A 144,179-nucleotide genomic window follows, 5' to 3' on the forward strand; every position below is an offset into this window, starting at 1 on the left:
CTGGTAGATCTAAGAACAGCAATCAATAGTAAAATCCAGGTCCCACTGTGACACATTCAGTTACATTGAGTAGGAGAAACTATAGTCTGCCTAAAAGCAGTTCCATCTTAAAGTGCTGGCTCTTTCTGAAAGCACATGACCAGGCAAAATTACCTCAGATGGCGCCTACTTACCTGCGGGTTTACTTGCTGGTTGGGCGGGTTCGGGACGACCTCCCACTCCTCTTTTCGGGGGGCAGGCAGGTGCCGGTTGAGCTCTTCTTCTGCTGTCCCCGCCCACCACCTTCAAATGCCAGCTTCCAACTTCCGGGTTCTTCTTTTATAGACGCTGTGCCTGCTCGCCCCACCACTTTTGTGATGTCATCAGCGGGGCGCAGCGGGTCTATAAAAGGAACCCAGAAGTCAGGCTCGGGCAGGCGCGGGTGGAGGTAGGGCAGGTTGCGGGATTTCCCTGATGCAAATATCGCTTGCGCCTATACACTTACATCTATACACCTATTACAACTAAAAAATATATACTTGTTGGATCAGGAATGAAATTTTATATTTGTAGAGTGAATTATTTGCAGTGTAAACAGTTTAATTTATAATAACTACATCATACAAACCATGACAGAATCCCTTTAATGGAGTAGCCATGAGTCTTGGGATTTATGTGAAGTGGAGCAAACTTTGCACCTGTAACTACATTGCCCCATTGGCATTCTTATGTAAATAAACCTTTGAACTCTGTTTCAAAAACAGCGGCTCTAAGATGTTGCTGCACTACAACCCCCACCAAGGTGTGTGGACAACTGTAGCCCAGAAATATCTGGGGACCCAAGGTTAATAAACAATGTCCTAAAGTGTTACTTCAAGGAAATATTCAAGGTTCTCTTTGCTATTCAATAACAATTTGTTTGTCCTCCCTGAAAAACAAAGAGGACATTACAAACTGTGGGATGTGCATCTCAGAACCTTTAACTGAGGATTATAATGTCATAAGTCAATTCCATACAGAGCCATAATTATTTGCTATTTTCCCGAGTTATTTAAATTCCGCTAAGTAGTTCCTCATGTACTGACCTCATTAGCAAGACTGGGCAGAACTGCACGAATGATAGATACCATTAACAGTGCAGAAATTGATTTTGTTCCCATAATAAACTGCATACAGTTCTGTCAATACCTTTCACCAATCCAGCTGAAGCAAGCATGGAGAATCATGTAGGGAACAGTGAACAAGCTCAAAAGCATCAGCCAGCAATTCAGCAGCAAATGTCTGTTATATAACCAGAACATGTGTACTGTATAACAGTTGTTCCATAGGATAGTAATACCCTTTGGCATCATCATCATCGATTTGTGAAGCACCGGCAAGTTCTGCGGCACTTTAGCAAATGTAGATCTTACATTTAAAAAAAAACCCAGGGTTATAGAATAGGGTTACAGTTCCCTTGTCTTTTTGGGTAAACCCGATTTGTAGCACCTTAGAAAGCGGGACAAAATGAAAATCCCCCCCCCCATTCAAAGTGAAAGAGTAGAAAGAGGAAAGTGCAGCGATACTCAAGATTCTGATTTGGGGAGGTCTACGTCTATTTATCATAGAATGTTAATGGTTTTAGTGGTATTTGAAACCATGATTAAACTAAATAATGCCATAAAAGTTATTAAAACTAAGACCCGTATATAAAAAGCACGAATGAAAATAGAAATGCTGAAAGATGTGCTAAAAAATACCTCTAAAGATTTGTGGTTTTTGGACAATTCCTAGGGAAATTTTAGTGGTTTTAGTGGTCTTTGAAACCATGGTTCTAATTTTCTCTTGAATCCATCAATGCAATTAAAGTTATTAAAAAATCCGAATATAAAAAGCACGAATGGAAAAATAAAAACGATGAAAGATGCGCTAACAAAATACAAATACCTCTAAGAATCTGTGGTTTTTGGGCAAATTCTAGGGGATTTTAGTGGTTTTAGTGGTCTTTGAAACCACGATTAAACGAATTTTCTCTAGAATCCATCAATGCCATAAAAGTTATTAAAAGATCCGTATATAAAAAGCACAAATGGAAAAAAATTGCTGAAAGATACAAATACCTCTAAAAAAGTGTGGTTTTTGGACAATTCATAGGGAAAAAAATCTGAAAACCTCTCAAAGTCCAAATTGATTAAAAATGGTCCAATAGGATCAATGCAGCTCCTCTTGACCTCTATAGGACCTGAACAACTTTTACCTGGCAAAATTGTGTTTCAAAGAAATAAACACATTTATAGAGATTCGTAACAAAAAAGAGAAATTTTAATGTTAGTAAATAGGCCCCTTTGTGTTCAAGTCTAGTGTAAGGCAGAGGCTTATATTGTGCTTTTTTCTCCCTTAGATTTTGGGGACCATGTGAACTTTACAGTAAGGAAGCCTAGCCACATTTTCATATGCCAAGTATGGTGGTATGTGACTTCTCCCAGGTCACAAGGAGTTGCCACTGGGATTCAACCCTGGCTCTCTAATTTTAGTACCGTTTTCCTGTAAGCCAACCCCTCCTCCTAAATGTGTTTTCTGTCTAGCTTTCTGGGAAGGTCTTCAGTTCAACAGCCAATTTCAGGCTGTGCTCTAGGACCATCTTTTTTCTTCAAACCTGATGAACTGTTTTCATTGACCAGGTGTACACATGTACTTCAGCAAAATGCAGAGGAGCTTTTGCCCCTCAAACTTGTGACCCCTCTCATATAGCATTGGCCCCCTGGGTGTGATGATGTGGGGTACCCAAGTATAATATAGTGGCATGAATCTGAGAATTTTTTTAACAGGCTTACAGGTATTGGATCTGTTATCTGGATGTAAAGTAAATTGAAATGATGCAGATCGCATCGGAGCTCACCCAGTTCAACTGTGCCTTCTCAGCCGCTGCCTTAGTGAGACGCCAGCCACTCTGTGCCGGTAAATCCCAAATGCAAAAAGAAACTCCCTCATACTAGGCGCTGATCCAGGACACGATGTGAGTACACAGGCGTTGTGTAGAAAAATCGGATTTATTAAAAAAAACACACAGGGGGAATCTTGCGGTGGATGTGCTGAACATTACAAGAAGGACATTTTCCACAGACTCAATTTTAATAAATAATTCAGATTTTTAAAAATGATTTCCTTTTTCTCTGTAATAATAAAACAGTACCTTGTACAGTGGTGTAATTATAGAGGAAGCAGAGGTAACTATAGAGACCTGCTCATTCTATAGCCAGCAAGAATCCCAGCCACTCTCTCAACTGCAGTGGGGAAGCAGAGGGCAGACATAGTGGGCAGGGTCTGGGCGGGGAGTGGGCAGGCCTGGGCAGGGAGTGGATGGAGTCCAGTCGGGAAGTGGACGGAGGTGGGAAGTGCACGGTCGGTTGGGGATCGGAATGCGCTGGGCCCCTCTGAAGATTTTTTTGCAGGGGGCCCTGCACACTCTAGTTACACCACTGTTGGAGGAAAAACAATACTATTGGGTTTATTTCATGTTTAAAATTATTAGAAAGCAGGCTGAAAGTGTAGAGGTCCAAACTGCAGAAAGACCCATCACCTGGAAAAAAAACAGGTCCTGAGTATTTTGGATAACAGGTCCCATACCTGTTTTTGATTTGATTTTGCACTGGGACAGTGAAGAGATTCTCGCTTAGTATTGTTAGTATCAGAGTAAAGCTGAAACTGATAATGCAAATAATGGGATACCTATAACTAGTATCATTAGTAATATGGAGTGTCTTGTGTATTTATTTTAGGATTCCAGAAGCAGCATAGTTTGTGCTCTGTGGCTAGAGTAACTGAATAAGAGCAAATATCCCCCTTACAGAGAGGCTCATATAAGCCAAAACTGCAGCTAATGGATTTCCTCTCTTGGACATAAAAGCCTGAATCTGTAAATAGAAACCCCACAGCATTCCTTGTATTTGCTCTGTCCTCTCTCTCTCTAGTAACACTGAAGACCCGTGTGACATTTGGCCAAGTATATTTTTACCCTTTACTACATGCTTGCAGGTTTCACTTTCCCAGAGTCACATCTGCTCACTAACTTAATATGTTTTTGCTTCTGCCACTGTATAGTTGGCTGCTCCTCACCCTACAGCTATGGGAAGGGAGGGGTTTGTTTATACAGAGGTAATCTCAGTGAACTGAAAATTTGTTTTAATTGTGCTCAGTCAGGTAGAAGTCAACTTTACTTTGTTTCAGATCTTGCCCTGTTTAATGTAAGACATAACAAAAAGCATACCTACCCTATGCGTAGAACTAATGTTGAAAAAGTTATATTTGTCCTTTAAAAACAGGACACTTTCCTGTTTGAGAGTTTGTTATAATTTAAATGAGTGTTTAATGTCTGCTACGAGTGGTCACCAAGCCTATGGTATGGCTGGTTAGGGTAGGAACAAATTCAGTTATTGATACATAGAGCAGTGGGATGACTTTTACGGATGGAGAAATGGGGGAGGAGTCATAGGGAGGCACTATTTGGAGCAATAGGTGCAGGGCTGCTCCTGCCATGAGACAAGGTGAGTACCCTTCCTTTAGACGGCAGTGAGCAGCCAGTTACAAGGAGCAGCAAAAAGCCACCCCTTTGACCTGCTCTGATGTTGATGTTTTAAACGGGAGACAGGGGCAGCAGCCCCACGATCACCCCTGAATAGGTGGCATTTTAGGGCAACAGCATAGTTATAGGAAGGGGCTATATGGAGCAGTATGAAGGGATTACTGTTCCAACAGGTTTAAAGCAATGAAAGTTGCACTTAGGATAGTTATCATGGATTATGGTGTAATGTGTATTAGTGATCAACGAATCTATTCACCAGCCATGGATTCGTGGCGAAATTCCACATTTCACCGTGTTCCAATTTTTTGGCAAAACTGCAGCAAAAATTTCTATCGAAAACATTTGCTGAACAAAAACGCCCATAAGAAATAACGCCTATTGACTTTAATGCATTAGGACACAAGTCACCATAAGAAAAAACGCCCATTGACTTTAATGCATTAGGGTAAAAGTCACCGTAAGAAAAAACGCACATTGACTTCAATGCATTAGGGTAAAAGTCACCGTAAGAAAAAACGCACATTGACTTCAATGCATTAGGGTAAAAGTCACCGTAAGAAAAAACGCACATTGACTTTACTGCATTTGGAGTGAGAAGGCTGATGTACAACAATACTGTAAAGACAATTACTGTAAATTGCCACCTGATTCTGCAATGACATCAATGAATAAAGCTGGGTCATAAAGCCTAATAAGATTCCACATACACCTCAGCTGTTGTTCTGATTTATATTAGTATAATACCAGTCAGGCACATTTTCCCATCTCTACACACAACCAGAATACCACAGTGGGTATCTCAGAGATCCTTACCTGGGCCAATATTATCTTGGGATCCGACTTAAAAATAGAGGCAGAATTTGCCAATCATCAGATATCAACTTCCTACTCTAACTTGAGTCTTTTATCAAAATACCATTGGGAGAAAGAGTCTCATGCTTTGTGGCTTACACTGCTGGGATGTCAAGAAAATGTGCTCTCCATGTTATTGACTATGGCAATTCATCATAAATTATTCATGCATTCTGTATCTGATTTATAAATAAAATTGCTGCTTAAAGTATTTTGCATCTGTTGCTATTTTGTGCACTGCTGGCTCTGGCTATTAAAACAAAGTAGCAGAAGCCATCTTATTAGCAAGCAGGTGAAAAAGCATAAAAGGTATTTTGGGAAATAGTGTCTTGGCTGGAAGAAAGCTGACCTCTGCTACGTTATTTCAAGGGTCAAAACCATTAATACAAAAAGGGAAAGACAACTACTGCTCTGAAATATTCCCCAGTACTATTCACAGTTTAGCAAGGATATTAAAAAGTGAAGTCCTCCTTGAAAAAAGTTCTGAATCCGAATACCCTACCGAATCCGAACCCTAATTTGCATATGCAAATTAGGGGTGGGGAGGGAAATCACGTGACTTTTTGTCAGAAAAAAAGGAAGTAAAACATTTTTCCCCTTCCCATCCTAATTTGCATATGCAAATTAGGGTTCGGATTCGGTTCGGTATTCGGCCAGATCTTTCACGAAGGATTCAGGGGTTTCGGCCGAATCCAAAATGGTGGATTCGGTGCATCTCTAGTAACCAATCAGTGACTTGAGGGGGGGGCATGTGGGTCATAACTGTTGCTTTTGAATCTGAGCTGAATGCTGAGGATCAATTACAAACTCAATTACAAACTGAACAGATATGTCCCATGTGGCCCCCCTTCAAGTCACTGACTAACTCAGCGTTAGAGAGCTGAAAAGCAGGAAGTAGTGTTCTGTTCTGTTAGACATCCAGCCACTCCAGCCTTTATACATTACATTTTTGGCTAACTAACTATATTAGAATTGTTTTTATTTTGCATAGCCTGTCTATTTACTCACTTTTTATTTTTACACTGAACTGTTCCTATATTTTTTGGTGTTACTGATCCTTTAAAGGATAAGTAAACCTTTAAAATAAGTGAATGTAAAATTGATGAGGGTGCTGTTCTAGGCACTTTTGTAATTTCCATTCATTATTTATTTTTCTTTAATTCTAAGATATTAAAGGATACATGCACCATTAACAGAACGAATTTTGTTACAACAGCACCACCTGCTGGTCAGTTTCCGACCACTTTGACCACCAAGTAGACAAGGAAGGTGTCAGGAGAAAGAAAGGGGCTGCTCTGATGTTCTTCTGCTAAGGAAAGGTTTTTAATTTTTTTCCTAAGCAGAACAAGATCAGAGCAGCCCCTTTCTTTCTCCTGACACCTTCCTTGGAAACTGGCCAGCAGGTGGTGCTGTTGTGACAAAATGTATTCATATTAATAATAGACATATCCCTTAATATCTTGGAATCAAAAAAAAAAAATTAATGAATGGAAATTACAAAAGTGCTTAGAGTAGCTTCCTCATCAATTTTACACTCACTTATTTTAAAGGCTTACTTATCCTTTAAGGCGGGCTCCTATGTCCAGCACCTCACCCAAGCAACCATACACGAGTGAATATTAAATGCTGTATTTTCCCTAGTGACAATTGTATAGTATGTTGCTATGGAATAAAGACAGTCCTATGTGCAGCACCAGCTATGGTCATCCCGTTACAGAGCAACAGATGTGCAATGAAGGACAGTGATCTTTCTATAGTGTAGTCCAGCGCTAGCCAACTGAGGGCCTACAGGTCATTCATGGTCCTCCTGGAGATTTTATGGCCCCAGCCTCCTTTAGAGTTTCTTCAATCTTTTTATATGACATCATCATATTCAGTGGTATAACTAGATATTACTGGGCCCCACAACAAATTATTTTTCAGGCCCCCAAACTGTTTAGAGGTGTACTTGTTTTACCAATATTTATTGAAACTGGCTTATCAATCTTATGATCATAATTTTGTAACTAAAAAACCCCCTGTCTTTGTAAATACATGCATCTGCATAGATTACTGATATGACAGGGGCCCAGGGAATGTGCATTGATCAATTTTTCTTCTTTTTTTCTATGTCTGTAGTTAATTTGGCCAGATCAGTAGCACTTCCAATGTATTTTAGTACATTTTTATTTAGCCATGGAGTGCTCTCACAATTTTTCCTTTTTGTATTTTGTATTGTAGCAGATTTATTCTGTTTGGAAGTTCAGCAGCTATGCTGCAGGCCAGGCTTCCATGTGGTTGTAGCACCCCCATACCTGTCTCTTTAAATGGTGTAACAATGCCTTTGGAAATGGGTGTTGGTCTGGGCAGTTTCTCTCTCTTAAAAGCCGCAAGCGGGGGAGGATTAATCTCATGGAACCAATGCTGGGGTCTAGGTTATCTCTCCCCTTTGAAAGCTAATGGCGGGGGAGGACTAAGCCCTATGATGAAAACCAATGCCCAGGTCGGGAGACCTTATTTTTCAGGTAATGCTCTTATGCCGGGAGGCTTTAGCATTTGAAATTATGACCAGAGGTAAATAGTTAGGGACCGCCATATGGGTTTTACCTTGACGTGGTATGGTGGCTTATCAATCTTATGATCATAATTTTGTAACTAAAAAACCCCCTGTCTTTGTAAATACATGCATCTGCATAGATTACTGATATGACAGGGGCCCAGGGAATGTGCATTGATCAATTTTTCTTCTTTTTTTCTATGTCTGTAGTTAATTTGGCCAGATCAGTAGCACTTCCAATGTATTTTAGTACATTTTTATTTAGCCATGGAGTGCTCTCACAATTTTTCCTTTTTGTATTTATTGAAACTGTGTATGACTTAGGGCTTCATGGGCTCTGCAGCTGCAGGGTCTGCTTCCTCTATAGTTACATTCCTGATCATATTAATGAAATTCTGCAATCTAATTTGTGGTATGACAGATATTTATCCCACTACATGACACGACAGCACTTGTTCAGCCAATTCCTGTGTTCATTAAAGGGGTGGTTCACCTTTAAGGTAACTTTTAGGGGCCGATTCACTAAATTCGAGTGAAGGATTCGAAGTAAAAAAACTTCGAATTTCTAAGGTTTTTTTGGGCTACTTCGACCATCGAATGGGCTACTTCGACCTACGACTACGACTTCGAATCGAAGGATTCGAACTAAAAATCGTTCGACTATTCGACCATTCGATAGTCGAAGTACTGTCTCTTTAAAAAAAACTTCGACCCCCTAGTTCGGCAGACAAAAGCTACCGAAGTCAATGTTAGCCTATGGGGAAGGTCCCCATAGGCTTGCCTAACTTTTTTTGATCGAAGGATATTCCTTCGATCGTTGGATTAAAATCCTTCGAATCGTTCGATTCGAAGGATTTAATCGTTCGATCGAAGGAATAATCCTTCGATCGTACAATCGCAGGATTTGCGCTAAATCCTTCGACTTTGATATTCGAAGTCGAAGGATTTTAATTCCTAGTCGAATATCGAGGGTTAATTAACCCTCGATATTCGACCCATAGTGAATCAGCCCCCTAGTATGTTATAGAGTGGCCAAATCTAAGCAATTCCAATAGTTGTCATTATTTATTTTTTAATGTTTTTAAATTATTTGCCTTTTTGATTTGACTGTTTCCAGTTTTCAAATGGGGGGGGTTCACTGACCTCATCTAAAAATACAAATGCTCTGTAAAGCTAAACATTTATTGTCATTGCTTCTTTTAATTACTATTCAGACCCTCTCCTATTTATATTCTAGTCTTTTGTTCAAATCAGTCTCTTATTCCAATCAGTGCATGGTTGCTAGGATAATTTGGACCCTAAGAAACCAGCTTGCTGAAATTGCAAACTGGAGAGCTGTTGAATAAAAAGCTAAATAACTCAAAAACCACAAATAATAAAAAATGAAAACCAACTGCAAATTGTCTCAGAAAAATAATTTTCTCTTTTGTTGTGTTACCTGGTTCTTAGATCTGAATTTCCCTAGTTAGATTTGAAGTCAGAATAGAAAATGAATAAATAGGAGAGGGCCTGAATTGAAATATATGTCTATATTATTTTTTCAATGATTTCTGTATTTACTATATATATATGTAAGTACCCCTATATTAGGCCCACCTAAAGCTGCTGCTCTAGGTATGAGCCCACAGAAGCCTTTATGGTAGATATGGCCTGAAGAGCAGTCTAGAAATCAGCAGTCGCTTACCTCCATATTTTGCTCCTTGTGGCCTGGGGTTCTAAGAACAGACAAACATATTTAAATAATTAAGATTCCTGTAAAGAAATAGGAGATACTCTGTGGCAGTGGTGAACTTATTCATGTTTAATTGATGCGTTGTGCCATTAGATCTTATGCAAAGCAATACATTTTAAATGGTTAGGCAGATGAGAACCAGGTGCCTTAGTTCCTGCAGGTCTCTCCTTCATCTAATGCAGTCAGAGGGGTAAATTTACTTACCCCTGAAAATCCGGCAGGGCTGGCTTCGTGCACACTGCAACACTTCACCAGGCGTAAATTCACCTGGACATCGCTAATTCACAAAGATCCGAAAATTGCGCACTGGGTACCGAACGCTTGCGAAGTAGCGATAGCGATAATATGATCAGCAGTTCGAAGTTACGCTAGCGTTGGCTAATTTGCATACGCTGTGCAGTTAAAGTACAATGGACGTATATGTTGCAGCAAATACATTACACTACAGGCCAGTGATAAAATAAAATAGAGTTGTTATAATGCCCTACACATGTGCCCACTGTATAGTTTATGTGCCATATGTAAGGAAATGTAGGGGGGAAGCCGGGTACCCTATAAAAAAATGTATGCACTATTGCAGACTATAACCCTGAAAAAAGAAAAAGACGCCAGCATTTTTGGAACTTAGAAAAATTTTCAACAAAATTTCAAGTAAGTCCTATCTACTCCATTGCACTTCACCTGGTCTGAGATGGCGAAGGCAAGTCTGGCGATAGAGGTAACGGTCAGTAAAATCAAAAACTTGGTGAATTTGCGTATTAATGCTCTTTCGCCAAAGCCAGAGAAAATTCGCCTAGCGTTAGAGTGTGAAGTTGCGCCAGAGTCTATCTCCTTCGCTAGCGAAATTACGCCAGTGAACATTAGTATATCGACGAAGTGTGTCACACTGGCGAATTTTTGCCAGTGTTAGCCACTTCGGCCTTTAGTAAATTTCCCCCATAGTATCTATCATTAACATCATTAGTGCTGAATCACAGCATGGTAAAATATAAAGTAAGGTAAGGCATGAAACAGGGCATTCATTAAAAACCTATTTGGCTTTCTATTTTTCTCTATGCTTCCTTTCTAAGCAAGAAAACAAAATACAGTTCCAGGCCTATAATTCCCCCCTAGGGAGGCTCTGAGATAGTAACACCCCTCTTTCCTAATCAGGAATCTGCTGGACAATACGTACAAAGCAGTAACAATCTGATTGTTGAGATGACAACATCATGTCACAGCCTTATTAGACACATTACTTAACTCCTTTCACAATGGCCTCACTGGTACACCAGGTTTCAGTGAGTCACATATAAAGCTAAATCAAATTATCTAGCCTCCCTGCCAAATATCAACTTCAAATGACTCATTAAATATGTGTTCTGATAATAGGAGACAGTTTGTCACCAACGTCATTTAAAATTCTTCTGTCTTTGCTATATGCCATACCATTATCCTCAACGCAGAGGGATACAGTATGTGTACTTTTAAAAGGGAGGTAAATAATAATAATATTATTGTTTTGCCTTCCTCTGGATCAACTAGCAGCTAGGCAGGTTAAAATAGAGTTAAAAGGATGAACTTGATGGTCTTTTTTTCAATCTAACTTACTATGTTACTATGTAATATAATGTAGCATGCTGCTTAGGGACATAAATACAAATTCTGTACTGAAATCAACTTTTAGGGAGGAATTAGTATTGGGGTACAACTGGCAGTAGCTACCCTGCTGGAGATGTCTAATTTGATAATGTTTTAAAATATAGTGTAAAAAATTTATGTTGCCATGGAGGTCTGAGTAAAATGAAAGCACATGTTCAATGATTACCTTGTTCAGTGTAAAAATAAAAACTAGGTAAATAGATAGGCTGTGCAAAATAAAACATGTTTCTAATATAGTTAGTTAGCCAAAAATGTAATGTATAAAGGCTGGAGTGACTGGGTGTGTAACATAATAACCAGAACACTACTTCCTGCTTTTCAGCTCTCTTGGGTTTCACTGATTGGTTACCAGGCAAAAACCAGATCAAATCAGAGACTTGAGGAGGGGCACATGGGTCATATCTGTTGCTATTGAATCTGAGCTGAATGCTGAGGATCAATTGCAAACTTACTGCGCAGTTATGTCCCATGTGACCCCCCCCCCCCTTATAGTCACTGACTAACTCAGAGTTAGAGAGCTGAAAAGCAGGAAGTAGTGTTCTGGCTATTATGTTAGACATCTAATCACTCCAGCCTTTATACATTACATTTTTGGCTAACTAACTATTTTAGAAACATTTTTTATTTTGCACAGCTATTTACCCAGTTTTTATTTTTACATCGAACTGTTCCTTTAAGAATGCTGATTTCATCTGGAACATTCAACTGAGTGTTCTACAAAGATAGAATAGGAAGGGATGTAAAGCAATAAGAAAAACTGGGTGAGAGCAGGCTGCCTGATAGCCCACTGATGTGCCTATTTCAGTCAGCAACTATGCCTCCACTATTTCTTTAAAGCCTTTTCTGTATATTTGGAGGAAGATCTTTCCTACAGTACTAAGACCTTCAATGCATTTACTAGAATAGTAACAAACAACTGAGGCACACAGTGATTAGTCATACAGCAAAGGGTCACTGTGGCCCTATAGTCTGCCAGTATCCTAGGGTGCACATTAAACACTGTTATGGAGGGAACTGTAACAGAAAGAGGGGGGAAAAGTAGAAATACTGAATTCATACTTTGCTATGGCTAATATATGGGATATTCCAGCGACTAAAACGGGAGATAGGATGTATCCCTCTATGGTAATATATAACCTATACTACAAAGTAAAAATGCATTGATATTAAAAAAACAAACGTTTCCTGCTGTGTTTTGCTTAAAGGGGATGTACCCACACCCTTTTATGTCACAGCCAGCACATTTGCTCCCACCCCTACCACCAGCGGGTAAGCATTTTATTAAAAGGTGGCAACCCGAATAGCAGCTCAGTCATCCAGGTGCAGCCTCTGAACTGTTAAGGTGGCCATACACGGGCCGATAAAAGCTGCGGACAGACCGAGTCGGCAGCTTATTGGTCCATGTATGGGGCCCTCCGACGGGCTTCCCCTATCGATATCTGGCCGAAAGTCGGCCAGATGTCGATCGGACTCGACTAAAAATCTCGTTGGTTCGTTACGCAGGGTTGATAAAAGACAAAGTCCATCAAGTTCAACCCCTCGTAATGAAAACCCAGCATCCATACACACACCCCTCCCTACTTTTAATTAAATTCTATATACCCATACCTATACTAACTATAGAGCTTAGTATCACAATAGCCTTTGATATTATGTCTGTCCAAAAAATCATCCAAGCCATTCTTAAAGGCATTAACTGAATCAGCCATCACAACATTACCCGGCAGTGCATTCCACAACCTCACTGTCCTGACTGTGAAGAACCCCCTAAGTTGCTTCAAATGAAAGTTCTTTTCTTCTAGTCTAAAGGGGTGGCCTCTGGTACGGTGATCCTCTTTATGGGTAAAAAGGTCCCCTGCTATTTGTCTATAATGTCCTCTAATGTACTTGTAAAGTGTAATCATGTCCCCTCGCAAGCGCCTTTTTTCCAGAGAAAACAACCCCAACCTTGACAGTCTACAGGGGCGATCCTGGCCTCTCTGCCGCCTGAGTGCTGCTGCCCCCCCCTCCCCCGGAAATTCGCTCTTAAAGTACCAGGAGCAGCATTTTTGCTGCCACTGATGCCTAGTGGGGCGCTGCCGCCTGAGGCGACAGCCTCAACTTGCCTCATTGGCGAAGCACCCCTGACAGTCTCCCCTCATAATTTAAGTCTTCCATCCCACTAACCAGTTTAGTTGCACTCAGTCTCTGCACTCTCTCCAGCTCATTTATATCCCTCTTAAGGACTGGAGTCCAAAACTGCACTGCATACTCCAGATGAGGCCTTACTAGGGACCTATAAAGAGGCATAATTATATTTTCATCCCTTGAGTTAATGCCCTTTTTTATTCAAGACAGAACTTTATTTGCTTTAGTGGCCACAGAATGACACTGCCCAGAATTAGACAACTTTTTATCTACAAAAACTGCCATTTGTCTATAATGTCCTCTAATGTACTTGTAAAGTGTAATCATGTCCCCTCACAAGCGCCTTTTTTCCAGAGAAAACAACCCCAACCTTGACAGTCTACCCTCATAATTTAAGTCTTCCGTCCCTCTAACCAATTTAGTTGCATGTCCCATGATCCGACCGCCCGCTACCCATCCTTAGGACCTCAAGGTGGGCATATCGGGGAGATCTCTCCGTGTATGGCCACCGTTAGGCTATGGACACACAGGCTGTTGTCAGTGGCTGTTAGCCTGGGTAATTTAGCAGGCTGAGAGAAGCAGATCTGCTCAGTGCCCCTGCTCCATTGATTTGAATCAGATCTGACTGTGTGCAGTCAGACACAGTGGAGCTGAAGCTGAGGTCAGTATTTGGGCCTATGTGTGTCTACACACTAAGCAGATCAGATTCAAATCAATGGAGCAGGGGCACTGAGCAGATCCGATTCTCTCAGCTTGAAAAATTGTGTCCATAGCCTTACAGTTTGCTACATTTAGTTGATACATTTCTGGAATATTAGCAACTATTGTATCAATTCTGACAGCTGCCTGTAATGAAACCCAGAGATTCTGCTCAGCGGAGACAAAGATAACAAATGTATCAACTAAGGCTAAGGGCACACTAGGCGATAGCGCCGCGATTTGACTCGCGGCGACTTTTCGCCGCGACTTTTAATCCGCAATCGCTGGGGAAACTTTGGCGCTGGCGTCTATGGGGAATCGCGACAAATCGCCAGCGTAAAAACACACGCGGCGATCTTTTTTCTATTGTCGCTCGAAATCGCCTAGCGAGGCGATTTCGAGCGACAATAGAAAAAAGATCGCCGCGTGTGTTTTTACGCTCGCGATTCCCCATAGACGCCAGCGCAAAAGTTTCCCCAGCGATTGCGGATTAAAAGTCGCGGCGAAAAGTCGCCGCGAGTCAAATCGCGGCGCTATCGCCTAGTGTGCCCTTAGCCTAAATGTTTCAATTTAGAACAGTTACAGAGTCAGTGACCCCCCCCCCCTTTTGAAAGATACAAGAAGTAGAAAATTGGCTCAGAATATCACTTTCTACATCATTCTGAAAGTTACTTTTAAGGTGAACAACCCCTTTAAGACATCATGAACTGAGGGTTGGATCATTCAGTTTTACTTATCAGTGGAAGGTTTCTGATAGACCCCATAGTTAGTTCAATTTAAACACCTTAATCCCTCTCCGGTGACTTAGAAAAAAATGTAACTTTTTTTGAACCATCCCTATCTACTCTATTGCACTTTGCCTGGTCTGAGGTGGCGAAGTAAAGTCTAGCGCAAGAGGTAACGTTCACAAATTAGCGTAGTTACGTCCCTTCGCCATATCACAACTTTGCCTGGTGTAAGGGTGCGAAGTAGCGCTAGAGTAGGTCCATTTCGCTAGCAAATTTACGCCAGCACCCGTTAGTAAATTGGCAAAATGGTGAATTTTCGCTAGTGTTAGCCACTTCGTCTCTTTAGTACATTTGCCCCCAGTAGTTTAAAATGAAATCCCTTGTTGGATTAATTCTATAGTCTATATATTGAATTTTCATTATAATTCCTTACTAATGGGTCTTTGACCTTAAAATTAAACAGTAGATTCTAAGATCAAACAAGCAGTTGGGCACCCAATGGCAACCAGATAACAGTTCCAATTCCAAACTGGAGAACATAATGTAAAATAATTTAAAAAAAACACTAAAAAGAGAGATTTTTGTACTTACCGTTAAATCTTTTTCTCTTGTCCTATATTGGGGGACACAGGCACCATGGGATGAAGATCCTGTAGCTGGAGACTGGACACTAAACAGTTAAACTCTTGACTCCTCCTCCTGCTCTGGGCTTCATCCCCTGCCTCCTCCTACTATCTCCAGTTGTGACCGAAGAAGGAGCAGAATGACCCAAAAAACAGAAGAGGAGTACCACAACCCCCAAATATGTATAGATAATAAATTGAACATCTATAAGAACATGAACTGTAGGAAAAATTACACTCCAACCGGAGCTGATAACAATCAGGAAAACAAAACAGTGTCGATCAGGGAGGGAAGGCCTGTGTCCCCCAATATAGGACAAGAGAAAAAGATTTAACGGTAAGTACAAAAATCTCTCTTTCTCTTGCCTAAATTGGGGGACACAGGCACCATGGGGACGTCCCAAAGCAACCATGAGGGTGGGACACTGATATATCCCCTTAGGTGTTCAACTAAGTACAGTACGTAACACCTTCCTCCCAAAAACCATTTCGGCTGAGGCCTGTGTGTGAAGCCTGTAGAAGCGCGTGAAAGTGTGAAGGGATGCCCAGGTTGCCGCTCTGCAAACTTGTTCTGCCGAAGCCTGGTGTCGAATTGCCCAAGACGTGCTGAGGGAACGAGTAGAATGTGCTTTCACTTGTAGCGGAGGCGGTTTACCTTTAACCGCATATGCTCTAATGATGGTGGCACGAATCCACTTAGCCAACGTGGTCTTGGCCGCCTTTGTGCCACATCTTGGCCCATGTGGGATGATGAACAATGCATCCGTCTTCCTTACATCCTTGGTAGCTTCCAGGTACGACGTGATAGCTCGAACCACGTCAAGGTTGTGCAGTTTACACTCAGCGGGGTTCTTAGGATTCGGACAGAAGGAAGGCACCACCAAGTCTTGGTTAAGGTGAAATTCGGAAACAACCTTTGGTAGAAAGTCCGGAGTAGGTCTGAGGACAACCTTATCAGCGTGTATGATGGTGAATGGCGACCTGCACGACAATGCAGCAAGTTCGGAAACCCTCCGGGCAGAAGTGATGGCCAAAAGGAAGACCACTTTTTCAGTAAGGGTGGACAGAGGAATGTTGTCGAGAGGTTCGTAAGGGTCCTCCTGTAGGACAGAAAGAACTAGGTTGAGGTCCCATGGTGGGACAGGATAACGATAAGGAGGATTCAGACGAGTCGCTCCCTGAATGAATGTCTTGATGTTATTCCTCAGAGCCAGCCTCTCCTGTAGTAGAATGGACAACGCTGAAATCTGAACCTTCAATGAGCTAACGGCCAAACCCTTGGACAGGCCATCCTGTAAGAAGGATAAAACATCACGCTCGTTAGCCCTCTGTGGATCCCGATCTTGAACTTCGCACCAAGTGATGAATGTCTTCCAAACCCTGTGGTATATTCTGGCTGAAACGGGTTTTCGTGCCCTGAGCATGGTGGGTAAGGCTGTCGAAGGAGCACCCGCTCTTCGTAGGACTAGGGCTTCAAGAGCCACGCCGTTAAAACCCACTGATGAGAATTCGGGTGAGGAATAGGACCTTGAGTGAGCAGATCCTCTCGCAGGGGAAGGTGGAAAGGAGCGTCTGCTGCCAACGCCACTATGTCCGCAAACCAGGCCCTCCGGGGCCAGTATGGCGCCACCAGAATCGTTGGAATGCCCTCTCTTTTGACCTATTTGACAACCTTCGGCAGAAGCGCTAGCGGAGGAAATATGTAGGCCATGGAGAACCGCCACGGAATCACCAGAGCGTCCACTGCGTGTGCGAGTGGATCCAGGCTTCTTGCCACGAAGCTTTGAACCTTTCTGTTGTTCCGGGATGCCATCAGATCGATGTCGGGCATGCCCCATCTGTCCACGAGAAGTTGAAAGACGTCCTGGTGAAGGCTCCACTCTCCCTGATCGAGAGTTTCCCTGCTCAGGTAGTCCGCCATCCAGTTGTCTACCCCTGGTATGTGGACCGCCGATATGGCTGGCACGTAGTTCTCTGCCCACTGGAGGATGCCGTCTGCTTCCCGAAGAGCAGCCTGGCTCCTGGTGCCACCCTGGTGGTTGATGTACGCTACTGCCGTAACGTTGTCGGACTGGATCCGAACTGCTTGGCCCTGGAGCAGGGACGTCATGTGCTCGAGAGAGTAACGAATCGCCCTCAGTTCTAGGAGATTGATGGGCAGCCTTGTCTCCTCCTGATCCCAGAGACCTTGGATCGTGGTTTGTCCTAGCACACCACCCCACCCCCTGAGGCTGGCATCTGTTGTGAGGACCAGCCAGTGGTGGGGAGGGAAGGGGCGTCCCGTGGTGGTGCGAAGAGGTTGCAGCCACCAGTCGAGGGAGAGCTTCACTTGTTGCTGAAGGACTATCGGTCGATCTAGATCGTGCCGATCCTTGCGTTGTTGGAACAGTATGGCATGCTGGAGAGGTCTGGTGTGAAACTGAGCATAGGGAATTGCTGGGAAGGATGCCACCATCGTCCCTAGGGTTTGCATAGCCGTCCGAAGGGTCACGGTAGGTGTATTCATGAGGATTCTCACCCTGTGTTGTAGGGTGCTGGATTTGTCCTGTGGGAGGAAGGCCTTCCCTTTCCTGGAGTCCAGTATGAGTCCCAGGTATTCCATTGTCTGCATTGGGGATAGGTTGGACTTCTTGAAGTTGATCATCCACCCCAAGTCGGTCAGGGTCTGAAGGACCAATGTTGTATGAATTGTGCAACAGCCTTCGATGGGCCTTTGACGAGAAGATCGTCCAAATAAGGTATGACGGGAATTCCCTGGAGCTGTAACTCCTCCAATGCTGCCGCCATCACCTTGGTGAATGTGCGTGGGGCTGATGACAGCCCGAAGGGGAGCGCTACAAACTGCCAGTGTTGACCGTTGACAAAGAATCGAAGGAACCGGTGGTGCGCTGGGTGAATGGGTATGTGGAGGTAGGCGACTTTGATGTCGATGACGGACATGAACTCGCCGTCTTCCATGGAAGCCAAAACAGACTGAATTGATTCCATCTTGAAATGGCACTTTGTCACGAAGGGATTGAGATCTTTTAGGTCTAGGACTGGCCTGAGGGACCCGTCCTTTTTGGGCACCATAAAGAGGTTGGAATAGTATCCTCTGCCTCTGTCTGTTCTTGGTACTGGTTGGATAGTACCAGCCTTGGCGAGATCCTGGATGACCTTGAGGAACATGGCTCTGTTGTGGTTGTGAGAAGTGAGACGTGAGATGAAGAATCTGTGGGGCGGGGGTTGGAAAAATTCGATCAACAGTCCTTGTGAGACAACTCGAAGGACCCAAAGGTCGTGTACTTTTCGTTCCCACACCTCCCGAAAGTATTTGAGTCGGCCTCCTAGAGGAGTCCCTTCGGGGGTGGGCACCCCTTCATGCTGAATTGGTCTTGTCTTGAGAAGGCTTTGTTGGTGCCTTGTTGGAGGACCAAGAAGATCTCGGTTTGTTCTGGTAGCGGGAGCGGAAGGTAGAGCTGTTTTTATCGGTTTGCGTCTTTGACCTTTGGCTCTGCCGAAAGGGACGAAAAAAGGGGCGTCTTTTGAACGGTGGTCTCTTGGTTCTTGTCTGTGGGAAAAGGGTGCTCTTGCCACCAGTTGCCTGAGAAATGATTTTATCAAGTTCAGCACCAAAGAGTAGTTTGCCCTGAAAGGGTAGGCTAACCAGGGACCTCTTGGACGTCAGGTCGGCAGACCAAGTCTTTAACCACAGGAACCTACGAGCGGCCACTGATTGTGCTGAGGCCTGGGCCACCATCTTCGCTGCATCAATTGCTGCGTCGCCTATGTAAGAGGTAGCGACGGCTATTTGGGACAAGAGATTGTCGGTATTGGGATCGTCAGAGCCTATGAGCTGAGCTGTTTGTTCCACCCAAACCTCCATGGCTTTTGCCACCCAGGCGATGGCGAAGATAGGTCTAAAGGCGGAATCCGACGCTGTAAATGCTGACTTGCAGAACCCTTCTAATCGTTTGTCTATAGGGTCTTTGAATGCTGCCGCATCAGCCACTGGTATAGTAGTGTTCCTGGACAGCCTGGAGACTGGGGGGTCAACCGCCGGGGGGGACGCCCACAGATCAGTGCACTCTTGTGGGAAGGGATAGGTCTGTGAGAAGCGCCTGGAAATCTGTACTCTATGGTCTGGATGTTTCCATTGTGCCTTGATAAGTTCGTCTAGCTGTTCATAAGCAGGGAACATGTAGGAAGACTTCTTTTGTCTCTTGAAGATATTTTTGGCGGGTTCAACCACATAGCGTATTGAGAACTGCTTGTATCAGACCTTCCACCTCCCTTTGGGTTCTGGGAGTGTCTAAATCTGGATCAAGATGCTCTTGGTCAGAGCCTTCTTCAGAAGGAACTTGACCCTCCTCGTCAGAGGGAGAGAAGTGGTCCCTTGGGGAATCTGGAGGCGAAGGTGCAAGCCTTTTAGTGCCTGCAGGACGGTCGTCTGCCCTAGTGGGTTGGGACAGGCGTTCGAGTACCTTGTCTAAGGTCTCGGGAATGCGGGCTAAGTTTTGGATGCCTGCAAGTGAGAGGGATAGGGCCTTGATCAATTCGGATTCAGAAGTGCTAGCCAGTGGAGGTGGCGAGGGTTCTGATGGTCTGCAGGCCACACACACAGAGTCAGTCGAAGCAGAGCTGAATTTGGTCTTACATTGTGTGCAAGCCAGGAAGGAAATCTGTGTATGGGAGCGTGTATGAGCTGAGGACTTGGAGGTCCTGGGCTCTTCGGTTTTGTCTGCCATAATGCTCCTTGCGGTCCTGAATAATAAAAAACTTTTTTTTTTTTTTATATTTTAATATTTATTTAAAAAAATTGGAGGCAGGGGAACCCAGCCTATGCAGGGTAGACGGGCAGACTTGTTTCCTGGCGTGGAAACCTGGAGAGACAGAGAAGGGGCACATGGGTGTGAGTGGCCCTGCACCTGGTCTAATGCGTGTGAGCAGAAGGAAGATAAAACTTGCCTGAGCAGCTGTCGCCGTTCAAAGAAGCAGAGGTTGCAGTCCCTGAAGTGAGCGTGTTGCCAGTACTTGCGCCGGGAACATAGAGAGAGGAGCCGAGAAGGGAGGCAGGAGGCAAGCGGGTGACTCCCAGGGAAGGCGCGGGGAACTGAAGACCGCTCCGCGTGTGGCGAGTAGGGCGGAAGCGGAAGTGCGTCTCAGCGTGAGACGCATAAAAACGGCGCCAAGTAAGGGGACGGAAGAGCCTGCGCAAGACGCGACTGGGGGCTAGGGTGGGCCTGGCCGTGGAGACGGAGCTGAGGGGACAAGGGGCCGGAGGGAAGATAGGGGTAAGGAGTCTATCTGATAGAAGGGGGTGATAAGCAGAAAATACTCACAATTGCTGCCAGCTATTCCAAGCCCATCTGACGATCTCCCTATGCAAACACAAATAAAAATATATATGAGAACACATATATCAGTATTTGTACCAGAGTATACACCCAGGGTGGGTGTATGGCGCTGCTGCAGACCTCCGAAGAGTGGGAAGCAGCGCAGGGAGATAGGAGCAAGCCTGCAGACCTCCGTAGAGCGGGAAGGCTGTAGGGCATAAGTAAAAGTTAAAGGGGACCTGTCACCCAAAATATTTATTCAAAATCCTATTTTATCACATTAGTCAAGCAAAATGAACTTTGATTACACTGTATAAAATATTTGAATCTTGTTTCCTTCAGTCTGGGAATTCAAAATGATAGCAGGCAGGCAGCAGCCATTTTGTGGACACTGTTAGCCTTGCATCATCTCAGAATATTGTTTGTGCACCAGAATGGGGGACCTTATGTCCATTCCCCTGCCCTGGCTACACAATTAAATGGTGAAGACAACTGGGGAATGTGGAGAGAGCAATGATATTTAGGAAGTGCTGAATGGAAAGTGAAAGTAACTGTCAGCCCCGCCTCTATGCCCAGGGCATAGAGGAGGGGAAAACAATATTTGATTGACAGCTGAGATTTTTAAATAAGCTTACAACAGCTATGAATGCTTTAGTAAAAAATTGAAATTGGATTTCATGTTTAATTTGAAAAGGACTTTTATTATACAGATTTTTGTGTCTGGGTGACAGGTCCACTTTAAAAGCTGGAGAGGCTCCTGAAAGAATCAATGGCCCCATAGTGTGGCGTGATCATAACCTGGAGTCTTGATCAGTTGCTCCAGCCACCAAAATCTGTGTCTTCTCCTTCTGAGGACACTAAAGAAACTGGAGATAGTAGGAGGAGGCAGGGGATGAAGCCCAGAGCAGGAGGAGGAGTCAAGAGTTTAACTGTTTAGTGTGCAGTCTCCAGCTACAGGATTTTCATCCCATGGTGCCTGTGTCCCCCAATTTAGGCAAGAGAAATACTGTATATAATAAAGACAGAGAAGTAACCCTGTGGCTAAAAGCAGCCATGTAGGAGTTCACGTTAGACGTCACTAATGTTTCATTTCAGTTTATTTTTGTGAAACAGGAAACATTCCCTTATTTATAGCTTAGAGCTCACTAACTTTTAGTTACACCACAAAATTATGAACAGTTGTACCCCTTTTCTATATTATACTAAAGTGAACTGTTAGTTTAAATACCCATCAATAGTATATTAATAAACAAATACACTCCTATAAATTTGGGTGATACTTGGACATGGTTCCCCCAAAAGTGCGATCTGGGTAGACAATTCATGAATAAGATGACTTGGGGCAGCTGGGAAATTGACAATATGTCTAGCCCCATGTCACATTTCAAAACTGAATATAAAAAAATCTGTTTGCTCTTTTGAGAAATGGATTTCAGTGCAGAATTCGGCTGGAGCAGCACTATTAACTGATTCATTTTGAAAAAATGTTTTTTTCCCATGACAGTATCCCTTTAACTTTTAGTATGGCCTTCATTTGTTCTTTTTTATAGTTTTTAAATTATTTGCTTTCGTCTTCTTCCCCATCTAAAAAACAAATGCTCTGTAAGATTAAAAATGTATTGTTATTGCTACTTTTTATTACTAATATTTCTATTCAGGCCTCTCCTATTCATATTCCAGTCTTATATTCAAATCAATGCATGGTTGCTGGGGTAATTTGGACCCTAGCTACCAGAAACTGCAAACTGGAGAGCTGCTGAATAAAAAGCTAAATAACTCAAAACCCACAAATAAAAAAAAAAATGAAAACCAATTACAAACTGTCTTAGAATATCACTCTCTGTCTACATCATATTAAAAGTTAACTTAAAGGTGAACAACCCCTTAACTAGAAATCCTCTGTAGAAATCCGTAATGCACAGTACTACATTCTGTAGATCAGCCTAGTCTGAACCACACAATCTTGTCACATTTTACACAATTACCATAACATTCAAACATAAATAAAAATTTGACAGTTCAAGAAATGTCAATTTTTTTTAGCCATGTCATATACAGCTTCTTTGGGTCTTTTTTGTTGCACCACAATGCATCTCAAATATGAAATCAAAAGTAAACATTGTGCAATTTGCTCCAGGTCTAGTAACCCATAGTAACGGTAGATTTTTGCTTTCACAGGCCACCAGGAAGTGCTGCCTGTTGGTTGGCTACTAGTTGCTAGTCCAAATGTTGGGACTTGTATTTATATTAAAGCTGGAGATCCTATTAATGCCTATGGTCAACACCAGACTTTAACACCATTCAGTGGTGGGTTGGCTTTGAAAACTCGGGACCAACTTAAAAAAATAAACCGGCCAACCGGGACACATACTAAATGTGCCTCAAATCGTTAAAGGGTTTGTTTTCCTTCCAACACTTGTCATTTTTAGTTAGCTCACCAAAAATAAGGACTTTTTTCAAATACTTTCTATTTTTGACAGTTTTTCTAATGTTAAGTTTAAAGTTTAATTTTTCACCTTCTGATGTCTTTCTGAAGCAGCTGGGGGGGGCAGCAGGAAATGTGTTTATTTTTTTTAATTTCAATGCATTTTAGCTTTATAGTGTAGGTTATATATTATCATAGAGGGATAAATCCTATCCCCAGTTTCAGTAGCTGTAATATCTATATAAGCCATAGCAACGTAGGAATTTAGTATTTTTACTTTTTTCCTCTTTCTTTCTGAAAATAAATCCAAAAACAACTGAATTTAAAATGTTTTTGGAAGGTGAGCAACCCCTTTTATGGGAAGCACTATATGTGTATACATGGATATATTCTATTAATGGGTGTGGCCTATGCTATAGATGTAAAGGGAAGGCTTACACATGAATTCAAGAATTTTTATGGAGTGTTGAATAAAGTTGAGCACGTAAATAAATCTGTATAAGGGGATAGTAACCATTGAGAGTAAAGGAAAGGTGCCAGGTACAAGTGGGCAGGGTATGGGGTGTTATTGAAAATGAGGTGTGAGGGGGTTTCTAAAACCGGAGCGGAGTGGGAGAGCTGCATAACTTTCAACATTTAAAAACTGCACCGAGGAGCACAATTAGTGCGGCAGAAAAATGTTGGCCACACCCATAAAATTGAATGCCCAATTAACTAAAAAAAAATTTCTACATGGTTGCAGTGTCAACTTCCCCAACTGTACACCTAAGACAAAACATCTATGGCTTGACAAATACAGCCACCATATTTAAATAAGGGCTTCAGTGCAGCAGTGCTCAGAAGGGTGAGCAACATTACCACTATCGTATTTAAGGAAGGAGGGAGTGCTCCTCCCCCAACAGGCACCCATACAACCAATGTGGATATTATCATTGGACACTTTCCAGGTCCTTCAAGGGTTTAGACTTTAGAGGGAGTGGGTGCACAACCCATAGCCAAACGCAATGAGGGGAATAGTAGGAGACCACACAGGTCTCCCCGCCAGTCATGGAAGGAGCCCCCACACAGCCAATAAGCACTCCAGGCATAGCCACAGCAGGAGCCAGATGAGGTCACACACAAGCCACAGACATAGCCATGACCAGAATACAATATCATTAGTGCCCTATAGGACTGACATCAACAGGTCCGCTGGCCTGGCCGCTTCTGTGTCTGCACTCACTGCACCCTGCAAGAAAGAAAAAGTGAGCAGAAAAACCATGGAACTACTTAATCTTGGCCAAGCATTGGGCACTGAGCATGGTCTGATTGGCCATCCATTGATTCTGGTAAATGGCAGAGGGGCTGCTGTAAGATGCCATAGACTGTCACTGTTCGGCTGGTGGGGGCTTTTTTGGGCCTCTGTATATTTGAAATGCCAGGGCCTAGTTTAACTTCTAGTCCATACCTGCTGGAGCTGAGGCGTTTGGGGCCAGTGTCCGACTAGGACACCAGGGACCCACCAAAAAAACTTGAATCAGGTGCCCACCAAAATAACTTAGACTAGAGACCCACCCTCATTATTATTTTTCTTCTCCTCACTCAACCTCTATTCTCCTATTCTCTTTACATACTATAATCTATTGTGCCATCTATTTAGCCCCTTTGTTCTCATAGAAAAAGGGAATGGCCATGAACTAGGCCAAATGTTTAGCAGCATGAGGGCCCACTGGGAGTTTTCTGGGTATTGGTGGGCCAGTCCGACACTGGGGCAGCACACATGGCTAATTCTAACAACCACCACAAAACTATTTTCTTTCCCCCCTATCAAACGTAGGAGCTGTGAATAGAGAAAATAAACAATGTGAGTGGACACACGCCACAGCAAATAACAAGCTGCTGACACCACTGCCACATAAGGACTAATCACTTCCTCTCAAAAGCGACTTCAAGTGGCGCACTGCGCTTATATATGTGTAGTAGACGTCAGAGTCTCGCGAGATGAGACTTATGACGTCTGATTCTACTGCCCGGAAGAATCGAAGTTTTAAACAGTGATTCAGGGCTGTCGGCTGTGTTGAGGGAAGCGGGGTTATTGGCGGTATGGACTTAAAATGTTGTAGAGGGAACATAGGGCGTGAGAGTGGAGGGGAAGAAATGGAGGTGATACATGGGGAGCACTGGCAGCAGGTGGAGTACTGGATGGGGGAGTTGGAGAAACGTGTTGTGGCAGAATTTGGAAAGAGCAAGTTGGAGGCGAGGGATTTAGTGGAAGTGGTTGGACATGTGGAGGGGGGGAAGGAGAAAGGAAAGGGGATGAAAAGAAGTTGTGAAAAGGTTAATGGAGGAGATGTGACGTTGGGTAGATGTGGGGGATGGTGAGGAGATGAGGCAGTTACTGGAGAGGGGTATTTGGAAGCGGGGGAACTGGTTGTGAGGGACAATAAAGGATTGGGAATTGAGTTGGTTTGGGGGAAGTTTAAAAATGGTAATTGGCAGATGAGAGGAGGGAGAAGTTGCAGAAAGATAATCAAATGTAGAGAGAGGGTTACTGAGGTGTGGGAGCTACTGGGGAGCGCTACCTGTGTTAGAAGGTGAGTATGAGTGTGAGAGTGAGGTTGAGCTCAGGAACTGGAATGAGAGGGAGTTGCAAATGGAAGAGTTAAGGTGGCCATAGACGCAAAGATCCGCTCGTTTGGCGACATCGTCAAACGATCCGATCTTTCCCCGATATGCCACTAACGGGCATGACTATCTCGGGTGTAATCTGAACGTTTGGCCCTAGGGTCCGAACAATCGGATTACAATGAGAGCACAATGGGCTCCGGCAGATCGGTCGGGACAAAATCAAACCTGTCCGATCGGCCAAACGACCGATCTTCGCCGGATGAAAAATGTCGGGACTCTCCACACACCGTCCGAAAATCGTATGAATCCTCAATTCGTACGATAGGATCTTTGCGTCTATGGAAACCTTTAGGGGTATTGGTTAGAGGGAGAGGGAAGATATTCATAGGAGGGAGGGGTGGTTGGAGAAGGTTAGTACAGAGGGGAAGAAGAAGGAATGAAGGGTAATGGAATAGAGAGGTGAGTTTGAGAAATGTAATTTTTATAGGTAAGGCACTAGAGAGGTGTTGGGAGAAATAGGAGAAGTTGGTGAAGGGGATTGAAAGAAGGGGGAAACATTAGAAAAGGCTAATGAATGGGAGAAGCAGGGGGACTTGGAGGGGTTAGTCAGAGGCTCATAGAGTAGCAGATTAAGTTCATAATAAAGGTTTATTGTGATATTGCAACAATCCATCATGTATTGTGTCCTTCAGGTGAAATGGTTTGTGCTGTGTCATTCTGAAAATGCATATAAAAAAATGTTCCATTGGTTGGTGGGAAAAGTCAGTGGAGGCTCATTAACATACAGTGGTCAGATTTGCAACAGAGAAGAACACACAGCAGTGCATCACAGGACAAACTTGACATAGACGGCACTTCTGGGCAGGATTTATTGTAGCAGGTTGCTGGACAAAAGAGGCCTAACGTGTTTCGGGATAAGATGCATCACAGTTGAATAGTAGTTACTCTTCCTGCAGCTGGCTAAAATCTACTAATCGGATGACAAGGGTTACTATCAAGGTGCCAACTGAATGCTCCGTGTATTAGATTAGATGTAATAGCCTTATTAAATTGAATAATAGTGCAGTGTAATGCAGGGAGTTGGAGAGAAGGGGAGTGTGCTACTACAGGTATCATTTTCACTCTGTTTTGGGGGGGGATTCCTTGTATCCAGAAAATATATCTTCGCATTTCACTTGTGGAATTGGTCAGTTGTAAACTAGTGAGCATGAATGGTTTAGTTTGTGTGTGATGAGGGGCTTCTTTGCTATACACTTGCATCTACGTTTAAAGGGGTTGTTCACTTTTGAATTAACACTTAGTATGATATGTGATATTCTTCTTTCATTTTTTTTTTATTAATTGTGGTTTTTGAGTTTTATTTAGCTTTTTGTTAAGCAGCTCTCCCAAGTTTTCAACTGTAGCAGGCTAGTAGGTGGGATGCAAATTACCCTAGCAACCATGCACTGATTTGAATAAGAGACTGGGCTATGATTAGGGGAGGGACCGAATAGAAATGTGAATAATATAAAGTTGAAATAACAATACATCTGTAGCCTTACAGAGCATTTTTAAATGTGGGTGACCCCTATTTGAAAGCTGGAAGGAGTCAGAAGAAGGCAAACAATTAAAACAACTATATAAAATAATTAATGTAGGCCAATTGAAAAGTCGCTTAGAATTGGCAACAAATTAACAATTTTAACTTAAAGGTGAACCACCCCTTTAAGCAGGGATTCTCAACTAGACTTCATCAAGGAGTGTTGGGAGTTCTAGTCAAATGAAATTTGTAGAGTGACAGAACAGCAGGTTTGACTTGAACCCATTTACCAGTAATTGTGCTCCCTCCCTGTGACTGTGGGACAGTGCCATAGCAGTAGCACAGGAGAAACCTACAAGGGACTGAATGCTAGCTTTGTTATACACAGGCTTTGTATTGCATCTGTTACCTAGGCTCTTGTATGTTCCTAGATATTGGCAGTAACATTACTGTATCATACTAATGGTTTCATTTGTTTAACTTAACCCTTCAGGCTTTTGGAACAAAGCAATGTCCTCCATCCCTTTAAAAAGAAGGAGGCGTGTGGGTCCTGTGCCCGATTTGCCTTCAGACTCTGAGAGTCTCTTTCCTGATGTCTGCCTGTTCTTTGTGGAGCGTAGAATGGGCTCAGCACGGAGAAAATTCCTGACGGGACTAGCGCAGAAAAAGGGGTTCCGTGTGACACCCGAATTCAGGTACAGCACCAATAATACAGCTTCTTATTTACACTAGGCAAATTTGCCAAAAGCTTGCTTTCATTGTTCTACCTGCGTCTAACTAAAAAATACTTATCACTGATTGCCTGCTATAATTTTCTGGCCTACACCCATCAGATTGTGTTATATCAACATAACTTGCAGCTCTAACACAATTTATTTACTGCACCTGGGCATCGCAGACTTTAACCATTGCTGGATAAAATGTAGTATGTTAAAAGAAACAAAAGTCCATCAAGCTGAAGCCCTCCAACTGAAAATTTTATATATATATATATATATATATATATATATATATATATATATATATATATATATATATAGTACAATGTATTGAAAGTAACTCTCTCCCCCCCCCAGTGTATGTAAACTGTAATTTCAGGTAAATAAAGATTCTAATCAGACAAAATGTAACCTGTGCTTGCCAAAATTGTAAAAAAGAAAATGCATAAAAAGGAAAATGCATACATACATATTCTCATAAGTAGCGTTTAGTTGTTATGCGTTTTGCACGTTCTGGAACAACCCTACTGCTTGCTTTATTAAAATAACAGTATTCGCCCTTTTCAACATGAGCTGAATGTTTTGATGAACGTACTTCTTGTTTTAATTAAGAAATAGCAATAGTTTTTGTAATATGGCACTAACAAGAATTGGAAACCGGTTTCACTATAGCACTTTTGGTTAAGGTGGCCAAAGACGCAACGATAATATTGTCCAATAAACATATTTTCGTACGATATTCGATGCGTGTATCATGGGAAACAAGCCGACCCATAATCGGCAGAAGACTTGGATATTGGTCAGCTCATCAGTTGGGCTGGCCGGAAAATTTTGATCGGATGCCTTCAAAAGCATCGCCCATTGTTCGTTCTGAATCGTCAGATACAGGTGGAATACTATTGTTTCTATATGTATAGCTGACGAAAGAACGCTCTTTCTTGGAGATATTTTTTTCCAGGAAAGACGTTGCATCTATGACCACGTTAAGTGAAAAGAGAGGTTTGTTTAAAGGTCGATGAGGAACTCTGAACAGATTGTCCTGTTTATATGGGGGGGGGGGGGGGGGTCGTTCAGTAAAAATAGCCCAAATTTCAAGTTTTAGAATGGCAAAAAATAGTATGTATATATATAGTTTTAATTTTAACAATAGGCAGATTTTAAAACAAGTCCTATTTATTTAAATTTCTAGGTGTATGCTGAGCTCAATGTGTGTGTCATGCAAAATCTGCCTATTCATTACAAAATACCTTTGTTTATTTGTTATGCTAAACACTGCAAAACAGTGAAATAGAAAGCACTTTTATTTTACAATCAATCCCACTTTCTTCAGAGCAGCGTGGGAGGAGTAGGCAATGCATGAAATTTCTCTTCCTGATTAAACCCCTTGTATAATGCACTCCTGACTCAGAGACAACAATTAAAGGTAGTAAAGGTGGTTGAATCCATTTCTGAATGTCTGCAAGTTCGTGCAGTTCTCATTTATAACTGTATAATGCCTATTTACTGCCAGGAAAATTGGTTATAACCAGTGTAACGTCATGCTCCGATGTACCTCTCACATAAGAGACAATATTTAAATTGCATGTAAATTACTATTTAGTGTTGTTTGAGTCAAGTACAGGTATGGGATCCGTTATCTGGAAACCCATTATCCAGGCCGTCTCCCTTAGACTCCATTTTATCCAAATAATTGAAATAAAAATTATTTCCGTTTTCTCTGTAATATTAAAACAGCTTGTACTAAGATATAATTAATCCTTATTGGAGAAAAAAACACCCGATTGGGTTTATTTAATGTTCACCTGATTTTCTAGTAGACTTAAAGGGATACTGTCATAGGAAAAAAAAAATTCTTTCAAAATGAATCTGTTAATAGTGCTGCTCCAGCAGAATTCTGCACTGAAATCCATTTCTCAAAAGAGCAAACAGATTTTTTTTATATTCAATTTTGAAATCTGACATGGGGCTAGACATATTGTCAATTTTCCAGCTGCCCCAAGTCATGTGCTCTGATAAACTTCAATCACTCTTTACTGCTGTACTGCAAGTTGGAGTGATATCACCCCCCTCCCTTTTCCCCCCCAGCAGCCAAACAAAAGAACAATGGGAAGGTAACCAGATAACGGCTCCCTAACACAAGATAACAGCTGCCTGGTAGAGCTAAGAACAACACTCAATAGTAAAAACCCATGTCTCACTGGGACACATTCAGTTACATTGAGAAGGAAAAACAGCAGCCTCTCAGAAAGCATTTCTCTCCTAAAGTGCAGGCACAAGTCACATGACATGGGGCAGCTGGGAAATTGAAAAAATGTCTAGCCCCATGTCAGATTTCAAAATTGAATATAAAAAAATCTGTTTGCTCTTTTGAGAAATGTATTTCAGTGGAGAATTCTGCTGGAGTAGCACTATTAACTGATGTGTTTGGAAAAAACACGTTTTCCGATGACAGGATCCCTTTAAGGTATGAAGATCCAAATTATGGAAAGATCCGTTATATGGAAAGCCCTAGGTCCCGAGCATTCTAGATAACAGGTCCCATACTTGTACTGGTAATGTTAGTGGTGCCAGATTGGCTGCGCTTTAAAGTGATTGTATTTTGCATGTATTTAAAGCAAGAAAAACTGAATGTATCCGTTGCAGTGACCAAGTGACGCATGTGGTGTCGGAACAGAACTCCTGCTCTGAAGTTTTGTTATGGATTGAGAGGCAGAGCGGTCGACAGTTGCAGCCTGGTGGCACAGAGACTCCTTATATCTTGGATATCAGCTGGTTCACAGAGAGCATGAGCTTAGGCAAACCTCTGAAAGTGGAGCCCAGACACTGCTTGGGGGTAAGTGATGGCATGCTTGATGTATCATCTGTATAAGTAGTTGCATTTGTTTTTATTCTATAAATGCTTGTAAGACACAGTGTCAAATATTGTCTTATCAGCATATTTATGCTGTGTATATGGAGGGGTAGCATGGAGGGGTATATGGAGTTGTCAGAACAACTCGTCCATTGAGAGAAGGAGTGGCCTCTGGTGGGTAAGTAAGGGATACTGTCATGGGAAAACATGTTTTTTTCAAAACGCATCCATTATTAGAGTTGCTCCAGCAGAATTCTGCACTGAAATCCATTTCTCAAAAGAGCAAACTGTTTTTTTGTAATATTTCATTTTAAAAATCTGACATGGGGCTAGACATATTGTCCATTTCCCAGGTGCCCCAGTCATGTGACTTGTGCTCTGATAAACTTCAGTCACTCTTTACTGCTGTACTGCAAGTTGGAGTGATATCATCCCCCTCCCTTCCCCCCACCCCCTAGCTGCCTAAGAACAGAACAATTGGAAGGTAACTAGATAGCAGCTCCCTAACACAGGATAACAGCTGCCTGGCAGATACAAGAACAGCACTCGGTAGTAAAAATCCAGGTCCCACTGCGACACATTCAGTTACATTGAGTAGGAGAAACAACAACCTGCCAAAAAAGCAGTTCCATCCTAAAGTGCTGGCTCTTTCTGAAAGCACTTGACCAGGCAAAATGACCTGAGGTGGCTGCCTACACACCAATATTATAAATTGAAAAAAAATACACTTGCTGGTTCCGGAATAAAATTTTATATTGTAGAGTGAATTATTTGCAGTGTAAACAGTGTAGTTTAGAAATAAAAACTATATCATAAAAATCGAGACAGAATATCTTTAAAGAACCAGTGCTTGTTTGGATTTTCAGATTCATTCTTTTATGAACCATCTCTCAAACTTTGGGTTCACTAGTTAATTTTAAAGGAGATATCATAACAAGATTTATGGATTGTTCAAATCCCTTGAATGTGAAAGTGATGGCCTCCAGTTCCCCAGGCACATCAGTTTGCCCGGTACATGATAAAGTAATATATTTTACAAAACCACTCTTCTTATGAGATTCTAGCAGAATAACTCTCGAGCAGAATCCCCTAATTTAATAGGAGGGTGATGTTACTGTATTATGAGGTTGTATGTATGTAAGCTTGATGTTAAACAGGGCAAAGTGTTTATACAATGTCAGAGCCTTGCATAACTTTGTGGGGCAGGGCAGAGTTTCTTGCACTTTGCACTGTCCTGCAAGTATTGCTGTGGGTCTCTGCACTCCTAAAAGGAGTACAAATCCCTGCATCCGTTTAACAGATTGTGATGAAGCCCTGTACTTATTGCCTGGCCAACAATTCTGTGCAAGTACTCACAGAGGCCTGGGAATATAATGATAATCTGAAAATGCAGAATAAGGCCAAAATCTTGTAAATAAAGTTTTATACGGGCCCTGTAATTATTTCTCTGTACAATTTGCTGTAATTTTTTAGTGGAATCAACTCTTTCCAATCCAAGAATCTTAAACCTCCCTTACTGCAGCAGCTAAACTGTAATGATTCAATTTTAGAGCTACTCCCTCATACAATTTAGAAGGTTTCTTTGGCTGACTAACCTTCATTAAAATGTATTCTTATAAAGGAAAGATGATTGTGTTAAAGATCAGTATATAATCTCCTTCTTCTGCATGAGTTAAATGGATGGCATTGTGCTGAACATATTTTATGCAGTTATAATTAAAGAAGTCTTTTTTTATGTCTTGCACTACACAATCAATAAAAAAAACACTTTTCCTGTGTAACTTCCTGGTTCTGCAGAGCTTCAGTTTGAGCCAGAGTAAGTAGTTACACATTATCTGTTGACCAGTAATTTGTTTTAAGGGCTGCTGCTTATCCTAGATACTAACAAAGGCTGCTGCTTAGGGAAGGGAGGGTGTATTTATAAATAGTTCATAATGTCTATTTAAGAGATACAAAGAGCACTCTCATAGGAAGAAAAACTTTCTAGATCCTCTAATATCCTGAATTCAGAGAGATCATTATTCAATCACATCTTGGGTATTTCCATAATGAATACAGTATTTAAGAAATATTTGATATTATATGGGAGACACAATTTCTACAGTGGCATCTGTGAATGTATACTCAATTGTCGACTTTGTTTCTAACATAGTTTTTTTGCTCATAGGATTCTAGCTCATCGGTTTCCAGTGACAAAGCCACACAGGAGACCCCCTCTTATGCCTGCCAGCGCCGGACACCCCTACATCACCATAACAAGGAGATTGTGGTACGTGGGTGGATGATCGACTGAGTTCTTGTTAGATCTCTTAAAGCAATATACAGGGAGTCCTCGAGTTACATACACTGAACTTGTACAACTCATACTTATATACAGAGGCTATTACAGTAATGTACTGTGGTTTGCTTGGCCTTTATTAGCATTTAGACTTAATAAACCACCTGCCCCAATCTCCTCTGGCATGTGTTGTCTACCTCAGAGCACAGAAAGGTAAAAAAAAATATGCACAAAAAGTTTAAAAATAAATACTATGTTAAGACAGACATCTGTCTTTTGACATTTAATAAGTAAATGTATATGTTTCAACTTACATCCAATTTCAACTTAAAGGGGACCCGTCACACAAAAAAATTATTCAAAATCCTATTTTATCAGATTAGTCAAGGATAATGAACTTTAATTACACTATATAAATTATTTGAATATTGTTTCCTTCAGTCTGGGATTTCAAAATTACAGCAAGCAGGCAGCAGCCATTTTGTGGACACTGTTATTAAGACAAGCCTTGCATCATCTCAGAATTTTGTTTTTGCACCAGAATGGGGGACCCAATGTCCATCCCAATGCCCTGGCCACACAGTTATATGGTAAAGAGAACGGGGGAATGTGTGGGGAGCAGTGACATCTAAGAAGTGCTGAATTGAAAGTGAAAGTAATTGTCTGCCCCGCCTCTATGCCACGGGCATAGAGGAGGGGCAGACAATATTTGATTGACAGCTGAGATTTTTAAATCAGCTTACAACAGCTATGAATGCTTAAATAAAAAATAGAAATTGGATTTCATGTTTAATTTGAAAAGGACTTTTATTATACAGATTTTTGTGTCTGGGTGACAGGTCCACTTTAAGAACAAAGCTACAGACCTTATCTCGTATGTAACCGGGGGACTGCTTGTATGTCAATGTGTGTCCATGAATGTCGCTGCATAGTGTAATGTCAAAGGTGCTGCACTTGCGTCATTATTGTAATTTTCATCCTAATGGTTTTGCCATCTGCTGTGTTGATGTGTTATGGTGATGAATAAGTGTCATGTCTGTAATGTGGTTTTGTATACAGACATGTTTAATAACTCTTTATACTTTCATAGGATGCTCTCCAGATCCTCGCACTGTCTGCTTCCTTCCAGGGCTCAGAGGCCCGCTATCTTGGCTTCACTAGAGCAGCTTCTGTGCTGAAATGTTTGCCTTTTACACTGCAGTCAGCAGAGGAGGTTAAGGATCTGCAATTTTGTGGGGGTCACAGCAAAACAGTTATCCAGGTAATAAGCTATCTAGACGCTGACATTTCCTAGTAGTTTAATAGTTACAGGAGTAGACTCCATGTTTAGAGGTGTTTGGGTAGAAGAATATGGACACATCTGCCCAAATGTACTTCCTGTCTAAATAAAGTATTTGCATCTGCTGTTCCGTTATAATTTATGCTTCAGGCTTTCTTATGCATTAAAGTGGGCCGGTCACCCAGAAATAAAAAAAGCTGTAAAATAAGTCATTTTCAAATTAAACATGAAATCCAATTTCTATGTTTTATTAACATATTCATAGCTGTAGTAAGCTTATTTGAAAATCTCAGCTGTCAATCAAATATTGTCTGCCCCTCCTCTGTGCCTAGGCATAGAGGTGGGGCAGACAATTACTTTCATTTTCCATTCAGCACTCCCTAGATGTCACTGCTCTTCACACATTCACCTGTTCTCTTCACTGTTTAATTGTGTAGCCAGGGCATGGGGATGGACATCAGGCCTCCCATTCTGATGCACAAACAAGATTCCGAGATGATGCAAGACTTGCATTAATAACAGTGTCCACAAAATGGCTCCTGCCTGCTTGCTATAATTATGAGTTCCCAGACTGAAGGAAACAAGATTCAAATAATTTATACAGTGTAATTAGAGATTCATTTTGATTGACTAACCTGATTTAAAAAGGATTTGGAATAATTTTCTTTGGATGATGGGTCCCCTTTAATGTGTTAAAACGGGAGAAAATAAAAACATCAAGCAGATGTTTATTGTAACTATTCTAAATTTCGATGTTTATTTTGTTACATTAAAGTTAAGCTCAAACTGTGCACAGTGTTCTTACTACTCGGTCACATTGGCTGCTGGGGGGCTTGATTTTAAATGCACTACACACTTAGAATGCTCACAGATAGTGTAGGACTTGAGTACAATGAGGGGCCTTGATGTTACTAATTGAGTAGTCTGTTCAATCATTAAGCAAATTCATACTCCATAAATAAAATGCATTTGCGTGCAAGCGTTTCATTGTAATTGTAACTCTGTTCCCTGCCAACAATATAGAATGCATGTCACTTGCAAGGTGGTTAGTGCCATTGATGCATATTCAGTCCATCTGTATTTCAGAGAATCTGCTTACAGCAAACGGGCTGGAGGAAAGTTGGGATTTTGTGCTAATTTGAGGACTCTACTTTTTCTTTGGTTTTTGTTTTTAAATTCATACAATTATTTTAAGGAAATCCTGGAAGATAGAGTGTGCAGAGAAGTTGAGATGGTGAAGAACAGTGAGCACTACCAGAGTATGAAGGTGGGTTTTAAGGTAATTTTGGCAAATCAATGCAAAGCATCCTGCCCAATCAGTGGTTTTCATGCTTGGTAATAATCCAGGGCATATATGGTCACCCTAATGTCCTAGTGTTTCTCCTAGGTGCTCACAGGTATTTTTGGTGTTGGGATACGCACCGCAGACAAATGGTATCGGGATGGAATACGAAGCTTGAGCGATTTGAATGAAATTGAAGGGAAACTGACTGGAGAACAGAAAGCTGGTGAGAGCTTCAGTTCCTGTTAGGTTACTGCATAGTTTGATTTGTGATCATAAAGTCAGTGCTGTCCAACTGGCATGACCTTAAAGGAGAATTCAACTGTAAAGTAAAACATCCCTACCCTACATAGACCCCCTACTCCAAGCCTAGCTGCTTTTCCGGGCAAATGCCCCTAAGTCTTGACTTACCCCTCGGTGCAGATTCTGTCCAGCGGAGTTCACGGCAGCCATCTACTTCTCTTTGGTAATCTTTGGGAAGTAAGTGTCGTATTGGTGCATGTGCAGTTGTAGCAATTTTCTGTTTCGCGATTACTGCACATACATCGAAAGTCACGGAAATTGCCAAAGCACCGCTCTCATTCCAAAAGATAACTGAAGAGCCATGTAACCTTGCTTAATAACATATGAAATTCTTAAAGAATGAAGAAGCTCCACGGGATTTCTTGAGTTTCTTAAGTGAATAGTTGACCGAAGACTGCGGGAGATCTACAAACTCTGGCAGAGTTTTGATAGCATATTAGTAATACTATTTTCAAATTGTGTTGTACTACAATTATTGGGGGGGGGGGGGCTTGGCCATATTGGAACAACTTTGCCTTTTGTGGCCATGACCCTGCAGTTAGACAGCACTGATGTAAGATGTCCCTTTCTCAGGACTGCTACACTACACAGATCTACAACAACCAGTGACAAGAGATGAAGCAGAGAGGGTGGAGCAGCTTGTCAAAGGAGCACTGCAGAGCTTTGTCCCTGATGTCCAGGTCACAATGACAGGCGGGTTCCGCAGGTAAATCACAACTTTAACATGCACATTACACTCTGCAGACACAATTGCTGTCTAGTGGATATTGATACACACTAGAGTACGGTCATACTGTTGTTTAACCTTTGCATGTCCTGGTAGTGTAAACTCACCTTGTGGCAACCACGAATGTAGCACTGTAGGAAGAGATCTGCTCCTGCTCTCTTATGACCGAATACAGGACTGAAGTTATAGAAATGTTAGAGAATAATATTATTGCATGTCAAAAGTTACTACTTGAATGTGTATCTTGCAAGTATTGGACAATTAAATAACTACAGATGTCGCCAGGATAAGATGGAGTACACCATGCTTTATTCATAGGGCCCACCCTCCTGACAGTTAGTTCCTGGAAGCAATTGGTCACTTATGAAAGTTACTCATGTGGAAAGGGGTACTAAAAGAGGGTTGGAAAAATAACAAACAGGTGGTATAAAGGCAATACCTTTGTTGGCTAAGATCATATTTAGATTGAAAAAGGAACTAAAATGTTCTGGAAGCTTGCTATGATTATCTTAGTTAGCCAATAAATGTATCACCTTTATATTACCTGTTTATTTTTCTTGCCCTGTGACTGGCTAACACGGTACAACAACTTTACCTAAAAGCGGGTTAAAAAGGTGTGCTGGGAGTCAAAGGTAAGTAACCTGATGCCTTGGGGCTTAATAGCAAATGCATCTGGCTTTGCGGAGTGTATCCGTATACACCATTATATCTTCTGATACCACACATTAAACAGTCCATATAAAATTGTATGCTTTCTTTGTATACACCTTATTTTTTATAACACTTCTATTCGCCTACAGTCTATAGCTATGACTTCTTTCCTTGCAGGGGGAAGCAGGAGGGACATGATGTTGATTTCCTCATTACACATCCCAATGAAGAAGCATTGAATGGGCTGTTGAGAAAAGCTGTGGCATGGCTTGACAGCAAGGTAAGTTGGCAGGATGTAATATATTGGAAGATGGCAGGATTTATGTTCACTTTCATTAAGCTCTGGTACAAAATCCTTTTACAGGGAAGTAAATGAATACTGTATTTTATTTAATGTTGCCACTACTAAAACGTGACTACAGCCTGGGCATTCTGTTGATTGCTATTGCCATGTCTGATATAGTTCGTTACATCCAATGTCTGTCTGGTTCCTTGGTGTACCCTACAGCATTTGTCAGATTAGTTTATCAGAACTAAATATAGCTGAGATAAATACAACTTCTGTCTGCATAATTGTGTTCTGACTGGACTATTACAGGGTGTAGTTACCTGGGATACACGTGTACACCAAGAAAACATTTCCTTAGCAGCCTTGTACTAATTTGAATAAGAGCATGGAGGGAGTAGCTGACCAGGGTGCCTAGGGCGCCCTGTCATCTTGACCTGGCCCTAGGGAAGGGTCATTATCATTATTAAAGGGCAACTAAAGTCTAAAATAGAATGTTAGAAATGCTGTATTTTGTATACTAAATATAAACATGAACTGCATCAGAAGCCTAATTGAACAAATGATTTATGTTTTTAAAGTTGTGGCAGGGGGCTCTCATATTGTAACTTTGTTAAACATCTTTGCAAGACCAAGACTATGCACATGCTCAGTGTGGTCTGGTCTTAAATTGGATGGTTAAATTTAGGGATTGACATAAATTATCAAAACAGCACAAGTCAAATAATATCTGCCAGAAGCCGATACAGCAAGACTGCACTGGGTCTGTGGATAACAATCTACACAGTTGTTATAGAGATACAAACAAAGCTGCTTGAGTTCTGGGAAGTAAAGGGCTCCCCCTATCATTTGAAAGTATGATTGCGCAGTTTCCTAACTGCAGCTGTCAGAGCAGGTGAATTTCACTGCATACAGTCAGGTTTCTTATAAAATGGTACCCATTTTTTAATTAAAGTATATTGGAGATATACGGAGACACGGGCTAGGAAAACAAATATTAGGAAAGGAAACATTGGTTTTATGAACTGCAACCCAGAATTGTTTAAAATCAGGGTAACCTTGGAAAATATGATATAGAGAATTCACTTCCATATTCGCACTTCGGGCCTAGGATTTAGGATTGTGGATAAAGGGCATTACATAATCTTGCCATATTTAACATAAGAAAACCGTCCCCAAGTGCAGCCCCATATCTCATCATCCACGCTTGGGATATTTTTGTCATGTTTTGCTTTAGTCGAGGCTTAGGTTATTATGGTGTAGAACCAGGATAAGGTCTTGTCTATGTACGTACATCTCTAGGGGGGCGTCCGCTAATTTTATTGGTCTACTCTACTGGGAACTGGGTCTGAAAGGCATGTCTGAGCTGTAGAATGTGACCGTAGAAATTCTTCCCTCATAGTTTGAAATTGTTTCCATTATCTGCAGTGTCCAGGGCCCACCACCCCAGCTACACAGGCCCCCGCAACGTCTTAATTATCTGCAGAGTGTCTGGGGTACACCGGAGCTTTCACCTTGAGGCCCCTTCACCCTAGTCATGGTGGCCATGCATACCTCCTCCATGCTGCAACCCTCTCCCTAACACATACAATCTCCCTGCACCATGTATTACCTTTTCCTTGCCACTGCATGCAGACACTACAAACCTATTTCCCTGCAGAGCAAGCATTGAGTCTAAAGGCCAGATTTATCAAGTCAAATTGAAAATTCGAATTTTCAAGTTTTTATGGTCAAAACTGCCAAATTCGACTAGGGAGTTGTTCAAATTCAATTCGAGTTTTTCAAAAAATTCGATTTTCGAGATTTATCATACTCTGTTTCTTTAAGAACTCAAATTAGACTACTCGCCACCTAAAACCTGCCAAAATTCTGTTTTAAGTCAATGGGAGATGTCCAGGGCTCAATTTGGAGTTGTTTGCAGCCTTCCTGACATTCGGAGAAAAAACACAAATCAAGATTTTTAATACCCGAATCGAATTCGATTCGAGTTCTCGGGTCGATTTCATTCATCCGAGTTTATAAATTTCGATTGGTCAAGTTTTGAATTTATGGGGGGTTTTAAAACTCATGTGAATTTGAAATTCGACCTTTGATAATGTGCCTCTAGATGTCTGGTTTCCTCCCGGTGCCCCGTCTGCCCAGTTCAATGCTGATTACCTGCTTATTACCTGTCTTTATTCCTGACTCTGCCCATTTACTAGTCATGGGGCCTATGGAGAACTTTAGTATATACCTGTTACCCCAAAGTGGGATTCAAGATGATCATGAGTCCTTAATTGGCAATACAGTACTGAGTTGTTTGCAAAAGGTATAATTTTTAGATTGAGCCAAACACACACCAAATATTTATATGTCATAACAGGTTTGTGATCAGGAATAATAAGTGCTAACCAGCAGGCTGCTCTTTTTTTTTTTTTTTTAAAGTTTTTATTTTCCAATTAGGAATATTAGTTTTGCCTTATTTAGATACTTTAAATTCTAATGACAAACTCATGATTAATAAATTCATGTACACTCCCGGAGAGCATTCTATCCACTCCCCTCGATGTTCCATAGGTTCATTCATTTCTTTTAATGATCAAGAGGAAAGTGTTAATCAGTAAAAAATTGTTCATTTGCAGTTAGTTCTGAAATGTACTATGTTTTCTATATTCCATTTTACTTTGCATTGCAATCTATTTCTTTTTATCCATCTTAAGTGTGTGTTACTTTTGTTGTGCAATTATTATGCACTGTTGTTATTTGTCACTGTACATCTTCATATGCCAACAAATATAATTGGAAAAGAATATTAGTTTGATAAACTGGAATCGGCATTAACAAATGACTCCCAACATTTCAGGGTTCCATTTTGTACCACCATATAAAAGGGCGGTCTCATAATTTTGCGAGATCCAGCACAATGGATGGCCACGAGACTTGTTATGCTATTTTCGCTCTTCCAAACGCTTGTCCCGAGAAAAGTCCTGATGCAGGAACGATTCAGCCAGATCTGGATAAATCGCCGCCGCGCAATTGGAAAGCCGTCCGAGTGGATTTGGTCGTTGCTCCCTACTCCGAGTATTCTTATGCCCTCCTAGGCTGGACTGGGTCAAAGGTCAGTATGTTAGAGATAAATTAGATTGAAGGCTATAGATCAGACCAGTGGGGAATCTGGATCCTAGATTGTATTTTTCATTTGTTTCAATAAAAGTATACTTGTGTAATTACAATTTATAGAGCTGCAGACTTGGCAGTAACACTTCTCTCTTGAGCAGAACAGATGGTATTGACAGGGTGAAAGTCAGTATTGTATGAGTGTTATAGTAGAAAGTTAGTAATTAGTTACTAGGGAAGCACCTAACAAAGTAGACGCCCATCAGATTTTTTGGTGGGGGGAGGTCCTCAAGCTAATTGGCAGCATTTTACGTGGACATTATGCTGATCCTACATAAGTACTGAGAGGCCTCTACCGTGCCATGTTGCCTTGTTTAATTACAAGAGGATATTGTTTAATGTTTCGTATAAAGTATCAGACCTCTTCGTAGTGGCTAGGAAAGTGAGCTGTAACGTTCACTTAAATATACTTTTAGGGGCAGATTTAATAAGGATCGAATTGAAAATTCACGTTAGAATTTTTTTTTTGGCCAAAACTGTCAAATTCGACTAGGGAATTATCCAAACTCGATTTGAATTTTTTAAAAAAATTCAAATTAGATTTTTTAGTTATATCATGTAATATATAAAGGCTGGAGGGACTGGATGTCTAACATAATAGCCAGAACCCAAATTCCTGCTTTTCAGCTCTCTAACTCTGAGTAGAGCTGGCCAGAGATGCAAAGATCTGATCGTTGAATCCTCGAACGATCAGACTTCCCCATCTCCCGACCTGCCACTAACCATTCAGATCGAATAAAGTAGAAAAGAACAGATCAGCCCCTGACAGCAATCGTACGAAAGTTATGTCTGACAAAATCTAGTGACAGTCTCCCACTAAAAATCGTCCGATCGGCAATACATGCAGAGATATTATCGGCAGCCGACAGAAATTTGTTAACCTGTCCAATCAATCAAACGACCGATCTCCGCCAGATGAAAAATGTCGGGACTCCGGAAATCGTATGAATACTCGAGTCATACGATTGCCAGCTTTAGTCAGTGACTTTAGGGGGGGCCACGTGGGACATACTGTAACTGTTCAATGAGTTTGCATTTGATCCTTGGCATGCAGCTCAGATTTAATAAGCAACAGTTATGACCTATGTGGCCCCCCTCAAGTCTTTGATTTGATACAGCCTGGTAACCAATCGGTGGAAAGCAGAAAGTAGTGTTATATTATATTAGACATCCAGTCACTTCAGCCTTTAAAAATTACATTGTTGGCTAACTATCTATATTAGAAATATTTTCTTATTTTACACAGCCTATCCGCCATGTTTTTATTGGTGAATAGGCTTCAGTTCTTATTTACCCAGTTTTTATTTTGATACTGAAAATTCCTTTAAGTCTGCGACAGTGTATGATATCAATTTGAGGCTTTTAACTGTGTATAATGTACCCAGCAGGCAGTATGGAAAAGTTACATTATTGGGGGAAATTCCTACTTCTGCAGCAAATAAACATTCATATCTACAGTTCTTTTATCCCCTCCTGCAGCACTTTGAGAGAGAGTTGAGGCGCTTCTCACTTCAAGTCAAGAAAATGTCCCTAAACAGCCATGGACTCTTTGACATTGAGAAGGTGAGCTGATGCTTAATAAATGGGAGCAATGCATTCAAATTTGGTCAAGGGAAAGACTTGCAACGAGTTTTTATGCTCTCCACTCTGAAATGTGCTACAGTAACGATGTATACAGTATATAATGTGCTTTCATGCTAATAGTTAAAGGAACAGTAACGTCAAAAAATAAGTGTTTTAAAGTAATGAAAATATCATGTACTGTTGCCCTGCACTGGTAAAACTGGTGTGTTTGCTTAAGAAACACTACTATTGTTTATATAAATAAGCTGCTGTTTAGCAATGGGGGCAGCCATTCAAAGGAGAAAAAGCTCAAGTTACACAGCAGATAGCAGATAAGCTCTGACTAATGGTGTTATCTTTTATCCATTAGTTAACCTGTGCCATATAGCCGTTTTTCAATTTCCACCATTGCTACACAGCAGCTTATTTATATGAACTATAGTAGTGTTTCTGAAGCAAACAGATCAGTTTTACCAGTGCAGGGCAACACTACATGATATTTTCATTACTTTAACACACTTTCAGTTTTTGGTGTTACTGTTCCTTGAAGAACAAGTTTAATTTTCTTTCCACACTGAACGACTTAACATTTTTCCTCAGAAATGCCACTATCCCGCTACATCTGAAGAGGAGATATTTGCACATCTTGGCCTGCTGTATCTGACACCCTCAGAGAGAAACGCCTAAATGTAGGACAGTAGGAATTTCAGGGCTAGGTCCATTTGGCCATACAGCTGCTCGTAAACATCGATGTATGTAAAGGCACCACCAGCCAACAATGCAGGTATTCATGTGAATATAGAAAAAGTGTAGTCCTTTTAGCATCTTCTGATGCCTTTGCAGGGTAAGCTTTAAAGCAAAAATGTGTTCCCGCGTGTAATTGTGTGACCATTCTATACTCCTTTTTCATCAGACTTTTTGAGTAAGCATGTAAAAATAGTAAGCTTCGTTTGTGCAGCTGTGTATGCTAGAACGCTATGCATTTTTAATGCATGTTTTGCACTTGATGTATTGATGTGTGCTTAAAGGAGAAGGAAAGGTTAAAACTAAGTAAGCCTTATCAGAAAGGTCCACCTTAATATACCAGTAAACCCTCAAAGTAATGCTGCTCTGAGTCCTCTGTCAAAAGAAACACTGCATTTCTTTCCTTCTATTGTGTACTCATGGGCTTCTGGATCAGACTTCCTGCCTTCAACTGAAACCTCCTTGCCCCGGGTGTGAGCATGTTCAGTTTGCTCCTCTTCCCCCCCCCCCCCTTCTCTACTGTAATCTGAGCCCAAAACTATAAGTGAGCAGGGAGAGACTCAGGCAGGAAGTGATGTCACACCAAGCTAATACTGCAGCTGCTATCCTAAACAAACAGAGCTTTTTACTCAGGTATGGAAAAGCATTCTACAGAATAAATATAGCATTCTAGCTTGCACTATTGCAGCTAATCTATTGGCAACAAAATGCCTCTGTAGCTTTCCTTCTCCTTTAATAGAAATATTGCTCGCAGTCTGGGCTGAAAGCACCTTATCCCAGTTATTGCACAGTATGCAGTATATCCCTTTGTTCAACATGAGTTCAATGAATGGAATGTGATTAAACAATAGGCAAAACAAGCTACAGCCTGTTATATTTTTATATACAGAGTGGTGGACTGCTGTTTGTTTTTTTTTTTTCTTTAGGATCACAAAGTAGGAAATGTTATCCTGCATGGTGCAAGAAATAGATACTTCCTAATATAAAGAATAGGTACAAAATATATTCAGCATATGCCCTATTAATTGAACCAATGTTGAAAAAGGATGTATACAGTTTAGGGATGCACTGAGCTCAGGATTCTGCCTTTTTCAGCGGATTCGGCCGAATCCTTGCGTCTGACTGAACTTGCATATGCAAATTAGGGGCGGGAAAGGAAATCCCACAACTGTCGAAAACAAGGAAGTAATTTTCACACTTTCCTTTCCTGGCCCTAATTTGCATATGCAAATTAGGATTGTTCGGTAATCGTCCAAATTTTTCATGAAGTATTCGGCGAATCCAAAATAGTGGATTCGGTGCATACCTAATACTGTTATACTGATACTTTACGTTTTGGTTATAGCTTTGTTTATATCAATGCAGCTGTAGTGCTGCAGTATCTTGAGAGCCTAAGGTTGCTAATGACTAACTTATAAATGTTTTGTTTTCCACAATGGATGTGTTTTGTCTTTTTTTGCCTAGGTTCAATAATTTAGCATTTTGTTGCTGATTTATGAGACAGACACTTATGTAAAAAATGGTTTTATCTCTTCCATTTTTGTATAAAACACACAGGAGAAACCTAGCCAATCAACACATGGATTCAGTCACGTGACTCAAGGAACTTTCTTTATCTGTGAAACTTAACCTAAACAACATACAAAGGATTTCTTAGTCTACACTGTGGCACCTATTCTCTTCCATTAAACTATTTCTTTAAAAAAAGAAACTTTAAATGAAAATAAACCAAATTCCACATATCCCAAATTTTTCTTCTGTTACAGTACAATATTAGTGGGAAGCCGGGCACAGGTTCCTTATGCGGTTTTCTGCTGTCCCTTCTTTCCAATCAGAGACTTGTGGATATGAGGAATGACACCTGTGGGAGAAAAAGTTACAATATTATTGATAGGTCTACCTGTTGTGCACTAAGCATTGAAAAAAAAAAAATACAAAATCAGAAAACGTTACCTCCTCCAGCAATGGTGGCTTTGATCAGAGAATCGAGCTCTTCATCCCCACGAATGGCTAGCTGCAAGTGCCGAGGAGTGATACGTTTCACTTTCAGATCCTTGGAGGCATTTCCCGCCAACTCCAACACCTAAATGAAAAATACATTTTTGAGAGCAATCTGTTCTCTCGCTGTAGTTAAGGCAGCATGCAACAGTGCTCTAAAGTGAACTTATTTTATTTTCTGTACAGATTTACTGTATATGTTGAAGAGCATCAAACCTCAGCAGTAAGATATTCCAGGATGGCAGCACTGTAAACGGCTGCAGTAGCACCAACTCTTCCATGGCTTGTGGTACGGGTCTTCAAGTGTCTGTGGATACGGCCGACAGGGAACTAAGAGGTACAAAGGAGAATAACAATGTAACTTAAGCTCAAACTACAGTGGTTCCTCCTCACTGACCACATACATGACAAATGTAAATAACCCACCTGCAGTCCTGCTCTTTGGGAGCGAGATACTGCCTTCGCCTTAGCTTTTCCACTGTCCTTCCCAGCCTTTCCACCAGCCTAGAAAAAAAATAGACTGTTAAAGGATAAGTAAACCTTAAAAAAAAAGTGAATGTAAAATTGATGAGGGTGCTATTCTAAGCACTTTTGCAATGTACATTCATTTTTTTTTTTTTGCATTCCAAGATATTAAAGGATACATGCACTATTAATATGAAATTGTGTCAACAGTGGCACCTGCTGATCAGTTTCTGACCAGTCTGACCGCCAAATAGTCAAGGAAGTTGTCGGGAGACTGCTCTTCTGCTTAGGGGAAATTTAGAAATCTTTCGCAAACCTTTCCTCGTAACCTGACTTATGATGTGGCCATACTGGCTTTATGTGCAATATAAGATCACATAACTGACTAAGTCAGCTTTCCCTTATGTGACCTTAACTGATGTAGTTTGCTCTGATTAGTAGAAACAAAGTAATAGTGCCTCTGTTGTTTGTGGCTGTAGTACATGGCCACATTAAAGTATGTTAACAACTTAAAGGTTATACAGCCCCTTTAAATACCATGTTTCTTGAAAATAAGATGCGTTTAAAGGAGGCGTATACCTTTTGTGGAAGACAGTTTAAATCTTACTGCAGATAAAGTATGAAACAGCATTAGTTTATTAATCAGGCCAAGTGTTGTTACTGGCAGCTGAATCGTGAGCCTGTTGGTCTACATATAGGCCCCCCCCATTGAATTAATCAGGAGAGTTAAAAAATAAAAGGGTGATGACCACATTTGTGGTAGGGAAAAGATTTTCATACAGATTTTCTGCAGCTTACATGTTGCACAGCAAATTGTATTGTTTTGATAGCGGCAGAGATTATAAATATTTAGCACACTTCGTTTTTCATTAAAAAAAAAATACTTGGTGTTGGCAAAATGAGGTTTGTATTATCTTGCCTTCCATTATGTGATTTTGGTCAAGCTATGGCTGCACTAAAAACCTGTGTTCCAATTAAAACATGGTCTCCCGCCTCAACCCATATGGATACCACAGCACTGGCCATACACAAAAATAGCGAGGTGCCATTTGTTCTGCCTTACAGACCAAACCATTTTAACTGCACTTTCTCTTCTACTAATACACGTGTGAGCAGATGTGATTTCCGGCTTGGAAAACTGACTCCTGTCCATTTATCAGTATAGTCAAATTCAACAAATCTGGGAAGGTGTGGCGGATTCACATGAAGTCTCTGTTGCACTGAAGATTTGGGTCTAGAACGTTTTATATATAAACTTTAAAGGAACAGTTTAGTGTAAAAATAAAAGTCTATATGGCACAGGTTAAATAGTGGATAACAGAAAACACCATTAGACAGACAGAGCTTATTTGCTATCTGCTGTGTAACCTGAGCCTTTTCTCCTTTGAATGGCTGCCCCCATTGCTACACAGCAGCTTATTTATATAAACAATAGTAGTGTTTCTGTAGCAAACACATCAGTTTTACCAGTGCAGGGCAACACTGCATTATATTTTTATTACTTTAAAACACTTATTTATTGACGTTACTGTTCCTTTAATGCATTTGGAGAAAGTCGGCATAAGAAAAAACGCCCATTGACTGATGCATTAGGACAAAAAAGTCACCATAAGAAAAAACGTTAATTGACTTTTTAATGCATTTGAAGCAAAAGAAATTGTTGCGCACATAACAATTGTTGCGTGTAAAAACCGCCTATTGACGTCAATGCGTTTTGCAGTTTCATTAATTTTTCAGCGAAATTGGACAGATTTGCTCATCACTAAACAGAACCCAACTTCCTGCGATTCAGCTCTCTGAGATAGTCAGTGACTTGAAGGGGGGCACATGGGACATGACTGTTCAGTGAGATTGCAATTGATCCTTAAGGCCCCATACACGGTCCAATAAAAGCTGCTGATAGACCAAGTTGGCAGCTTATTGGCCGTGTGTGGCGCCATGCAATGGGCTTCCCCAATCGATATCTGTCCAAGTCGGCCAGATCTCTATCCGGCAGATTAAAAGATCATGTTGGATCGCGGCGGCATCTGTGAGTTTATGCGGTCCCGCGATCCGACAGGCAGTTTCAGATGCATTATGATCAGCCCAATATCGCCCACTTCAGTGTGAGCATATCAGGGAGAGATCCGTTCGTTTGGCGACTTTGGCCACCTTAAGCATTCAGCTCAGATTCAAAAGCAACAGTTATGATCCATGTGCCCCCCTCAAGTCACTGTCTGGTAACCAATCAGTGGTAACGAAGAGAGCTGAAAAGCAGGAAGTAGTGTTCTGTTCCGTTACACATCCACTCACTCCAGCCTTTATACATTACATTTTGACTAACTACATTGGAAACATGTTTTATTTTGCACAACCTATTTACCCAGTTTTTATACTGAACAATTCCTTTAAGGCAGGAGCCACAGCCCTACACAGGTGTCTGATGTAGCCTGTTATTGTGAACAGACCTCCTGTAGATGCTCATTTCAGGAAAGAAGAATGTTGCTGTGCAAGTTTCATTGATGTCCCTGGAAGGCTCACTCTGGCACACATCAAGTACTATGGGTCAGGTCAGTCATTCATGCAATAGTCTGTTAAAATGGCAAATGAATGTTGCTGGATGTGCCTAGCCTGCCACTGCAATGACATTTTCTGTGGATTCAAAGTGTAGCTTTAAATGTGAGGCCTACAAGCAAAGACCAGTATCCAATATACTTATTGAAGGTCGGTTCAATTCCACCCCAAAATATAGATTCTGAATGCCAATAATTAGGCCTTTAGGCCATGTTAAATATTTGTAAGTTCTCATTGTAACAACGAATAAATATATCCATGAATACTTATTTATGCCCCACTTAACCTATCCAGCCACGCTCAGGCATAATGCCTTACAATCTGTTCCTTCCCCCTGCACACTGAGCTATTACCCTTTATAAGGGGCTATTATAATCCACAGTGCTTTATAGAAATGATTTATAAAACATTTTGCAGTTAGGTTTGTAATTGTTTTCCAATTTCTGACAGCTTGGTGTTAACAATAGCCAACTGAGAACTTAAAAGAAATCCAATGCCACACTTATTTTATCAATTTATATCTGCCTGGCAAAAAAAGAAAACATCTCATTTAAATGCCTTCCATAAACAAACCGATGCGAATGGAATACAAAAGCCGGTTAAAGTGACCAACCACTGAACAGTGTTTATTAAAGGGCACTTGTACATGGAGACGAACAGATGCGGCCGCGATCCGACGGGATTTTTAGTCCCATCCAAGCGAGATCTGGCCGACTTTCGGCCAGATCTCGATCGTGGAAGCCCGCCAGGGGCCCCCATACACGGGCCAATAAGCTGCCGATTCGGTCTGTCGGCAGCTTTTATCGGCCCGTGTATGGCCACCTTAAGAAATAATTCCAAATTATTTTCTATCATGTTAGTTGAGCAAAATAAACTTTACTTACACTATATTTATTATTTACATTTTGTTTCCTTCAGTCTTGGAATTACACAATAACCACAAGCAGGCAGGCGCCATTTTGTGCACCCCCCTATTAATTCAAATTGTGCATCACCCCAAAATCTTGTGTATGCACCAAAATGGGGGGCCTAATGCGAGGGGGGGGGGAAATGTGAGGAATGCAATGACATGTAGGAAGTGCTGAATGGAAAGTAAAAGTACTATGATTCATGCATAGTGGTGGGGCAATTAATATTTGATTGACAGCTCAGATATTTTAATAACTTTATAACAGGTATGGATGTTTTAAGTTTGGGTTCCATGTTTAATTTGCAAAGGACTTTCATTATGCAGCTTTTTATATGTAGATGACAGGTCCACTTTAAAGGACCCAAAAAGCTCCCCCGTGTGCTGCATAAACCCAGATGTCCTATCACTTCTTAGGACTTACACCATTCAGGGAGGCAGATCAGCCACATGCCTGGGGCCTTAAATTTACATTCCCAGATATTAAATATAATGGCATCCTGCAATCCAGAGTGTGACATGCTTCCAAGAACACATTTATCTTTGCTTTCCACCCCAACCCCAAATATAAAGTTTAGGTTCTACTGTCATGTGCCGTTATAAAAAATATTTGGCTGTTGGAGATCACTACTAAGATGAAACAGGAAAACTGTGCTCAAGCCTGACTCAGTATGGTGCAGTCCACTCACCCTCAACTAAACTTATATCCCCCACCTTCATCTGTTTAGTTAGTCTTCAACAGCTGCTAGGGATTCTGCCCATAGCTGAAGCTGCCAGCCCAAGCCAAATGATATTTGGGGTAGGGAGAGAAAAAGAAAAGCAGGTGGGTCTCAGGTTTATGGGGGTTACACCTTGCAAGGACAACTGCTTTAGGAGGACTGAGAATAGTGGGACACTGGCAGAGTAGCCTCAGGCTGCGCATGGAATGCTGGGAGTTGACACTGGCAGAGTAGCCTGAGGCTGCGCATGGAATGCTGGGAGTTGACACTAGCAGAGTAGCCTGAGGCTGCGCATGGAATGCTGGGAGTTGATGTGTTGCAGGTTGGCCCGGCCCCCTGGTGTATAACAATGAACACTACAATTACAATTGTATAGACATAGCTCCTCCCCACATGGGGCTCTTGTCAGGCTGAGGTGACAGGGACTCAGTGTATAAGACAGCAGTCCTTGCCCAGTGCAAACCCTCCTCTCCTATGGACATTCCAAGAGCGGCTCATGCTTCTGTCAGCCCCGGGTTGTTTACATCTCCCCGTCATACCCGGAGCAGCAGCAGCGGCGGCTCTGTATTTAGTTTCCCACATCCCACAGCAGCTCCTCGGTAAGTTTAAAGCGCCCGGCCCTTCACCGGAAGAAACAGCTGTATCGGCAACCGCCCCGCTGAAGGGATTTCCCGCAAGCACCGCTTCCCACTGGCACCCCGAGAACTTGCTGCCCATTCCTCCACACTTTCCCCCTATTAACGGAGCTTTACTCGCTTCCAGGCCAATGAAACAGGAGTATAGGCTTCCCGCCATTTCCCACTGTGGTATTTACGTTGGGTAATTTCTGTCCTTTGCAAGGGCTGCCGAGTGCAGTGGTTGGTTTGTGCCTAGCGGTCAGGTATTTACCATGTTCCGGAGGTCCGCGCGTTGCCGTAGAAAAATGCGGAAGAAGTTGTCCCTCTGTTAGTGCTCAGCTGTCCTGTACCGGTACCGCGCACTCCTAGCTTTACACACACAATAACCCCCCTGCCTGTCAGGCCCGAACGAGAGGACACCCTGCGACCAATCACACGATGTGTTCCTGGTTTGAAACTACTGTAACGCCAATCAAATCTACCCTTCTTCTTGAGGTGCCAGATGACGTCCCGCCTACACTCAACGGCCGTTTCCCTCCCAAGGCCCTTCAGCTTTATTTTGCACACGGCACGCAAGGTGGGAGGTGGACTCACTTCACGTCAGTCAGTGACAATCGGCGTATCACGAAAATGTTTTATCTATCGCTGACATTTACAATAACCAATCCCATACAAGATTTCGAGTGGGCGGTTCCAACATTGTGTGTGACAAGGGATGTAGCCAATAGGATGAATGGGTTTAGGGAGGTACGCACGCCTCCATTTCCCGCCCTATTTGTCTTGTTTGCTTTAGAGAAAAGGTAAAATGGCGGTCGATCCTTCCTTTTAGCGAAGCCGTAGCGTTTTGTTTTGTCTCGGACACGGTTCACATCAGTTTGGAGTACGAGTTTCCCTGAGTAAAAGTATAGATCGCGTGATTAGTAATTCAGACAGGCTTTGTGCAAATTTGGATTTTGAAAAAAAAAAGATTTTTTTTATTCTGTAAAAAGCCCGTAAAAACTTTGCATTGTTTCTATTAAAGTCCTTACTTGCTGAAATGGTGTCAGAATCCGTTCTTTGTTGTTGGTTACACTTCTGCTGAAAATTCATGGAATTCCTGAGGAAAACGGTGTTCCAACCAGGTGGGATAGAAGTTAATGTAGAAGTGAAACGCACGGACTGCAATTGGCTGGTCAGTTCATTGGCTCTGGTGCTTGAGGGGTGAAATGAGAAACAAATACTGACGAACTGAGGGTTTCTTACTGTCAGTGCTGCAATTACTATACAGTGAAGGATGATTCTGTTTATACTGGCTCCCTAATATACTTTACTCCAGCTTAAAGTGAGCAAATGCAATTAGGTCTATATGAAATTAAATGAATCCCCCCACATTCCTGTGGCAACTCCATATTTTCCTTTATACAAACACTAACATATTCTGCAGCATTCAAAGCCATACTAATATGTTCCTATAAAAAACAGGAACGTGTCTGTATCAAGTAGTTGCTGCATCCGGAATATTTTCCCTGAAAGCCCCCCTCAAGGCCGCCCCCTAGACCTGCGGACCTTTGCGCAGCCTACCCACTCACACTAAATAATGGCGGCACTCCGGTAAAAGGAAAAATGGTGGTTTATTGAAACAGGTCACAAACCAACATCACCTGACGCTTTTTGGGAGCAACCCCCATGTCTGGTCAAAGCAGGTTCACGGCTTTGAGGGGAAATATATTCCGGGTGCAACAACTACTTGATACTGACGCGGTCCTATGATTTTTATAGGAACGTGTCAGTATTGCTTTAAACGTTATACATCATTCCCTGCCCCAGTAGAGGACATTTGCTACCTGTACACTAAACAATCAGCCGATAGGTCACTACTGTAGGGCCATACGAGTATTTTGGCCACCTAAAGGGTAAAGGGTTGCTACCTGTTCCTAATTTTTTTCCTGGCTGGTGGGGGGCGGGAACAAAAAGGGGTGGGTGTGACGTAAAAAGAGGCGGGCCGCGGTGTGGAGCTGTGTGACGTCAAAAAGCCCATGGGTCACTACTGTAGGGCCATAAGTATTTGGCCACCTGTGTAATGGGTCTCTACCGTTTCCTAATTTTGTTACCGGCTGGTGGGGGGCAGGTGTGACATCAAATGAGGCGGAGCTATGGCAAAAAAAAGGGGCGGGCGCTGAGCTGTGAGGACAGAGGACAATAGCTAAGTTTTACAGGGGATTTGGGGCGGGCCGAGGGGGTCTTTTTAAGGGTATTACATTACATTGCCTGTAAATTCGTAATACCAGCCCCGGCTTTGGCAGGTGTTTTACCGGCTAGGCCGGTAAAATACCTGCCGGGTGGCAACCGTACCTGGATATTATTGTGATTGCTCCGGCTGACTGGCCAAGAATTGGAACGGAAGAGAGCTGAGACGCAATGCTGTGGCTCCCTTTTATTCTGGCCAACTGGTCAAAAACATGTGGAAAGCTCAGAAGCCGTGTCAGACTTGGGTGTCCAGGGTTGCCACCTCTGGACCCCCCACCATAGTCATGAGTAGTGTTGCCACCTTTTCTAGAAAAAAATACCGGCCTTCCTGTATATTTATCTTTAAACCCTATTAATAACATAAGGATCATGACCCTAGTCGTGAGGTCCTCCAAATGTTAACCCAGACCCAACCCTGTACCGTTACTAGAGTGTACCATTAGGGCCATGATTAGGGTTGCCAACTTTGCCGGCAACTAAACCCGTACAGAGGGCAGGTCAGACAGCATTGGAGGTGGGGCTGTGATGTTAAAGGAGAAATCAACCCGTGGGGGAAAAAAACCCTATCCCCCACCCCAGGTAGCCCTCCCTCCTTCCCCCCAGGCTAACTTCCCCTCCACCCCCGGGGGAAATGCCCCATACTCCATACTTACCCCTCGGCGCAGATTCTTCCAACGAAGTTCCACGCGTCCATCTTCCCACGTCCTCTGTAAGCTGACTGCGAGATCGGTATTTCTGCGCATGTGCAGTTGGAGCAGTTTGCCGGTTTCCGCATTCACGAAATTACACGGAAATTGACGAACTCCCAGTCATTTTACCAAGGACGAGGAAGATGGACACGTGGAACTTCGCTGGAAGAATCTGAGCCAAGGGGTAAGTATGGAGTATGGGGCATCTCCCCGGGGGTGGAGGGGAAGTTAGCCTGGGGGAGGAGGGAGGGATACCTGCGGTGGGGGGTGGGTTTTTTTCCCCCCACAGGTTGATTCCTCCTTTAAGGCGGGAATGTTGACATCAGAAGCAGGCACAATGATGTCCGTAGAGGTGAGACGTTGGGGTTATTACATTACTTAGATGCAACTGGCTGAATTTCTGTCCTGTTTTCCCAACTGGACAGGAAGTTTTGAATGAACAGCATTTATAAAAACTGAGAAGCCAGTTTCAAAACCACATGGGTGCAGGGGTAATTTTCATTTCCCTGGCACCCTGAGGCAGCTTCCGTGTTTCCACCCTCACCTTCCCAGGTGGTCCAGGGTGATCCACGACAGAACGTTGCCTATTAAAGTTACCAGGAGTGGCTTTATGCTGCCCTAAATAACTCATGGGGCACTGCTGTCTGAGGCGAGTTCCTCAACTTGCCTCATTGGGTGACATGGGTCTCATCTCTATCTATATTCTGCCTGATGAGTAAGCCCAATCTATTAAACAAATAACAAAAACCTGTATAAGTAAATGTATATCCAACCCAAGCACATATGCAGTTTATATACAGTGCACATAGTTCATATAAGGACACAGAGCTTAAGTGCTATGTGGTAAGAAACACAGTGGGTAGGAGGTACCTGCCCTGTAGAGCTTACAGTCTAAGTGGGTGGGTGGCTAATATACAGGCACAAATTGGAGGGGGAAAAGTGCACAAGGTCAAAGCATTGTCCAATAGTGACCAGGACTAGACTAATGTGCCAAAAGGCAGACTTTTAGTTTTTTCTGGAAGAGATTGAGAGAGCACTCCTTACAGAGGAATTCAGGGATGGAATGCCAGAGGTTAGGAGCAGCAAGATAGAAAGGTTTGAGACAAGAGCTGGCAGTGGATGTAGATGGTGTGAAAAGAAAGTGGTTCTGAGAGGACTGGAGAAGACAACTAGAAACATACAGTGAGATAAGTGAAGAAATGTAGTGAGGAGCAGAGGAGGGAAGGGACTGTTAGAATGTTAGCAGAAGGATTTTACAGTAGGTACTCTTCTTTGTTTAACAGGCAGCCATGCTAAGGACTTTAGTTAGGGTTGAACAGGTTCTCTCTTAGGAGGGAGCAAAAGGATCCTGACAGTGGTTAACAGTTACCTATACCTTTCAAATGCAATTTTAATCTATGTTGAGCTAGGTTATTTCCCCTTTTAGTCATCTGATTGAGGAGAAGGTGGGCCTGTGGTCAGTACTTCAAATCTAATTATGTTTTTTTTTTTACAGTTGTGCTCCCGTACAAGTGTTGGTCTGCTTGCAACCCAGAAGAAATGTAATGGTCAGTTTGGCCCTCCAAGTGTGCTCCCAAGTTGGCTACTGATTGGAAGGGTTGAATAAATGCATCTGCTGGTGTTTGTCAATCATTGAATAATGCCTGATAACCATCTGTACCCAATTATATATGTATTTATATTTTATTTATATATTTATGCTATAACATACACATGCAAATAAAATTAAAAATATTTACCAACCCATTTCCCTATTCCAAAAGAAGCTTCACATGTTAGGGGGCAGACATAATAGGTACCCTAGAGGTAATATATATAGTTTTAGTTAACAGATATACAGGCATACAAGACTCTCTTGGGAAATAAAACGTGTACTGTATTTTTGTAGCTACAGTTTTAATCACTGGCCAGCAGAGTGAGCTCCTACTTCATCATATTTTAGGAACATCACAAAAAATGTGTGTGAATATTCTTAATTAAGTAGTATTTCTGACCGTATTTCAGTGCAACTGCATCATTTGATTAGCATTGAGACAATTACATAATAACGTCCCTCGCTAATTTTATTACGCTGGAATTGTGGGGAAAAAACTTCATTGTGGGAAACAAATGTGGCAACGTGTACTCATTGCAGCTTGTAAATGAACCTTAGTGACTAAGCATGCTTGCGCCTTTAGCTACTAAAACCACATAACAGTTCCTAAACTGTTGGGTGTCTCAAAAAAGCAAACAGATTCTTTTATATTCAATTTTGAAATCTGACATGTGGCTAGACATATTGTCAGTTTCCCAACTGCCCCCAGTCATGTGACTTGTGCCCTGATAAACTTCAGTCACTCTTTACTGCAAGTTGGAGTGATATCACCCCCTCCCTCCCCCCCCCAGCAGCCAAACAAAAGAACAATGGGAAGGTAACGAGATAGCAGCTCCCTAAAGCTGGCCATATACGCAAAGATCTGATCGTACGAATCGAGGAGATCGGTCGTTTGGTCGATCGGACAGGTTAGAAAATTTCTGTCGGCTGCCGATAATATCTCTGTGTGTATTGCCGATCGTACGATTTTCAGTGGGAGACTGTCACTAGCTTTGGTTGGACATAGATATCGTACGATTGCTGTCAGGGGCAGAACATTGCTGGTCTGTTCTTTAACTAATCTGACTGGTAAGACTTTGATCTGAATGGTTAGTGGCGGGTCGGGAGATGGGAAAGTCCGATCGTACGATGATTCGTACGATCGGATCTTTGCATCTATGGCCAGCTTAACACAAGATAACAGCTCCCTGGAGGATGTAAGAACAGCACTTAATAGTAAAAGCCAAGTCCCACTGAGACTGATTAATTTACATTAAGTAGGAGAAATAGCCTGCCAGAAAGCAGTTCCATCCTAAAGTGCAGGCACAAGTCACATGACTGGTGCAGCTAGGAAACTGACAATATGTCTAGCCCCTAGGGATGTAGCGAACGTCGGAAAAAAAGTTCGCGAACATATTCGCGAACTTGCGCAAAAATGCGAGCGGTTCGCGAACGGTTCGCGAACCCCATAGACTTCAATGGGAAGGCGAACTTTAACATCTAGAAAAGACATTTCTGGCCAGAAAAATGATTTTAAAGTTGTTTAAAGGGTGCAACGACCTGGACAGTGGCATGCCAGAGGGGGATCAAGGGCAAAAATGTATCTGAAAAATCTGCCTGTGTGTGCTTGGAAGAGATAGTGTAGGGGGAGAGCTGTTAGTGATTTCAGGGACAGATGATAGTAAGTTTGCTGGCTAGTAATCTGCTTGATACTGCTCTGTATTGGAGGGACAGAAGTCTGCAGGGATTTGAGGGACATTTTAGCTTAGGTAGCTTTGCTGGCTAGTAATCTACTGTTCTCTTTAAACAACTGCCATACGTTGACCTTGTAGGCATTGTTTGCCCAGTTTTTTTGGACGCAGCCACTGAAGCACAGTTGCCAGAAAAAATATGCCATATAAATGCTGAAAATAGTCATTTTTCGCCATACGTTGACCTTGTAGACATTGTTTGCCCAGTTTTTTTGGACGCAGCCACTGAAGCACAGTTGCCAGAAAAAATATGCCATATAAATGCTGAAAATAGTAATTTTTCGCCATACGTTGACCTTGTAGACATTGTTTGCCCAGTTTTTTTGGTTGCAGCCACTGAAGCACAGTTGCCAGAAAAAATATGCCACATAAATGCTGAAAATAGTCATTTTTTGCCATATACGTTGAGTCAACGTATGGCAAAAAATGACTATTTTCAGCATTTATATGGTATATTTTTTCTGGCCTCTGTGCTTCAGTGGCTGTGGCCAAAAAAACTGGGCAAACAATGCCTACAAGGCCAACGTATACACTACTACAGCGGTGGATACGGATTACGTAAAATATATGAATGCTGCTTGAAAAAAGTGACTCCGGTGTTTTTTCTGGAGACGGTAATATTATGGATATTTAGACAGAATGGGAACAAGGTCACACAGCTCGATGGCGGGTTGAAGAAAACAGTGTGCAAATAATGCCTACAAGGCCAACGTATACACTACTACAGCGGTGGATACGGATTACGTAAAATATATGAATGCTGCTTGAAAAAAGTGACTCCGGTGTTTTTTCTGGAGACGGTAATATTATGGATATTTAGACAGAATGGAAACAAGGTCACACAGCTCGATGGTGGGTTGAAGAAACAGTGTGCAAATAATGCCTACAAGGCCAACGTATACACTACTACAGCGGTGGATACGGATTACGTAAAATATATGAATGCTGCTTGAAAAAAGTGACTCCGGTGTTTTTTCTGGAGACGGTAATATTATGGATATTTAGACAGAATGGGAACAAGGTCACACAGCTCGATGGCGGGTTGAAGAAAACAGTGTGCAAATAATGCCTACAAGGCCAACGTATACACTACTACAGCGGTGGATACGGATTACGTAAAATATATGAATGCTGCTTGAAAAAAGTGACTCCGGTGTTTTTTCTGGAGACGGTAATATTATGGATATTTAGACAGAATGGGAACAAGGTCACACAGCTCGATGGCGGGTTGAAGAAAACACTGTGCAAATAATGCCTACAGGGCAAATAATGCCTAAAAGGTCAACTTATACACTACTACAGCGGTAGTAAAATAAAAAAAAGTAAAATAAAAAAAAATGAATATTAAAAAAAAAAAATTAAAGTTGGTGCTGCTGAACTACTAGGAGCAGCAGATTAGCACACCAGTCCCACTCCCCAACACTGCTAGACTAATAGCACTGGGCTCTTATAGTAGTAGTAGTAGTAGTAGTAGTAAAACAACAAAAAAATAAATAAAAGCAGTCCTTACAAGGACTACTGTTATTGCAGCAGTCAGCAGATGAGATCAGAAGCAGGACAGCTGCCCACTGCAGCTACATACAGAGCACTGCAGTAGAAGGTAGATTACTAGCCAGCAAAGCTACCTAAGCTTAAATGTCCCTCAAACCCCTGCAGACTTCTGTCCCTCCAATAACAGAGCAGTATCAAAACGATTACTAGCCAGCAAACTTTCAACTGTCCCTGAAATCACTAACAGGCAGCAGCTCTCTCCCTACACTATCTCTTCAGCACACACAGGCAGAGTGAAAAAACGCTGCAGGGCTTCGGTTTTTATAGGGAAGGGGAGTGGTCCAGGGGAGAGCTTCCTGATTGGCTGCCATGTACCTGCTGGTCTGGGGTGAGAGGGCAAAAAAAAGCGCCAACAATGGCGAACCCAAAATGGCGAACGTCGCGCGACGTTCGCGAACTTCCGGCGAGCGCGAACACCCGATGTTCGCGCGAACAAGTTCGCCGGCGAACAGTTCGCGACATCTCTACTAGCCCCATGTCAGATTTCAAAATTAAATACAAAAATATCTGTTTGCTCTTTTGAGAAATGGATTTCAGTGCCGAATTCTGCTGGAGCAGCACTATTAACTCGTGTTTTGAAAAAAACATGTTTTCTGATGACAGGATCCCTTTAAAATATGTCACAAACATAGGGGGTTACAGCTTCATAGCAAAATATTTGAAAGTGTTCCTGTCGATCTGTTCTTTTATTAAAATGAAAACTATGCCACACATGGAATTTGTTGGCTTAGACTCACCCTTACACACACACCCTTTCACACCCATGTAATGCTCTCAGTGGGGCTGGTTTTTTAAGCTTTCTGATAACTACACACTACTACCAAACCAATTGCACAAGTTGCTCTAAGATAATATAAACTCAGAATTGTCACTCTAAGCAACATACATCAAAAAACTATTTTTAAACGTTAACGTTATCTGTGAATGCAATTGCAACGGAAAGCAGTGCTTGTTTAGCCCTTTCTGTTCTCTGGTTCTGACTCTTGAAATAGTGTAGCAGGTCGGGTCTCTGTTAAAGGAGAACTAAACCCCCACCTTAAGTCTCCACTGGCCCCCTTTCCTGCCTCCCCTCTGCACAGTCTTAGCCCAGAATTCTGCCCCCTCCTGAAATAGTGACCGCACATGCAAATTGAGCGCAGCGGAGCTCACAGACGCCATCTTCTTCTCTTCAAGCAGCGCAATGGCGCATGCACAGTTGGAGCAATCTTCCTGTTCCCGACTACTACGCATGCACCGAAATAGATGGAAATTGCCGAAGGGGAGGAAAAAGACATGAAGATTACCGAAGAGAAGAAGATGGCGCCCGTGAGCTCCACTGCGCTCACTCTGCATGTGTGGTCACTAGTGATGTGTGGGTCAGGGTTTCCCTGGTCCGCACCCGACCCTAACCCGCCCTGCTACAACCCGCACCCGCCCGCACCTGTGCTTCCGGGGTCGTTTTATAGACCCACCCCGCCGTCACAATGACATCACAAAAGCCGCGGGGCGAGCAGACACGAGACTATAAAACCGGAACCTGGAAGTTGGATGCCGGCATTTGAAGGTTGCGGCGTCAAGAGTAGGAGTAGGGCACTGCCCGCCACCTGTGAGGAGCACTGAGAGGTCGACCCGAACCCGTCCGACCCGTGGGTATCGAGTCAGCACGCACATCACTAGCGGTCACTATTTCAAGAGGGGACAGAATTCTGGGGTAAGACTGCAGAGGGGAGGCAGGAAAGGGGGCCAGTGGCGACTTAACATCACAGGGGGTTAGTTGTCCTTTAAAGTTGTTGTTCACCTTCCAACACCTTTTTTTTCTTTTCAGCTGGTTTCAGACAGTTCGCCAGAAATAAGGACTTTTTTCAATTACTTTCTATTCACAGCCAATTATTTTCTATTCACAGCCGTTTGTTTTTAACATTGAAGTTTAAAGGTCACCGACTCTGTAACTGCATTTGTTATTTTTGTCCCTACTGAGCAGACTCCCTGAATGTCATTAAAGGCAGCTGTTAGAATTGGTACAATAGTTGCTAATGTATCAGTTAAATGTAGCAAATTGTTACAATTAAATGTAACCGTTCAGAATCTGCACGTGGATTATTGAGCTGGCACACTGAAAAAAAACAGGGACATGAACTAAACTTTAGATTTGAATTTAGGAAAAAAAGTAAAAAAGTTCTGGTGAGCAATCTGAAAACAACTGAAATGAAACCGTGGAAGGTGAAGAACCCCTTTAATAAGCAGTGCAGATATTAGCAAGTGTTGAAAAAAAGTTGGGTGTGACAAATAACTGTGTGTCTCAGATCAGATAAAAACAGCTCTCTCATGTTGAGACAATGGTTTGCCATTTAACTACTCTAATTTCAAGTCTTTATTGCAGACCACACATGGCTCTTATACACTGCATTTATAAATATTCCCTTGGCAGCCTAATTACGCCAGTGCATAAACATGGGCGGATTCAAACTGATTTCAGACAGGCATTTTTTTCTTTGCAATTATCAGTAACTTTTTGTTCCCCCATGATGCACTGGGTCATTGCGTTACGGTCATTGTATTTCTACATAGACATATGACACGGTGCTCCACTAATGACTCCATGACATGGTGCTCTACTAATGACTCAATGACACGGTGCTCCACCAATGACTCCATGACAAGGTGCTCCATTAATGACTCCATGACACGGTGCTCCACTAATGACTCCATGACAAGGTGCTCCACCAATGACCCCATGACAAGGTGCTCCACTAATCACTCCATGACACTGTGCTCCACTAATCACTCCATGACACGATGCTCCACTAATCATTGCTTGACAAGGAGCTCCTCCAATGACCCCATGACAAGGTGCTCCACTAATGACTGTATGACACGGTGTTCCACTAATGACTCCATGACACGGTGCTCCACTAATCATTGCTTGACAAGGTGCTCCACCAATGACTCCATGACACGGTGCTCCACTAATGACTCTATGACACGGTGCTCCACTAATGACTCCATGACAAGGTGCTCCACCAATGACCCCATGACAAGGTGCTCCACTAATGACTCCATGACAAGATGCTCCACTAATGACTCCATGACACGGTGTTCCACTATTGACTCCATGACAAGGTGCTCCACTAATGACTCCCTGACACGGTGCTCCACTAATGACTCCATGACACGGTGCGCCACTAATGACTCCATGACACAGTGCTCCACCAATGACTCCATGACAAGGTGCTCCACTAATCATTGCTTGACAAGGTGCTCCACTAATGACTCCATGACAAGGTGCTCCACTAATGACTCCATGACATGGTGCTCCACTAATGACTCCATGACACGGTGCTCCACTAATGACTCCATGACAAGGTGCTCCACCAATGACCCCATGACAAGGTGCTCCACTAATGACTCCATGACAAGATGCTCCACTAATGACTCCATGACACAGTGTTCCACTATTGACTCCATGATAAGGTGCTCCACTAATGACTCCATGACACAGTGCTCCACTAATGACTCCATGACACGGTGCTCCACTAATGACTCCATGACACGGTGCTCCACTAATGACTCCATGACACGGTGCTCTACCAATGACTCCATGACAAGGTGCTCCACTAATCATTGCTTGACAAGGTGCTCCACCAATGACTCCATGACAAGGTGCTCCATTAATGACTCCATGACACGGTGCTCCATTAATGACTCCATGACACGGTGTTCCACTATTGACTCTATGACACGGTGCTCCACTAATGACTCCATGACAAGGTGCTCCACCAATGACCCCATGACAAGGTGCTCCACTAATGACTCCATGACAAGATGCTCCACTAATGACTCCATGACACGGTGTTCCACTATTGACTCCATGACAAGGTGCTCCACTAATGACTCCATGACACGGTGCTCCACTAATGACTCCATGACACGGTGCGCCACTAATGACTCCATGACACAGTGCTCCACCAATGACTCCATGACAAGGTGCTCCACTAATCATTGCTTGACAAGGTGCTCCATTAATGACTCCATGACACGGTGCTCCACTAATGACTCCATGACACGGTGTTCCACTATTGACTCCATGAAAAGGTACTCCACTAATGATTCCATGACAAGGTGCTCCACTAAAGACTCCATGACACGGTGCTCCACTAATGACTCCATGACACGGTGCTCCACTAATGACTCCATGACACAGTGCTCCACTAATGACTCTATGACACGGTGCTCCACTAATGACTCCATGACAAGGTGCTCCACCAATGACAAACAAGGGAAAGTTGTGCTCACCACTATTTTTTAAAACCATTAGGCGGGGGTGCAATGAGGCTGTGACCACAAAATACATATAGTCAAATACAAGAGTCCTCTGCACTCAACCCATTATCAATATATTTAAGACAGCGACATTTTGTGCATACTGCTACTAAAAAATGCCTTACCCTTTAAACAAAACAGGGATTGTTTGTCCATATATTGCAATATATTTAAGCTGGCCAACTACGTCAAAGTCATCCCATATCTGGCCAGTCCTATGCTCAATTTCATCTGATTCATTAAGAATTCTATTGCTTCATTATACATTTTACAAAGGGACTTGGTTTTACCTGCAACTTAACTTGCTGCTTTCAAAGTAAACCTCCATACTTGGCTGCCCTTTTATGGGATGACTTTGACGTAGTTGGCCAGCTTAAATATATTGCAATATATGGACAAACAATCCCTCTTTTGTTTAAAGGGTAAGGCATTTTTTAGTAGCAGTATGCACAAAATGTCGCTGTCTTAAATATATTGATAATGGGTTGAGTGCAGAGGACTCTTGTATTTGACTATATGTATTTTGTGGTCACAGCCTCATTGCACCCCCGCCTAATGGTTTTAAAAAATAGTGGTGAGCACAACTTTCCCTTGTTTGTTATAGTTTATACAGGAGCAGTGACCAGCTCCATGTTGTAGCTCCCACCCTTCCCAGCTATAGTCAGGTGATCCCACTGGTGTCTAATAAAAGGGCAGCCAAGTATGGAGGTTTACTTTGAAAGCAGCAAGTTAAGTTGCAGGTAAAACCAAGTCCCTTTGTAAAATGTATAATGAAGCAATAGAATTCTTAATGAATCAGATGAAATTGAGCATAGGACTGGCCAGATATGGGATGACTTTGACGTAGTTGGCCAGCTTAAATATATTGCAATATATGGACAAACAATCCCTGTTTTGTTTAAAGGGTAAGGCATTTTTCAGTAGCAGTATGCACAAAATGTCGCTGTCTTAAATATATTGATAATGGGTTGAGTGCAGAGGACTCTTGTATTTGGCTCCACCAATGACCCCATGACAAGGTGCTCCAGTAATGACTCCATGACAAGATGCTCCACTAATGACTCCATGACACGGTGTTCCACTATTGACTCCATGATAAGGTGCTCCACTAATGACTCCATGACACAGTGCTCCACTAATGACTCCATGACACGGTGCTCCACTAATGACTCCATGACACGGTGCTCCACTAATGACTCCATGACATGGTGCTCTACCAATGACTCCATGACAAGGTGCTCCACTAATCATTGCTTGACAAGGTGCTCCACCAATGACTCCATGACAAGGTGCTCCACCAATGACTCCATGACAAGGTGCTCCATTAATGACTCCATGACACGGTGCTCCACTAATGACTAAATGACACGGTGTTCCACTATTGACTCCATGAAAAGGTACTCCACTAATGATTCCATGACAAGGTGCTCCACTAAAGACTCCATGACACGGTGCTCCACTAATGACTCCATGACACGGTGCTCCACTAATGACTCCATGACAAGGTGCTCCACTAATGACTCTATGACACGGTGCTCCACTAATGACTCCATGACAAGGTGCTCCACCAATGACCCCATGACAAGGTGCTCCACTAATGACTCCATGACAAGATGCTCCACTAATGACTCCATGACACGGTGTTCCACTATTGACTCCATGACAAGGTGCTCCACTAATGACTCCATGACACGGTGCTTCACTAATGACTCCATGACACGGTGCGCCACTAATGACTCCATGACACAGTGCACCACCAATGACTCCATGACAAGGTGCTCCACTAATCATTGCTTGACAAGGTGCTCCACTAATGACTCCATGACAAGGTGCTCCACTAATGACTCCATGACACGGTGCTCCACTAATGACTCCATGACACGGTGCTCCACTAATGACTCTATGAAACAGTGCTCCACCAATGACTCCATGACATGGTGCTCCACTAATGACTCTATGACAAGGTGCTCCACTAATGACTCCATGACATGGTGCTCCACTAATGACTCCATGACACGGTGCTCCACTAATGACTCTATGACACGGTGCTCCACTAATGACTCCATGACAAGGTGCTCCACCAATGACCCCATGACAAGGTGCTCCACTAATGACTCCATGACAAGATGCTCCACTAATGACTCCATGACACGGTGTTCCACTATTGACTCCATGATAAGGTGCTCCACTAATGACTCCATGACACAGTGCTCCACTAATGACTCCATGACACGGTGCTCCACTAATGACTCCATGACACGGTGCTCTACCAATGACTCCATGACAAGGTGCTCCACTAATCATTGCTTGACAAGGTGCTCCACCAATGACTCCATGACAAGGTGCTCCATTAGTGACTCCATGACACGGTGCTCCACTAATGACTCCATGACACGGTGCTCCATCAATGACTCCATGACAAGGTGCTCCACTAATGACTCCATGACATGGTGCTCCACTAATGACTCCATGACAAGGTGCTCCACCAATGACTCCATGACAAGGTGCTCCACTAATGACTCCATGACAAGGTGCTCCACTAATGACTCCATGACATGGTGCTCCACTAATGACTCCATGACACGGTGCTCCACTAATGACTCTATGACACAGTGCTCCACCAATGACTCCATGAAAAGGTGCTCCACTAATGACTCCATGACATGGTGCTCCACTAATGACTCCATGACAAGGTGCTCCACTAATGACTCCATGACATGGTGCTCCACTAATGACTCCATGACACGGTGCTCCACTAATGACTCCATGACACGGTGCTCCATCAATGACTCCATGACAAGGTGCTCCACTAATGACTCCATGACATGGTGCTCCACTAATGACTCCATGACAAGGTGCTCCACCAATGACTCCATGACAAGGTGCTCCACTAATGACTCCATGACAAGGTGCTCCACTAATGACTCCATGACATGGTGCTCCACTAATAACTCCATGACACGGTGCTCCACTAATGACTCTATGACACAGTGCTCCACCAATGACTCCATGAAAAGGTGCTCCACTAATGACTCCATGACATGGTGCTCCACTAATGACTCTATGACAAGGTGCTCCACTAATGACTCCATGACATGGTGCTCCACTAATGACTCCATGACAAGGTGCTCCACTAATGACACAGTGCTCCACTAATGACTCCATGACACGGTGCTCCACTAATGACTCCATGACACAGTGCTCCACTAATGACTCCATGACATGGTGCTCCACTAATGACTCCATGACATGGTGCTCCACTAATGACTCCATGACAAGGTGCTCCACCAATGACTCCATGACAAGGTGCTCCACTAATGACTCCATGACATGGTGCTCCACTAATGACTCCATGACACGGTGCTCCACTAATGATGAGGTACCATACCATGCAGTGACAGTCTTGTGAGAATTGCTGGACACCGCAGCATGTTTCAGCCACATGTGGTATTTACCATTGCATTTACATTGCGATCTGTACTCGTGGAAAGTTATTTTTCAGACAATTTCAAAAAAAATGTACTGTCCTGCGTTGTTTGGTGTTTTAATGGCCTTCCCATAATTCAATGCTTTTAGGACAAGAAAAATGTTTTTCAGAGAAAAATGTGTGAAAAAATTGCAGCGTGTCAATAAAAAAATGTGTTGCCCATAGACTTCAATGTATTTGTCAAATATTTTGCTGTCACTCCTCTTATAATATCCTTATACAAGTATAGACCTGTTATCCAGAATTCTCAAGACCTGGAGTTTTCTGGATTAGGGATCTTTCTTTAATTTGAATCTCCATACCTTAGGGCTACTAAAAAGTCTATTTAAACACTAAATAAACCTAATAAGATTGTTTTACCTCCCATAAGAATTGATTATATCTTTGCTGGGGTCAAGTACAAGGTACTGTTTTATTACTATGGAGAAAATAATTTTTTAAATTTTGAATTATTTGGTTAAAATTGAGTCTATGGAGAGACGGCCTTCCCATAATTCGGAGCTTTCTGGATAATGAGTTTTCTGGATAACATCCCATACCTATATTTTACAATAGGGGGACATTATTCGCTATATAATTTAAATGCTTGTAGTTAATGCTTTCCCTTTACTTTGTGAACACAAAAAGTTGTACCTGTAAATATGGCCAAAGCGCAGTAAAAGGACAGTAAAAAAACCTGCTTAGCCCCTGTCTTTTTGTCTTTCACGTTTCCCGCAATCATAAACAAGCCCCATGATTTTTTCATTCCACATTGTGGCTCACAGGACAAAGTCTAGAAGCAAAAGGAAGGTGCTTCTATTTCTGACATAAGCAAATTGTGTGTTTAGCACTGTACAAGCTCCAATAAGGTGGAAACTCCACAATGAGTCTGAATCGAACCATAGTCCACGTCTATAACCCTGCAGCCAGGAGTGGTTAGATGTACTCATTTATAATTAATCATTAGAAAGCTAAAGTTCTGGGATAACAGTATGGGATATGGTATGGTTTTTCCAAAATCTTAAAAAGGGGAACTCCGCACCAGAGCCGGGCCAGGCCACTGTGTCATGGAGTCATTAGTGGAGCACCTTGTCATGGAGTCATTAGTGGAGCACCTTGTCATGGAGTCAATAGTGGAACACCATGTCATGGAATCATTAGTGGAGCATCTTGTCATGGAGTCATTAGTGGAGCACCTTGTCATGGGGTCATTGGTGGAGCACATTGCCATGGAGTCATTAGTGGAGCACCGTGTCATGGAGTCATTAATGGAGAACCTTGTCATGGAGTCATTGGTGGAGCACCTTGTCAAGCAATGATTAGTGGAGCATCGTATCATGGAGTCATTAGTGGAACACCGTGTCATAGAATCATTAGTGGAGCACCGTATCATGGAGTCATTAGTGGAGCACCGTGTCATGGAGTCATTAGTGGAGCACCGTGTCATGGAGTCATTAGTGGAGCACTGTGTCATGGAGTCATTAGTGGAGCACCTTATCATGGAGTCAATAGTGGAACACCGTGTCATGGAGTCATTAGTGGAGCATCTTGTCATGGAGTCATTAGTGGAGCACCTTGTCATGGGGTCATTGGTGGAGCACCTTGTCATGGAGTCATTAGTGGAGCACCATTAGTGGAGCACTTTTCAAAAAGCTTAAGTTTTGTTTGTGCAGAGCAGGGCCGGAACTAGGGGTAGGCAGAGTAGGCACGTGCCTAGGGGGCAAAGCTGGGGGGGCGCCAGGCACGTACCTTCTCTGCCGCCTGCCTACCCCTAGTCCGGTCCCCTCTCTGCTCTCTAGACTGTCAGCTCGTCCATTGACTTATGCGCTTCAGCGTACACTCACGCATGTGCGCCAGCGTCTGTTCGCGCATGCGCCAATCATCTGTTCGTGCATGCGCACAATCATCCGTTCATGCATGCGCGCCAGCGTCCTTTCGCGCATGCGCGCCAGCATCTGTTCACACATGTGCGCCAGCGTCTGTTAATGACATGCGCACCAACGTCCATTCATGCATGTGCGTGTATGTTTGTGCATGCGTGCAACAAGTCGGCGCTGGGGCCAGCCAGGTTGCCTACCCCCAGGCGGCAGAGAAGGTACGTGCCTGGCGCCCCCCCAGCTTTGCCCCCTAGGCACGTGCCTACTCTGCCTACCCCTAGTTCCGGCCCTGCTCTGCGCAAACAAAACTTAAGCTTTTTGAAAAGTAAACATAATTTTAAGCAACTTTGCAATATACATCAATTAAAAAATATGCAGACTTTTCATGATTTTTAATGGTTTGGAACAGTTCCCTAAGCCTAGCCCCCTGCTCTCCTGCTGATCTGTCTGACTACTTTACTGAGCTGTCTGACTACTGTTACTTTGTATCAACAGCCATCTGTCCTTAGCCTGCATCCTCCAAACCCCACAATTCCCTGCACACGTAATTTCAATAAGGAAAGGAACATCACAGTGCAATGCATTGTGGGTTATGTAGTTCCTGCATGTTGACTGTAAGCTGTGGAGAAGTTGTTACAATTTGTAACATAAATGTTTTAGTCCCTCCTTCCCTGCCAGGATTTCAAATGATGCAGAAAGAAAAGAACTGTTAAACAGCTGGATTTCAGCATTGAAAATGACATTTATTCATACTTTTTGAAGAAACAGGTAACAGTGATGGGGTTATTAGGGGTTTCTGTGTTATGTGGGTCTCTATCAAATATGGGTAGGGAAGCAGGAGTTCCCCTTTAATGTCCCTGTCTCTGGTGTTTGAGTATGGCAGCTCAGTAATTCAGGTGCACATTCTGAATGATTACAATTTTGCAACATTAGTGGAGTATTAGCAACTATTGTATCAATTCTAACAGCTGCCTTTAAAGGAGAATTCAACCCTTTAGCAAAAAAAACCCTACTCCCCACCTGTGTAGACCCCCTTCCCTCCCCCCCTTCCTAACTGCCCCCCCATAGAAAATGCCCCTTACTTTATACTTACCCTTCGGCGCAGATTCAGAGATCGGAGTTCCACGCAGCCATCTTCCAGGTCTTCGTCCGGTGCTGCGGCAATTTCCGTCCATTTCGGTGAATGCGCAGTTGTCGCAAACTGGCAAATTGCATGCGTTGCTTCCCTGGCCTCCATCTCTGCTTTCCGAAGACCCAGAAGATGGCTGCGTGGAACTCCGATGCCTGAATCTGTGCCAAGTTAGGGGCATTTCCCCGGGGAGGAGGGGGCAGTTAGGCTGGGGGGGTCTACGTGGGGGGTAGGGTTTTTTTTGCTAAACGGTTGAATTCTCTTTTAATGACACCCAGGGATTCTGCTCATCGGGGCTAAAAATTAGAAATGTGTCAAGGAAATGGATCAATTTAGAACAGTTTAGCGCAGCAGTCCCCAACCTTATTTGCCCCAGGGACCGGTGTCAAACCCTAATTTTTTGCAAGGACCAGGGGGGGTTGTAAACTGTGCAACATGTCAAATTTGGGCGTGCCAGCATCAATTTTCGTGTGCCCACATCAAATTCGGTCACGTCAGCATCAAATTTCGTGCGCCAGCATCAAATTCAGACTCGGTGGCCCAGTTCATGGGTTGGGGACCCCTGGTTTAGAGAGTTGGCCACCCCCTCCCAGAGCTGCTTTGGAAAATTTGGAAAAGGTGAAAAATTAGAGTGGTCACACATAGAAAATAGAAAGTCATTGGAATGAGTCTTTATTTCTGGTGAACAATCTGAAACCAACTGAACTAAAATGTTGGAAGGTGAAGAACCCCTTTAAGAAATAAGTGTTCTTGTTTACAAGAAGGCAATTGCATTTGTGTCGTGGCCTGATATGAACTATACTGTCTATATCTACTGTCTGTCTCTATAATATGGGCTGCTTTTTACATGACTGAAATGGAGCTGAGACACGGAGGAGAGAGTAGTAGGTGCACAGTTGTGAACATATTTAACTCCCGCCCCCTCCTATAACAAAGGCTATATATAGATATGTCTTTAGCAGCTGCTTACACCCCCAGCTGTCGTTCTGTAACTCCCAGCGTGTCAGCATGGGGGGAAGACAATAAAATAGGAACATGTGAGATATTTTCTCTGCGTAGAACACCTGGCAGTGTGTGATTTAAGTGCACCCCCATCGATTTATATAAATCAAAATAAACTGGCCAAGGGCAGTGGTAGAACTACAACATATGGGCCCAATTGCAAGACCTGTGGTTGCAGGGCCGGGCCATACCAGCCAGGTGCCCTAGGCAACCTGGCTGGCCCGCGCAGGCACAAACTGCCACTTTCGTGCGGTGTGCATGTGCAAACCGACGCTCATGCATGCGCAGATTGATGCTACGCGGAACCACAAATACAAGGCCAAATAGAAGAAACTGTTGGAGAGAGGCAACCGGACATGGGGTAGGCATCAGAGTATGTGCCTGGCGCCCCGCTAGCTTTTGCGCCCTAGGCATGTGCCTACTCTGCCTACCCCTAGTTCCAGCCCTGTGTTCTCGGACTGGGATGCCAATGGCCCACCAGAAAGCCTTAGACCTTGGGCCCACCAGAAAACCAAAGAACATGAGCCCACCAGAAAAACTTAGACAGTGGACCTTTCCAAACTATTATTCCTCCTCTACTCACTAAACCCCTTTATTCTCCTAGTCTTTTATATATACTTACAATATTCTCCGATTATTAAGCATTTTCCCCATAAAGAAATAGGGAATGGCCATGAAGCAAAAGGGCCCACTGACACCTGGGCCCACCGGGAGTTTTCCTGGTATCCCGGTGGGCCAGTCTGACACTGTGTGTGGTAGTTGCAAAAATGACCTGAATCCCAGTGGTGGACAAGCTCCTTTTTAGAGATATTATGGTGCTCTGTTATTTCCATGGGCTGATTTTCACTAAGGCTAGGGAAGGCTAAGTCTTCCAAAACATGGCTGATAATAAAGATTCAAGTGAAGAGAAAAACAACAGAAAATAAAGAGCTTTGCTTCCTCCCCCCCCCCCTTAAAGGAGAATTCAACCCTAAACTTAAAAAAACCCTACCCTACATAGACCCCCCCTTTCTTCCTCCCCCCACGAAAATTGCAGAAGCGCCGGTCTCATTCCGAAGATTACCGAAGCGGCTCAAGATGGCACCTGTGAACTCCTATGCCTGAATCTGCACTGAGGGGTAAGTAAAACGTTAGGGGCATTTGCCCGTGGTAACACTTAGGCTGGGGGGAGGAGGGAGGGGGGTCTATGTATGGTAGGGGGGTAGGGTTTTTTTAAGTTTAGGGTTGAATTCTACTTTAAGATATAAGTCCCGGTGCAGCCTTGAGTATTAGCTAGGCTGGTGGAAGAAATTTGAAGCTTCCTGCAGCCTAGCCAATGCCCTAGTGACAGGACCAGGACTTGCACTTTGAGGGGAAGAAAGCTAAAGTTTAGTCTGTGGGGCAGATTTACTAAAGGGTGAAGTGACTAACGCTAGCCAAAATACGCCAGCAAGACGTCATTTCGTTACTTCGGCGATTTACTAACGGTCGTTGGAGTAACTTCGCTAGCGAAGGAGATAGACTCTAGCAGTAATTCTCTCCCTTATGCCAGGTGAAATTGCGCTCTGGCGAATGGACGTAAATGCGCAAATACACTATGATGGAGATTTACCTCTATCGCCAGACTTGCCTTCACCACCTCAGACCAGACTTTTGAGTAGCTAAGACTTCCTCCAAAAATAGTTGGACGCTGGCGACTTTTAATTTTTCATGGTGATAGGCTGCAAAAGATCGTAAATTTTTTTTAGGGTACCCCCCTACATTTCCTAACATATGGCACATAAAATGTACACTGGGCAATATGTAGGACATTATAGCGACTCTATTTTATTTTATTATTTCCCAGGCTTGTGTAGTGTAATGTATTTGCTGCAACAGATACGTCCATTCAACTTTAACTTCTTGCCGTATGTAAATTAGGCTATGCTGGCGCAACTTCGCTTGCCTAATAAACACTAGGGCAACTTCACCATCATTCGGCGCCCTGGAAGCAACTTCGCATTTTAGTGAATTAGCTTTGTCCTGGCGAATTTTCGCCTGGCGAAGTGTTGCGATGTGAGTGAAGCCATCACTGTTGATTTTTCGCTGGTTACTGAATTTGCCCACGTGTCTGCTGTCATGGTAAACTGTTCCTAAGTTACATCTGTCAGTGCCAGCACCCAGGTACCTTTTTTTCTTTACTCTTGGGCTTTGTTTTTATTCCTTTCTGCCCCTTTCCCCGCCAGCCTGGAAACAGTAAAGAAAAAAATAGTAGAGCGTGCATATCATGTTAGGGGAACATGAAGTCAGAGCACAGAAATATGGGGGGGGACCAAAATACAAGGTTACAAGTAAAAAATGCATAGGGACCTGTGAAGTGATAGAAGAAAAGATGGATTGGGAAATAAGAAGAAACTAGAGAAAATGGGGTAAAAATAGAATGTATAGGTGATGGTGGAAAGCAGTATAAAAAGAGAGAGACAAATTAAAAACGAGGAATACAGTAGTAGCACCTACAGATGAAAAATTAGAAAGAGAGCAAAATGATGAATAGAAGGTTACGTGGGACAGTAGAAAAAACACAGTAATTGCGCTTTCTTCTATGACATGCCCTGTGTTTATAGGACATAAGCAGAGAGATAAAATCGAAGCATGCCGGCAAGGAGTGGGTTAAGTAGCCTCCCCATGCACAACAATCTGGCAATTTCTTTCTGCCACTGGGCACAGGGGGAGTGTATTGCAGTAAAGAGAAAGTTGCAGAGGAAGATAAGAGAGATGATGTATTATGCATGGGGCAGGGTGCAACGTGCCACTAAATTTTTTCGCTTTGAACCTTGCCCAGGGCTGCCATCAGAAATCACGGGGCCCAGCACAGAAAAATTTTCTGGGCCCCCTCCCTTACCCATCAGTATGAAGGCCACATATTTATATATATACATATATACATATATATATATATATATATATATATATATATATATATATATATATATATATATATATATATATATATAAAAATATATAATGATTAAGTGTGTAGCTTTTAACTTGTCTAGGCTTCCCGGGTCTCCCGGCCTTTTAAAGAAGTAACCCAACAAGGGCTCCTCCATCTATCCTATATAAAGTACATGTACAGGAGCTCTAATCCAGATACCAGTTATACAGAGTACCACGAATTACAGGAGGACCATCTCCCATAGAGTTAATTTAAGCAAATATAATTGATTTCTAAAAATGATTTTCTTTTTCTCTGCAATAAAAAAAAAAAACAGTAGCTCGTACTTGATAACTAAGCTGCATGAATCCATACTGGTGACCTATTAGGTTTATTTAATATGTAAGAGATTTTTAGCAGACTTAGGGAGCTAGCACACGGGCAGATTCGGGGAGATTTAGTCGCCTGGCGCTTTGATTTCTGAAGTCGCCAGAAGTTGCCTCACGAGGAAACTTCAGGCAACTTCGGAAATTGAATCGCCGCGAGTGCATTGGCGCTGGCGTTTTCTCATTATAGCAGGCAAAAGGCAGTTCGGGGAGATTGTGGCCCCACAGAAGAGGCGATTAGTCGTCTCTCCGAATCTGCCCGTGTGCTTTAACCCTTAAGGTATGGTGGCTTATTATAGGCAAAACTCCCTTTATACGGAAAGCAGCAGGCCCCAAGCATTCCAAATAATAGAGCCTATACCTACACTACTTACGGTGGCCGATCAGCCAGGCATTTTTAAATTGCCCTAAAAGCTGAAGGGATACAAATAGAGAGATGTCGCTATTCATTGGCTCAAGGCCATTACATGTGGATCTGATATAAAGGGAGGATGAGCTCCTTTCATATTCTCCTTTCAAAATTAGCCATTCCCTACACAATTAGTAGTGACATGGCAGCAGATTTTATTTCTATTTACGACAAGCGGTTTGCAGGACGGTCTGTCAAAATAGCCCCCCCCCCAGGGATGATGGACAGGCAGTAGGATCAGAATTGGCCAAAATGCCTAATCAAATCTGGGCATATATATAGTCAGTTTTAGATTAAAGCATAGATGAAATACTTATTGAACCCTATATAATGCTTTTTATTATTCACAGCAGGTCTGCAGGATACTTTTAGTATAATGAGCCTTGTCTCTTAATAAGAGCCCGCGGATCAGCTGTTCCGGATTAAGCGACAGGTGGATAGACTGACAGACAACTGCGACACACACATAATACTTAGCCTTGCCACACACAACTCACTGTGGCACAACTACTTCTAAACAGCTGATCATCTGTTGGTCCTGCCCTTAACTATAGTTTATTATACAACAACAACATACCCAGTTACTGTATATAGTCAAAGAGGTGGCTCAAACCTTTAATATGCTATTGAATGGCCTATTCTAAGCAACTTTTCAATTGGTCTTTATGATTTACTTTTTAGAGGTTTTTTTTAAATTATTTGATTTCAAATGGGGGTCACTGACCTCATCTAAAAAACAAGTGCTTTTTAAGAATACACGTGTATTGTTATTGCTTTTTATTACTCCTCTTTCTATTCAGGCCCTTTTCTATTCACATTCCACACAGTTTCTTATTCAGATCAATACATCGTTGATAAGGTCAAAACAGATCTCACTCACACCAGTTCATTTTTGGGTGGGGGGTTTAGATTCTATACCTATATATTCAAAGATTAGGAGATACCTATATATATATATATATATATATATATATATATATATATATATATATATATATATATATATATATATATATATATAATATACTTATTTACTACCTAAGATATCCCTGGAGCAGTCATGTTAAGAGCAAGTTTTCATGTATCTATTGCACTTAACCAAATGTTTCAGAAAGCCCATGACTAAGTGCCCTGGGAGGGAAGAAACGTGGAGGGGCCAATAAAGATGTTGACCTTTTGAAATTAATCTACAATAAAAAATATATGTATTTTATACTTTTTTGGCAGCCCTTGTGGAGTCTTTTGAGTGCCTGGATGCCCCCTATTTTTTGTTATTAGTTTATCCTCTCCTCAAGGTCTGGGTCTGGTGCACCTGGACCAACTGATCGATTCAGGGAGTGCTTTACATACTGGTTCCTGTGCTCCTATTTGTTGTTTTTTATTTAAAGGGGAACTAAAGTCTAAAATAGAATAATGGTAGAAATGCTGTATTTTGTATACTAAACATAAACATGAACTTCCTGCACCAGAAGTCTAATTACCGTATATATACTCGAGTATAAGCCGAGTTTTTCAGCACCCAAAATGTGCTGAAAAAGTCTACCTCGGCTTATACGCGAGTCAGCTAAAAAGTTGCTGCTTACTCACTCCGTGCTGCCCATACTTCTCCCCCTCGTGGGTGATTTTGCTTCCTTAGCACTCAGTCCCTCCCCTCTCAGCTCTCGTCACTCAGTACTCGCCCTCCTCAGCACTTCCCCCCTTTTTTTCACATAGTGCGCAGGAGATGTGGGGAAAATGTGTGTGCATTATTTTTAATAGGAGCGTGCAAGAGTTTGGAAGAGGAGCGCTAAAGATGACAGTTGGACGAGGTGCGCGCTCACTCTGTGATAGGAGCATGCACCTGTACAGAGAGCAGAGGCGCGCATCTTCTCCCTTTGTGACGTGTCCTACTTCCTTCGTGATGCATAGTTGCGTGAGGGGCTGCAGCTCTGGAGTTATACTTTTTAAAGATGGCGCCTGTCAGAAAGAAGAGAGGCGAAGCGTGGTTCAATCTGTGGAGAAAAGGTAGCGCCAGATCATTGTAATTGTGTAGTCTATCATGTCCTATGGCTTGCTATGATTAAAAAAAAAAAGGTTTTTATTTTAAACATTTACTTCTCCTTTAACCCTCCATGCAAGTTTGTGAGCTACCGTTGTCATTTGAGCTTTGAGCACGGAGGGGAAGGGCTGAAGAGGGAGGACTGAGTGACGAGAGCTGAGAGGGGAGGGGCTGAGGGCTAAGGAAGCAGAATCAAGCAAGGAGGGGGGGGGAGTATGGGGAGCACAAAGGAGTCACTGCATGCTTCAGATCAGTGAGTAAGCAGCAACTTTAAAGCTTTAAATTGGCCATGTCCTAAAATTAATTGCTCATCCCTAGGCTTATGCTCGAGTCAATAAATTTTCCCAGTTTTCTTAGGTAAATTAGGCACCTCGGCTTATACTAGGGTCGGCTTATACTCGAGTATATACGGAAATGATTTATGTTTTCAAAGTTGGCCGCAGGGGGTCATCATCTTGTAACTTTGCTAAACCATCTTTGCAAGAGCAAGACTGTGCACATGCTCAGTGTGGTCTGGGCTTCAGTTGGAACGTTAAGCTTAGGGATTGTCATAAACTAGTCAAATAAATATCTGCCATATAAATTGATACAACAAGACAAGATTAATAATCAGAATATACAGACTGCACTGGGTCTGCGGATGCAAATCGGACAGTCGTCGAATGCTCTACAGGGAAACAAACAACAAAAAAAAAATTTGCTTGAGTTCTGGGAAGTAAGGTGGGGGGTGGGCTCCCCCATGCAATTTGAAAGTATGATCATTTTTTTGCCTAGCAATTACGGACTGTTCACAGCTGTCAGAGCAAGTAAATTGAAGGGAGAATTTCACTGCATACAATCAGGTTTCTTATAAAAACTGTACACATTTTTTAATTAAAGTATATTGGAGATAGATTTTCATAAAAGAAAGTAAAAACTGGATTTTATTTTTTTGCCTTTACATCCCCTTTAAGGAAAGCCTAAACAGACCTCGTCTGAAGACCTCTGTATTATGTACCATGTGCGCAGCACAAATAAATTCATGTATATAGAAAGAGACATTGAAGCAATGGGATCATGAACATCCAGCTCCAGTTACCCTAATTGCTTCAATTTTCAGGAGAGTTGACCTAAAACTACTGCAATGTGCCTTCATACTCTTTGCTGTGCCATCTTGCCCTTTAGTTATACTTGCCATAAAGGAGAATTAAAGCCTAAAAATAATTATGGCTAAAAATGTTATATATTGACCTTCTTGCACCAGCCTAAAGTTTCTCAATAGCAACAATGATCCAGGACTTCAAACTTGTCACAGTGGGTCACCATCTTGGAAAGTGTCTGCGACACTCACATGCTCAGTGGGCTCTGAGCAGCTGTTGAGAAGCTAAGCTTAGGGGTCGTCACTAATTATCAAGCAGAAAATGAGGTTTGTCTGTAATATAAGCTGATGCTACAATGTAGTAATTATCTGTATTAATTACTAATCAGCCTCATACTCATATTCTATGTGTACTGTATATTGTGAGTGGGTCCCTAAGCTCAGTAAGTGACAGCAGCACAGAGCATGTGCAGTGAATCAGCAGAAAAGAAGATGGGGAGCTAATGGGGCATCTTTGGAGACAGATCTTTACTGCTAAAGGGCTGTGGTTGCCTTGGGCAGGTACTGAAACCCAAAACTTCAGTACTTCATTAGTTACTCGTTAGTTCTCCTTTAAATATAGCTGTTTGCTGCCTAGCTCGAGTGCTTCAGAAATATTACAGGGCAAGCATCGCTTAACTTGCTTACACCCTGAAATAAATATTTATAGAGCAGACAGATCAAACGACAAGCGCACATTGAGGCAAATTACTAATGACTGCATTGATTGCAGCTTTCTTCCCTACATTATCTCACACAGAGATTATTAGCTACTACTGTTAGATGTTTACCCCCTTCTCTCTTGCACGCTGGCTTAATAAATACCAACCCTTATTTTCATATTCAAACTGCAGATAAATCAAATTACTGGTCAGGTTTGTTGCATCCCTACATTGCTTTTCTGCTTATCATTGCCTCAATGGGGGCTTTAAATTGCACCCCTAACAATGCTCTGATGAGTAGTGAAACGTCTTCAACGGTTACTCAGCAAGTCCAGTTGTTTTAGAATTACTTATACTAGATGCACCCCCAACAGTTAATCAGCCCTACCCGTGTTATAGTCAGATGCTTGCACACAAAACAAGAGCCGCACAAGAGGACATTGTTTCATTCACTTTTCCGCATACTTTATTTGTTACAAACATACAATTCTTTTAAATATATAGATTGTAAAACTCAATTTGCAAAAATCTTGTTATTATAAGGAGTGCTGACTAGCATGAGCTGGAACAGTTTTACTGTGTTCTTCATTCTTGTTTTTATTCCCCTGCCTGGAAGCAAGTGGTCATTCCAAGACCTGCTGTTATAAAACCCAGCGACACCTTGTTTGGCTTCTGAAAGTCTTTGTTGGCGAGACTCAGCGGGGAACAGAACAAAGTTCTCCTCTTCTGGAGATTTCAGCCAGAGAGTTTCTACAAATAACCAATAAGTTCTTAGAAATGCATTTTTTTTTTTCATACCACGGGGGTCAACAACCTTAAGGGTAGAACTACACGGGAGATTTTGATCAGATTTTGTGGGTCAGATTTTATCTGATCATGCCATGCAACACCACGCTACGCCACACAACACCACAAGCTTTTGTAGGATGCTACAAAATCTGACGCCTCTGGGCTAGAATGTAGAAGTCGGATTGAGTCTTTTTATTGTTCATGCATTTACATCCAACAGTCAATATATTTCAATGAAAAAGAAAAAAAAAGTCTTTCCAAAACATCCGTTTTTATCTTGTCGGATGAAGACACAGCATGCAGCGTTCACATCCAACAGCCGTGTTGCGTCGGATGAAAAATTTTACTTGTAGTTTATGTATCCGATTTTTGTATCAGTTCAATTATATTTTAACTCACGAGACAACATCCGACTTGTAGGATGCGTATTGTCAATCCGACACCATCCTACAAAAGCGCTCATGGAGTTCAGCCCCTATTTCAGAACTGAAACTCTGCAGGTTGCGGACCCCTGATTTATATCATTTTGGTTATTCCAAAAACTTGGTCTGGCTACCCTGGGATGGGAAACAAACTGAACTAGAAGCTAGCGTCAGCAGTCAGAAATGGAGGGAACAACTAAACCATATTATCTCAAGTGATAAATTGAAGGATAGATTCCTCTGGTAGATGTTTAGGGAGCAGCTGGTTAAGCTGGCATTTTACCATTTAAAGTGCTTTGAACAGAAACAAATATATATTTCGATATAATTCTCTATTTATCAGCTAAAGGACTCTGAAGGCTATGTTGATTAGTTTAATGCCTACAGCAGAAATGTTATTTGATTTATTTTTAACAGAACCAAGCATAACGTGCTCAAAGCCAACCCATCCGTGAGCTAGTTTTCTGAGCAGATAGTGTCTTCCTATGATCCAAAGCTTGGTAGTGCAATGGGCTTTGTCGTTGACCTGTGCTTTACTTGGTGAACCTAATAACTGTTTTAGATTGAAATTCAAGTTTGAAAAACGGCAAAAAATTCAGATTTTACTGTAGCGCCTTCCGAGCGCGCTGCTTGAAGCTCTGCCAGTGCAAATGCATGGAGATCAAGAATATTTGTTTTTGAATGTTACAACTCAAAAAAAAAAAAGAAGAATGAGCACAAAAGAGATAAGACGTTGACCGTCTGAATCATGTAAAAAAGTTGGAAGCCAGAATTCATTTCTGCCAAGGCATTTAAACCACAACTGCAAAATGGGAGCAGAGAATTCTGCAGGAGTTCCTCTCTGGAAGTTATCAGATCATTATTGGGAAGCGGTGAGGGAATAACACCCTGTTATTAATCACCATTAACATGGAACACCTCCCACCTCTCATACGCCAGAGAAATACATTGCCAGCCTCTGGCTAATAGGGAGTCTATGTTTAACACCCGAACACAGATGGAGATAACATTAGAAAACGCACTCTTGAGCTGCTAGCCAACTGATATATCCACGGGTGCTCTCTCAATCATACACATCTAGAAGGAGGTTCCAATGGACTCTGTATAACTCTGCTGTTCAAAATACTATACCATAAAGTAGTGGACAAGCCAATGTAAGCTAGAGGAGACTCTTTTCACTGTAACTGCAGTTAAAGGAGCTGTATCGTGCATTCAACAGTTTTGTAATCCTATAAAAATTAAGTAACATCCTATTCACCCTCACCTTTGGATGCCAGATAAGATTTCCATGCAATTTATTTGGATAGCTATCTGGTACCAGAGGGCAAGGTGGTAAAAAAAAAAAAATAACACATTCTCCAATGACAGCAGGGAGAGAAGCAATACCTAGATATTCTCTCCATTCCTCATTTGTGTGTGTGTGGTTTAGGTCTGACAATTTATCACGAGCAACCGAAAAAAAATAATGGACTATGTTAACTGCAGGAAAATGTGTAACAAGAAAGCAGTTTGGAATAAAACTAAGCACTTTGGTTGAAACTGTTTAACAAAGGAGGAGGCAATATATCACTATAAGCCAGGCCCTAAATGCAGAGGATATTGTTACACAGTGGGGGTGATCACGATGGGAGTTAATGTAACTTGTAAAGGATTGGATCAGGAATACCCACACGAGCTTGTTGCAAAAAAGGGATTTGCATCTACAATACAGTCACCTCTCATCTGTCTATATTTATGTAAGGATAGGATCTAAAAAAAAAAAAACATTTATAGTTTAAAACTTGCATGTCATTTCTGTGCAATTGTTACTATTGTGCACAGACCCCTTGAAATGTCTGGGAAACCGTTTTGTTGAATATTAAAAATATTTTATTCTTATAATTATTTGCCCTTTGATCATGTTTCACGTCTACAGCCCCCCCCATATATATATATATATTCACTGGTTCATTTATAATCCATTCCTTAAAGATTTTGATGGCAGTATCAAATATAGCAGAATTAGCACCTTTGCCTTATACTAGAATTCTGTTGCTGCACCAATGAAGTGGTCTCACCTGTTATGGAAGGTTTCCCAAACAGATATGTTCCAGAACTCTAATGGTAGAATGAAATCAGATGGGCCCTCTCTGCCAGCGGTTGTATTTACACATTAGTGCCATTATAATGCAGCACAGATTTCTCACTGTGCTTATAATGTAATAATCTGCCAGAAACATTGCACCTCTCTGCGGTGTTATATATAGTTTTCCTTCAAGTAGTGGCTTGAACTTGCAACAAAGCTCCCCTCTTTGCTCAAAGCAGGTTTTGCTTTCCATTAGTGCTAGATTAGCTTGCACTTAAACTGGTCGCTTAGGTAATCCGAGTAGGGTTTAAAATTGGAGAATAGGATATGTCACAGGGGGATTTGGTTGAAATTGCCTGGTTTCGATTTCAGGTATCTGCTGTGGGTGTCAGTCTGTCAGCCATACTAAGTTACATCAATTCCTATGTAGAGACATAAAAAGCGGGGGGAAATAACTCCATTCAGGGTTTGCTGAAAGTTCAAGTGGAAGCGGGATACATGTTCCTCTCCCACTTGTAAATACTTGCAAGGAATCTCATTTTAGCTTATATATCTGATGGCCAAGCCATTTTTATTTAATAGCATGTGCCACAGCAACAGATCTGGAGGAAAGTTACAACCTCCATAGTAAAGCGAATACACAATAAAGGAAACCTATGCCCAATTGGCCCTATTTCAGTGAAGAGAGCAAGGACATGGGGCTGCTTGAGTTTCTGTCATAGGATGCATGAGCTGAAATTATCCGATGGCTAACGCAGGCATTCAAACAACTGCCACAAATAAAAGCAGAGGGAGACACAAGATTGATACAGCAGGACACTTAAACAGCTGCCTTGCAGGTACAAAAATACAGTACAATATACTGATGTGATTAAAACATCAAGAAATACTATTGCTCCCATACAATTAAAAAAAAAACATCTAGATAACTAAAAAAAAATAACGGGGATGTGGCTGGAATTGAAAACAGCAGCAAAAATACTTGCCCTTAAATCATCGATTTCCACAGCAGCCTGCAACGCATTGCCCTGCACAGAACCACACAATTTGTGACATGCTAAAAGATCCCACCCCAAAAATCAACCCCCCCTTCACTTGTTTTTCCCAACCAGAGGAGCCCAGAATATACAGCAAACCATGCATTGCAGGCCCATCTTTCAATCTTAAGTATGTCAAATAATAAATTAAAAAGGTCCACCAAATTGAGACAAAATGGACACTATATAAAGGCAGCTCATGTGAAGAAACCTTCTGGGTATTAAAAATGAAATCATGAAACCAGCTCGCTGACTGGCTCCGTGTTTCAGAAACTCCATGCTTCTTGGTAAAGAAGGTTTCCGGGGCATGCCCTTACTGCAAGGACATCGTTGATGCATGTTGCAATAATTGCATGCCTTTATTAAAAACTAGTATGGATTTTAGGATAATCTGGTTTCAAACAAAGATACATATAAATATAGGCATAAAGGAAAAAAAAAATACTATAATTTTATTTAAACGCTTTTGAGACAAGAGGAGGCTCCTTATGAGCCCTGCACCTCTATCCCCAAAAGACTTTTTTTTTTTAAGTGTATAAGCTAGGGAGCGATTCAGGTATAGTTAAAACCATCTGTAGACATTTTATGATAAAAGTACAAGTGGAGAGTGGATTACTGGAGCCCCCCTTATATTTGTTGCTAAAGGAGGCCAGAGGGAAGGCAGTCAGTCCATCCATGGATTTATATTTCTTAACTGAGTGCCCAGATGAAGCACATGACTCTCTCCGTCCGTCCCCCCAGTGTTCTTATATAATAGTTCTGCTTTGGGTTTTTAACCGACACAACCAAGTTTCTTCCAGGCATTTGCTGGGAGCAGTTTAGAGGCACCTTCATCCTCCGAGGTACTGTATTTCATGCAGGTCTTTTAATATAAAGCCTGGTTAAGAGAATAATTATGGACCTGAGCTTATACTTTTTTTGTTTGTTTGTTTGATGTGTCTGTTAGCATGAGCCTGAACTTGTTTTCATTCCACTTTCACAGGTTCAGGATGGAAAAAAAAAAATGTCCATTTTGTTGAATGATATCCTCTCGTTCTGAAGATCGTTTGTTTTGACTTGTGTTAGTGCTGGTATTAAAATAAAAGGTGACTTATGGCAGTCGTAAATAATCCATTATTGGCTGGAACACAGTTCTGTCCTGTAGGAATGGTGGCTGGTTCTGTTAGGAGATACTCTGCTGGTGGTAAAGCAATTAGCAAGTAATCCAAATGGCTTCCTTGTGCTTTAGGAATGGTGTTTTTTTTTTTTTACTGCTTTTGCAGAGCCGGATGAACAGAATGACTGTCTTTTTCCCCAGGGGCATCACTGCAAGCCCCATGAAGACTGAACAGAACTGAAGGTGGTGGTTAAAGGAGACAGGAGAGAACGGAGTGAGACACCTACCTATCCCCCCCTCATTATATTTTTGTACAACGGTATCTATAGACCAGTGATCTCCTCTGGTGTGTGTGCAAAAGGCCTAGTCACTAAATTGCTCCCTGCTTGTGTCACATGAATATTTTGGTTGTCAACTAAAAGCTGTATGTGCTTGCTGTAACACTAACTTGGATGTGTGTTGTCTCTAAACATAGCTGTGTTGCCTCTGCGGAGGAGAACAGTAGAGAAATATCAAGTTTATCTTGCATATCTCAATGCAGTGGTGCGTCGTCAGTACTGGAGAAGCCAGAGTCATATTACTTAAAGCACTTGGGTCGGTGCTTCGCAATACAATACCGGCAGCTTGTGCGCCGATATATTTATCTGAATACAAATCTAGGGAAGGGCAGGGGATACAGATAAAGCTGCTATGGCAGATTACCCTTTTTAGAAGAAACTTTTTTTTCTTTCTGAGTGGACGTCTACCAGGTCCATCTGTCTTTAAATGATGTGCAAAGCTTACTGAAGGGCAAATCTGCCCTTGAACCAGTAGAAACTGCATATGCTAAAAGGTTGTGGAACAAAGCCAGCGACAAGAGCAGTTCACTGCTTTGGGATCCAGCTTTTTTTTCTTTTCATAGGGAGATCAGAGCAAGTACTGCTTGTTTCTTTTCCAATGCACAGGTAAATACACAGAAGTATATCCCTAACATGTTTGCATTGCAGATACTGTCACGGGCCCTAGACTAAATGATAGAGGTTGATGTTGTATGATCAACTCTGGAACTGGTCAAATACAGTGATCCTAAAGCTGAGTGAGATGTCTGTATCTAAACTCCCAGAATCCACCAGTGCAGGTCTAGCAGCCCCTCCCCCTCAGCTGTTAAATACCCCAGCAGCAGCACATGAGTTTCAGTGGATGGTGAGGCCTCAGGTACAAGATGCCCTTGAGTTGATTTGCCAGGGCTTCTAATAAAAGAAAGTGCTGCTGGTGTGTTGAACAGTTGCCCCAATACTCTCACCCCCTGTCTGTGCTACTATGTTTCCTATGATTATATCTATATGTGTGTGTGGATTACCCCCTCCCCCCCAACCGTCTCCCCCTTTCTCCCCCGCCTCCTCGTGTCATTTCTTCTTCTTCAATCGTCGTCCACATCCTCAGTCTCGGAGTCATCTCCTCCTCCTCCAGCCCCGGGGCCCAGACTTCCTCCCCTCTCCCCGGGGCCCCTCCTGTCGTACATCTTGTCCCGCTGCCGCTCCTGGATCTCCTTCATCTCCTCGGAGTATCTGCAGAAGGCTCCGCCGAACTTGCCCCAGGCTTTGAGGGGGACAGTGATGGAGTTGCGGTAACTGGGCTTCACCTCGCTCACCCGCAGGAACACGCCGTACTTGTTGCTTCCCACATCGAAGAAGAAGCGCTTGGAGTCGACGGTGATGGACGTGCCCTCGGGCAGCTCTCCGTACATTCCGCCGCCGCCGGCTCCTCCTCCCGATGCGCCGCTGCCCAGCCCCATGCCCTCGTCGTCCTCTCCTCCGTAATCGTCGATGAGTTTAGCCAGGGCGTCGCGGAACTCGATGAGGCCTTGGGCGGGCAGGGCGATGGTTTGTCCGCTTTGGAGGCCGGGGCCCCCTCCTGTCCCTCCGCTGAAGCCGGGGCCCCGGTTGATGGTCTGGCGGATGCGCAGGAAGCGGCCCCTCTGGTTCTCCTTCAGGTCCAGGTAATACTTGCGGTTCTCCCGCACCAGGAATTCGCTTTTCAGAGCTCGACGGGGACCGCCCGGCCCTCCAGCCCCGTCCTCTCCAGAGGCTTGAGCGATCTGCTCCGGGCTGCTGGGTCCCAGCTGGGCGTAGTGTTCGATAAAGTCCCCGAGGTAGTCGCGGAACTCCGCAGCCACAGCCATAGACAGGGTCAGGCGGCTTTTGGAGCCCCCGGCTCCGACCTCTGCGATCTTGATGAAGCGACCCTTAGCGTTTTGCTTTACATCCAGGTAGAATCGCTTGTTCTGGATGTCCAGTCGCTTGGAGGCCAGTTCTTGGGTCTCCTGCTCTCGGGACATGTGCTGGGAAAAGCCGCTGGGGCCTCCGCTGCTGCCCCCTCTCTCACTCCCACTATCCCCGTCCGCCATCTTCTCCTCTTCCTCCTCACACAGCCGCTGCAGCACTCCGCTTCTTAGCCTCCCGGCTTCCGTCCGTCTCCTGCCCCGGGGCACCGTCCTCTCTCCAGTTCGTGCCCTCACCCACCTCCTCCTCCTCACTTTCACCCACACTCGGCCACTCTCCTTCCTTCGCCCTCCTCAGCTCAACCCTCTTCTTCCCTCTCTCTCAGCCTCAGCCCAAACTCTCCACCTCTTCCTGCGCCTATCTGCGCCACTACAGGGAAGTGCGGGAACACAAGGGGACGCACGTTCCGCCATCTTACTTATGGGCAAATCGGGAAATCTAAAATTTCCTATGATTTTGTCGATTTTTTCCCCTTGCCGTGCTATTTCCATTACACAAATATATATTTCTCCTTCTATCAGAACTGTAGTTGGGTTTCATTAACCTATAGCTAGAATATAGTTTTTCCTGTCATGATAGAGATAAATGTATATCTGCAGTGCAGCTCTTTTTCATCATTTCACTGAGCCTTTACAGTAAGGGATAAAACCCTTCAAATGCTATGCTGGCATCAGACATGCAGTCTAGCCAGTAACGTAACTAGAGGAGGGTGGGCCCTGGTGCGTGACGCGCAGCCGGCCCCCCTCCCCTCTGTACGTGCATTACAGTGGCGCGCGAGCTGCCGAGGGGCCCGCACCCCCTGCTCCCCCGGTAGTTCCGCCACTGAGTCTAGCTGGCCATATATGTAACGATTCGAATGATCGGACTTCCCCATCTCCCGACCTGCAACTAGGGTTGTCCTGTTTTCTGGAAAAAAATACCGGCCTTCCTATATTCTTGCCATTTTTTCCTATTTATAACATTAGCATCAAGCATAAATTTTTACTGGCCAGGCCTGTAAAATACCGGCCAGGTGGCAACCCTACCTGCCACTAACCATTCAGATTAAATAAAGTAGTAAAAGAACAGATCTGCTGATGTTCTGCCCCTGACAGCAATCATACGAAAGTTATGTCCGACCAAATCTAGTGACAGTCTCCCACTGAAAATCGTCAGATCTGCAATACAGGCAGACATATTACCCGCAGCCGACAGAAATCTTTTAACCTGACCGATCGACCAAACGACCGATCTCCGTTGGACGGAAAATGTCGGGACTCTCCAGGCACAGTCTGAAAATCGTACGGATCGAGGATTCGTACGATCGGATCTTTGCGTCTATGGCCAACTTAACTTAGGTTCTTAAAACCAGCAGATAGGCGCGCACTCAGCACTTTATTGCACAAACATTAATCGTCCTAACGCGTTTCGTGTGTTCACACACATAATCATAGGCATCAATCACCAACACTTGAGTTAAAAACCATTGGAAGTCTCCGTCATCTCAGACAAACTTCCTTTTTACAAACCATTAACTGTTTCTTTACTTGTGTCATAAAGTTACATTGTTCTTTTAAAAAGGGGTTCATACAAAATAGCTTTTTCTCAACTTTTCTAATATTGTAAACAATGTTTCAATAAATACAATGTTTCAATAAATAGTTTAAAATACTATGTTGCAATTGTCTACCTTTACCTTTCTGTTTTAAAATTGTAACAATATTTAATAGCTCCGAATTTATTTGTTTTTTCTCTTGGAGACGAGGGGCATCCTTTTGCTTAATCCTATCTTTTGTCTCTACTTAAATTAATTTCCATCTAGCCTTTAAGTTACAAACATTTTATATATTAATATATTTTTCTTATATACTCTAAATATTTCCGTATGAAACAGTTTTTACATTGTTGTTAGGCTTATATATGACAACTTACATTAAGTCCCTTAGGTTCACATGTATCCAGTGTAAAAATCCATCTTCTAATTCTAGAAGTTTTTTCAGTTTATTGCCCCCTCTACTCCAGTTCCTCACTTTATCTATTCCCTGAATTTGTAAACAGGATACATTTCCTTGGTTACATTGGGAAAATTGTCTAGACACTGTGGTGGCGTTGCCCTCAGCCCCTATTTGATTCATGTGTTTGTAGGAGTGTTATTAGCGGAAGGGTTAAGGTGGCCATACACGGGCCGATAAAAGCTGTCGTCAGACTCAGTCGGCAGCTTATTGGCCGTGTATGGGCTTCCCCGATCGAGAGGCCAGATCTCAATCGGATGGGACTAAAAATCCCATTGGATCGCGTCCACATCTGTTCGTTGATGCGGTCCCGTGATCCGACCGCCCGTAAAGCCACCGTTAGGATCTGATCTGGGGCCCTAGGGCCCATGCTCGGATCAGCCCGATATTGCCCACCTCAAGGTGGGCATATCGGGGAGAGATCTGCTTGTTTTCCGACATCGCCAAACGAGCGGATCTCTCCGTGTATGGCCACCTTTAGGGGCAAGCGCACCTGAGCCAAACTATAACTGCGGCAACCGCTATAGAAAAGACTGTCTAACAAACTAATTATACAGCAGGGGATTAGAGCGCTCCTGCTCCTTTTGTCCAACTTAATTTAGGGACTAGTGTCTGTCCAGGCATCAGCTGATTGGCATTAGATTTGGCTCATATCAGGTTTGGTCTGGGAATCAAAATAGGCTTTGGCATTCCAAGTACACAGAGGCCCAAACAGGCCCACTAAATCATACCTCCCAACATTTTGGAAATAAAAAGAAGGACAAAAAAGTTGCCGCGTCCATGACTGGAGGCAGCTGGGACATTGACAATATGTCTAGCCCCATGTCAGATTTCAAAATTGAATATAACAAAATCTGTTTGCTCTTTTGAAAAATGGATTTCAGTGCAGAATTCTGCTGGAGCAGCACTATTAACTGATGTGTTTTGAAAAAAACATGTTTTCCCATGACAGTATCCCTTAAGCTGCATGAATCTGTATTGGTGGCAAATCAATCTTATTAGGTTTATTTCTGGTTTAAATTATTAGTAGAAGACTTAAAGTGATCCTGACTCTAAAAAAATTATTTTCAAAATACAAATCTACATTAAAAGTTACCTATAGGTCATGTTGTTTTTCGCTGATAGTTCAGCTTTTGTAAGTAATTGAAATTCCTTAACCTGACTGTTTTGCCAACCTGACTGTTCCTTCTTAAAGGGCACCTGTTGGGTAAAAATGTTATCCCCAACCAATGGTGCAGGCTAAAAGAGCTCGCATTCCAGTTGGGGATAACAGTAGTTTTTCTTTAAAAAAAAATGCCCCCCGCCGGGGGGCTACACTAACCGCACCGGGAGGGAGCTTGCAGTGCGAGCAGCCATGTCCGGTCACTCGCATGCGCATGATGAAAATGTGCCACAAAGATAGATGATAAAAAAAGGTTATTTTTTGATGTCAGTATCCCCTTAAATATTTCTTTAAGAGTAAAGATCCTGTATCTAAAAAAACATAGCATTCTGGATAATGGACCCTATATCTGTACTGTATACCTAAGCACATGAGAATTATCTTAAGCATTTCTGAGAGATATGTTCCTTCTGGAAGCCTGGACTGCCATAAACATCATGTTTAGGTGACAGGAAAGCAACTATTTGGGAATGCAGGAAAATGAGTTGATGGAAATGCTCTTATACCATAAGCCTTCTGTCTTCTCAATAGATGAACTCTCACTTGTTCCACTTGTGTTCCTATTATAATCCTTTACAAGCACTGGCTTGTTAATTTTTTCTCAGCAGGTACCAACCATGCGCCCGACCAGACCCAGGCCCAGCAGCACAGTTTAAAACACATTTTCTAAAGAAAATAAAAAATAGATAAGTAATTGAAAAGGCTAGATGGGCCCCTAATCTGGGCCCGTAGGCTATAGCCTAGGATAGCCTATCGATTAATTCACCCATGTTCACAGTCAGGCTGAGCTGCCTTAAAACCACTTAGACTATAGTTTATGTATGTGATTTCTACCTGTGACTAGTAGAGGGGGCTCTGTGGCATCACACACATTTACAAAGCTTGCCTTGTCTCAAATGCCTGTCATGTTCCAAGCCCTGCCCTCTCACGGCACAATGGTTGGAGAGCAGAAACTGAGCAAGAAGTATCAGACCTTTGAATAGTCCAACACTGCCAGCTGCAAACTGGCATTAGCAACCTGATTGGCACAACTTTTAAAATCCAAACATGGCCAATGTCTGCTGGATTCCATTTTCTGCCAATGAATTGCTACTTAGCTGGGGTTGTAAGGGAAAGTGTAATTTACTGTGGCAAAGGCTTTTTATCATGTAATTATCTGTCAAAAAAAACTATCTACAGTATATTATCTGTAAAAAATTGCAAGGGCCAAATCATTAAATAAACCCAATAGGCTGGTTTTGCTTTCAATATGGATTAAATATATCTTAGTTTGGATCAAGTACATGGAACTATTGTATTATTACAGAATAAAAGGAAATGGTTTTTAAATTTTGGGTTATTTGGATAAAATGTAGTCTATGGGAGAGGAACTTTCCATAATTTGGAGCTCTCTGGATAATGAGTTTCCTGATAACGGGTTCCATACCTGTATATACTGTAGAGTGCAAGTGTCCTAGCAGACATCACACCATCTTCATTTATTGCCCAGGTAAAAGGTAATTATAAATATATGAAGAAAGAACACCAGAAATACATTCAAATGCATCTATCTCTCCAGGGTCAGACTGGTGGGCCCACCAGGACCGGTGTCCAGGGCCCCCTCCGGACCCCCTGGCCTCCATACTCGATGCCGCACAAGAAGGCAAGCACGGAGCCGCATGGCAAGCCACACAGCGCTACACGGCTTTGCAAACTTTTTTTTCCAGGCCCAGGAGATCCGGAGAGGGGGTCTGGCTCGTCGGAGGCCCATGAGGGCCAGGGCCCACCAGGTTTTTTCCCGGTGTCCCGCCAGTCCAGTCTGATCCTGTATCTCTCTATCCATCTATCTATATATATATCATCTATCTATCTCTCATGCCTTGAGTGAATTACATTTCCTTGAACTCCTCTGGGTAATTTGCCAGGTGCCTTTGAGTGTAGACTTTTAGGGCCAGATTTATCAAATTGTGAAATTAGAGCTCACCAGTCACCACAGTAAAATTCACCCACTCTTTAGAGAAGGGCCGAGCCGACGGAGCACCCTACTGGCTGACCACTTTGCCCCTGGTGGGGGAGCGACAGCACAACAAGAGAGCCTGGACTAGGGGTAGGGAGAAGACCTCCTATCGTTGTGCCTTCGGCAGATGCTGCTTCTGTCTACCCCTATTTCCAGCCATGGCATTCTCTATTCATTCCTAGGGGATTTTTAGAGGCATATTAATCATTGGGTGAAAGTTAGAGTTCACCAATTGTGGGGTGTGTGATTGCACCCAGGGGCCCACACTAGCAGAGATGCAATAGGGATGCAGATGAAACAGTATGTGCTGATCCTTCACCCAGGCCCAGCCAGTGGTAGTTGCACCCCTGGATAAATCTATCCCTTTATGTCTAGATGCCTTTCTGTGAGATGTAGTTCAGCAACGAATGAAAACCCATATCACTGTATTTAGTCATTATAGCGGCCTCTTTTTTCCAATTCTTTCTTCTCTCAAATCTTGCCAATTATATGGGGAAAGCCGTACAATATTTGCTACCCTTTTCCATAATAATGCCTTAGTAATAATGCTAATTACTGCATGCAAGAGCAGCTCTCGCCTAGTGTACAGTTTAAAGGTTGCCCCCCATCACTGAAGCAGAAGGAAAACAATTTCCATTGCACTTAAATCTCTTTCATCCTTGCTTTACAAACCTCAAATTGCCTGCTAAGTCACCATGACACAATAGGTTTCCTGTACAGTCATTGGCAGAGGTGGTTGGATCAGGTACTGACGCTCAGCCCCCCCCATGATGTAATGCCTTCAACCATTGGATAGAAGGTAAGCGTGGGAGGAGAGGGGGAAAGGTAACCAAGGTAACCATAGGAACTAAAGAACGCATAGCAACCGAGATAAAAAATGACAATGACAAAACAGACTTATGTGAAGACTCTAAAGAAAAGTATTAACACATTCACTGCTGCAGCACTGTAACATTGTCATTGTACAGCCCCCACTTGTCGTTTATTTTAAAGGCTTTTCTAAAACTATCATTTTTGCTTCACCTCATAGATTCTCCTGATGCTGAGCCTTTAAATTAACCTCAGTTAAATCCAACTGAGCATGCTGGCTGGCCTGAAAACTGTGGGACCCACAGGTTTAAAGATATTATTCAGTGTAAAAATAAAAACTGTGTAAACAGGTAGGATGCAGGCCGGACTGGCAATCTGTGGGTTCTGGCAAATGCCAGAGGGGCTGCTATAAGGTCCGATTGAAAGTCAGTATTTAGTGGGCTGGTGTGGGCTGTTTGGGCCTCTGTGTACCTGAAATGCCAGGGCCTATTTTAATTCTCAGTCCGGACCTGGTAGGATGTGCAAAATAAAAAATGTTTCCAATATAGTCAGTTAGCCAAAAATGTAAAGTAAAAAGACTGCAGTGACTGGATGTCTAACATAATAGCCAGAACACTACTTCCTGCTTTGCATCTCTCGATGTATCCACTGATTGGTTACTAATCAGTGGACCCTAACCCGCCCTCCCTCCACCCGCGACTTCCGGGTTCCTTTTATAGACCCGCTCCGCCCCGCAGATGACATCACAAAAAGGGATGGACGAAAAGGTGCGAGTCTATATAAAAAGGAAGTCAGAAGCCAGCAGACCACAATGCAACTGGAGGTTGGAGACCCGGGGGTCTTGCAGGTATTGGGCCGGCCCGCACATCACTATCAGGCGGGTTTGAACTGACATGTGAGTCATGGACAGATGCAGGGCCATCTGCCCACCGTAAGCATGACATTTCTTTGCCCCACTTCTTCCTCTTTGATGGATGGGTCACAGCAGGTCTATAAATACTAATGGCTCACTGGGTGGGTTTGGGTGCAAGTTCGGAATGGGTGGTTTAGGTGTATAGGTTTGTTATAGAGCAAATTGCAAGAACTGTGTTTAGGTGACAGTACGTTTTTGTGCTAGTAAGGTAAGATTTTATAACATGAGCCCCTCCCCCTTGCTGGTCTATCTGGCTGACTGGATAGAATTCCAGTAGCCTAAGACCTAAGTCAGCCATGTCCAAAGTCCGGTACAGGGCTTGTATTTACCTGCGGTGCTGAAGGTGCAATAGACTGTGCTACCGGCTGGCAGTGAGGCGCCTCTCTCACATAGGGGCAAATTCACTAAGATGCGAAGTTGCGCCAGGCGCAACTTCGCCGCACTTCGCCGCACTTCGCCAGGCGTAGTTTCGCCAGCGCTTCGCAAATTCACTAAAATCCGAAGTTGCGCACAGGGGTAGCGTAAGGTTGCGAAGTTGCGCTAGCGTTGTTTCGCTATATAAAGCGAAGTTGCGCTAGCGAAGGCTAATTTGCATACGGCGCGAAATTCAAATTTCAATGGAGTAACACGTATCTGCACTACAAATGGCTAGAAAACCTTCAAATCTGCAAATAAAAATTTTATTTTGCCCTACACATGTGCCCACTGTCTAGGTAAGTTTCCATGAGTCAGGAAATGTAAGGGGGAGGAAGGGGAGCCCCAAAAATTTTTCGATCTTTTTCAGCCTATCAGCCATCATGTAGAAAACACGCCAGCGTTTTTTGGGACTTCGCCAGGTCTGAGGTGGCGAAGGAAGTCTAGCGTAAAAGGTAGCGTTCAGTACACTGCACAAGTTAGTGAATTTGCGTAGTTTCGTCGCTAGCGAAGATTCGCCTGGCGTAAGGTTGCGAAGTAACACTAGCGAAACTACGCCAGCATTCGTTAGTGAATTTGCGCAGTAGCGAAAATGCCAAACGCTAGCGAATTAACGCTAGCGTTCGGCGCTTCTCTCCTTAGTGAATTTGCCCCATACACGTCCATACGTCTTTAGGGCTCATGGTGAATAGACCCACTGACGTGCCAGTAGTACAGTAAAGAAGTATGGTGCGATCGCCGCGTGCCACTACGTAAGGGCCAGTAGTACAATCTTCAATAGTAATATCAGTGTGTCTATTCACCTTCAGCCCTAAAGACGTATGGCTGTGTAAGTGAGAGGCGCGTTACTGCCAGCAAGTAGCACAGTCTATTGGAACAAGACAGGCTGAGTGCTCTCATTCATGTCATACATTGATAGGTATGGATAATATCCTTATAATACACAAGAGCCATGAATACCTTGTAATTATATCCTTATAAATGGTGAGTTCTGATGTCATCAGTTATAAATGGTGAGTTCTGATGTCATTTCTGCCACATGACTCCCCGAAACTTGTGTATTATAATAAATAAAGTACCCCCAGTTGCAAAATATGAGGATATCAGAAGTGACCTTGGAGGTCCATGACTTGTATAAAAACACTCAGCCTTTGGCCTCGCGTTTTTATATGGTCATAAAACTCCTCGGTAATAATAATATCCTTATATTTTACAAGAGGGGGTACTTTATTCACTATATATTACACTAATATTACTCTAATATCCTCATATTGTAAAGTGGTGGATTGCATTATTTTCTATAATATACAATATTTAATCATGTTACACAAGTGAAATAAAATCACTAGCACTAATTATAAACTGACAAGATCATCTGATGAGATGAAAGGCTGTTTGTGGTTCTGGTGTATTATAGAGGGAAATTAATAAGAGAAACTGCCCCCTATTGTAAAATATAGGTGGCATAATTTAGCATAGCTGTAATCACAGTTTAAGAGCACTAAGGGGCGATCACTGATCAGTTTTTGATATTCGACCTCATGCTGAAGAGCCTAGGTTGAATCCTTGTGGCCCTAGACATGTTTCTTGCTGTCCCAGCATAATAAATTTCCCTGTAATAACTGCCATGATTGCTGTAAAAGAAATGAAAAGTATGCCATTTGCAATAACAATTTCATAAAATAGTTCATTTGCATTTAATGTTAATGGTTCAAAGAATGCCAGGCTGAATGGTCGGCCAATTTATGCATACAAGTTACTTACATGTGACTGGTCCGCGTCTACCCTCGTGGTGGCCCTCCGTCAGCCGGACTCTGCTCCCGGCACAATGACAACGTCCAAGGTAATAGTAGATAGACAGGAGCCGTAATAACCACGGGTAGTTTTAAGATAAAAAAGCATCTTTATTTCCAAGCATCTTTAAAAACAGGCATCCTCCCGGAGCTCTTCAACTAAACCATGACGTGTCTAGTCACCTGACGCGTTTCGTGCCTCTCTTTGGCACTTCATCAGAGGTGGAGTCTAGTCCTAGCTCTCTGCCTTATATAGTGTATACAATTAAAACAATATACCCTTTAAAATTTGCATATTACACTTTAGGTTTATTATCAGGCTGTAACTTTACTATATAATTATGGGAATGTTAATCAAATTTGTACAATATTCGGAATCCAAATTAGGGAGTATTTCTATCCATGTATATTTAATTTAATTCAATTTAATTTAAAGAAAACATGAAACCTCCCAATCACTGTTTAACCCCTGTGGGAGGCGTGTTTTCAATGTTTTCAGTGTTTTCTAAATTCTTTTAGAAAAGAAAGCAATAAATGGTTAAACAAAAATGGATGTTATAAATGTGGCAAAAGTAGATGTAAGGTCTGCAAACACATAATGATAAAGGATAGTTTCCAGAGCAGTATAACTGGGAAGAATTTCCCCATACGTAGTTATATTAATTGTGACTCTAAATGTGTTATCCATTTAGTCACATGTGAGTGTGGCAAACAATATGTGGGTCGTACTTGCAGACCGTTAAAGGAATGGGTGCGAGAACACCTTATACCTATTGATTTGAATAATTTGGATTATACCAGTTACAACCACAGGAGAGTCTCAGCCATAAGTAAACACATTATGCTAAACCATAATGGCAATTTCAGCTTAATAAAATTCCAAGGTATTGAATCAGTTAAATTAGGAGTGAGAGGAGGAGATTTGCAGAAAGTGATAGATCAAAGGGAGGTATATTGGATCTTTACATTGAAAACACGCCTCCCACAGGGGTTAAACCGTGATTGGGAGGTTTCATGTTTTCTTTAAATTAAATTGAATTAAATTAAATATACATGGATAGAAATACTCCCTAATTTGGATTCCGAATATTGTACAAATTTGATTAACATTCCCATAATTATATAGTAAAGTTACAGCCTGATAATAAACCTAAAGTGTAATATGCAAATTTTAAAGGGTATATTGTTTTAAGTGTATACACTATATAAGGCAGAGAGCTAGGACTAGACTCCACTAGACAGTGCCAAAGAGAGGCACGAAATACGTCAGGTGACTAGACACGTCATGGTTTAGTTGAAGAGCTCCGGGAGGATGCCTGTTTGTGTTTTTAAAGATGCTTGGAAATAAAGATGCTTTTTTATCTTAAAACTACCCGTGGTTATTACGGCTCCTGTCTATCTACTATTACCTTGAATGGTCGGCCCCCACACATTTTCACCTCACCAAATCTGGCCCTCGTTGCAAAAAGTTTGGACACCCCTGCCCTAGATCCTTCTCAGTTAAGGAAACACACTAAGGGGCAGATTTATCATGGGTCGAAGTGAAAATTCGAATTTGAATTTTCAAGTTTTTTCATGGCCAAAACTGTCAAACTCAACGAGGGATTAGTTAAAATTAGATTTGAATTTTTTTAAAAAAGTCGAATTCGATATTTGAGATTTATCAGACACTGGCCCTTTAAAAACACAAATTCAAATATTCGCCACCATACACCTGCCAAATTGCTGTTTTAGCCTATGGGAGATGTCTTGGGATCAATTTGGAGTTTTTTGCAGTCTTCCTGATTCCTTAATTCAATATGAGTTTTTGGGTCGATCCTATTCACCCGAGTTTTAAAAATGTGATTTTTTTAAATACATTTTGATTGGTTGAATTTCAAGTTCATGGGAGTTTATGGGGTTTTTTAAAAACCCACATGAACTCAAAATTCGACCCAGATAAATTTAAATGTAAGGTGCATGGAATGTAAGGGAAGCATCAATCAAGAGTAATATTAAAGTGACCCTGATGCCAGGGATATATTTACCATAAAGGCACTTAAGGGCTCATGCATAGGGTGGCAGTTTGGGGGCTGGCAGCCTCTGGGTGCATTTATCGGGATTTTTCAGGATAAAAACTCTCCCCTTCTACAAGAGCTGGGGTGGTAGATTTACTGGGCACTGGGTTGTGGAGCAGATGGTTCCCCTCCCAACATTTGAAAAATGGAAAGAAGGATAAAAAGATCCCTCAGAGAAAATAGTTTTCACCAAACTCACTTTGTGGCCACATCCCCTACTTACCATGTCCATTTTACAAAATTTGGCAGGTTATGAAGTTTGAACACATTTCTCGGAGTTTTAGGGCCATGTTTTATGTGTTTTCAGCTGTTCTCCCAAGAGACTTGTTTACCTTAAAAAGTTACAATTTTATTTTTCCTTAGCATGAATTGTTACAAATGTATCTAAGTGCAGGCTCTGCATGCTCTGGGTTCTCTGCCAAAAAGCCTCTTATTTTAATTAAGACACGTTGTGTCTTTTTCTGAGCTGTCAAAATCGTGACTGTCCCTCAGAAAACGGCGCAGTTGGGAGGTATGTGATCAGTATATACATGCAAACTGAACTGCACATGTATCGATTAGTGAGGGGAGTGGGTGGTTGGAGGTCTGGTGCTTAGGGCAACACTGGACCCACTGAAGGAGTTTAATATGAAATACATTGGTATTAAAGGAATGAGGGAGTAACATAATACATGGATTGTATAGCATCCACAGTCTTCTTCAAAGGAAACCTATAACCCCAAAATAAATACTTAAGCACCAGATAGTTTATATCAAATTAAGTGGCATTTTAAAGAATTTTACCAAACTGGTATATACTGTATATTTAAGTAAATATTGCTCTTTACATCTCTTGCCTTGAACCACCATTTCATGATGGTCTGTGTGTTGCCTCAGAGATCAACAGACCAGAAATACTGCAGCTCTAACTGTAACAGGAAGAAGTGTGGGAGCAAAAGACAGAACTCTGTCTGTTAATTGGCTCATGTGACCTAACAAGTATGGTTTGTTTGTGTGCATCGTGAATCGTAGGATCCCAGGGGGTGGCCAGGGCCGGATTTACACAGTGTGTACCCCTAGGCCCACTGCTGTTTGTCGCCCCTGTCCCCTCCCCTTTATTCGTGTAAATTTTCATCATCTGGACTGGATCAATGGGGATTGTCGCACTTAAAATTTAAAAAATGATTGTACCCAGTGTTTTTGAACCAATGTGGGTGTGGTTGGGCAGCATGCCGCCCCCCTAAAATCCTGCCGACCTAGGCCCGGGCCTAGGTGGCCTTTCCACAAATCCGGGCCTGGGGGCGGCCCTTATTTTTTTAAATGCCAATTTTTTATTTAAGATTAGCCAATGGCACATTCTGCTAAAAAAGTATATTATTATGAAAATGGTGTATTTACATGAAGCAGGGTTTTACATATGAGCTGTTTTATGCAATATATATTTATAGAGACCTATATTGTTTGGGGGGTATAATTTACAAAGGAGTAGTATACTAGTAGTTAGGCAGGTTAAAATAGAGTTAAAAGGTTGAACTTGGTGGACATGTGTTTTTTTCAACCAACCTACTATGTAACTGTGTATACTAAGGGGCACATTTACTATTGGTCGAATATCGAGGGTTTATTAACCCTCGATATTCGACCGTCAAAGTAAAATCCTTCGACTTCGAATATCTGTCTGTGGTAGGATTTACCGCATTTCCTTCGATTGAACGATCGATGGAAAAATCGTTCAATCGAACGATTAAATCCTTCGAATCAAACGATTCAAAGGATTTTAATCCATCGATCGAACGATTTTCCTTCGATCAAAAAATTCTAGGAAAGCCTATGGGGACCTTCCCCATAGGCTAACATTGGTGCTTGGTAGGTTTTAGGTGGTCGAAGTTTTTTTTAAAGAGACAGTACTTCCACTATCGAATGGTCGAATAGTCGAACGATTTTTAGTTCGAATCGTTCGTTTCGAAGTCGAAGTCGTAGTCGAAGGTCGTAGCCAATTCAATGGTCGAAGTAGCCAAAAAAATACTTCGAAATTCGAAGTGTTTTTTATTCTAATCCTTCACTCGAGCTAAGTAAATGTGCCCCTAAGTATTGATTACTTTAAAAAGAAGGGAAACGTTAAATTAATCATTTTGAATCTCAATCCAGACCTGGATGCCACCTTTTCAAACAATATTCCACCAAGCATCAGTTCCGAGGGATTATAAAGTTTTTTCTATAAGCTTTATCCTCTTAGTTTATTAAGTATTCCAAATGCTTTTAGTTCGCTCACCGTTCAGATGTAGTGGTCCGGGTGCGATATGCCTCGAACCCTGCTCTTGTAAATATCCCAGGACGGGGAATACACTCATATCCAAAAAAGCATTTGTTTTCCTCATATATATATATATATATAGATACGGATAGGCTTACCCTTTCGGTAATGTGACCCGGGTGCTGCCGTCCCGAGTCCGTCGCTAAGGAGGCAATCCACTGCATGCAATCCAAAGATATGGGAGCGCACTTCCAAGGCCACAGATAGGTCGCTTCAGTTTCTTAAAAAATCACTTTTATTCATACATTGTTAAAAAGAATTACATCAGCGTATGGTCTGACGCGTTTCGTATAAACATACTTCATCGGAGACCTAAACCAACTTCCATTGTGTCTTCCATTTATACCCACATTTGTGACCAACCCCCCATAATGCAACACACCAGTTAATTCACTGATTAGTATCACCTACACACAAAAGTCTCAATAGTTAACAGGTTAAAAACATTACTACGCTCACTCTTGAGCACAATTTACTGATGTTACAAAATAGTAAAAAATAGTTTTAGCAAGTTTTTACCATTTTTTTACTATTTTGTAACATTGTTGACCATACCAATTTAGATAAAGAAACAAAGTATAAATAAATGTATCATAGCATAGAATGAACCAGTATAAACATCGTTTAGATATGGATTTATCAAGGATTGACTATTAATATATGAACATAATAAATGTTGTAACATCTCATATTAAACATAGGAATATTTACGCAGAAGGAAACATCAGTAAATTGTGCTCAAGAGTGAGCGTAGTAATGTTTTTAACCTGTTAACTATTAAGACTTTTGTGTGTAGGTGATACTAATCAGTGAATTAACTGGTGTGTTGCATTATGGGGGGTTGGTCACAAATGTGGGTATAAATGGAAGACACAATGGAAGTTGGTTTAGGTCTCCGATGAAGTATGTTTATACGAAACGCGTCAGACCATACGCTGATGTAATTCTTTTTAACAATGTATGAATAAAAGTGAGTTTTTTAAGAAACTGAAGCGACCTATCTGTGGCCTTGGAAGTGTGCTCCCATATCTTTGGATTGCATGCACTGGATGCCACCTTTGCCTGCAAATATTACTGACCAGATCTCTAGGTAGGTAGGCAATGTCATAATATGGGCAGATTGATGGCATAGCAGGGTGGTACAATGGTGTTACAAGATGGGGCCTGGGCAGCTTGGAGGTGGGACTGGGGTGCTGGACAAGTCTTCTTCCCAATGTTTGCATTTGCACATTTGTTCCAGTCATTTATAATTCTGGCCCATATTGACTGACAGCTCTGCTGAGGAAGTGATTGCAGAGCCCACAGATTGATCTGCAGGAAGGGTTTTGCAGAGCATCGCACGAGGATCATGCGGCAAAGCACTTACCGAGCAATGTGTGGGTACAGAGCGTGCAGATTAATCTTCTGCATCCAAAGAACTGTATTATAACCCACAAGGACGCACTCAGTTTTGTTAAGGCACAAGGAGATTATATAAACAGCAAAGGCCTGCGAGTTACAAGGCTGCAAACTTGTTGGTTTTATATTATTTCATGGTTACCATGGGGATTGATGATTGTGTATGTAGGTATGAAGCTGCGAGGCCTGGGGGAGTGTGGGAAGGACATACATGAGGGTTGGAGGAGGGAGAATACAGTGCTGGTCTTGTGTTTAACAGGGTACATTAATGAATATGGGATCCTGTGGCTTAAAAAACATTATTCATGAAAGCTAGTTGCAGATACATATTGACAGTCTTGCCAATCAAATGCATGGCATTTTGGGGGTGGCCTAAAATTACACCACCCCATGGGCCCCAGAAAATGTATCCACGTCAGAGATACTGGCAGAGCAAGGTAACTGTCCAATGTTGGGCATATCATAATGTCACTAAACATAATATACCTGAAGATGATTTGGCCATCAATGCTGTGGGTCAAATCTAGGTCCATTTGTTTGACCCCCCAGCCAGCCAATAACTGGCTTATACTGTGGCCCATGCAGATGCATCACAAGAGGATGGCGTTAATTTGACAATGGGTAACCTGCACCATAGCTATAAGGACAATTTTCTGCCAGAAAAGGCCCCAGATATCGGCCAATGAGCTGCCAACTCAGTATGACTACCTTTAATATAAGCTTCAGAGGAGTACTGCTATCCATATTCATGAAATATATATATATATATATATATATATATATATATATATATATATATATATATATATATATATATATATATCAGGCAGTAGCAGCCCCAGAATTTCCCCTGCGCACCAGCAATTCACTCCTAGCGCAAGGGTTCAGATATGATTTGGTATTCGTCCGAATCTGTACCCAAGGATTCGAGGATCTGGCTGAACCCAGTAAAAAAGGGTTCAACTGTCTTATCTAAAGGGTCTTTTCTTGGGAAGGGGCCATTATATGGTGCAAGATTCATGCAGTCCCAATGAGATCTAGTAACCCTGCAGTAGGCAATGTTTCAGCTTTGGACATATAGTGAATGGGATAAACATGAATTGGACAATACTTAACAAATACATAATGGATACTTTATACACTCCCATGTGCTTCACTATTTTACATTTTACACCTAAAATGGGAAAATCATTTCTGAGCTGCAATCAATAGTAGGATTTGCTGTGTTGCTGCTGGGTAGAAAACAAACTGAAACTATTAACCCCCTGCTCCTTCAGTGCAACATAATGCTGTAAGGTAAATGCGGCCGGTTCTTTTGTTTTGTATATTAATTCTTTCCTGATGTTCCCCAAGGCTTTGTCTGGTTTTCCAGGGAAGAAAAGACACATTCCTCCTTTTATACAATTTTGCTTCAAGCCAGTCTGATTTTTAGAATAATATTTATTTTTAGACTTTTATGAATATAGGAATATCTAATCATTATTCCTGGCCGGACTGAAGTGCACGTGCAGTATATTTTGAATATCAGATAATGCACTTATTGTAATACTGGAGGGGGTGCCACTTTCCTTTGTATGTTTTGAGCACACCATTGGCATTTTGCCCTTAAGACCCTGCCAGCACAGCACAAATCAATAGAATGCATTATATGAATCAATCTAATCTAATCTAGGGATGCACTGAATCCAGGATTCGGTATTCGGCCAGGATTCTGCCTTTTTCAGCAGGATTTGGATTCGGCCGAATCCTTCTGCCCGGCCGAACCGAATCCGAATCCGAATCCTAATTTGCATACGGAAATTAGTGGTGGGGAGGGAAATTGTGTGACTTTTCGTCACAAAACAAGGAAGTAAATATTTTTTCCCCACCCCTAATTTGCATATGCAAATTAGGGTTTGGATTCAGTTCGTTATTTGACCGAATCTTTCACAAAGGATTCGGGGGTTCGGCCGAATCCAAAATAGTGGATTTGGTGCATCCCTAATCTAATCATTGTATGAATCAATCTAATAAATCTCCTCAAAAGAGACAAAGAAAGTTCATATGTTGGGGTGCATCAATCTCAACCAGACCAAAGTCGAACCCCAAGTGACATTAAAGCTCTGTATAACTGGCAAAGTTTTGTAATATATGTGCACAGGAATTAGGAAAACCCAGAGTGTTGTCCTTGAAATGGAAAGTTCCATTATGGCCCTGTCTGACAGACCCAAAAGTGAAGCTTTTATGACAAAAAATCTGAAAATGCTATGGTTGGGGACTGTAGCAGATTGGGGGGTCTCATGGGCAAGAATGTTTGTGGCGAAATAACCTAACACAATCACAGTTTAGGCTGCAAACTGAGCTGGAAAAACCTTAATAAATATAAAGGGTGGTGGTATGTTAGCCTCTTAATATTTCCATTAGAAACATGGGCAGGGAAACTAATAGGTATGGTGGCCTGTTAAAACAGTATTCATAAATAATGCTGAAAGAGAAATCTGCTAAATAGGACACAGGCTAGCAACTAATAATTCCCATTATCCAAAAAAACTTGACTGAGGAATGAATTCCTTCCTTACTCCATATTGGCAGATAGACTGGAATTCGTTGGATGAACCTTCAAACATTAAGAATTTTGGCAGCATCTTGGGTGATAAATGATCGTATTTTGGATATGTTCCTTAGGTGGAAGTGACATGATTTAATAAGTGACTGGATATGAGGAGTGAATGACAGGGCAGAATCTAGGATAACCCCAAGGCACTGGGCCTGGGGAGAGGGGGTGATAGAGGAATTGTTAACTATGATGGATACTTCCGGGATGTTAATGGTGTTAGTTGGAGGAAAGAGAACCATTTCCGTTTTATATCGCCCATTTCAAGGTGGGCATACCAGGGAAAGATCCACTCATTTGCTAAACAATCGGATCTCTGTATGGATGGCCAGCTTTAGTGATGCAGTAGTGCTATCCCTAGGACACTGGGTTTTTATCATTCTCCTTACCACTTTTCAGTGAAGTGTCAGGTTGTATCGGTGGGCTTCAGCCCAAAATATACAGGGATTCTCACAAAAACAAGGTGACATGCTTAGGATCTGACCATGGGTGTGGTACAACTAAACGTTCAAAGGTGAGTGCCAGTATCACTTTAATTCTTCCTCCCCAAGTCTCAAGGATGTTCTATATGTTGAATATTCATTCTGCAGGGCACTGATCAGGATTGCTGCCAGTAAAAAGGATGCAAGGGATAGGATGCCTGGAATTTTTCTACAAAAGACAGATCTGAATTTGATGGAAATATTATTTACTCTAGCCTATCAAATGTTGCAGCCATCCCAGCCCAGCATATAGGTAGCATTAATGAAATATAAATCAACCAGAGCCCACCCAGCATGGAACACACACACCCGTGGCATATTAATAATACAATCCTCTATTATATAGAATTATACATATAAACGTAAAACTTCTGTTATGTATGTCCGATGAATAAATCCAACAGAGAGGTGTTAAGAATCTGGCTATTGGACATATACTTTTATTTCTGTAGACATAAGGCGGTTAGAAGCTCAGGGCATTTAGAGTTTCCATGCTCTGCTTTTTCTGTATATATATCATATTTACACAAATATATATAACTGTACATTTATGCATGAAACAATATGTTTTGTTTTTATTTTCTTTATATAAATACTGAAACGTTAATATTGAAGGATCTGTGTCCATCTTATTCTCAAGGTGCAAAATTCAACTTAAGTGTCCCTGTAGTTTACCCAGCATTAACAGTGCCAGCCTCCATATCCCAGATGCACATATTAATGCACAGTACATACACTGGCAGGGGCAGTGCAAGACCACCCGCCATACATGAAGGCCCGGCCAATGTAATCTAGCACAGGGCAATTGGAATGCACTTGGCCAGGGGACCTTCACACATTCATATATTAACAGCAAGGGTGGAACAAGCCAGCTAGAGGGCCTGTTGACTCCTAATGAAAATATTTATATTTTGCAGTCATTTTCTGTTAATTAGGTCAAGAATAGGCAACTTATGGCCCTCTATATGTTGCTGGAAAAAACTTGTAGCAGACCCTACTACCTGATACTAATGGCCTTCTACCATCTCGTTCTGTCCCTGATTAAAACTATTATATGTCTGACCAGCACAAATACAACATGGCAGTGCCAGTCTTCCTTTAATAAGCTACTGCCTTCACTGTATCAGTAGTCTAACCAGTGGCATAACTAGATATTGCTGAGCCCCAAAAGCAAATTATTTTTCAGGCCCCCAAAATGTGTAGAGGTTGACTCGTTTTACCAATATTTATTGAAATTGTATATGAATTAGGACCTCATGGGGCCCCTATACCTGCTGGGCCCCCCTGCAACCGCAGGGTCTGCTTCCTCTGTAGTTAAGCCCCTGAGTCTAACACAACACTGGTAGAAAGCAGATCCCACCAGCCTTCAAATCGCATACAATTTTACAGTTCACAAACTCACTTATATGGATTTTTCAAGAGAAGTAAGGGAAGTGCCAGCTTCCCTCATACAGTCACACACTAGTATACCATAATACAAAATGGACATTTAGAAATGAGCACAAAGTTTGCCCAAGTTCAGTAACCCATAGTAACAAGACATAGGCTTGCTTATAGTATTTGTACTGCCCTAAAGCTGCTAAACTAACTATTGATTGTAATAGGCCAGACCAAACTTTGCCTTGTTGCTTGCACCCTCTAGATTGGTAGTGGAAACTCCAGACTGGGTCTCCTCGGGCCCACCATTAGGATTGCCAACTTTTCTGGAAAAAAATACCGGCCTTCCTATATATTTATCTTTTTTCCCTATTAGTAACATTGGGATCAACCATCATTTTTACTGGCCAGGCCCGTAAAATATTGGCCAGGTGGCAACCCTACCTACCATAGTGCCCAATGATATTGTTTTTCTTTTTAACAGGCCTGTGATGGAAATAAGGATTGGCTGATGGGAATGCTGCTCCCACTGGTAGATCCTATAGCACTCTGGTAGGCCTGTCCGACACTGATGAAATCTGAAGATTAGTGGGTTCAAGATGCTACCATTTAGACAAAATATATGCATTACAATACACTTATAGCCTGTAGCTGTTCCCCATTAAAATTATACAAGAGCACTGCAGCTGGGCACTAATGCAAAAAAAAATTCATATAGAAAAACGAGGGCCAGTGTACAATGAGGGGACGCATTTATCCCAAAATTAGTAGTTTCTTATATTAACTATCCATCAACAAATATCAATGACTAACAGATTAGCAACAAGAAAATAACATTGTTTGATATCTACACCTGCATCATTTGCAATTACTTTCACTTTATTTTCCCTTGTTGTGCTCCCTAAATGCATGTAGTAAGTAATGGCATGAAGTAATTAACGGCAACATCTATAACAACTCCCGTGGCACATGCCACTTTTATAAAATGCTCTGTTAAAATTAACACATGTGCTTGAGCTCAAGGTCTGTAGGTCTTTAAAACTAGAATGATCTGAGAGTATAGAGCATAATGAGAAACAAGAAACATCATGGTATCATTAGCCTTTTACAGTATCAGAATGTTGGTTCTATATGTCAATCCAAGTGTTACTAAGCCATCATGGGGGTATGACTAGCTTCTATGAATCCACAGACTTTGCATTGCAAGCTTCACAAGAGTGTTACTCTTCTGGTGGAGCGCTGAATAAGAACCCACTCAATAAATGCAGCATTTTACATGACACTGGCCAGGTTTGAGAACTTTAATGCGGCCTCACAAGAGGAGGTAGATTTCTTCTCATTACTGGTACTCGGCTGGCTTCATCAGTCCTTCCAATTGGCTCATACATTGTTTCCATTGGTGATGACACTCTGCAGGGATGCTTTGGACACCTCAGTGCTGACGGTGGAGAGTGGGAAACTCTCATATTGGTCCCTACCCCCAGCACAGCGGCAACGCAATAACATTGTCTTCACTTCCTTCTGGAAGTTGCTGTTGAGGAAGCCATACATGACAGGGTTGACGCAAGTAGATGCCATTGCCGCCAAGTGACATAGGGAAAAGATGAGGTTGTGGTAACAGGCTGAAATTTGCTCATGGTCCCAGTCGAAGAGAGCATTGAAAACAGTTAGTGGCAGCCAGCAAAGGCCAAAGGCTACAACAATGGAAAGCAGCATGACATTGACCCTACGGTGGCCTCCCTTGCGTCCTCCTGCATCTCCACCTCCTGCCCTCTCTACCACGTCTCTCCTCTTACGTAGTCTAAGGAAAATACGCAGGTAGCAAAGTAGGATGAGAAGCAGAGGGAGGCAGTACTGGAAGAGCAAGAGGCAAGTGGTGTAGGCTAGGCGGTGGTTCTCAGAGGGCCAGCTGTCTGTGCACACAAAATGATCAATGAAAGGGTCAAAGGGAAGAGAAAGATTCTGGAATGGGTGCCTGGTAAGAATGGTGAAGGAGAGAAAAGGCAAGGAGATAAAGCAGGACACAGCCCAGGTTACTGCCACCGCAAGATAGGCATGCCAGGGTAGAGGCTTCCAACCTGTTGGATGAATGATTAGCTGGTGCCTTTCCAAAGCAATGAGCACTAGGGACAGCACTGAGACTGTGACCGAGATGCACTGAACAAAGTTTGTCACCTTGCAGAGTGCCTCCCCCAGGATCCATCGATTCATAAGAGTGTAGATCACAGTCACTGGCAAACACACCAAGGCCATGAGGATGTCGGAGCAGGAAAGGTTTGCAATGAAAATGTTTGTAACGTTGCGCATTTCTCTCTGATGAGCAATGACAAAGACAAGGGAAGAGTTTCCAATGAGTCCCACTGCTATTAGTGCACTGTAGGCCACCACGAGAAATGTCACATTGCCCACAGAGTCTGCGCAAGGGTCCTCTCCCTCCCAGCCGGGGCCCAGCCGCCCAGACAGATTCAGGTACAGGAGACGCAAATAATCTTCCATCTTTACCAAGCAGGTTGTTCCTGTGGCCGATCCTGCAACATACAGCAAAGACAGTTATTGGGTTAAGTTTTACTGTGCAAGCTACATTCTTTAGAGACAGGGGTATTTTGTGTAAGTGTAGAAATAGAGCCCACCACAAAAGGATGTTTCTCTGTTCTTTAGTCACCCTTTGACATATTTGCCTTTACTGTCATTTCTACCTGGTAGCAGATAGTTCCAAACAATTTTGCTGATTGGTAGCTATGGGCAAAAGAACCTATGAAGCAATTTTACTGGCAAAAAAGAACCAGTTGGTCCATGTTGTCTACATAATGGTATTTTTTTTTTCAGAAAGGGAACTTTAAATACGATAACCCAGAGATATTAACCTAATAAATGTCGCTTTATAAATACATGAATGAGAACAATGAGATAATGCACCATTTTTTATTACATTAGATGTCAGATCAGTCTTCAAGGAATCCAGTAAATGTCAGAAGTAAAAATAGAAATATATGATACTGAGGTTTCATCTTCCTCTAGTGTGGTTTTTGGACTTTTTTGATTCAACGCTGCCCCTACCCCCAAGCTCATAGCAAGGTTACAGGTATGGAACCTGTTATCCAGAATGCTCGAGACCTGGGGCTTTCCGGATAACGGACCTTTCCATAATTTGGATCTTCATACCTTACGTCTACTAGAAAATCATGTAAACATTGAATAAACCCAATAGACTGGTTTTGCTTCCAATAAGGATTAATTATATCTTAGTTTGAATCAAGTTCAAGCTACTGTCTTATTATTACAGAGAAAAAGAAAATAATTTTTATGAATTTGGATAAAATGGAGTCAGTCTTTCCATAATTCAGATCTTTCTGGATAACGGGTTTCCGGATAGGGGTGCCACCTTTTTTTTTGTCGAAAAGGGTGATGTGGGGAGGCGGGGTGGGTGACATCAGGGGCGGGACAAATCAGCGATTGGCTGATCACCATGTCATTCACTTCAATGTCCTTCCAAAAACCAGGCTGTCTGGCAGAAATCTGGACAGGTGGCAACCCTATTTCTTGATAACAGATCCCTTACCTGTATATGAAACATTTTTATATCAGCCATTGTTCTAACAATATGTAGAATGGCAAATACAACATACGTGCTCACCCCAGTCCCATTGTACCTTCATGCTGAGCTTCCAGGATTATCAATAAGATTAGAGGTCACTGCCCTTCAGCCTAAAGGTGGCCATAGACTCAAAGATCTGCGGATCTTTCCCGATATGCCACTAACGGCATGGCTATATCGGGGGTAATTCGAACGATGGAATTACGATGCGACAAGGGGCTCCGACGGGTCGGTCAATTAAAAATCAAACCTTCCCGATCGATATCGTGGCCAGATATCGATTGTGAAGACCCGTCGGAAGCCCCCATACACGGACAGATAAGTTGTCAAATTGGTCCAAACGACCGATATCGGCAGCTTTATCTGCCCGTGTATGGCCACCTTAAGCCCCCACAACCAATTCTTCAGACAGACTATTTATTGATAATCAGTCAGGCTCTGCCAGAAGCAATATATTAGAAGTATATATATATATATTTAAACAATGAACTGCAAAAGTGCTCAGAAGAGCATTCTGATCAGTTTTACATTTATTTTATTTTTGGCATTAAGATCCAGTTTCTTGAGGCTGATTTTTTCCCCCCCTTTTAATTTAAAATACAATATTTTTGGCAGTGTGGCCTCCTGAACTTTCAAGCTTAAAGCTTAGAAAGTGGATCGATAGTTTGAGCAGTGGCGCCGACAACTCTGCTGTTTGCAATAAACCTGTCATTATAGCTGCATAAATAAAGGGGAACTTGTCAGGAGGTCAGTGCTTTCATTTATTTAATGGTGTCACAGATAACAATTAGATTCTTCTTTGTATGGGACCTGTTTTCCAGAATGTTTGGGACCTGGGGTTTTCCTGGTAAGGGATCTTTCAGTAATTTGGTAATTCAGAATTTAATATCTTAAATCTACCAGAAAATCCTGTAAACATTAAATAAAACATTACATAAAACCAATATGGATTAATTATATCTTAGTTGGGATCAAGTAGAATGTAATGTTTTAATGTTAATGTTTTATTATTACAGAGAAAAAGGAAATGATTTTAAAAAGTTTGCTTATAATGGAGTCTAGAGGAGACTGCCTTTCCGTAATTTGGAGCTTTCTGTATAACGGGTTTCTGGATAATGGATCCATTACCTCTTTCATTGTTAATACTGTATCCTGAGCTGGATTCTTAAGGTTTGTTCACCTTTAAATTAACTGTTAGTATGATGTAAAGAGTGATATTCTCAGACAATTTGCAATTGGTTTTCATTTTTTATTATTTGTGGGTTTTTGAGTTATATTATATATTATATATATTATTTAGCTTTTTAATCAGCAATTATCCAGTTTGCAATTTCAGCACTCTGGTTGCTAGGGTCCAAATTACCCTAGCAACCATGCATTGATTTGAATAAGAGACTGGAATATGAAAAGTAGAGGCCTGAATAGAAAGATGAGCAATAAAAAGTAGTAATAACAATAAATGTTTAGCCTTGTTTTTTAGATGGGGTCAGTGACCACCATTTGAAAGCTGAAAGAGTCAGAAGAAGCAGGCCAATAATTTGAGAACTATAAAAAAGAAAAATCAAGACCAATTGAAAAGATGCTTACAAGTAGCCATTCTACAACATACTGAAAGGTAATTGAAAGGTGAGCCACCCCTTTAAGGAGACAATGGATAAAATATGAGCAGTTGTATCTGGGATTCCCAGGGCCGGAACTAGGGGTAGGCAGAAGAGGCACATGCCTAGGGCGCAACAAAGTGGGGGCATCAAGCATGTACCTCTTCTTTTGCCTTCCCTGGTCCAGGCCCTTTCTCTCCCACTGGCACTCTCCAGCGCTCTTCTGTGCGTGCTCTTTCCCCTCTCTACGAATTGAAATATCAGGCATGCATGCGCACTCAAGGCCGTGCCGGCAAGGGGGCAAAGTGGCAGACCGGATTGTCTTGGGCGACCGGCTGACTTGGCCTCAGGATTTATTCACATTACATTATAAGTAACTCCTCAGCCTTCAAGTTACAGATCAGCGGGTCCTGAAACCACAAGGGATCATCAGTTGGTCATCTTAGGCTCACTATTAACCTTGGTCAAGCCAGTTTTATTTGTTAAACCTGCTTATACATTTGAATATGTAACTCGTTTCTTTATGTAGTAATGCGACGTCTTAAGTGTATAACAGGGGTACAGGTAATGGGATCAGTTATCTGGATTTGGTTATCCAGAATTGGCTGTTTTCCATAGACTCCATTTTATCTAAATTTTTAAAAATGATTACCTTTTTCTCTCTAATACCTTGTACTTGATCCCAACTAAGATATAATAAATCCTTATTGGAAGCAAAACCAGCCTATTGGGTTTATATAATGTTTACATGATTTTCTAGTAGACTTAAGGTATGAAGATTTGAATTATGGAAAGATCCCCAGGTCCAGACCATTTTGGATAAGAGGTCCCATACATGTATATGGGAACATCAGTTAAAGGACCAGTAACATCAAAAAAATTTTTTTAAAAATTCGTTAGTATACAACGAAAAAAACACACCAAGACGTATTAAACTTTAAATAGCAAAGCCTTTATTAAGAAATAACTTACTGAAATTCCACTTCCGCTCCTCTTCAGAAACGGCGACACGGCGACCATCCATCTACAGCGTTTGATTTCTCCTCCCTTGCTGTTTCTCCTCCATGACAGCTGTTCTCTGACCCGATCTCCTTCTCTTCTTCATCCTCCGTCCTCCCAGGTGTCCAACAGCAGCAGTAGGAAGGCGGTGTGGGTAGCCTCCCAAATGTCTCTACAAAAGGTGCAGTAGGGTAGAGGAGTGCAGACACGAGCGTGCAGCCTGCGGGGGAGCCGAGCTGAACCGGTACTTATACATCCGCTGAGTCCTGCGCCATGGAAACGCTGTGTATCTAGAGCCCAGCAGCAGCGGTATGGGGGTCGCCTTCCTAGGATCTCCATGGACGTGCAGCTTGTGGGGAAGCCGAGGCAGAACCCCTGCCTATACTTCCTGCGCTGCCAACTCCGGCCGGGCAAAAGGGCCAATGCAACTTTAGGAGTCCGACCACAGCTCCTATCTCCGCTTACCGACACCTCCGTTCACGCCCACGGCCGCTTTGAAATTAAATGAGCGGCGGCTTCATTATTTGTGACCTCTTCCCCTGACCCATGTTTGTCCATTTGTGTGTCACGACCCCGTTTTGTTTCACTGATCGCTCTGCCATTCATCTCGCCCATCGGATCCCATTCATGGACAGCTGCTGCCCGTTTAACAATCGTGCGAATTGTTTATTCGTGTCAATGAATGAAGGCCTTCTGGTAATTTTGAACTGGATATCGGGTTTATGGATAACAGATCCCATACCTGTACTCATAGTTCAGGTATAACCGTAATGATGTGTCTAAGCGTGTGATGCTTCATACATAGACTGACTTTGTGTTTCACACATTAAAATGGGGACTTCCCCATAGTCCTGGATTTCAGCCTGGATTTATTACACTTTCTGTATTTGACACTTGAAATGTGATAAATTGTTACAGAAAGTGATTCCTACTGGGAACCTTTCTAGGACTGTAACCAAGGGGTCTATTTATACAGCTGCACCCCCCCACACACACACCACCACCACCAACACAAACACAGTCACTTCTGCGTGAAATCCATTAGGAGGTGGTAAAAAATAATAGTATAGCTTTAAGCATTTGGGACACTTAAAAGCAAACACATTCTTTAACTACCACCACTCACCCTGTTTTAATGGCTGAATTCTCCAGCTGTGATGGATAAAGCAAAGCACATTACCTTGTACTTGATCCCAAATAAGATATAATGGGGCAGATTTACTAAAGGGCGAAGTGGGCGTCACTAGTGAAAATTCGCCAAAATGATACTTTGCAGGGACATCAACAATTTACTAACAGACGTAGAGCACAATTCACTAGTGAAAGAGCTCAGTGCTAACGAAGTTTTGCGCCCTTTCGTCAGGCAAATTTTCGCTCAGGCTCCGTAAATTCATTAAAGTGGGATTTTTCCACCTTTTTGCCAGAGTTTCCGTCGCCAGCTTAGACCTGGCAAACTGATAAGATGAAGCTACATGCTCCTCAATCTTATGTTAGTGACATTTCCGATATGCCGAAAAGTCATAAAAAAAGACAAAACGCTGGTGTTTTTTTCATATTTCAAAGTGGGATTATGTCTAAAAGTTGTAACTGTTAAATATATATATATATTTATATATATATATATATATATATATATATATATATATATATATATATACAGTCCAAAGCTGGTGCACCAGTCACTCAAAGGTAATGCCTGGGTGCTGGTTAAAAGAAGTAATCTGTAAAGCACAAAAAAAACGCACACACAGGTCTTTGTAGTGAAAAAACAAAGATAGTTTGCTTTATTGCGACGTTTCGGCTCCTAAACTCGAGCCGTCATCAGGACTTCCTGATGACGGCTCGAGTTTAGGAGCCGAAACGTCGCAATAAAGCAAACTATCTTTGTTTTTTCACTACAAAGACCTGTGTGTGCGGTTTTTTTGTGCTTTATATATATATATATATATATATATTTAACTATTTGAGGGGCATGCCACATTTGTTTTAGGGTGGGCTCATGTGTAGGGCATTAGAGGATCTCTTCTGTCTTTATTTTGCTTCCTTGGACATGTGTAATAATAAGTGGCCACTTCAAGCATTTGCACCAACATCACTAATAAAAACATATATACGACCTATATGTACCCGTCCTATTCAAATTGACCTAAGTGTGTTAATGAAGTTTGGCTAGGAAGAAAGTAGGTTCACTATGAAATGGTCGCGCTGACAAATTTGTGCTGGCGACGCTTTGCCAGCATTTGTCTGCCGCACTGTAACGCTGCATTTTGACGAATAAGCTTGTACTCTGCGAATTAAAGTCTGACGCAGTTGCACAAAGTGTGGCAAAGCCTTCCGAGGTGAAGATTCGCACCTAAGTAAATCTGCCCCCAATGAATCCTGATTGGTGGGAAAACAATACTATTGGGTTTATTTAACGTTTAAATGATTAGTACAGAAATATCTTTATCCGGAAAACCCCAGGTCTTGAGTATTCTGGATAACAGGTCCCATACCTGTATGTATTTATATATTCAATATCTATTGCTAGGGCAGCGTAGGAACATTATTATATTTGAATTTGAATAATAATTACCTGTTGATCACTAGCTCAGCCTCACTATTGCATTACTTTATGGCTGGTCTCCATCCAAGATATGTTTAGCCATATATATATATATATATATATATATATATATATATATATATATATATATATATATATATATATATATGCAGGGTGGCAGCACTCCAAGGATTTTGCAACAAGATAAGGTGACAAATAAAGCAGGTTTATTAAATCTGACGTTTCAGTTCCGTACAGGAACTTTCTTTCTTTTTTTTTTTTCCCTGAAGAAAGTTCCTGTACGGAACTGAAATGTCGGATTTAATAAACCTGCTATATTTGACACCTTATCTTGTTGCAAAATCCTTGGAGTGCTGCAACCCTGCATTTGTATCCATTTTTATTCAGATTAGCACCCAGGTTGAGCCTTTGTATTTCGGAGTGTGGAACATGTGCATTATTTTATATATATATATATATATATATATATATATATATATATATATATATATATATATATATATATATATATATATATATACGTTCATGGCATGTTGGGGGGGGGGGGAAGGAGTGGGCATCTAAAGTATACCTACACTTTAAAAAATCCCAATCATAATGTTAAAAATCCCATTTATATTAGGCCCACACTTACTTATTAAGTATGGTGAGCTCTGAGCGAGGTAAGAAGAGTCATATGCAGCATGTCCTAGTTAGAACTCATTTGAGAGCTACACAAAGCCTCGTGCTTTGGAATACCCCAGGGTAATACCCAAATTAAATCAGGAATGTCTAAACTGGAGCTCCTGGACAATTGTTTATACTCCAACTCCCAGCAGGGGTGTAACTACCTTGCAGCTGCAGGGGAACCCTGGAAGTATAGGGGTTTAATATGTACTGGTAAAAAGGACAACCTCTGCCAATTTTGGGGGCTCTAAAATGAATTTGCTGTGGGGCCCAATAACATCTAGTTATGCCACTGACTCCCAGTGCTTGCTGCCAACATCTGCTGATAAATAAAAAGCATAAGACAACACACTGGACATCACTGATACTATACAGAACACATCTATAAAACAGTGGCCAAAACTAGAACTTTTGACAATGACATATTCCAGTTAAAAGGTCCTGATACAGAAGTGAATAACCTTCTGTTTTTTTAATACTAACCACAGAGAAGGGGATGATGGAATGAGACTCTAGGGGCATTTAATTAAAGTAGTAGTTGCCCCTATGAGGTGCCTCCAGTGCAATTGCACAGAAGGAAGAGAATGTCAGTGAGGCAACAGCACTGATGGATTCCAGGGACTGATCAGTAAGAGGGTGAGAGCACAAAGAAGCACTTACCTGTGGCTGGCAGGATAGTATCACATGTAGAGAGCAGGTGCCAGGGGAAGATCACACACTCGCCGGGTGAAATTGAGACCTTTTGCCACCTTTATTCCTTAACACCTCAGACTGTGTTTCTTCTTCTTATTCCCTATCCCTGGCTCCTGCCTCAGCCTGCTACTCAGCTATTCAGTGGTCTGGTGGTCTTCCCACACCTTCTGTCACCCCCTATCTCGTGCTCTTTATCCCAGCCCCCTTTCTTCTCATACTCAAGGCACCCCAATTGTCTCTGTGCCAGTCCTTACACATGGACTCCCATGCCCCCCTCACTTGCCTTTTCCTTAGGGTTTCTCCAATCTCTTCCACTCTCCCTCTTTATGAAGCTTTCTCGTCTACTGCCTCTCTCCTTCCACTCTTTCCCTCTCTCCTATCTGCCAGCAGCACTGCTCAAGCCATACCAGCAAGTGAGAGATAAAAAGGGGGGCCCAGGCGGCTGCTGGACTTGTAGGGGTACAGCCAACCCTGTAACACTGGAGAAAAAAAATCTCTCAGGTTCTGCGGGAAAAATAAAGAGATGTCAGTAGACGGACAGACTCATTATGGGAAATCAGCTGCTGTTGCTAGGAAACCAAATTCTTTTTTATCTGCTATCTGCCAGCAGCAGAAAACAAATTATTCCAAATCCTTCACACAGCCCAGCACCTTCTGCTTTCTCTGCGCACCCTCCTGTCAATTTACCATCTTCTATTTCTGTTCACGCATCACTCAAAGGAACCCAACTGCTATTGGTGCACTCACACACATGCACATGTGTGATATCACGGGGCCCGCTGCCATTCCTCCGCACAGCCTTGGAGAGCCCTGATTCCACTGCAGTTGCAAGAAATCTTAAAGGGGTTGTTCACCTTTGAGTTAACTTTTAGTGTGATGTAGAGAGTGATATTCAGAGACAATTTGCAATCGGTTTTCTTTTTTTATTATTTCTGGTTTTTGAGTTATTCAGCTTTTTATTCAGCAGCTCTCCAGTTTGCAATGTCAGCAATCTGGTGGCTAGGGCCAAAATTACCCTAGCAACCATGCCCTGATTTGCATAAGAGACTGGAATATGAATAGGAGAGGCCTGAACAGAAAGAGGAGGAATAAAAAGTAGCAATATCAATACATTTGCAGCCTAACAGAGCATTTGTCAGAAGAGTCAGAAGAAGGCAAATAATTAAAAAAACTGTAAAATATATATGACGACCAATTGAAAAGTTGCTTAGAACTGACCATTTTAGAGCAAACTAAAAGTGAACCACACTTGTAATAGCACTGGGTCTGAATTGAAATATCAGTACAGTAGAACATCCATTTTATGGTGTAAAAATATGGTGTAAAATCCATGAAAATGTAAAATCAGGGAAATGTATATAGTACATTATATATCAGTTGGACCACAGAAAAACTGTTTAAAATGCACGAAAACCTAAAATCAGGGTGTGTAAAACTGAGGTTTCATTGTAGGCTCTCTGTAGTCACACTCTCTGATAAAATACTGCATGCACTTATAATATCATAGGAATATGCGTAAACATCAGGGGGGTAACTACAGAGGAAGCAGACCCTGCGGCTGCAGGGGGACCAGGAGGTATAGGGGCCCCATGAGGCCCTAATTCAAATACAATTTCAATAAATATTGGTAACACAGGTCAACCTCTAGACATTTTGGGGGCCTGAAAAATAATTTGCTGTAGGGCTCAGTAATATTTAGTTACACCACTGGTAAACATATTTTTGATGTAATTGGAACGTCTTTACAGACACGTTGCTCCAAAAGGTTAATTTCCTTTACATTAATGCTGATATCTATGGACATATTGTAATATGTCTAATTCAGTGTATTTTCACACCCTATCAACAGATACATTGCATTTAGTTACACATCAGGCATATTACTTATCTAACGGCAATTTCTTTATATGCACAAATAGATGGGTCTGTTCTGGCCGAGGCCTAATCCCATGGCTTTAGCTACTGGGTATCTTGTTCATGGCCTGGTATCGATGTATGTGATGGTGCTGTTGCTAAACCCTGCATCTCATAGTATCAAATTTTCTTTCTTTAATCGAGTATCCTTAAGACAAAGCCTTCTTGCTACCTGTTGTGGTGTTTATACAAATGGCCTGTGGTCAGTTTGCCCAGACTTATACTGTGCATATTTCCTGGTAGCTTAAAAGTGAAAGTGACTGTTGTGTAATGCCTGCATGACTCTGCTAATAAAGCAATGTTATACTCTCCTCATCCTCAGCTACTCAAAACATAACAAATGGCGACAAGGATGGCTCGTCTACCTCTGCAGCAGCCTGCACCTTTTCTTCCAAACCCTGGTGAGCCTACCATACCTTTTACTGCATGGATCCGTATGTTTAGATTTTACATTATTGCTGCTGACAAGGGGAGATTTTTGCTGCTAGAAAGCGTGATTTACTTATTCACTGTCTGGGAGCAGAGGGACAGCGTATATTCTATACATTACCATTACTTGATGATACTTATGAAACTGCTCTTACTGCTATAAAGAACTTTTTCCAAGAGCCAAGAGTAAATGTGGTTGCTGAAAGATATAAATTCCGCCAACGTGGACAACGTAATGGTGAATCCACAGAACAATTTGTAGCAGCTTTGAGAGAGCTGGTTGTTACCTGTGAGTTTGGGAATCTAACAAATGAAATGCTAAGAGACCAAATAGTGGAAAAAACAAACTCACCTCTCATTAGAGAGAGACTGCTCCTAGAGCAGGATTTAACCCTTGCAAAGGCTATTACAGTTGCTCGCCAAATAGAAACAGCAGTAGCAGAGGTTAAAACTCTCAGTCAGGGAACTGCTGGGAATGTACAGATTGTGAATTCAACACTGTGGCCTAATAATGCACAGTCACAGGCAAAATACAGCGCTAAGGAAAGGGATTCACCTACACTGCAAAACCGTGCAGCAAATACAAATAGAAAATATTGCTTTCGCCCTGGTTCAACACAACACACTACTACAAATGTCACAGTATTAAGTGTGAATAAAGCTGGTACATTTATTCCAGACAAGTTTATATGCACTGTCAGTGTCAGTACTGCTTCTGCTGACAAGGGACACACCATTAACCTGATGCTTGATACAGGTTCAGCTGTTTCTATACTACCAAAGGATATTTTCTTAAAATACTTTGCAAAAGATCTGCTTGTTGCTCCTGCCCTGAAACTGGTCAGTTACTTAAAGGATCCAATCCCTGTGCTTGGTTGCTTGCCAGTGACTTTACAATTTGAATTAAATACTGCAAAATGTGACTTTTACATTGTGAATAAGGGTACTGCTATACTTGGAAGGGATCTCTTTGCTGCATTAAACAATTAGTTGATCGTCTTATTACTACAGCACCAGTGCCTGCCACACAGCCAGTGTCTAAAATTTCACCACAAAGCAACACTTCACTGGGTTGTGCAAAGAACTTTGTACACAAAGTTAAGTTGAGACCAGATGTAAAACCAGTACCATTCCCTGATTCTTCATGGGAACAACTTGCTATTAATATTGTGGGTCCTTTTGCAGATGCTCGTAGAGACTGCAGATTTGCTATAACCTTGATAGACTATTATAGTAAATGTACAGAAATTGCATTTGTTTCTCATACAACATCAGCTACAGTAATAACATTTCTGTCTACAGTCTTCAGCAGAGAAGGTAAGCCAAAGGAGTTAATATCAGACAACGGACCACAGTTTGTCTCATATGAGTTTGAATCCTTTCTGAGAGAGAGGAATATTGTGCATAGGAAATCTTCAGTGTATTACCCACAAGCAAATGGAGAAATCGGGCGATTCAATAGAAGTCTGAAAGAAGCACTACAGACAGCAAATCTTACTGGGAAATCTTGAAAAGTATTTACAACAGAGTTCCTACATAACCTCAGAGCAATGTGCCATGCAACAACCCAATCATCTCCAGCTGAATTATTATATGGCAGACAATGCGCACTAAGTTACATGTAGCAGACATCAAACATCCACAAAATACAGTGCCTACAAAATCATCTACTGCTGACATTGTGAAACGTCAACAAGCCAAATGCAAGGCTTATACTGACAGAAAACGTGGTGCAAGAGAAGTACACTTTCAGCCTGGATCTTTAGTCAGAATTAAGAAACCAGGAATACTGAAACAAGGACAATCTAAATTTACTACACCACTTGAAGTGAGACGACAGCGAGGACCATACACATATGAACTGTCTGATGGACGCATATGGAATGCATGTCGTCTTGCTCCTGTTAGATATGACTTTGGAGAAGCTCCATTTGATGAAGGACATTTTCCTACACCTGATGTCAACTGCAATAGACCTGAAGAAAGTGAACCTATAAGGCGTACTGAGAGAATCTGAAAACTACCTGCATGGACCCAGGACTATGTGATGTGAATAATGATGCATTGTTGTTGTTTATTACTTTTGCCCAAATGCTTTGCTACTATAGGGGGAATATGTGGTGTTTATACAAATGGCCTGTGGTCAGTTTGCCCAGACTTATACTGTGCGTATTTCCTGGTAGCTTAAAAGTGAAAGTTACTGTTGTGTAATGCCTGCATGACTCTGCTAATAAAGCATTGTTGGGTAGCAACAAAAGCATGAAAAAAGTTCCCTGGGTTCCCCAAGTAAATGCTGTGAGTGACGGTAGCTCCTATGGACTGGCAGGCTACAGGAGACTCTGTTTGGCAGTACCTGGTTTTTATGCAACAAAACTTGCCCCTGAGCCAGGAATTCAAAAATAAGAACCTGCTTTGAGGCCACTGGGAGCAACATCCAAGGGGTTGGTGAACACCATGTTGCTTGTGAGCCACTGGTTAAGAGATCGCTGTCTTAGACACTGAGGTTTGTAGAGGTCCTTCTTCCATCTCCTGTTGAGTCTGTGGACTTTGCCTTCATCCTGTGGTTTGACCATGTTCTAGTGCTCCAGCCATGCTTATTTCTGAATTGTACTCTCTACAACCCTGTTAGTTCATATATTATAATTATTTTGCCTTGTCTATAACAAAACAGTGTCCTTTTAATTTAATCAATCAAACAAAAAAGTGATCCCTTATCAAATTTATTTCCTAGATTTGGGACAACTCCACCTCCTCTTCTTTTCCATTTCTGACTTAATTCCTGAACCAGAGCATTGTGTGTTTTTTAATATTTATTCTATTTATTGCGGTCTCTATTTAATTAATTGCCTCAACTATAATTTATTGCAAAGCACTATCAAGCACTTAAAATTTATGAATTATTGTTAAGTTCGAATGAATTTATGTTGATTACCAGTCTTCATTAGTCGTTTAAGCACTTAGGCACTTTAAAAGTTTTCGTAACTCAAAGTGACTGGAGGGGGTTATTATTAACTTTTAGACCAATACACCTTGTTGCAAAAGGATATAAATTAGTGTGAAATAGAATTGATTGTAGCTAAGGTCATATCAGTACAATTTTTTAACCCCATTATATATAACAGAATGAATTGTATCACATTTATTTAATTAATTTATAATCCATTGGGATTTTAACCGGTTAAATTATAGCACAAGCACTTTTCTTTAATTCATACGATTACCACAAAGTAATCAGTAATTTTGCACGCAATTGAGATTATATTTATTAGGTAGCTGGAAACGAACTAGAGACTGCTGAGCGAGTTTGAAGCAAGTGGGGTACTTTTTTCTTTCTTTTCAATTTCCTTTTAATTTAATCATTACAGCTCCTATGTCTCTCCCACTGAGCTGTTGCCTCGTTACATTATTCCTGTAGCCCTGCCCATGCCATTGTTGTGGTGTTGCCCCTATTTCTCCTTTCCCTTCCTGTTCTAAGCCTGCATGTTGCTACTTGTCCAGAATTCAAACATTGCTAGTGCCGGTCTACCATGCTTCCCCATTCTTGTTCTGTTATGTTCCCTTCAGAATTCCACTGTCAAATGAATGTCCAATTTCCAACCTCTGGTCTATTTATTTCTTGCCTCTCAGGCACCTCCCTCCCTAGTCAAGTTCCTGATAGAAAGCAAGAAACTGCTTGACCTATCTGGGTGAGGGTCACCACTAGCCACAGAGGATTCATTCAGAAGCCAAAGTCAGTTTCTTTTGGCACTTAAGTGCTCCAGGTGTGGGGTCCAGTCTGGATTCAGATAGGGATGCCAATCTGAATTTTTAAGAAAACATCTGTAATGATGGACATTGAGGTTCACTCCTTTATTGCCTGTACAGACAGACATTCTTGAGGGCTTCCACATCACACATCAGAACATTCCAACTCAGTTCTGGTTATTTAAAAGGTATGTTATGCCCTGTGGCTTTAGCTTATCTGGGTTCCTCTTAAATTCCTTGAGGGGCAGGATCAGGATATTCAGCCTCTTACCAGGCAGATCCTCTAGACATAAAAAAGAGGTCCAGTTTGATTCCCTCTCGTGATCTGCTGCCAAGATATGCACAGATGTGGAACAGAGAAAGCAGAAATTTTAGAGCTGAGCAAAGAAGCATCATACACTACTTCCTGCATTAGCAAATTACTCCTGAATAGCATCTTCATAAGAAATATTTGTTGTCCAGTAGATAACATCTAATACCATAAAGCATGGGGGGGGGGTGTAATTTTTTTTTATATGACACTATTTTACCGTACTAGGTTCTCTGACATAGGTTATCACTCTGTCCAAACACCACTACAAAAGTGCTTCCCAATATACAGTAAATATCATTGGAACTGCTTATATATTACGATTATTTGTAACCTTATGAGTTAAAGAGATACTGACATCAGAAAGTAATTATCTATCATAGCATTGTCTTTGAATGCTATTAATAATTTTACCATAAATGTATTTGCCTGATGCTTTTACATTACCTTTCTTACTACACTGTTCCTGTATGAGGGAGCTGCCATATGTGTGCAGCAGGAGCATTAGAAACTCTAACTGACAGGCTGAGATGGGACAGGGTCAGGTTGGCAAAACAGTCAGGTTTAGGAACATCAAGTAACAATTACTTACAAAAGCAGAACTATCACGTAAAACTATCAACATGACTTATAGGTAACTTTCGATGCAGATTAATATTTTGAAAAGACAATTTTTAGTGTCAGGGGTCACTGGGCATATTTTGGCCCTCAAAATGGGGCTTAAACTAAATACATAAGAAACCCACTAAGGGACAAAAGAAGATACAATTTCTTGCAGACAGGGCCCTGCCTGGAATTCGTTCTGTCCACTGGCAGAAAAACACACCAGAGCAAACTTCAATACAGATCATCATTGTCCTGCGTCTCTCAGCAGTTTAATGTAGATATGCTCATATGTGGTTTTTGGGCAAGAAAAACCTGCCTGGTGTTTCCAGTGATGGGTAAGGATCAGGGTGTATTGGAATATTCTCCTCCAGTGGAAAAATCACCAAGTGTGACATAAGCCCTAAGGTCAGATAGACGCTACAGAAATAAATGGACATGCATGCATTGATTTGCCAGGAAAGGTCATGCTACATGGACTTCTTGCTTGTGGATTTCATGCTGCATAGATGGGTCAAGAGCAGATGCGGGAAGGTCTCCTCCTCACTTACTTTCTCTTACTGAAAAGGTTAGATGTACTGTTTAGATATATTAGATCCAGCATCACCTGTGTAGCCCTTAGATAAAACTATGCACAACCATATTCACTGGTTAGAAAGAGACAAGTAAGTTATTAAATAAAACAACAGACAAATGTATGGGGCTGGACAGCTGTAGTTTATTTGTGGTCCCAAGCCATAATATACAGTACACAGGACAGTGTAAACTAGCAATGAAAGACAAAGAGCAAGCTAAAGATCTGCAGCGCCAGTTAATGGGGGAGATGATGAGGTACAAGCTTGTAATGGGAGCCACAGGATGGGCAGCGCTGAGCTTCTCCATCATGCAGCCAGAACCAGATAACAGCGGTGTTGTCTTCCTCACCTACAAAAAGAACAAGAATAGGCTACAACAAAGTACAGGTATGGGATCTATTAACCAGAATGGGACCTGCATTTTCCAGATAATGGGGTATTTCTGTTATTTGGACCTCTATACCTCAAAGGAACAGTAACACCAAAAAATGAAAGTGTTTTAAAGTAATTAAAATGTAATATATGTTTGCCCTGCACTGGTACAACTGGTGTTTTTGTTTAAGAAACACTGATATAGTTTATATAAACAAGCTGCTGTGTAGCCATGGAGGCAGCCATTCAAAGCTGAAAAGGCACAGGAAGCTCAGCAGATAACAGATAAGCTCTGTAGTATACAATGGGATTCTTCATAACTTATCTGTTATCTACTGTGTTTCCTGTGCTTGAATGGCTGCCCCCATGGCTGCACAGCAGCTTGTTTATATGAACTATAGTAGAGTTTATAAAGCAAACACACCAGTTTTACCAGTGCAAGGCAACACTACATTATTTATTCATTCTATAAAAATTTTTTTGATGTTACTATTCCTTTAAGTCTACTAAAAATCTTAGATGGGATCAAGTAAAAGATACTATGTATATGTGTGTATATATAAATGTTTTTCATTCAGTAGTGTTATTAAATCTGGTGAAACATGCTGTTTGAAGGTTAAGCTCCAGAATTAGATATGTCTGTAAATTTGAGGCGGTCGGGAGAATGACAGCTGTCAATGGCCTTAAAAGGAATTGTTCAGTGTAAAAATAAAAACTGGGTAAATAGATAGGTTGTGCAAATTAAAAAATGTTTCTAATATAGGTAGTTAGCCAAAAATGTAATGTATAAAGGCTGGAGTTACTGGATGTCTAACATAATAGCCAGAACACTACTCCCTGCTTTTCAGCTCTCTTGGTTTACACTGACTGGTTACCCTGGTTACCAGGCAGTAACCAATCAAGAGACTTGAGGGGGGCCACATGGGTCATATCTGTTGCTTTTGAATCTGAGCTGAATGCCGAGGATCAATTGCAAACCCAATGAACAGATATGTCCCATGTGGCCCCCCTTCAAGTCACTGACTAACTCAAGAGTTAGAGAGCTGAAAAGCAGGAAGTAGTGTTCTGGCTATTATGTTAGTCATCCAGTCACTCCAGCCTTTATACATTACATTTTTGGCTAACTAACTATATTAGAAACATTTTTAGTTTTGCACAGCCTATTTACCCAGTTTTTATTTTCAGACTGAACTGTTCCTTTAAAACAGGACTCAGTAATTGTTAATAAAATCAATTATTGTTCCTTGTTTTAGCATCACTGAAAGATCTGTTGTTTCATATCTATATATCTATATATATCTATATATATCTATATATCTATATATCTATATATATATCTATATATATATCTATATATATATATATATATATATATATATATATATATATATATATATATACACAGATTGACAGCAAAACAGACTTTGACTGACAAAAGCCAGGAGCTCTGGTCACATCACTTACAGATGCAGCCAACAATCCTCTTGTTTGTTATGGAAGGAACAATATGGGGATCGTCTTTGGTTCCAGCATACTGCTGTGGCTTCAACATGCTGTAGGGATCCTGTAATTAAAACAAAATGAATCTTGAAAAAGCACGCATTAGCTTTATAAGGCGTGTTATCCTTTTTTCACTTTCCATGCAGAAAATAACTACCACCAATGTCATTCAAGGAAATAAAGTTTCAACAAAACGACCAATTGATTTCTTTATTCTGCAGCGCCAGTAGAATATTCACAAGAGCAGCTGTCATTAAATCACTTACAGTGCCCTCCTTCATGGCAGCCATGACCTTCTTCTCTAGACCTGTGGCTTGCTCTTCATCTGTAGGAATGCCTGTCAACAAACAGATTACAATCCATTATAATAACAGAAAGATCCCCACACTTTCCTTTGCTGCTTATTAAAGTTATGTACATACATAAAAACCATTGTGAGCATATGAAAGTGTCCTAAAGTAATGAAAATATACTGGTTTTGATTGCTTCAGAAACTCTACTATAGTTTATATAAACAAGCTGCTGTGCAGCCATGGGGGCAGCCATTCAAGCACAGGGTACACAGTAGATAACAGATAAGGTTTGAAGAATCCCATTGTATACTACAGAGCTTATCTGTTATCAGCTGTGTATCCTGTGCCTTTTCTCCTTTTTCAGCTTTGAATGGCTGCCCCCATTGCTACACAGCAGCTTGTTTATATAAACTATAGTAGAGTTTCTGAAGCAAACACACCACTTTTATCAGTGCAGCACAACACAACAGTACATTATATTTTCATTACTTTAGGACACTGTCAATTTTTGGTGTTACTGTTCCAAAGACAACGTCCATTAAATCATTGTAATTGTGCTGGCTCTGTTTAAAAATTCCAAAAAGAAAAAATCATTTTAAATGAAAAATTATCATGAGATAAAAGTTAGAAACATTGGCAGATATAATCAAATGATTAAAATCAATTGGGGGGCACAGCAAGAACAATTAGGTCAAAGTAGGGGTCAAAAGCCTGGGGGGTGGAACTATCGCACTTGAATTTCACAGGACAAAAATCACACAACGTTAGAGGCTGAACAAGGGGGACCAGGGCAAAATACCTTCCTAAATCTGCAGCACCCAGACACCCAATGATTTGGACACGTGTCTCATTAATGATGTTAACCCTGCACCACCAACAAGCCCATCAGTTGTGTAAGTTGTGTTACCGACTTCATCTTCCCCTACTATACATTGTACTTCACTATACACAGTGTCTGACAGAAGAGAAAAGCAGCTTGTATGTAGGCTTGCCATGTGGCCGGTACCATAGCAGCCTATTTGTTATAAATGAGTCTTGCTGTCCATGTGAATAAGAAGGAATGAAAGATACAGACACATAAGGGGCAGCTTTGTTTAGAAACAGAAGTCAAATCCTAACTGTGGGGCAAAGTTTCTCTACACTCCCATGGCTGCTCTGCTGGGGGCCAATCTTTCTATTCTAAAGCTTCAGTGGCTGAACTGCAACTCCCACAACTCCTGGACATAAAACCAAAGGAGAGAGCAGGCTGGAAGCTGTAGGGCAACTAGAGGCCAAAGTAATAGAAATACAGCAACGCTCAGGGAATGTGGGCCCAGGAATGACACATCCTGGTAGTGTTGCTGCAGAATCCCCCCCAAGAGAATTAAATATTCCCCAGGACAGTGGTACAATGTGTCTGTTAATGTATAAGAATTGCGCCATCTACTGAAAGGGAAAGGAATAGTTATACGATTGAGCTGACAGAGAGGAAGTAGAAGGTATAATACACAGTATAGAGGCTCCTCTGCACCAGCCTCAACCCGACCCACACGTCCCACTCTCCTTATAAAGCTCATCTCTGGGTTTTTAGTCCCACACTGTCTGCCCGACACTTACCTCCTGCAGACATGCATCGGCAGGGAGCAGCTTGTCTCACGGCCCCGACCCTACTGACAGCCTGAACGGCGCGGCGGAACAGTAACCTTGAAGCCATGACAGATACGTGCAGGCTGCTAGGATGCCGGGGACACAGTGACCCAGTCAGGAAGTGAGGAAACTACTTCCTGTTGCAAAGTGATCACTAGCGTGCCGGGGGTGGAGCCTACCGCCATTTTGTTTGGAACTTTTCCAGCAATGGGTCCGCGTGCAATAGGAATTAGGGCTGTCACGACAGAGTTATGTATATTAAATGTGGCTGTGGGATAGCAGGTATAGTAGGGAGAGATGGTGCCTATAGTAACAGTGGGATAATAGTCTCTGGGAAGGGAGTGTGACTGTGGGATAGCAGGTATAGTAGGGAGAGATGGTGTCTATAGTAACTGGGATAATAGTCTCTGGGAAGGGAGTGTGACTGTGGGATAGCAGTTATAGTAGGGAGAGATGGTGCCTATAGTAACAGTGGGATAATAGTCTCTGGGAAGGGAGTGTGACTGTGGGATAGCAGGTATAGTAGGGAGAGATGGTGTCTATAGTAACAGTGGATAATAGTCTCTGGGAAGGGAGTGTGACTGTGGGATAGCAGGTATAGTAGGGAGAGATGGTGCCTATAGTAACAGTGGGATAATAGTCTCTGGGAAGGGACTGTGACTGTGGCATAGCAGGTATAGTAGGGAGAGATGGTGTCTATAGTAACAGTGGATAATAGTCTCTGGGAAGGGAGTGTGACTGTGGGATAGCAGGTATAGTAGGGAGAGATGGTGCCTATAGTAACAGTGGATAATAGTCTCTGGGAAGGGACTGTGGCTGTGGGATAGTAGGTATAGTAGGGAGAGATGGTGCCTATAGTAACAGTGGGATAATAGTCTCTGGGAAGGGAGTGTGACTGTGGGATAGCAGGTATAGTAGGGAGAGATGGTGCCTATAGTAACAGTGGGATAATAGTCTCTGGGAAGGGAGTGTGACTGTGGGATAGCAGGTATAGTAGGGAGAGATGGTGTCTATAGTAACAGTGGGATAATAGTCTCTGGGAAGGGAGTGTGACTGTGGGATAGCAGTTATAGTAGGGAGAGATGGTGCCTATAGTAACAGTGGGATAATAGTCTCTGGGAAGGGAGTGTGACTGTGGGATAGCAGGTATAGTAGGGAGAGATGGTGTCTATAGTAACAGTGGATAATAGTCTCTGGGAAGGGAGTGTGACTGTGGGATAGCAGGTATAGTAGGGAGAGATGGTGCCTATAGTAACAGTGGGATAATAGTCTCTGGGAAGGGACTGTGACTGTGGGATAGCAGGTATAGTAGGGAGAGATGGTGTCTATAGTAACAGTGGATAATAGTCTCTGGGAAGGGAGTGTGACTGTGGGATAGCAGGTATAGTAGGGAGAGATGGTGCCTATAGTAACAGTGGATAATAGTCTCTGGGAAGGGACTGTGGCTGTGGGATAGTAGGTATAGTAGGGAGAGATGGTGCCTATAGTAACAGTGGGATAATAGTCTCTGGGAAGGGAGTGTGACTGTGGGATAGCAGGTATAGTAGGGAGAGATGGTGCCTATAGTAACAGTGGATAATAGTCTCTGGGAAGGGACTGTGACTGTGGGATAGCAGGTATAGTAGGAAGAGATGGTGCCTATAGTAACAGTGGGATAATAGTCTCTGGGAAGGGAGTGTGGCTGTGGGATAGCAGGTATAGTAGGGAGAGATGGTGTCTATAGTAACAGTGGAATAATAGTCTCTGGGGAGGGACTGTGACTGGGATAGCAGGTATAGTAGGGAGAGATGGTGTCTATAGTAACAGTGGGGTAATAGTATCTTGGCAGGGAAACCCTGTGCTTCTTTATCCTGGGTATGAGGATCACTTCTACACCTTAAAGTATTTGTACTTTAGTCTCCACACTGGTAAATTTCTCACCAATGGTGAAAGCCTACTTACACTTTTAGGATATATAAACCTATCTTAGATCCTCATCAGAAATAGACTCTCCTTGTCCAGCACAGCTCATCCTAAGGCCTCTTGCCTCACTGGACATCTATTTACTGGGACCTTCTCATGTGCTTTCTGAGATGGATTTGAGAGAAAGAACATGGCTACAAACTCCATTTTGTTATACACACACAATAGACTCACCTGACACTCCTTTTGGCAGGGCAGCCATCAGGGGGGAGAGTTGTAGGAGGCCATGCCACACTTACTTGATTAGCCGGGCCCCCCATCTTTCTGAGAGCTGCTGACTTCGGGAAGGCATGGACGTTTAAGGGGCCCTGGCCACCAATTTTCTTATAATGTGGGGGGGGGGGGCTGGCCACCAATTTTTTTTCTCATGTGGGGTCCTAGCCACCAATATTTTTTAATGAGGGGGGCCCTAGCCACAAATGTTTTTTTATGGGGGGCCCAATATCTTTTTATTTTTATTAACATGTGGGAACCCTAGCCACCAATGTTTGTTTTGTTTTTTTACTGTGGTGGGGAGGGGGGACCTGTAGGTGGGGCTTGCGGTGGGTGCAGCCCAGGGGGCCCAGGAAATTTTGTCGTACGGGGCCCTGCGATTTCTGATGGCGGTCCTGCTTAAAGGGAAAGGTAGATCCCTATAAAAATATATTCCCAATGTTGGTAAGACAGGTGTTCAGACTGAGGGTGGCATCACCGAACTAATGGGGTCCTCCATCCAACGGGAATTTTAAGCCTGACCGATCAACATCTGGAAGATTTTTCTATTTGTGAGTGTTTTTTAGAATACTGAAGTTTAAGGCTTCATTTTTCACCTTCATATTAGTGATGTGTAGGCCAGACCGAAACCCGCGGGACCCACAGGCTTACCTGTGGATTGGGCAGGTTCTGGCCAGCTCCTGCACAAAATCTTCAGGTCGCAGGCGGGTCTATGTTGAGCTCTTCTCCTGCGAAGTGCCGGCTTCCGGCGCCTAAATTTATAGACTTACGCCAGCCCTGTCCCTTTTGTAATGTCACTATGGTGCAGGCATGGGTCTATAAATAGAGGGGGAATGGCGGGCTGGGCCAGGTGCTGGTTGGGGTAGGCAGCTTGGGGTTGGGTGCACCCAACTACTTCTTATGTCTTTCTGAAGCAGCTCTGGGGGGGGTGGTGGTAATGTATCAACTAATGTAGCAAATTGTAACATTTCAGAATCTGCTCCTGGATCCAGAGGTGCCAGGCTGGAACACCAGAGACGAGAACATTAAACTTTAAACTTAAATTTTTGAAATATAAAGCACGGAAAGCAACAAGTATTTTCTTCTGGTGAACAAACTGAAATCAAATGAACTGAAAAAAGTGTTTGGAAGCTGAACAACCCCTTTAATGTGCTTGCACACAGTTGCAAATACATGTTCTGAAAAACGCAGCTTTGGGGGACTTGTAAACCCCCCAATCTGAAATCCATAACTGATGCTGAATGAAAGCTAGAAGTCAGTGTACTAGTGTTCGCTTCCAGATTGGAAATCAACCAGCATTGAGGTCAAGTCTCAGGAGTCTGGATGGGCAGTGATAATGTGACTTTTTTAAGCCAGGAAAGCTGAAACCTCTGTATCTGAGAAGAAAGACATCTACAACGTACTAGTATTGTTACAAAATGCATCCCAATATGCAGTGTCAATTTATATAACAATTATTCTCAAAAGAAATGGAATTTGCTTTTCCAAAAAGTTTTCAATTAAAAAGTTTTGCATTACTTGATTTTAACCAGCAGATGTCAGTCTCCACTCTCATTCTCGATGAGCCTACAGGGCATAAAATGAACTTCAATGGCAATGAATTACACACGTAGTACAATCCAGCAAAACCAGAATCATCTTATTTAATTTAATTAGTGAAATTAGTTTTATGGTATCATATTATTAATACTGTAATTATCCACTGAATATTTTGCAGCACCCTAGTTTAATCAACCGGATGCCCTCGATTTTATTGGGAGTTAACAGATTTTCATTTGCGTTCCCGGTCTCCCGTCATTCTGATGCATTCCCTCGGTTTCTGACAATCTATAGCGATGTGCAGACAAAATTCGATGTGTGTATGCGCAGAGCATTTCAGTGGAGTGAAGTGCACATGCGCAGCGGGGTATCGGCAGCTTCAGGAGACATTTTATGCAGGACACTTCACAAACCCGCCCATTTTTCGACACAATCCTCCAGCGGCAATTTATACAAATTAGACAGCTCTACTTTTCAAGTTTGGCACTTTTATGATGAGACCAATCAGGGGCGCTGCTGCCATGAGGCAAGTTGAGAAACTTTCTTTGCGCGGCAGTGGCCTTATAGTTACCAGTTACGCTCCTGGTAACTTTAAGGGGCAGATTTATTAAGGTTCCAATGGTAAATTCGAGTTTTTTAATTTTTTTACCAACTCGAATGTAAAATTTGTCACAACTCTAAAGCTCCCCATAGACGCGACGATTTTTCTTGTCGAACGTCCGATTTTAGGGAAGTCCGACCAATCCTTCGAAATTAACGTGCGGTTAGTGGGATTCGAACGATCGTACATCTTACGATTTTTCAGTCAGGAAATTGATCAGCCAGGTTAAAAAATCTTTGTCGGTCCCAGTGCAATCTATCTATGTTTGCAGGGCCAAGCAGGCAGCTCCCCTTTGTTTTCCTGGCAAATTGGTCTTTTTAGTTGATGGTCAATTCGTACGATCGTTCGATCGTTCCCAGAAAATCATGGTCTCATGATGAGGATCGGATCTTTTAAAAATCTCAACATCTATGGCCAGCTTAACATGGAAACAGTTCTAATTTGAATATTCGCCATCTAATACCTGCCAAGTTCATGTAGAAGTCAATGCCAGAGGTCCGTTGAACCAAGTGAATATGTTAATTGCCTTCCTGACATTCGAGTTTCTTTTCAAATTTTCAGGTCGTTCCTATTCGATCAAATATTAGACGTTTTTTCATAAATAACCTCCTATTCAAGAGTACATTTTAATTTATTTGAGTAAAAAAATATTCACATAAATTCAAAATTCGACCTTTGATAAATAACCCCCCTAGAGTTTTTTATTCCCAATCTGCAGCAATGTATAATCCTGCTGTCACCACATAGTGTTCATTAGCACGACTGAAAGTCTAAAGTGAATAGGAATAATTGCCTCATTTAAGCGCATAGCTATATTTCCATCATTTATAGTTCTGATTGGCTTTCGTATCCTTTACATTGACAATTATGATTTAACTATTTCACTGCCACAGATATAAGGATTTCTATTTGATAGTTCTGCAGTATTGCTTGTTGTCTGGCTGAACATGGTGGGCAGGATCAAAGTCTGGCATGGGGTTAAAATATAAATGTTAGCACTGCCATATCCTAAAACCTATTCAAACATGCTCACTCTCCTCTTACTCGAATTGTCTTTCGCACCTGTATCCCCCATTCACTATTAGCCATTCAGTCTCTCTTAATCCCCCTCTCCATTCTTTCTCATGTCCTGTCCCCTCCAGGTAACACACACACACCTGCAGCCTTTCACCTTGTCACTCCTGTCCTACCCTGACCTTTCCATGGCTGCTTTGGAAATCAGACACAGGCAAATACCACATTGTCCGTGACAATAAGCGTGCAAAATGGAGCGGTGATATCTGATATTCTTGTCATATTCCCATTAAAGGTTCATCTGATGTGGGGCTGCAGATTAATTATTGCAATTTGAAGGGAATTATGGGAAGCGATGGGAATACTTTGATTTCTTAATCCTTTAGAAAATGTTTCCCATCCTGCCAACCTGTCCCTGACCTCCCACATTCATATTTTCTACCAAGTCACTGACTACACCTTGTTTCCCACCCTTATACCCCTGTGTATAATAAACCCTTCTCCCATGCACTTCCCTGCCATTTGCTCCCCATCTCTAATTCCCCACCCAATCACTGATTTCTTCTATGCAAGTCCCACCCTCTCATAGTTTTCTCCCACTTTATTATTGGAGTACAACTGCAACAACCTAGGTTAGGGTTGCCACCTCAACCCTTTAGAACCAAACATAGATGGAATCCACAGCCTGCATGGCTAATTAGCAATTCATTTAGATGCATGGCTGAATATAAATCAGTTTAGTAAAATCAGTTTAGTCTCTAAAACACCTTCCAGGGCCAGGGCCGGTATTACAAATTTACCGGCAATGTAGCTGCCAGTAATTTGTAATACCATTAAGAAAAGTCCTTGCCCTCGGGTGGAAACTTACCTTTCCATCTTCATCTTGCCGTCGCGCGATGTGGCCCCGCCCCTTTTGTGGCACGGCTCGCCCTTTTTTTTAAATCAATGCCCGCCCCTTTAGTTCCCGCCTGCCGCTAACTGCAATTTTTTTTTACAAAGGTGGCAACCCTATCTGCAGCATGCATCTAATGGAATTGCTAATTATCAATGCAGGCTGTGGATTCCATATGTGTTTGGTTCTAAAGGGGTGAGGTGGCAACTCTAAACTAGGAATTAAAAATAGTCCTTGGCATTTTGGCATTGAAGGCTGAAGCAGTCTCCCGAGACATCGTTTTTAAATGCCATTTTACAAAGAACGTTTGTGAGTGTATTTTAAATAATTTATTAAACATTGTTCAACGCTCCCACGCATGTCACTTTTTATTGCCCACATAAGGAGGTAAGAAAGTGGGGCTCAAGCACCTGTATTCTGATAACGCCTTAATTGTATGCGCTTCTGTGAGTACAATCGGCAGCTAGAATCAATGCATTTATTCTAGTGTGGGTATTGAAATTACCCTGCAATAGTTAGGAGAAACATGGTGCATAAATGACTCACCAAATAGTGAATGTGGTTCGGGTGCTCCAGCCCCAGACCCCCAGCTTTAGGGAGTGGTACAGCAATGGATAAATAGAAGCAGGGCCGACCGGCACTCAAACGGATCTACAGGACCAGAGGATTAGTGAAATATATATATATATATTTTTTATTTATACAAAGTTAAAAAATGTATATCATCTCCATCTGCCCTACGCGTTTCGCACCCACTTAGGGCACTTAATCATGGGCTCTGATGTCGGCCTCAGGATATGAGCATTTATACAGGGGACAACCAATCAAAACACATTATTTTTTATTTCTCTGTTTTTTCCACTCATTGCCGCTGGTAATTTGAGGTGTATAGCGATTCCTATTGAATTCTTGCCAGAATCCAGGCCTGGCACTACCCTGGGTCTTAGGAAGGAAAGGTTTTATTTAGTCATTAAAGGAGACGGAAAGTAAGTTTTACTTGGGGGTGCCAAAAGTTAGACACCCCCAAATGATTTTATACACCGGGCCAGTGCTTGTATCAAGAGAAAACTGCACCGGCCCGGGTTGGTCCATTGAGCACCACGGATCAATCGGCTTTCGGATTCTTCTATCTTCAAATTTTCTGTGGCAGACGCATGCGCAGTAGAACAAAATAGCCAACTTTTTCGTTAAAGTTCAGCTTTTTGCTCTACTGCTCATGCACAGCCCCAAGAGAAAAGAAGCCGGAAGATGATCTATCCATGGTGCTCGCTGGAAGAAACCTGGGCTGGTGCAGTTTTCTGCTGATAAGAGCACCGGCCTGGGGTGGTAGGTAAGTATATACACTTGGGCGTGCCTAACTTTTGGCACCCCCCAAGTAGAAAATGCCTTTCCTTCTCCTTTAAAGGAAAGCATCACAAAATAAGGGGGCATTTATGACTACAGGGTAGGGTGAGCGCCCTCTACTCCATTGGTGGGCACCCACAAGCAAAATGGAGTGCTGCCACCATGAATACAGCATGACCTGTGTTTGGCAGTTATGTATTCATGAGGGACAGATGTCCTCCAGATTTTTAATGCGGGACACATTGCAGAACACACATATAACCCAAATGCAAGTACTTATTGAATGAGAGCTAAGGGGGACATTGCATCTTAGTGTTTTGGAACCTATGTTCGGGCATATGAAAAATACACCTTGAATGTGGGAGTATATATGGAGATTTTTCATTCAATCAGTCCAAAGCAGGGGTAACCCTTGTTGGGTGGAAAACCAACTATATGTTTCTGAGATTCATTATAGATGCCGGACATACAGTTGTACACAATGGGGCAAATTCACTAAGCGCCGAAGCGCCGAACGCTAGCGTTAATTCGCTAGCGTTTGGCATTTTCGTTACTGCGCAAATTCACTAACGAACGCTGGCGTAGTGTTACTTCGCACCCTTACGCCAGGCGAATTTTCGCTAGCGACGTAACTACGCAAATTCACTAACTTGCGCAGTGTACTGAACGCTACCTTTTACGCTAGACTTCCTTCGCCACCTCGGACCTGGCGAAGCGCAATAGAGTAGATAGGGATTGTTTCAAAAAAAGTCAAATTTTTTTCTAAGTCCCAAAAAACGCTGGTGTGTTTTCTACATGATGGATGATAGGCTGAAAAAGATCGAAATTTTTTTTGGGGCTCCCCTCCTTCCCCCCTACATTTCCTGACTAATGGCAACTTACCTAGACAGTGGGCACATGTGTAGGGCAAAATAAAAATTTTATTTGCTGATTTGAAGGTTTTCTAGGCATTTGTAGCGCTTTACATAGCGAATCAACGCTAGCGCAACTTCACAACCTTACGCTACCCCTGAGCGCAACTTCGGATTTTAGTGAATTTGCGGAGCGCTGGCGAAACTACGCCTGGCGAAGTGCGGCAAAGCGCGGCGAAGTTGCGCCTGGCGAAACTACGAATGTTAGTGAATTTGCCCCATTGTGTGCAATTGTGTCTATCCTCCTGTGTCTCTTTAGTTTTTACTGCTAATATAGAAGGGGTAAAATCTAAAGGAAATGAGTAGCGCAAGATGCCTGAATTAATAAACAAACAAGGGCACCACACCAGATATGTATAAATGAAGCCAAAAAGTAGAAATGAGGGGGGATCTCACAGTTCACCCCAGTCTGAGGTTGCATGATGCAAGCTGAAAAATTGATATATTGTGTGAGATTCCCAAAGATCAAAGATTAAAATCAAGTATTAGGACATTGAAAAAAGTGGCCTAACGCATTTTGTGCCTATTGGGGCATGAGTAAGTGTCCCAATAGGCATGAAATGCATTAGGCCATTTATTTCATAATAAACGATTTTGTACCTGTAATTACTATTGCTTTGATTTTTTGGAATCTCACACCACATATTAATTTTTCAATATGAGGGGTAACCAAAAAGCACTTGGAATGCTGAGAGGTTCTTCACTCATTATTCCGCTTTATAAAGCAAAGGGAATCCAATAACGAGGCTGCTCGTTATTATAATAATTACATCAGTGCTGTATCGGATTTCAGCTTGATGTAATTAAATGTAAATTTCCCTGGCACTGTAGCAGCTTTGTGACAGCAGAGGTGTCAGATCTTCCCGGGGCTGGTGACCTCCAGTCGTTCCATTTTTATTTGATCAGTGCAGATAGAAAGCAGAATCCTGAATGTGCAATATGTGCTTGCTAAAGCATATACTGTAAGCTGACATTGTGCTAGAATCATTTGCTTGCCGACAGAGAAGAGCGTCTCAGAACTCAAGCACAGACGCTCTAGTGCATCTCACGCTGCTGTCATTAGTTCTCTGCAGATGTCACATTGTGTCCCTGATTTTCTTTCTCTCCATCTTCAGCATCAATTCCATTGTGGGCTCACAGTTTGCTGCTCCCTGTAAAATTATTCTGATGCACAGCTGTTATTTTTCCATTTAAAACATGGTTTTCTTCTCATCAGTGTGTACATTGGGATTCTCACACTTTGCTTGAAAAGGGTTGTTTTTTTTAAAGTGATGCTGACATTAAAAAACCACTTTTTAATATATGAATGTACATTAAAAGTTATCTATAGGTCATGTTGACCGTTTTTTGCGGAGAGGTTTGTTTTTGTTAGCAATTGTCAGTCGAAGTTTCTAGACCTGATCTTCACAATTTATTACGTTAAAAAAGAGCCTATCCCCCCTCCCCCATAATGCTCTTTTAGAATCTAATTGGAGTCGCACATTTCTGCCCCATTGGGGCAGATTTACTAAAGGGCGAAGTGGCTGTCACTAGCAAAAACTCACCAGAAATGTCATCTATAGGGACACCACTAATTTACTAACAGGCGTAGAGGACAATCCACTAGAGAAAGAGACCATCTCTAGAGCAGGTTCGTTCCCCATCGCCAGGCGAACAATCTTTACTCTGCAAATTCACTAAAGTGCGAATCTTACAGAACGTTACCAGAGTTTCCTTGGCCAGCTTAGACTTGGCGAACTGATAAGATGAAGCTACATCCTCCTCAATCTTATGTCAGTGACATCATATCCTGTATGCCGGAAAGTCATAAAAGTTCTAAAAAAACTTTAGAGTTTTTTTTATATTTTAAAGTGGGATTACCCTCAAAAGTCCCAACTATTACAGATTTTTGTGTTAGCATTTCTTTCCCAACTATTGAGGGTGGGACATTAGAGGATCTCTTTTGTCTTTATTTTGCTTCCTTGGACATTTTTAATAATAAGTGGCCACTTCAAGCATTTGCAGCAGCATCTCTAATAAAGACATTATATATATATATATATATATATATATATGACCTATATGTACCGCCCTTTTCAAATTGACCTAAGTGTAAGAGTACTAGCGAAGTTTCGCTAGGCAGAAATGAACTCGGATCGAAAGTTCACTATGAAATGCTCGCACCGATGAATTAACGCTAGCAAAACTTCACCAGCGTTCGGCTACAGAGACGCAACTTTGCATTTAAGTGAATTAGCATAGTGATATCAAATTTGCGCCTGGAGAAGTGGGTCAAAGTTTGGCGGATCCTTCGCTTGCAGAAATTCGCCCTTCAGTGAGTTTGCCCCATTGTGATTATATATGAGCCCAAAAAGGTCTAAAAACATCTCGGTTTAAAGGAGAACTACAAACTAATGAAAACCCCTACCCTCCATAGTCCCCCCTCCCTGTTCCCCCCTCCAACACAGGTGTTAATACCTGTAAATGCCCCTAAGTCTTTAATCACCCCTTGATGCAGAGTCAGCACAGCGGAGCTCACGGGGGCCATCTTTACCACTTCAGGAGTCTTCAGTACGTAAGCGGCGCCTCTGCTCATCCGCAGTTGTAGTCATTTTCCGGTCCCGAACAACTGCGCATGTGCCGACAGCCACAGAAATGACTGCGCTGACTTTGCATCGAGGGGTAATTAAAGACTTTGGGGCATTAACAGGTATTAACACCTGTGTGGGGGGAACAGGGAGGGGGACTATGGAGGGTAGGGGTTTTCATTAGTTTGGGGGTTTAGTTCTCCTTTAAGCTTCTTTACATAAAAACCAGAAGCTTGATTTTGTATTAACTTTTATTTTTCCACATCTATTTGTAATGACACTTTATTGCCGGGAAAATTGTATAAAAAAGCAAGAGAGGTGCCGACATTCACAGGTTCCTTGCCCACAGGTTTCATCACACAGAGTTCAGCTGCAAGAAATCTCTAGCTTGGTGACAGCTGTGCCATCAGTACTCGTGTGCCAGTACACCGGTAAAGGGACCTTTGTCCCATCAAGCCATTGTCTATATTTGAATATTGGAATAGGAACACATAGCGAGTTGCATTTGTCACTAAAAATGCCTTTATCAGTTGACACTCTGTGGAAAACTTCATCCAATTAAGGATTTATTGTCTCTGAGTTCCTGGCTTTGCGTCATGATGGCCTTTCTAGTTAATGATCTCAGCCTCTTCAAGAGATTTCGGTTGCTACACACTTTGACCTTTTCTCACTGAGTCCGAATTCTCCTGTACATATGGGCTAATGGCTTCTGCTGTCTCCTATCCCGCTGAGCTCAGCTCTATCATGCATTGTTCCTAGGAACTTTATAATTAAATATGCCTGCACTGGGACAGTCATTTTCAAAATGGGTACCAATTTTTTTAAGTGTGGGTCGCCTTGATTCCCACTCGCACAGAGAAATATATGATAGGAATTTAAAGGGATGATTCACCTTTAAGTTAAAGGAAAACTATATTTCAAAAAAGGAAGATGTGATTATCCCCAAAAATAATAAACCAATCAATTAAAAAATTTAAAAATTTATTAGGACATAAGAGCAAGACCTAACGCGTTTCTTGCCTGCTGGGGCACTTACTCAACCTATGAGTAAGTGCCCCAGCAGGCACGAAACGCGTTAGGTCTGGCACTTATGTCCTAATACATTTTTCAATTTTTTAATTGATTGGTTTATTATTTTTGGGGATAATAACATCTTCCGTTTTTGAAATGTTGTCTTGGACCTACACCCTAGGACTGGGGTGAATTGTATACTCTCCATGATTAACTTCAATATTTGATTTTGAATTATTAATTATTTTGGAGTAGTACCTATATATATATTTCTTTGGCATCAACACAAATCATATTACTATATAAAGGAAAACTATACCCCCAAACAATGTAGGTCTCTATCAAAATATATTGCATAAAACAGCTCATATGTTAAACTCTCGTGTAAATCAACAATTTACATAATAATATACTTTTTTAGTAGTCTGTGCCATTCTATAATACTAAATAGAAAATTACCACTTTAAAAAAGACAAGTGCTGCCCCTTGGGATCCTAGGATTCCGGGTGCACACAAAAAAAACATACACATTAGGTCACATGAGCCATTTAACGTACAAAAAAATACTTCCTGTTACAGTTAGGGGCAGATTTATCCAGGGTCGAATTTCGAAGTGGAAAATACTTCGAAATTCGACCATCGAATTGAATACTACGAAATTCAAAGTCGAATTCGTAGGATTTTTCGCATTGTACGATCGTATTCCGATTGTAGTACGTTCGTATGATCGTACTCCAATCATACTTTGAATCATACGATTCGAATGATTTTTATCGTACGATCATACGATTTTCCTTTGAATACAAAAAACTTATATGCTTATAGGAATATGCTCTGGAAGGTCCCCATAGGCTAACATAGCACTTCGGCAGGTTTAAGTTGGCGACGTATTGAAGTCGAAGTTTTCTTAAAGAGACAGTACTTCGATTATGGAACGGTCGAATAGTCGAACGATTTTACTTTGAATCGAAGGTCGAAGTCGTAGTAGCCTATTCGATGGTCGAAGTATCCAAAAATTACTTTGAATTTCGAATTTTTTAACTTCGAAATTCCCTCGATTTCACTTCGACCCTTGATAAATCTGCCCCTTAGAGTTGTAGTATTTCTGGTCAGGTGATCTCTGAGGCAGCACAAAGACCATCACAAAATGGGAGCTCAAGGCAAGAGATGTTACAGGGCAATATTTATTTAAATATATATACCAGTTCAGTAAGATTTTTGATTATGCCACTTAATATGATATAAACCATCTGTTAATTAAAGGAGAACTAAACCCTGAAAATGAAAATGGCTAAAAATGCCATATTTTATATACTGAACTTATTGCACCAGCCTAAAGTTTCAGCTTGTCAATAGCAGCAATGATCCAGGATTTCAAACTTGTCACAGGGGGTCACCATCTTGGAAAGTGTCTGTGACACTCACATGCTCAGTGGGCTCTGAGCAGCTGTTGAGAAGCTAAGCTTAGGGGTCATCACTAATTATCCAGCAGAAAATGAGATTGGTCTGTAATATAAACTGATGCTACAGGGCTGATTATTAAATTCTGATGCTAATTGCACTGGTTTCTGTGCTGCCATGTAGTAATTATCTGTATTAATTACTAATCAGCCTTATATTGTGACATTTCTATTCTATGTGTACTGTATATTGTGAGTGGGTCCCTAAGCTCAGTGACAGCAGCACAGAGCATGTGCAGTGAATCAGCAGAAAAGAAGATGGGGAGCTACTGGGGCATCTTTAGAGACACAGATCGTTACTGCTAAAGGGCTGTGGTTGCCTTGGGCTGGTATAGAAACCCAAAACAAAATGTATGAAGTCCTGGATCATAGGACATTTAATTTCTGCATTTGAGCCTACTGCTTTCCAGTAATAAATATATTTTGCCCCTATGCTTTCAGCTCTCTGATCTGGCATCTCATGTGGTTGTCATTTAGGCCAACAGGAAATCTATTCATTATATTTCAGACATATAGATGTATTTTCCAAGGTACTATGTGCCCTAACCATGTAAAAAAAAAAAAAAACGAGTACAGAGTAAAAAAAGAATAATTTTCGAGGCTTGCGACTGAAGCACATTAAGGAACAGGGTTTTCATTGTGAGGTTTGTTTCATAATTTCTCATTATAGTCACACCCATGTGTTAGATGGAGTCTGCTATTTCTAAACATCAAATTATGTAAGCTTGTGTTTTTGCCCCATTTAACAGACAAGCTGAGAATTGACTGCAACATTTCTGCCTAATCACATTACTGCAGGGCATTTCAATGGTATAGCAATGAGTGTTTAATGGAAAATATTCTTAAAGGGCACCTTTTGGCTAAATAATTACTATCCCCAACAAGAGGTGCTGGCTAATAGAGCACAGTTGGGGGTAACAGTAGTTTGTTTGTTTTTAAATCCCCCCGTCAGAGCTTGGCCACCCACACCGGAAAGGGAACTCCCGTGCAAGCAGCCATGTTGGGGCACACGCATGTGCTTCTTTATCCAGCTCTCAGCTCATTATGCGCATGCCCGTGATGTCAGAAGCGCATTTGCACATGTGCATGGCCGCTCGCATTGGGAGCTTCCACCCGGTGCAAATGTCCTAGTGCTGAGGGCAATTTATTTTTATAAAAGCTACTGCCTCCCTCAACTGGAATGTGGGCTCTATTAGCCTGCAACTTTGGTTGGGGATCAGGCCCGGACTGGCAATCTGTGGGTTCTGGCAAATGCCAGAGGGGCTGCTATAAGGTGCCATAGACAGTCAGTATTTAGTGGGCTGCTGGGGGGCTGTTTGGGCCTATGTGAACTTAAAATTCCAGGGCCTATTTTGAATCCCAGTCAAGGGCTGTTGGGGATAATATATTTAGCCAACAGGTGCCCCTTAAAATTGCTACTTTTTGCAATTAATTGACCCACGAAAGTGTCCAGGCCTCGATACACCTCTACTTCACCTCTGGTTGTTTTACCTTGGGGAAGGGGTTGGAATCTGTATTTTATAGATTATGCATGCAATTAAAACAAATGTCTAGTTATTGTAGATAAGCCTATGAAAATTATATCATAACTGGGCAAACAATACTTTTCTGATTATCTGTTCAGAAACTTTTTTTTCTGATCATCAAAATATAAAAATACTGGCGCTCTTCCAGTGTATAAATTTGGGCTGTGTCTGGATTGCACTGCTCAGCGGTACCTTGATTATGTTGTGTTGCCCAGATGAATATTCTTTATTGAAGCTGGCCCTTTGCCACCACATGTCTGGAATATACTATGATGCAGAGGGCTATTACTCTAAAGCCTTTTCTTCCTGCTTGATGAGATTTGGTAGTGCTCTCTTGCCTTGAATTCCCGGTTTCCTTACTGGAAGGGAGAATCACAAGGAAAGTACCCAGAGAAATAGCTGGTATACATGGAAAAGCAGGCACAAAGGCACGTCTTTCCCCAGGAGCATAGAAACAATAATAGAAATAAGTTCTGCCAGTGTTTATCCTTCAACAAAAAGCAGATTTATTCACTTTCAACTCAGCTGGAATTGGGCAGATTTGGACATTTCATCAGTTGGTGCAAAGGCAGTGAAACCCTACTTGCTGTGGGTATTTTTGCACAAACAAATGGAACAAAGAAATCTGCCATATTGTGTGTGTGATCCCTCATATGTTATCTATCCATGGGCCAATTAGCCAGAGAGTGTACCCTATCAGCCCGTGTATGGCTGCTTTTACTCTGATTAAAAAGCTGTATTTTTCTGAATTGGTTAGGAATGGGCTTGCCTAGATAGCAGAACTGTTATCTTTAAAAGCTAGGTTTCATATCTGCTTTCTCCTGCCCCAGATCCATCTGGTCACATTCTAGCCTTATGAAATCTATGGAGGCCATCTTATTTAAAAGACAACTAAAGCCTAACTAAATTAGTTACTAGAAATGTTGTACATGGGCTTCTGCAACCACATCCCTATAGCAGTAAATATCTGTGTCTCTAAAGATGCCCCAGTAGCTCCCCATCTTCTTTTCTGCTGATTCACTGCACATGCTCTGTGCTGCTGTCACTTACTGAGCTTAGGGACCACTCACAATATACAGTACACATAGAATAGAAATGTCACATTATAAGGCTGATTAGTAATTAATACAGATAATTACTACATGGCAGCACAGAAACCAGTGCAACTAGCATCAGAATTTAATAATCAGCCCTGTAGCATCAGTCAAAATAAGACTTAAATAAGGGTCTCCAAGAGGTAATGTAGTTACTAACCACATTAGGGAAGTGGCCCTGGTGCACCACCCTGAGCACCCAGCATGATTGTGACCCCCTGTGACAAGTTTGAAGTCCTGGATCATTGCTGCTATTGACAAGTTGAAACTTTAGGCTGGTGCCATAAGTTGATTATATAAAATATGGTATTTTTAGCCATATTCATTTTTAGGGTTTAGTTCTCCTTTAATGTAGTTGATCGAGAAGAGAGTGACAAGATTACTGAGGCGGCTGGTTACATTGATGTATGGAACCTTTACAGCAATGCTGTTCTCATTAGGTGCATTAGATGATATTTCAGAAAGTAGACGAGAGACTAGAGAATATTGTATTCTACATTATACATTGGCTTCACCCAAAAAGAAAAGGAGAAGACGACTTCATTAAAAAGCAAACTTTTGTTGTATAATTAAAAACATGAGTAGCTTCAGTGGGACACAGAGGCCTGACGCATTTCGGGTAACAGACCCTTAATCATAGGCCTATGACGACCTTTGTGTTCCACTGATCTATTTTAGTTTTACAATAAAAGTTTGCTTTTAACTTCAGAGAAGGCATGCAGTCCTCTTCCCCTTTTCTTTTTGGATGTTGTTGCAAAGGAGCGCTGCTTTGGATTGACCCGGAGCTCCTGGCTGTTCCCCTGCTCTGAATTGAGATAGGATGGTGAATCAGCTGGGGTTTTTTTTATTCTTTAGTTGTTTCCATTGGGTTCACCCAAGAACCATTCATTTGGTGCCAAAGTGCCACATCACAATCTTCATGAAGACATATAACAAATATTAACAAATGGGAATAAAAACAGTTTTAAGCTAGAGATTGCCTGAGGTTCCTCCATTGACTTGCCCTCTGGGTCAGGACTTTAATGGCCCTTCAGCAGATCTGACAATGATATGGATGTACTACATTCACTGTATAATGTTATCATCGCCCTTGCTACCTGTGGATTTATTGGTAACAAGAAGAGGAAACTGTATATTTCGTTTTATAGCCACTCCTGCTATTTAATAGAACCCGATTCCTGGTAAGAGCTTTGGGATAATGTTCTGCAAGGTGGAGCTGCCTGTCTGGAAGCGTTCCTGTACCCGTGCCATGATCTGCCTGAAGCACAAACTTTATATAATAGCAGCACGTGTTTTGTGGCCCTGATTATGCATTTGACATTTGCATACGTCAGTGTAATCAGCTTTGGATCAAGAATTGTGACAGGCTTGCACAGGGTAATGGCTTTGCATTTGACTATCACAATACCGTGACTCACAAAAACCAACATTAGATATTCCGACATTTAAAGGGCACTAATGGTTATGCCTTAAGGTAAATATTTCTCTAAATCCGTGATCCCCAACCAGTGGTTTGAGAACAAAATGTTTCTCACCCGTTGGATTTTGCTCCCAGTGGCCTCAAAGCGTGTGCTCATTTTTGAATTCCTGGTCAGGAGGCAAGTTTTGGTTGCATATTCCACATAGGGGCTACCAGAGAGCCAATACAGCTCTTATTTGGCACCCGAGGGATTTTTTTCATGCTCGTGTTGCAACCAAGCTTTGTATGTCTGCTCCAGTTTTAGGTACTTATAGTAACCAATCAGAATTTAGCATGCGTGACCTACTGAAAACACTGTTTTTTCGTGAGACAGTCCTGATTTTGACAGCTCAGCCCACAGTACCAGTTGCTTACTGAAATATCCAGAGTTTCCCTTTGATCTCCTGCACTGATGCCAAAAAAAGATACAATGTTTCTAACACTTAATTAAATAAGAGGCTTTTTGGCATTGAGCCCAGAATTTTTCAGCACCTGCCCTTCGATACATGTATAACTATTTAAGATAAGCAAAGGTATAATTGGAACTATTTAAGATAAGCAGGTCTCTTGAGAGAACTGAGACCAAAGGTGGTCATAGATTTAATAATTACGATCTTTCCTGCAACCATTGGTATTTAATATTG

General features: G+C 42.0%; 5 protein-coding genes and 1 long non-coding RNA gene across 13 annotated transcripts; 2 read left to right on the plus strand and 4 right to left on the minus strand.

Annotated features, from left to right (window-relative positions):
- The first annotated feature begins 25,200 nt into the window (after nucleotides 1–25,200).
- Nucleotides 25,201–46,548, plus strand: polm.S (DNA polymerase mu S homeolog). Of its 8 annotated transcripts, XM_018255142.2 has the most exons (14): nucleotides 25,216–25,298; nucleotides 26,518–26,824; nucleotides 27,838–28,039; nucleotides 30,707–30,896; nucleotides 33,082–33,183; nucleotides 34,283–34,453; nucleotides 35,667–35,750; nucleotides 35,859–35,979; nucleotides 36,630–36,762; nucleotides 37,612–37,714; nucleotides 40,563–40,817; nucleotides 42,335–42,439; nucleotides 43,040–43,223; nucleotides 45,368–46,548. In XM_018255142.2, the coding sequence occupies exons 3-13, from the start codon at nucleotides 27,855–27,857 to the stop codon at nucleotides 43,124–43,126; spliced, it is 1,536 nt and encodes a 511-aa protein (XP_018110631.1). In that variant the 5' UTR covers nucleotides 25,216–25,298; nucleotides 26,518–26,824; nucleotides 27,838–27,854; the 3' UTR covers nucleotides 43,127–43,223; nucleotides 45,368–46,548. The 8 variants fall into 8 exon arrangements, with proteins under 8 accessions (XP_018110630.1, XP_018110631.1, XP_018110634.1 ...); XM_018255141.2 differs by lacking the exon at nucleotides 26,518–26,824 and having other exon boundaries at nucleotides 25,201–25,298; XM_018255145.2 differs by lacking the exon at nucleotides 26,518–26,824 and having other exon boundaries at nucleotides 25,250–25,387.
- h2az2.S (H2A.Z variant histone 2 S homeolog) lies at nucleotides 44,695–50,815 on the minus strand. Its single transcript, NM_001092643.1, has 5 exons — nucleotides 50,714–50,815; nucleotides 45,608–45,685; nucleotides 45,398–45,511; nucleotides 45,137–45,266; nucleotides 44,695–45,044 (listed from the first exon to the last, which is right to left on the minus strand). Exons 1-5 carry the CDS (start codon nucleotides 50,714–50,716, stop codon nucleotides 44,983–44,985), a joined length of 387 nt encoding a protein of 128 aa, NP_001086112.1. The 5' UTR covers nucleotides 50,717–50,815; the 3' UTR covers nucleotides 44,695–44,982.
- Nucleotides 47,917–55,099, plus strand: LOC121402133. The gene is made up of 2 exons (XR_005966593.1): nucleotides 47,917–48,195; nucleotides 54,853–55,099. It is a non-coding gene; the product is annotated as an uncharacterized LOC121402133 (long non-coding RNA).
- A 29,218-nt stretch (nucleotides 55,100–84,317) lies between these two features.
- Nucleotides 84,318–85,458, minus strand: purb.S (purine-rich element binding protein B S homeolog). The gene is given in 1 exon segment (NM_001085709.1): nucleotides 84,318–85,458. A coding segment is annotated over 1 exon segment (987 nt). The 5' UTR covers nucleotides 85,306–85,458; the 3' UTR covers nucleotide 84,318.
- Nucleotides 85,459–105,829: 20,371 nt separating this feature from the next.
- On the minus strand, nucleotides 105,830–115,068 carry npy4r.S (neuropeptide Y receptor Y4 S homeolog). Its single transcript, XM_018254664.2, has 2 exons — nucleotides 114,544–115,068; nucleotides 105,830–106,987 (listed from the first exon to the last, which is right to left on the minus strand). Exon 2 carries the CDS (start codon nucleotides 106,953–106,955, stop codon nucleotides 105,840–105,842), a length of 1,116 nt encoding a protein of 371 aa, XP_018110153.1. The 5' UTR covers nucleotides 106,956–106,987; nucleotides 114,544–115,068; the 3' UTR covers nucleotides 105,830–105,839.
- Nucleotides 115,069–122,274: 7,206 nt separating this feature from the next.
- On the minus strand, nucleotides 122,275–126,070 carry cox5b.1.S (cytochrome c oxidase subunit Vb, gene 1 S homeolog). Its single transcript, XM_018255149.2, has 4 exons — nucleotides 125,913–126,070; nucleotides 124,290–124,360; nucleotides 123,988–124,087; nucleotides 122,275–122,500 (listed from the first exon to the last, which is right to left on the minus strand). Exons 1-4 carry the CDS (start codon nucleotides 126,007–126,009, stop codon nucleotides 122,388–122,390), a joined length of 381 nt encoding a protein of 126 aa, XP_018110638.1. The 5' UTR covers nucleotides 126,010–126,070; the 3' UTR covers nucleotides 122,275–122,387.
- Between the last annotated feature and the right edge of the window lie 18,109 nt (nucleotides 126,071–144,179).

This window comes from Xenopus laevis, chromosome 3S (genome assembly GCF_017654675.1).
Source record: "Xenopus laevis strain J_2021 chromosome 3S, Xenopus_laevis_v10.1, whole genome shotgun sequence".
In the NCBI taxonomy this organism is placed as follows: domain Eukaryota; kingdom Metazoa; phylum Chordata; class Amphibia; order Anura; family Pipidae; genus Xenopus; species Xenopus laevis.

Coding starts and splice junctions, on each gene's coding strand:
- polm.S (XM_018255141.2), top strand. CDS start 27,855: ATGTCCTCCATCCCTTTAAAAAGAAGGAGGCGTGTGGGTCCTGTGCCC. Junction 35,751..35,858: donor GTATGAAGGTGGGTTTTAAG/GTAATTTTGGCA, acceptor TGTTTCTCCTAG/GTGCTCACAGGTATTTTTGG. Junction 42,440..43,039: donor GACTCTTTGACATTGAGAAG/GTGAGCTGATGC, acceptor ATTTTTCCTCAG/AAATGCCACTATCCCGCTAC.
- h2az2.S (NM_001092643.1), bottom strand. Junction 45,267..45,397: donor TGGAATATCTTACTGCTGAG/GTTTGATGCTCT, acceptor TTTTTCATTTAG/GTGTTGGAGTTGGCGGGAAA. Junction 45,045..45,136: donor AGCCACCATTGCTGGAGGAG/GTAACGTTTTCT, acceptor TTTCTCCCACAG/GTGTCATTCCTCATATCCAC.
- npy4r.S (XM_018254664.2), bottom strand. CDS start 106,955: ATGGAAGATTATTTGCGTCTCCTGTACCTGAATCTGTCTGGGCGGCTG.
- cox5b.1.S (XM_018255149.2), bottom strand. CDS start 126,009: ATGGCTTCAAGGTTACTGTTCCGCCGCGCCGTTCAGGCTGTCAGTAGG. Junction 124,361..125,912: donor CCGATGCATGTCTGCAGGAG/GTAAGTGTCGGG, acceptor GTTTGTTGACAG/GCATTCCTACAGATGAAGAG. Junction 124,088..124,289: donor CTGCCATGAAGGAGGGCACT/GTAAGTGATTTA, acceptor TTTTAATTACAG/GATCCCTACAGCATGTTGAA.